Source organism: Canis lupus, chromosome 18 (genome assembly GCF_048164855.1).
Source record: "Canis lupus baileyi chromosome 18, mCanLup2.hap1, whole genome shotgun sequence".
Lineage (NCBI taxonomy): Eukaryota > Metazoa > Chordata > Mammalia > Carnivora > Canidae > Canis > Canis lupus.
Genome location: NC_132855.1, coordinates 54,154,805 through 54,287,634, shown reverse-complemented (window position 1 = coordinate 54,287,634; position 132,830 = coordinate 54,154,805). Strand labels below are relative to the sequence as shown.

The following is a 132,830-nucleotide window of genomic DNA, read 5'->3' as shown; positions in this document are numbered from 1 at the left end:
CTTCCTAATCGTTGCCGTGCTTCCAGACTTTCCCATTCATCCTGCACATTCTCTTCAAATTCATCTTCCTAAAACACCTGTTTGATCATTTCATTCCCCTGATCAATTCCTTAGCCTGACATTTAAAGCCCCCCACAATCTGGCCCCAGGCTAGCCTCATCCTCCCAGATCCTTGGCACCAGCCCAAGCAGGCTGCTTTTGCTGGCCTCTACATGCTTCCTCCTGCTTATCCTGAGCGCTCTCCGGGGAGCCCCCTCCCCCTCTACAGTCTGCCCCTGCCCTGAGACTTCACTCTGATTAAACCTGCTATTTTTTGGAGCCAGTCCTGACCACTCCAGCTGGCAGTCATTTCTCCCCCAGGGTGATTGGATCCGTGCCCCTTTTCTGGCACTCAGCAGCCATGGCAATAGACCCAGGAGTGACTTTTAGTCTAACAATGTGGCCTCCTATCTTTTCTCATTCTCCCAAAGAACTTACTTTTTTACTAGTCTGAGCTGTCCTGCTGATCAGGAGGACTTGACAGTGGCTAAAACTACCTTTGGGAAAGGAGGAGGAAGCCCCAGGACTAGATAGCAGCAGGGCAGTCTGAGCAGGGTGTCAGGAAAATGACAGCCGGTTCCCTGCCCTCTTGGGGTGGGGTGGTCTTCCTCAGTGAGCTCGGGCAAGGCTGCTGCGCTTAGTGGCACAGTGTCCCAAATGTCACAGGGTCCACTGCGAGGGGCTCCGGGTCCACCCATTCCCCAGGTGGCTTCAACCTCTGCTGCCCCTGACTCTGGGCAGCGACAAAAGGCTGGGCTCGAGGGACACCTGGGTGGCTCAGGGCGTGATTCGGGAGTCCCGGGATCCAGTCCCACATCAGGCTCCTAGCAGGGAGCCTGCTTCTCCCCCTACCTATGTCTCTGCATCTCTCTCCGTATCTCTCATGAATAAATAAATAAAATCTTAAAAAAAAAAAAAAAAAAAAAAGACTGGACTCAAGCAAGAAAGCTTTGGAGAAGGATCTGGGGGGTGGGGCTTCCCACTTAAAATGAGAGGAGTTTACACAGCCAGCACCGGTGCTTCTTGGGCCCTGATGACATTGCCACATCTCCCTGGGTATGCCAGTGGCTTTCTGCTGAGTCTAGAGGGTTGTTAGGTATTAGTTCCAAACCACATATCGATTAGGATCCCTAGAAGGTCATCAGGAATTCCATTTCCACACAGACTGAGCTTCATTGATCAGGGGAACAGGTTGTGGATTCTTAGGGTTAGGAAGAAGAATCTAGTACGGCAGAATATGTACAGAGAGCAGGCTGGCGTGTACACAGGAACCCGTCCGCCCAGGGACATTTCACCGTGGAGCCCCATGTGGACGATCCCAGGCACTGCTGTGGATGCTGTAATTTAAATTTAAAACTGTAGTTAAATCCTTTAATGCCCCCAGAGCAAAATGAATATTCCAAAGTCAGTCTGGCTGAAGGAGCCACTAGCCTGAATGGGCTGAGCTCTGTCAGCTGACTAGGGCAGGGCAATTACCTTTTCCACTGATTCTGATTCAGAGATCACTGAGAAGCTAAAAGGAAAAAAAAATGAGTGACAGTGGTTTTGGATAAAGGGAAAAATATGGCTTTAAAAGGCCTCCAGGGATCCCTGGGTGGCGCAGCGGTTTGGCGCCTGCCTTTGGCCCAGGGCGCGATTCTGGAGACCCAGGATCGAATCCCACATCAGGCTCCCGGTGCATGGAGCCTGCTTCTCCCTCTGCCTGTGTCTCTGCCTCTCTCTCTCTCTCTCTCTGTGACTATCATAAATAAATAAAAATTAAAAAAAAATTGTATAAAAGGCCTCCAAATAGGGGCACCTGGGTGGTGCAGTCAGGTGTCCCACTCTTGGTTTCAGCTTGAGTTGTGATCTCTGGGTGATGAGATTAAGCCCTGCGTGGGGCTCCTCACTCACTCTGTGGAGTCCACTTGAAATTCTCTCTGCCCCTCCCACTAGTACTCACTCGCACGCACTTGTGTGTACTCTCCTCTCTAAATCTTTTTTTTTTTTTTAAGTCTCACGATTGCACATTAGTATAAAAGTAGGAAATGGCCCTTCTGGCATTGTCAAGCAACTTTCTCATTCATGGAACACGAGATCCTCACAGCCTTGACCCGCCCCTCACCTACCTGGATCTGCTTCCTGCTCCTGCCCTCCTTCCCCCATCCCAGATTTGGCCATTCCCCAGCATAGACAGTGCTGCCCTTGTGCCCTTGAAGGCTGGGCTTTCTGGTCTACCAAGAAAACACTCTCCTTCCTTTCCCATTTCTAAACTAGAAGGAAAAAATAACAGCCCTGAATCAGACTCTGCTTTCATGACCTGCATCCCATAGGAGGAAAGTCAGAAGGTGGTGATCTGCTCTGTTGGGGGCAAAACTTGTTTTTTCAGGAGCAGCGGCCAGGCATGATTCTTCTTCAAACACATGGTGTGTAGACTGGAATCAGGCAGCTCTGTGATAGTTTTGGCCCAGACTACAGGCATTAGCTTACTGAGCTCCAGCTCCATAAAAAGGCCCCCTTGTGTTCCTAATGAGGAGGGGTATCATCCCCTGGACAGCCTGAGGGGCAGAGCAGCCGTCCACCTAACTCGGGAATGTGAGACTTGACAGAAGCAAGTCTGATTTTAGATCATCAGCCCCCAAACCTGGGAACTGGAAAAGGTGTTACATGGCTTCCATCTCAAGTTAGTTAACTACTCTTAAAGGTAAATTCAGCACAATGCTTTGCTTCCAGTTAAATGTTCTGTATGAGTTCTTTTTTTTTTTTTTTTTTTTTTTTTTTAAATTTTATTTATTTATTTATGCTAGACAGAGAGAGAGAGAGAGAGAGAGAGAGACAAAGACACAGGAGGAGGGAGAAGCAGGCTCCACACCGGGAGCCCGACGTGGGATTCGATCCCAGGACTCCAGGATCGCGCCCTGGGCCAAAGGCAGGCGCTAAACCGCTGAGCCACCCAGGGATCCCTGTATGAGTTCTTTAAAGTCTTTTTTAAGCCATCTTGAAAATTCCTGGAGCTAACTACCTTAAAGTTGTGGTTAGACTGCACTTAGATCAAGTGCAAGTTCTTGGATAGAACTTGAGGCTAAAGTCCACATCCTAGAATTATGGATTCTCTTAAGTGAGACACTATATTCCTTCCAGAGAAGGTATCTTTCATTAAAACTACTGTATTTCTGAGTAAGTTGCTACTATTTCCTACCTCAGAACTTGGTTTCCCCACACATAGCTCCTCCCCACTCACTTGCCCCCAATAGTCTCTGTTGGTGAGAGATCTGCAGCTCTCGCTAGCTCGCCCTCCTGACCCTGCCCTGGTAGGTATGACAGTGGGGCAGTGCCAAGGACACAAGGAACTCTTCTAAATGATGGAGCTTCTCTTAGACTGAGGCTTCCTTCAGGTCCTGGAGGGCAGGTGCATGTGGGATGCTCAGGAAATATTTGCTAGATCAACAATTAGATTAAGTAGACAGAATCTACTTGAAAAGCAGTCCTTTTCTTGTTTAGGACTGGGATTTTCAAAGTGTTTTCCATGCTGGAGACCATAGAGAGCTTTCTGGCCAGTAAGTGTAGCCAAAAAGAAAAGAAGCAAGGACCTAACTTGTAGAAAGGAAGGCTAGAGGGCCTGTTGTACATTTCCATGCATTCCTCTTTGTTGGGCTCTATGGAAATGGATTCAACAGTAAAGAGTATGTATACGGCCAGGAGGTGGGCTGGGGAGGGGGCCATCTAGATGCACACCTGCCAGTAGTTTCTTAGTTGGGTGCAAAATTGGTGGCATTTAACAAGCTGACATGGCTGGAGCTGTATTGGGGTAGATGCGAGGTGTGAGGACTGGGAACGCTGTGATTGGTTTAAGTATGTGTCTAATTGGACACATGATGTGTTTTCTGAGCTGCTGCTTTGAAATGTGCTTTCTCTGATGAGGAAACCAAGCTCTACCCTCAGTCTGTCTCGCAGTGGGATCCTGTGCCCCCTGGCCACACTCCTCCACTGCCAAACTCCTCCACTGCGGGTGGCACTACAAATTGGTACAACCCTTTCAGAACACAACATGGGGCTGTGCTCAGTCACTCCTGCTGTGTAACAAAGCATCCCCAAACAAAAATAATCACTTAGTATCTCTCTCCTGGGGGGCCTGGAAGACTGAATCATCTCAAGGCTTGTTCATTCACTTGGCTAGTGGTTGATGCTGACTGTTGCCTGGGAGCCGAATGGAATATGAACAGAAGGCCCACATGGGGCTTCCACATGTGGCCTGGGCCACATCATAACATGGTAGCTGAATTCCAAGAGCAACTATCATGAGAAAGAGTGGGGGAGATAGGGACAGAAGCCTACTTTTATAACCTAGGCTGGAAAGTTCCACATTTCTTCCACTGCATCGTATTGATCAAGGCAGCTACAAAGACTGACTATTTTTGAAGGAAGGGAACCTAAACCCCCACGCCACCCCTGTCAATGGAGAGAGGTCCTACATTGTATCACGTAGGATGGTTCATATATTGATGTGGCCATTCTTGAAAAATATAATCTGCCACAATGTGCAATGCCCACCCACCATGATATTAATCCTCTTTGGCTCACTGATCCCAGGAAAATATGTCCTAGGAAAACATTCAACAGGAAAAAATAAGTTATGCCTAAAGATGTTCATTGTGTGCATTTGTTTATTGATTTATCCATCCACCCAGTAAATATTGTTTGAGGTAATTTGCGAGGTGCTAGGAATACAGAGAAGACTTAACACACCCTTTCCCCCCTCACATAGTTTGTAGTCCATAACAGCTTAAAAACAGAACCCATCCAAATGTTTAGTGCCAGGACGGTTTAATAAGTTGTAGTACCTCAACTCTGTGAGATGTGTCCTTAAATGAGATACCTGTTGATTTATTGTGAACCTACAACTTTAAAAAAAGACCATGTATATGGGGGGGGGGCAATGTTGGGTAGAAGCAAAAAAAAGTTACATGTCTACTGTGATTACAATTATGTAAAAATATGCCTGCAGATTGCCAACTAGAACAGAATATCCAAATGTGAACTCACTTGTTGAAATGGGAATGTGGATGACTGTTTTTCCATTTTCAATTCCCTCTCAATGTTACGGTGCTCGTATGATTGAAAAAGTCAGTGGGGGTGGGGAGTGGTGCAAATAGAACTTTACAGGTCAGAGGAAGAGAAGGCTCTGCTGAGTGAGAAGCTGCAGTGGGAGAGGTGGCAATTGAATTTCAGTAGGAGGAGGAAAATAGCAGGAATCTAGGCATGAAGACGGGAGAGGAAGGGCTGTCTCTGGGAAGGTGCCAAGAATCCAACCAAGATGTGTTTGGAGGAGCGTGGGAAGAGGAGGCTGGAAGGGAGGCAGCTCCTGAGGTGAGGTATGGGGCCAAGGGCTGCAGACTTTATAGGAGAGGCTCAAACTTTGAGCAGAGAATGGAGTCACAGGAAATTTGCCTAAGGAAAATCCCCCGCCGTCCGGAGATGTGTCCCGGAGATGAGGAAGCGGGAGCCGCGGCAGGCAGGGAAGCCTGTGGGGAGGCTGCTGCCGGAATCCAGGGCCTGGACTCCAGACATGGTGGAGAAGAGTGGGGAGCATTTGTGGAAGAAAAGTGATCACAACTAGTTAGCTAGGTACACACAACCCCAGGATTTCAATCTAGGTGATTATGAAGAGTGGGGCACGAATAACAGAAATAAGAAGGAAACGAACAGGCTTGCAACAGAAGAGAAATTGAAACAAGTTGACTTTGGGCCACTATGGGGACATCCAGATGGAGAGGACACAGGTAGCTGGAAACAGAAGTCTCAGCCTTAAGGAAGAGATCCCCATTTTTGGCAAAACAGTTTGAACCCACCCCTCTTCCTAGAATGCTCTTCCCCCAGCTACCTGTAACAGCTGCTTCCTGTCCCCCATAAGATCTCTGCTCAGATCCCCCCTCCTCCCGGGGCCCTTGCCTGCCGCCCTAGAGCGGCACTGCTGTCGCTCACCATCTCCCTTACCCTGCTCGGCTCTTCTTCATTGCGCATACATGAGATTTTATGTACCCCCACCAACATCCCCTTCAAGATGGGACATGAATGTCCTCTTCCTATCTGGATAACTGAACTTTATGGGCAACTACGTGCCAACTCACCTATGTAAATGTCTATTATGAAATGATAACAAATAGCATATATTTTTCTGACTCCAGATCTTAGTCTAAAGATTTATAACTTCTCTGCCATGTTATAGATCAAAAATACAACTTAGAAGAAAGGACACACTCCAACTATTAAGAAAGGCTCTCAGAGGGTGGCGGACACCTCCAGGTACACCGTCCCACTGGCCAGCACTTAATCACATGGATACATGAGGCTGCAGAGGGGGAAGGTAGTTCGCAGGGAGCAGGGCCAGCTAGTAATCTCAGCACTAACAGAAGAGGGAGGGGTTAGATGGTGGACGACAAGAGCTGTCTGTCACTGCAGGAGACATCTGCACAAACCCACAGAGTTTGTGCAGTAACTGGATATAGGATACCTAGTCCCCTTGAACAATTTAACTCTCACCAAATGCTTCTTAAACTGGCTTACCCTATCCCTGGTCCCCAGGCACTGAAGTAAGGAAATGTGCAACATCTCTGTATTCCAGGTGCCAAGATCTGTAGAGCCAGACATGGCAGGGACATCCACAAATGCTTCTCCGCGACCAATGTTCTAAGTATTTTTAGCGAGCACCAGCTACATAATTTGTGGGACCCAGTGCAAAAACGAAAATGTGGGGGCCCCTTGTTAAAATTGCCAAGAATTTCAAGAGCGCCAGGACAGCACTGACCCTATCTTGAGGCCCTTGTCAGCGTAGGGTCTGGCCGTGCGGGTGGTAGGCCTGTGAGGCCAGCTCTGTGTTTAGCCTTCGTTGGGAGCTCTCTCTATAGTGTGAAATCCCGCATGCAAGCAATGCTGGCTTGGGGGGCTGCTGCAGTTTTTAGGTAAGATTTTGTTTTTCCTTGTCATGGCTTGGGGAACTTGGAAGCAGTGGTCTTGGGGATCCAGCAGCTCGGCTGTCTCATTTTACAGAAGCGGGGGAAGCCCAGAGAGGGCCTGCCACTCACTGCGCAGGGTCCCGCTTGTGCTGGTGTCCCAGCCCACCCTAGAGGACCGGCCTCCACACTGCTGGTGGAGCAGGTGGTCGTTTGTGCTATGAGGCGGGCTCTGCGGGGCCGGGCCCTCCCACTGCCACGAGGGCCACCTTCCTCTGCCGGCCTGTATGGTCAAGGCAGAGACAAAACCCGGAGCCGCTCTGTCTCGGCTCCTTTTACGGATGTGCCACAGGTCATAGCTGAACGGGGGCTTGAAAAGCTTGGCGGGCGCTCGGATACTCCCTCCCCGGACGCCTGCAGGCTGGGGGACTGCGGCCTTCCGTGCGGAGATGGGCAGGGAGGTTCCGGCCGGACAGACGGCCGGACAGCCCCCCGCGGGCCGACGCGGGCACGGACGGGGCGGGGCCGGGCTTGCAGGACCGCGAGCGGGCGGAAGCGGGAGCCGGAGGCGGCGGGTGGGCGCGCTCCCCGGGGCTCCCCGGGGCTCCTCGGGGCGGGGGGACGGAGGGATTAGCGGGCCGCCGGCAGCCACGCATCCAGCCCCCGGAGCGGCGCGCGCCGCGGGCTCCCCTGGGTGCCGGCCCGGAGCCGGGCGGCGCAGTGGCCCGGGAGCGGTGCCAGGCCTCCTGCTAACCCGGCCTCTCGCGGCCACCTGCTCCGGCCGGGGTCCGCCGCCTGGGGGCGCCGCTGGCCACCCGCCCCCCACCCCTCCCCCTCGCCGCCCCCCGCAGCGGGAGCGCAGAGCCGGGCGGCGGCCCCCGGCGGGGAGGGGAGGGAAGGGGAGGGCGCCCTGGGGAGTCGTGGGCGCAGGAAACCGCGGGGTTCGCCCCGCCGCCGGCCCCGCGTCCCGCAGGCGCCTGTAGCCCCCGTTTCCAGAAGACTCGGAACGGGAGTCGACGGCGTCCGCTCGGGCCGTGGTGAGGGGCGGGAGGAGACGCGGGGCGCGGCCGCCCTCCCGGGAGCTGCTGCGGCCCAGGCGTGGCCGGTGGCCCGCGGCCTCTGCTCCCCACGGCCGGCCCGTGGCTGCCCCGCCAGCTCCACCGGCGTTTCCAGCTTGTGTGCTCCGGGAGGTTCCCGGGGATGTCACACGCGGGGCCTTAGCCTTCCCGCGGCTGTGCCTGGCGCCCGGGCGGGGGGAGGTGCCCCCTGCCGTGGTCTCTGGCGCTTGCCCCTTCGAGAAGCTGCTCTGCCCCGGTCGGGGGGGGGGGGGCACGGGGCCCTGGCGTGTGCCCAGAAAGCCGACGGCCTCTCCGCTGCTTGGCCAGACCTCGGAGAGGGACCTCGGAGAGGGAAGGGCCTGCGGTGTCGTCCCCGCCTGCGCCACGGGCAGCACGTTATTGAACACTTCATAGCCCGCGGCCTGGTCGCTTCCCTTCCCCTGATCCATTTTCTCTGTCTGCAAAAATGAGATCAATAAATCCTCAGCTGAGAGGGAAGAGGTTCTTTCCCAGCAGAGCTGATAAAGGAGCAATAGCCAGAGGCCTTCACCCTTCCGCAGCCACGACCGGGTGAGGCGCTGCCGCAGTTGGTCTCCGCTGGCCAAAGGGCGCCGGTGAGCCCGCCTTCAGGCCCGCCTGCTTGCTGCCTCGCTTGTGTGGGTGGCCACCTTGCCCTCCCTGAGTCACACACGATCGGCCCCAGCCAGGGACTCTGGCTCAGGACGGGAGTGAATAGGCCCATATGCATTTGTTGGCGTGTAGCGTGTGTGGGTGTGTGGCTCGCGATGCGTGTGTGCGCGCACGTGTCTTATGTGTTGGGTATGTGGTATGTGTGTGGGGAGACTTTGGGAGTAAAGGGTGCAACGGTGCTTCCCATAGGAGTCCTAAAACAGTGAAAAATCTCTCCCTCTATGTTCCCTTCCTGAGCCTCTGACAGAGGTTTGAGGTCCTAAAGGACCGATTTCCAAAGTGTGATTCACAGATGCTCTCACAACAGAACCATCTGTGGACCTGTTTTAAAACACGAATTTGAGGTCACCTGGGTGGCTCAGTGGCTGAGGGTCTGCCTTTGGCTCAGGGCATGATCCCGGGGTCCTGGGATCAAGTTCAGCATGGGGGTCACCGCAGGGAGCCTGCTTCTCCCTCTGCCTGTGTCTCTGCCTCTCTCTCTGGGTCTTTCATGAATAAATAAAATATTTATAAACAGATTTGGTCCAGCCCCAGTTTACTGAAGCGGAACCTCTGGGGTTGGTGGGGTCTCATACTCTGCACTTTTTTTTTTTTTTTTTTTTTTTTTTTTTTATTTATGATAGGCACACAGTGAGAGAGAGAGAGGCAGAGACACAGGCAGAGGGAGAAGCAGGCTCCATGCACCGGGAGCCTGATGTGGGATTCGATCCCGGATCTCCGGGATCGCGCCCTGGGCCAAAGGCAGGCGCTAAACCGCTGCGCCACCCAGGGATCCCCATACTCTGCACTTTTAAACAAGGTCTTCAGAAAACTCTGCGCCCTCAGGTCTGGGAGCCACTGATGAGGCCGGGTGAGCGCCCAGGACCCACCCCCCACCCAGGGAGCACCGTTCACACTTGCTGAGGAGGAGAGTGTGTGAAGGGGGGACCCCTCTACGTGTGGCGAACATCTCCCTGGGGCACAGTCGCCCCCTGCATGCTAGTGGTTTTGAACTTTTAATGCTACCTCCGATTAGGCCCCTTGGCCCCAGGTTTTGAAACCTCGTGGTTTATGTCCTGTAAGTCTGCGCTGGTGGCTGGGATTTTGTCCTTGGGCCATTTTTGTGGGGAGATTTGTGTTTCCTGACCTTTTTCGAATATCCTTGAGAACAGGCACGTTTCCTATTCATTTTTGTGTCCTTTTTGCACCCCAGGGTGTAATGTGGGGCTGTGTACACAGCTGATGCTAACTGCTTGCTGAAGAACACAGCAAGAGCTTCGAGGGGGACCAGAGAGGCTCTAAGGGGCCCGTGGGGGTTACTGGTGCCCCGCTCCACAAGGCCCTGCCTCCTCGGCACCCACACCTGGCTGGCCCTTAGGGCGGCTCCTGGCCCGAGGCCATCTTGCCCCTCCCGCCCCCTCCCACCCTCTCCCGCAGGTGGAGAGCCCGGTGAGACTGACTCAGGCCCTTCCGTCCCAGAACGGGGAGTGCCCTGCTCTTCTGAGGGGGGCAGGACCTGAGGCTGCCCCTCGTTACCGCCAGGCAGTAGGGTCTAGGGGAGGGCCCCCTCCACACTTCTGTGTCAAGCAGCCTCCAGGTGGAGCAGGAGCATTGGGGGGGTGGGCTTCAAGGGTCAAATGTCTTGGCAGGCTTCTTGGTCTCCCCAACCTAACCCCCCTCAAGCTGAGTCAAATTTTAATTGAAGACTGTGAAGCACAAAGTCCTACAGAAACCATTACAAGAGTCTTCTGGAAAATAGGGGCTGACAACAGGGAAGAGGATGAAAGAAATCACAGCTCAGCAAGCCCTCTGGGCAACCGGTCCCAGGGCCCCCAGCAGACGGCTTCTCCATCTCCGTCCTATCCGAGTCCTCGCCCAACCCTGATCTCATTAAAAGGAAACCAAAAGAGCTATATTATTTGGCTTCCATCTGGCCTCTTGAGATTTAAGGACTTTAATCAGTAAAATGTTAAAGAATAAAATAACTCTACAATAACAAGAAAGCCGCCAGCTGGCCCTTCCAGTGACCTTGCCAGAGTGCCTGGGAAACGGATCACACCATCTGGGCTTGACTTCCCTCCTGGGGAAGAGTGAGCATATTACGCCATTTTAGGATCCAAGTTCACAAAAAATTTACTTCCCCAAATAAGAAAATTTGTGCCCCCAAACAGCTTGTATCTAATATATCATCTGCTTCCTGCATCCCACTGCCCCCACACCAAACCAGCCCTTCTCTCTTCCCTATTTCAGACCCAGAATTCCAACATGGCATCTTTGGGAAACGCTGACAGTTCAAGGCACCACAGAAGGGTCCCAGTGAAGAAACGTGGAAAAGTCTAAAAGCCTGAAATAAATTATACTGGTTGAAAAAAAAAAAAAAAAAAGATTGAATGCCTCCTCCAGTCCAAGTCTAGGACTTCTCAGGAGTCCTCTTCTCGGGGGTACCTTGCCCTCATGGGGAGAACCTAAACCTAACTCTGCGAAGGAAAGAAGGAGCAGGCAAGGTGCCCAGCAGGTGATGGGTCAGGAGAGAGAAGAGAAGAGTGCTGGTGCTGCCGGCTGGGCTTCCTTCCTTCAAGGAGCCACTGACAGGGAGCTTAAGTGTGTAGATCTGGGGGGCAGTGCCTGCATTCCCACACAGCCTCCTCTGGCGATGGCCAACTGGCCTTGCCCCACCTACTGTGTCCTTGGAAAACAGGTCAAGGGGAGCAGGAGAGACGCCAGGGTGGGCAGAACTGAACCTGGGCCTGGGGCCCAGGCTCTGCACTCTGAAGTGCTGTGAGGAAGGGCTCAGGCTCTGCCTCCCCAAGAGGGACATGGAGGAAGAGGCCATCTGAGGTAAATCTCCACATTGAAGGATACGTTTGCTGCCTCGAGCCTCTTGGCAGGCTCCCCTTCTCACCTCCCTCTCCTCCTCCTCAGACTCCTTTGCACAGCCTGTGGAAGCCTGTAGAAGCTTCTTGCATAGCCATGGAAGCTTTGTGCCCTTCTAACGGCTGGGCCCCTCAAGCAGACCCCGGGAGTCATTGGCATCTTGGCCATTAGTGTCCTTTTTGAAAGACCTGGCCATACAGAAGTGACGTGGCCGGACTGTGGAGGGGAGAGGCAGTGGGAAGGAAGAGCATCCTTTCTGAAGTGTTTCTCAATGGACCCCAGACAGACACCCTCTCGGGGTGAACAGAGCGAGAGGCACCTGAGTGGGTGGTGCAGCTCCCGAGGCTGCCACCAAAACTTCTTCCAGGCTGTGAAAAGTGGTATCAGTTGCCCAGGAAGTTTCTAACCGTACAGCTATCAATGTTCTGGCACTTTCCAGGTCATCCCAAGTTTCTTCTTATGTCTCATTTTCACTTTTGGTGGATTTTTCTCATTTTAATTAATTAGGATTTTTCTCATTCCTTTTTAAATTTTATTTATTTATTCATGAGGGACACGCGCAGAGACACAGGCAGAGGGAGAAGCAGGCTCCATGCAGGACTGACGTGGGACTCGATCCCAGGTGCCCAGGATCAGGCCCTGGGCTGAAGGTGGGGCTAAACCGCTGAGCCATCCGGGCTGCCCGAATTTTCTCATTTCAGAGAGGACGGAGGCAAGGCCCGAAAGATTACATTCTGCGTAGATTCACTGAGAGCCAAAGCCATGTGCTTTGAAAGCTCGTGTGACTCAGGTGCCCTGGCCGGCTGGGTCCAGGCACGCACACGGCATCAGAGACCCCCCCAAGGCGGCCTGCTTGTTCTCTTCGGGGCAGGCTGTCTCAAGCAGAGGCCACTGGCCCACACAGCCCCAGGCTCGGAGCCTATCTGGTCAGCAAGCCCAGGAGAAAAGACCCGAGTCTTTTTAATTCTTTAAAAGAAAGTATTGAGAATATTCTTGTCCATACTACCCAGATTTGTCACATCTTCATATTCTGTCCTGAGTTGGTGTCTAAAAAAAATGTGTCTGTGTGTGTGTGTGTGTGTTTTTTTTTTAAAGAAGAAGTAGAGGAAATGGATAAATGGTGGTACATCCAGACAATGCACTAAAAAGAAATGAGCTGTCAAACCATGAAAAGACATGGGACAAAAAAAAAAAAAAAGACATGGGACAAGAAGCCCGAACACAGATTATGTGAGTGAAAGAAGCCAGTCTGAAAAGGCTGCCTGGTGTAATAATTCCAACTATATGGCATTCTGGAGAAAAGCAAAACTATGGACACAGTAAAAAGATCTGTGGTTGGAAGGAGGGGAGGAGGACTATGTGGAGCACAGCATTTTGAGGGCAGTGAAAAGACTATGTATGAGATCAGGCCACCCTGGTGGATATGGGTCTTTGTACGTCGTCCAAACCTATAGAATATACACTACCGCGACTGCACCCCAAGGTAAGCATGGGCTCCAGGCGGTAACCACGAGGCCATGTAGGTTCATCGAGCCTAACAAAGGTTCAAGTCTGGGATGCTTTGGTGGCTCAGTGGTTGAACGTCTGCCTTCGGCTCAGGGTGTGATCCCAGGGTCCCGGAATCCAGTCCCACGTCGGGCTCCCTGCATGGAGCCTGCTTCTCCCTCTGCCTGTGTCTCTGCCTCTCTCAGTGTGTCTCTCATGAATAAATAAATAAAATCTTTAAAAAAAAAACAAAAACAAAAACAAAGGTTCAAGTCTGATGCTGGATGTTGATAACAGAAAAGACAGGGGACATATGGGAAATCTCTGCACCTGCTTAATCTTGCTGTGAACCTAAAACTGCTCTAAAAAAGTAAAGTCTTGGGGCATCTGGGTGGCTCAGTTGGTTAAATGTCTGGTCATGATCCCAGGCCCTGGGATCGAGTCCCACATCAGGCTCGCCTGCTTCTCATTCTCTCTCTCTGCCCTTCCCCCTTGCTGGTGCGTTCTCTCTCTCTCTCTCTCTCTCAAATAAATAAAAAATCATTAAAAATAAATAAAATTTAAAATAAAAAAGCCGTTAAAACACACAAAAATACAGGAACATTATTAAGAACAATGACACCCAAGTCTCTGTGATGCCCGGCTGAATTATTGCCTAATTCATCCATAACAAAGTGCCACAGACTAAGTGGCTTAAACAACAGAAATTTATTATCACAAAGTTCTGGAGGCCAGAAGTATGAGATCAAGGTGTCAGCAGGATTGGTTCCTTCTGCAGCTATGAGGGGGAGGCTCTTTCCTGCTTCTCCCTCAGCTCTGGTGGTTGGCTGGCAACCTGGTGTTCTAGATGCATCCTCCTATTCTCTGCCTTCGTGTTCACCTGCCATTCTCTCTGCGTGTGTGTGTGTGTTTTCAGATGTGCTTTTTTTTTTTTTTAAGATTTTATTATTTATTCATGAGAGACACAGAGGCAGAGACATAGGCAGAGGGAGAAGCAGGCTCCATGCAAGGAGCCCGATGTGGGACTCGATCCCAGGACTCCGGGATCACGCCCTGAGCCGAAGGCAGACGCTCAACCACTGAGCCACCCAGGTGTCCCAGACACGCTCTTTTTATAAGGTCACCAGTCATACTGGATTGGGACCATCCTAATGGGCTCACTTTAACTTACCTCTGTAAAGACCTTGCCTCTGAATAAGATCACATTCTGGAAGGTATGAGGAGTTAGGACCACAAAGTATTTTTGGCGGGAGTGGGGGCACATAATGCAACCTGTAACACCCATAGAAGATGCGTGGCAGCTGAGTGCCGCGTCCCTGCGGAACTGTCCAGACTGCATTTCCAAGCAGCCTGGCCGAGCTGACCGGCTTCCAACTCCGTTCTCACAGGTAATTTCACAGGCAGCCTGCAACTCACACCTGGCTCTCCCATCCGAGCAGCCTGTTACCGCACGGTGTGGTGAGACACATTTTCCAGGTGTCACAGGACAATCCAACATGTGGCGGGGCAGCTTCAGCCAGCGGGTGTAGACAAGCCTCCCCCTATCACATCCACACGGTCTTGGGGAGACTTGGGCGCTCCCTGGGCTTTTTTCCTCTTCTTCTTTTTTTTTTTTTCTCCTTTTCTTATGTCTCTGAGCCACACAACCCACGCCAGACACTCCACGGGGGTAGTTCCAAGGAGAATTCTCTCAAGATCTATTGCCCAAAACCCACTTACTGTCTGACACAGCCATTTTTATTCCTCTTAGAGTCCGTTTTTGCATTGCTGACTCCAAGAATGCTCATTAATTATTTGAGACACCACTATTAAGTCGACACAGTGATTAATCTGATAATCCTCTTTATGAAATTACCTCTGAAATGCTAACTTTTCATCTTTTGAAACTCACTGTGTAAATTACTCTGAAGATTACATTGTCCCAGCTTTTGCCTCTGTAAATCTTAATGGCAGTTTTTTGCCAAAAGCAATAAAAGCTGTCCTGAATTGATCAGGTCCATCAGGAAAGAGGCAGGCAGGCAGGAAATTGAGGGTGACAGGCTGCAAGTGGGGGTTTGTCTGACGGATTGGTAGAGCCTGCTGTTGCTGGTTGGCCACCAGAGGCTCTGCGTCAATCAGGGGACCCGTGGTAGTCTCAGGGGGCACGAGGACAGGGGCCCCTGGTGGCAGGTGTCAAGGCTCCTTGACAGAAGAGTCAGTGTGGTTCTAAGAGATGGGTCCCTTCCCACTTGTCCCCACCACCCTCCCTGCGTCTCCTCCCAGGGCACCTCCCCAGTATCTCAGCACAGGATAGAGACAATGCCTGCCCTCCTGGCACTTCCATTCTGACAGAAGAAGTGGACAATAAACAAGATAAATGACAAATGAGAGGGTGTTGCATTCGGAGGGGAGAGGATAAGGGAGAACTAGTCGTGGTGGCAATAATGCAATTTTAAACCAAGGAATCAGGGAAGGCCATGTTGCCTCCCTCACCTCACCCCAGCCCTGGCTCTGCTTTGTTGAGAAGATGACATTTGAGTAAAGAACTGCAGGAGGGATCCCTGGGTGGCGCAGTGGTTTGGCGCCTGCCTTTGGCCCAGGGCGCGATCCTGGAGACCCGGGATCGAATCCCACATCAGGCTCCTGGTGCATGGAGCCTGCTTCTCCCTCTGCCTGTGTCTCTGCCTCTCTCTCTCTCTCTGTGACTATCATAAATAAATAAATAAAAAAGGAGAATTATTTAAAAAAAAAAAAAAGAACTGCAGGGGACAGACTGGCCATGTGGCTACTGGAGAAAGAGCCTTCCAGGGCACAGCCAGTGCCATGGACCTGACATGGGAGCCTGACTGATGAAGGAACGGTGAAGGGGAGCTGGAATAGGAGGAGCAAAGGGGCAGCAGCAGGATGAAGGTCACAGAAGTTTGGAATCTGTGGGCCATGGAAAGAACTCAGTAAACCTGGCACTTTGGGGTGTTTCATCGATCCTGTCTTCTGCTGGCGTCCCCTCCCACCCCTGGGTCCTGTCCTGAAGGCGTCTCCAGGCCCACCACAGCATCTGAGGGCTCACGCTATGAGAACGGTGTGGGCCGCACAACGTGTGGGTGAGCACTCACTGGTCCTATACCCCATTGCCAGGATTCTCTATATGACTGTTGGGAAACTGAGGCAGCTCCCTCCAACCTCCCACAAAGCATTGCTGCTGCTGCTTTTGCTGCTGCTTCTCTGGGCTGAAGCCATCCAGGTTCTTTCTGCTTGGCAGGAGCAGGAAGCTGACCACCTCCCGCCTCCCTTTGTCCTGGGTTTTCTCCCATCCCTGCCTAGACAGGTGAGAGGCCCCCCACCCCAAGCCTCTAGGGCAGATTCCTGAGATGGAGCAGGCCTCTGATGAATCTTAATATGATGCCTGGAAACCAGAAGAGGTTTCTGATGGCCACAGGTTGCTGCTGAGAGAAGTCCTCAGTGCGTAGGAGAGTTGTGGTCAGCAGCGGGACAGTGACATGGCGAAGATGACAGCCCCTGTCCTCTGGGTGAGGGGCGGCCCCTGGGACCCCCGGCCCAGCAACCCGTGCAGAAACTGTCCTGTTATTCTATCACACTCACTGCTTCACCAAAAGGATGGCTTTCGCACAGTCACGGTGCCATACTGATGTGCCCGCCTTCCAGGAGCAGGAAGGAGGTTCAGGAGAGGCCCGGAGGTGTCTGCAAGGAGCACGGAAGGGCAGCCGGCGGCTCCCTGAGCGGCTGGAGAACAGTGGGCTTCTCTGTGCAGACAAAACCTGTTTTTGGCCTGGAGGCTCTGGATCCAACATCTGTGGCTGCCCTTTGGCTGAGCGGCCCCACGGAAGGCTCCTCTGGAAAGGGACAGACAGGTGCGCACTTGGGGAGGTTCTGCGATCTCTGTTTTCTGCTCCCCGGCGGTGAGGACTGAGCTGCCCATCGACAGCTGTCGCGGCAGCCAGCGCGGTGGCTTTTTGGTGTGTCCCTGGCCCTCCCGCCCCACTGCGGCTGCACCGATGGCGCCGGACTCCTCGCCTCCCCTCCTCTCCATCCCAGGCCCTCACCATGTTCCAGAACAATCCCCCATCGTGTGCACGCTGAAGGGGCCCGTCTCTCAGTTGCTTTGCTAGCGAGCCTTTTCTTCCCCTGAAGCACATCCAAGAGAGCTCGGCTGCCCTCTGGGTTGCCATGGAAACAGAGCATTCTTCCTCTCTCCTCTCCTGTTTACCTTGGTCAGGGACTGCGGCAGAAAGCAGCCAGTCGCTGAAGGAGAGGGAGGGCGGGCCTGGGGGGGGGGGGCAGCCGCTCTAAACCAGATCATTCCGGCTCGGTGCGGTCCCCCGCTCCGCTCCCGAGAGGCTCTCAACTAGGCGTGGGCTGTGGATGGAGGCCCTGGGCCCTGGATGAGTGCGGGGGTGCCGCTGCCCCCCCAGGGTCCACCCCGCCTCGGCCTCGGTGCAGGGCTGGCCAGCTGCTCCCTACACGGGGGCGCCCGCCAGGCGCGGGGGGCGGCAGCGCACGTGCAGGCCCGTTCGTGCCCTGGCCCAGGGCACCCTCGCTCTGCCGCACCCCAGCCCGGGCCTCCTATCAGAGGGCCCCCGGCCTCTTGCACCCTCCCCGCGCAGCCCGAGGGGTCGCTTCGTCCTCTCCGGCTTCCGGCTTCCAACTTGCAGTTGTTCTTAGAATGAAAACCGAACGGTGTGCCCGGCCTGCTTCTCCTCCCCTGCCCACCCGCCTCTCCCCGCGGGGTCCTTCCTTCTCCTTCCAGAAGACACCAGGAGCGGGGGGTGGGCTTCGTCTGCAGCGCCCCGGCCCCTGCGGTAGGGACATTCCCCGCATGCGCCTGCTGGCTCCTGCTGCGTGTTCACGGAGGCCTCGGAGAGGCTCCCCCGCTTCTCGGCGTCCGGCAGCTCGTGGTCATTCCCAGCAGCCTCCTCAGCGGCCTTCCCGGGCTGTCTCCCCGCTCCCGCCTCCCTCGGAAGCTCCCTGAAGGCAGGGATGCTCGGGCCGCCGGGGGGCCGCGGCGCCTACTAGGGGCTCAGGCAGTTCCGGGCCGCCGGGGGGCCGCGGCGCCTACTAGGTGCTCAGTTCCGGGCCGCCGGGGGGCCGCGGCGCCTACTAGGTGCTCAGTTAGTTCCGGGCCGCCGGGGGGCCGTGGCGCCTACTAGGTGCTCAGTTCCGGGGCCGCCGGGGGGCCGCGGCGCCTACTAGGGGCTCAGGCAGTTCCGGGGCCGCCGGGGGGCCGCGGCGCCTACTAGGTGCTCAGGTAGTTCCGGGGCCGCCGGGGAGCCGTGGCGCCTACTAGGTGCTCAGTTCCGGGGCCGCCGGGGGGCCGCGGCGCCTACTAGGTGCTCAGGTAGTTCCGGGGCCGCCGGGGGGCCGCGGCGCCTACTAGGTGCTCAGTTCCGGGGCCGCCGGGGGGCCGCGGCGCCTACTAGGTGCTCAGTTCCGGGGCCGCCGGGGGGCCGCGGCGCCTACTAGGTGCTCAGTTCCGGGGCCGCCGGGGGGCCGCGGCGCCTGCCAGGGGCTCGCGTAGTTCGGGGCGGAGCGGGCGCGCGCCGACCGCGACCCCCGCCTCCCCGCCGCGCGCTCCTGCCCTGGGGCCAGGGCCCGGGCGCCCCCTCCCGGCCGAGCTCCGCCGACTCCGCTGCCCGCCAGGGGGAGGCCGAGAGGCCACCGAGGCGCGGTCGGGCGGTCGGGCGGTCGGGCGGTCGCGCGGTCGCGGCCGCGGGGTCGCAGGCACGAGGCCGTCTGACGCCCCACCCCCCGGGCCCGTCGTGACCCGCCCGCCTGTGGAACGGGCCCCGGCCCCCCAGGCTTCCGCTCCGGTGCTGGCGGCGCGGGGACCCTGCGGGAGGCCGACGCCGGACTCGGAGGTCGCGGCGGGGGGAAGCGGTGCGCCCATCAGGCGCGCCCCCGCCCCAGCACCCTCCGGGTCAGCGTCCTCCGTGGGCGGGAGGTCAGCCTCCTAGTTTCCGGGGCGTCTGCGACGCAGGGGGAGCCAGGGGCGGAGGCCGGCATCAACTGTGGGGGATCCTGGCTGTTCAGCGCACACCCTACCCTGCCTTTCCCTCCAGGGTGAGCTTAGGTGGGGAATAAGCCCCCGGTGCCTGCACCTGTTACTGTGCGGCTGCCGGAGCAAGTAAGCTTGCTCACTTGGAGTGGGGGCGGTGTCGTCATCCCTGGCGGTCACAAGGAGAGCCACCTGAGCGCCGATAGCCAGACAGCTTCAGGTGGAAGGTTCAAGAGGGATGACCTGACCAGTCTGTCCTCTCTAAGGTGACACAGACTTGAGTATCAGCTGCTTTCTCCTCCTTTCACAGTTGCCATTTGCACTCCTGCTCTGCAGCTCCAGCCTGGTGTGGGCTCCTGAAATGGTTAAGCAACCAGAGCCGGCACCTGTCTCTGTCCTTCTCTCCTCCATAGCCCTGGTTACTGCCCTGCCTGCTTTGCCCTGCTTGGCATCTTCCTCCCTGCCAGGAGCTCAGACACACTTATGTGTTTGGAATCTGAGAAAAGTGTCTCACCATTGCATTTGAGATTTTGGGGCCAGAGCCCAAGGCCTTACAGGATGGGTGGATTTGCCAGGTCTGCTTTGTAGATCTCTCAGAAGCCCTCCATCTCCTCTCACCTCGCTGTGGAATATAGGAAAGAAAAAGCCTCTAAAGTAATATTCTTGATTTTATGAATGGACAGGATGGTGAGGAATGGGCTTTGGGCAACAGGATAAAACCACATCTAAACCTTGAGAGGCTGTGTTTTGGTTTGTTTTTTACTCTGCATTTTTTCCTCCTACTAGCTCCAAGATGGTTTTTTTTTTTTTTAAATATTTTATTTATTTACTTGACACAGAGCACAAGCAGGGGAAGCGGCAGGGGGAGAAGCAGAGGGAGAAGCAGCCTCTCCACTAAGCAGGGAGCCTGATGCAGGGCTCGATCCCAGGACTCTGGGATCATGACCTGAGCCGGAGGCAGGTGCTTAACTGCCTGAGCCACCCAGGCACCCCTAAGATTAGCTTTTTTTTTTTTTTTTAAGATTTTTATTTATCTATGAGAGACACACACACACACACAGAGGCAGAGACACAGGCAGAGGGAGAAGCAGGCCCCATGCAGGGAACCCAGCGTGGGACTCAATCCCTTGGTCTCCAGGATCACACCCTGGGTGAAGGCAGCGCTAAACCACTGAGCCACCCGGGCTGCCCAAGATTGGCTTTTAAATCAAAGATTTCCAAATACCAGTCAAGCTACATCTCAATGAAGAACTTAAAAATACTAATACTCCTGGGGTGCCTAGGTGGCTCAGTCTGTTAAGCATCTGACTCTTGATTTTGGCTCAGGCCATGATCTCAAGATTGTGAGACTGAGCCCATGGAATCTGCTTGAGATTCTCTCTCTCACTCTGCCCCTCTTCCTTACCCCACCCTCACACTCCCCTTGTGCACAGGTTCACTCTTCTCTAAAAATAAAAAATAGGGCAGCCCGGGTAGCTCAGCGGTTTAGTGCCGCCTTCAGCCCAGGGCCTGATCCTGGAGACCCAGGATTGAGTCCCACATCCGGCTCCCTGTGTGGAGCCTGCTTCTCCCTCTGCCTGTGTCTCTACCTCTCTCTCTCTCTGTGTCTCTCATGAATGAAGTCTTAAAAAAAAAAAAAAATCCTAATACTCCAGCCATACCCTTTGAATAACCCAATTTTTTACAGCCTGATTTGGTCAGAAGGGACCCAGAATCACAGTACCTTGAAGAAGGGCTCAGTTGAAAGACCTGTGAAGGGTTGGAGTTTATAAAGGAGAAAATAGGGGGGAAAATGAACAAAAAACCATAAACATACTTTAAAAATCCAACAGCCCCTACTGTGGCCCTTTGCACCTCCCAGTCCATCTTGCTACTATTAGCTTTTGGGGCTGTTTTTTGTTTAGTTTTGGATACCTTCCTTTATGCCTCTAATTAAAATGCTTTTCTGGTTATTGCTTAATTTTGATACATTCTATATTTTACCTTCCTGCTATGGAAGATGAGATAAGATGCTCACTTATATCACCACCCAACTTCCTCGGTCTCATCCTCTTAGTTTCCTTATCGGTTAACTTTGTAACTTTTAGTAAATACTTCACCTTCACATTTTTTTTTCTTTTTTATTTATGATAGGCACACAGAGAGAGAGAGAGGCAGAGACATAGGCAGAGGGAGAAGCAGGCTCCATGCACCGGGAGCCCGACGTGGGATTCGATCCCGGGTTTCCAGGATCGCGCCCTGGGCCAAAGGCAGGCGCCAAACCGCTGCACCACCCAGGGATCCCAACCTTCATTTCTTATAACAGCAACTAGAGAGAGGGGTAGCAGTAAATATCTAATCATGTTTACTATGTGCCTGACATCCTGCAAAGCGCTTTATATATTATTTAAGCCACACAATAAAACTGACTGAGCCAAGAGCTAAACCTCTCCAGATCATCTCTTTCTAGAACTGCAACTGTGGTAGCCACTAGCCGTGTGTGACTGTTTACATTTAAATAAGTTAAAATTAAATAGAATTAAAAATGTAATTCTTCGGTCACACTAACCACATTTGAAGCGCCGAATAGCCAGTGGCTATCACATACTGGACAGTGCAAATAGAGAACATTCCCACCATCGCAGAAATCTCCTGGTTTTGTGCTGCTCGGGAAGCTAGGGCTTTTGTTTGAAGGTACTATGGAAACTGGATGGTTTAATCAACATCTTTTTCCCTTAAGCAATTATTGAAGAAGATTAACTGCAAGAGAACTGTTCCGTTATAATAGCTTAGTAATGGCATTTTGACAAACTCGAATTTTATACAGGGAACTGGAAGAACAAAACCACCCAAACCAACTAAGCCACAGACACCTCTTCCCACCCAAGATAAGCTGCGGCGTAACTAAGAACCAAATCAGATACAAACAGGAGTTCTTTTCAAAGCTCTGGCTGTCTAAAATCTAAAAGGTGGAGGGTCCACTTCTCATTCCTAGTAGGTGTCAGGGGACTCTACCTTGGAGGAGGTAGGAGAAAGAAAGCAAAGGAAACAAGACTGCTCTGTATAATAAGTGTATTAACTGTAAGGTGGGGCGCCTGGATGGCTCAGTGGGTTAAGTATCTGCATTCAGCTCAGGTCATGACCTCGGGGTCCTGGGATCAAGCCCCACATCGGGCTCCCTGCTTAATGGGGAGCATAGCCTGCTTCTGTCCACTGCTCATGCTCTCTTGCTCTCTTTCTCTCTCAAAGAAAATCTTTAAAAAACAAAACCAAACCTGTAAAGTGGGCTGGGGAGATACACACACACACATATTAAGGGGTAGAAACCAAATCCTGTTGGTTTATGATATCTAAGATTATTAGTCCCAGGAGGGTATATCTGATCCAATGGTTGGTTGATGGGAACACTGAAGACTAAGAGGTGCGTAGGCAATTCTGGATGGGAGACCTTAAAAGTGACCAGACTTGGAGTGTCCACACTGATGGCAGACTTCAGAGCTCGCATAAAAGTACTGCTTAACCTAATAGATGGTGAAGTGACAAAAGCAGAGGTCTTGGAGAAAGGAGCAGCTGGAAGACCAAGGCCAGAGCTAGGAACTGTGGTTTCATCCCCAAAGGACCCCAGAGAAGGGCTCAGCTCCTCTTGAGTCTTTTCTCTGGAATCGGAAACACAGTCGTGACTCCCAATGCTAAAGACTCACATTTTCCCTGTGAATTCCCTTGTAGCCCCCCAGCTCTGCAGAGAAGTCTTGATGTGTCCATACAGACTTGGCTAGGGGTAGCTTGGGGAATATACGGGATGGGACAGGCAAAGGGAATGTGACCTGCCCCCATGGTCATTCACTCCCTTGCTGATGTCCTGAGGGGAACCACGTTCTGCTGAGAGGATTGCGGTGTGTTCCAGAGTTCCAGGGGGTGAGCAGAGGGAAGGAGCCACAGCAGGCAGTGGTGAAGGCAGATGACTCACTGATATTACAGAGTAAAGTGGATGCTCGTGGGTTGGGAAAGGCGCAATGGAGGTGGGTGGCTTCTTCCATCATGGAGGTGAGCTCACAGACACATAAATTACCACCAGATAGTCAAGGCAGCCTTCAACCAAATAGATTTGGATAAGATTTATTGATCAGATTGTTTTTAGAAAACCAACAGCAAAACACTGACAAGGTACATAAATACAGATTGGACATTTTAGGGTAAATTCACTATTTCTCCTACTTGTCTGTAGGAAACCAGGTAAGGTGGAAAAGCTGTCCTGATCATATGGCATGCACACCAGACTGCAAAAGGACTTCCACACTACTTAACAGGACTGTGGCAAATAGCTTTAAAGTAAGGCAAGCATCGTGTGTGGCCTAAGCATACCCTGGACGAAGAGCCAAGCCCAGGCCCGCTCTCAGAGACTGCATGAGAGGTTTCCCTTTCTTGCCTACGTTCTTCTAGTCAAATCCTCATCGGCAGGTGCCTTTACAGGGAGATGCCTGGCGCTGTCCCTGCTCAGACTCTGTGTACAAGGAAGTGGCTTTGGAAAAGTCAGTGTGTTTCTGATGCCTCCTTTGTATTCTAAATGTGCAACTAGTAAAACAGCAATTACTACACCTTGGTGAAACTGCTTCTGACTCACCCTGTACACTGACTAAGCAGGGCCTTTTAAAAACTTCTGTAAAGTGAAAATAAAATAAAATGATGAAAATTATACTAAAAAGATGGTATCACTTTTGAAGCACAACTCAGAACTTCTTGTTGTAACACCAGGTAGGAGAAGAGGTCCCTTTCCGGCAAATCCAGTGACCTCAGAAGGGAAACGCCATCACCGGCACAATTTGTGCAACACACACAGAGAGTCCAGAGCCCTGCAAAGCCTGCCTTGGGCCCTGCCAACGCTCCGAGGGTCCCAAGGAATTTGGGGAACCAAAGCACTTGGAGCTAACAGTGAGTGACCAGTTTGGGGAGCTCACGATCACAGGACCATAAGCCCCCACCTGTCCTGGAGTGCAATGCCAGGACAATGTAGAAGAAGGAAATGGCTTTTGGTGCTACATCAGAGTGCTGGCAGCTGGACAACTTAGTGACGGTGCCACTTCCTAAACATCTGTAAGACCACATAAAAACAAACTGCTTTTACAGAATTAAGACCACACAGACATAGAAGATAATTTGACCTTTCCTATGTGCCAAGCGATATGGCTGGAAAAGGTATTTCCAAAGGAAGAAATAAGGCTCCTGCAAGAACAGAGGAAAAGCAAGTATTTGTCAAGAGCCGAAGAAATGTGTTCAAATGATGGGATTTCCTCTGCATCACACACAGTAGCTGCTTCTTCCCACAGGCGCTGAGAGCTCTTTGGTGGTTAGAGGAGAGACAGCCTAGAACTCAGGGCAGGAACACTACGCGGAAGCAGAGGGGTGAAGAGTTAACATCTCAACTCAGGATTACCACCCGTGGGTCCTAATTTCAATATTCAACAGCTGTCATCAAATTGACAATTACAGCTAATAGGGCTGCTTATATGCTTGCTGGTTTCTAGCCCTCTGTGATTCTTCTTTTTCATTTCTAACTACTTATTAGCCCCATTCCACTGAAAAGGAGGTGCTTTGGGAGAGGGCTAGGGAGGAAGAATATAAATGAATCAATTATTTGATAGAAAAGTTGAAACACTGATTATCTATGAATTTCAATTATATGTGCTTTACCCTTGCTACTATGGGTAACCAAAGGTCACTGTTAAAAACCTTTTGCTTAGAAATGTTAATGTTTATTATTATATGTTTAAATCTATGTAATGGACATGAATAATTTAGAGCAAATTTTTACACCATGTCACTAGGGCCCTGAAAAAAATTCTGCCAGTGGAAAGGATTTTAGTTTGGCCCCTGAAGAACAGTTAAAATTTCCATCTATTCTATACTGGTTTATAAATTTTTCCAGAATGTGGAAAATATTTTATTAAATGAAGAAAGCATCGTCTTCATTTAATAAAGCATTATGTTCACAGATAAATTAGTATGTACATGGGAAAACTGATAGTATTAAATATTAGGTTTTAATTCTCCATTTAGGAAATTCCTTACAGGTAGACTTTTTTGTGGGCAAAGAAATGTAGGGAGTTATGAACACATGAGATAGTACAAAGATGACTGGGGAAAAGTCTCAACTCTAACAAACCCTAGGAATATAAAGTCTCTAGGAATCGAAGTAAGAAAACAGACTTGAAAACCCAGACTGACCCAAGAGTTGGCTTACGCTAGCTGATCACACCTCAAATCCTTGACTCTAAAGGAATGAGCTGGCTTCCCCAAAGCAGATTAAAAAAAAAAAAAAAAAAAGTAGTCTACCTGCTTTATAGTTACACCCTATATAAATATCTGTATATATTCATATGTGTTTCTATATATTGCACTTCAATTTACAGGACTGCAGTAAGATGGCAGGGAGTGCCTCAAAGAGGCAGAGAAGCAGCAGGCATAAACTTTCCTAAACCAAGTAACTGTCAGGAATTCAGGGTGCTGGTTATAGGTATACTAAATGGCTGGGGACCCCCTATATAAAATTCTAGTCATCTACATCTAAGTCATCATACACACAGACTCATTTGGCATCCAGAACATGTGCATATGTGTGGTTCTATAGCACTCAGAGATGGTCACACTACATCCTTTTCACTAGTGTTATATTAAAAGAAGACACTTCAGACCAAGGATATGTACTTTTATAAAATATAAAAATGTCACACACAAGGTCTTGGATGTCAGGCCTCCAAAGTCTACCTCAGAGAAGACTGCCCTCAGAAGGCTTAAATCCCTTTTTGCTAGCAAGTGTGGATTGAACTAGACCCTCTTTCTAGCTCTCCAGTGTAGCAAAGCTATAGAGACCTGCTTATTTTCCAAGGAGCATGGAAGGATAAGCACAGAGGCTTAGCAGTCAGGCTTTGGTCCCTATATAAATCCATGAAAAAAATCCTTTCACCACCCTAGACAGCACAGCTTATTTAACTGGATATATTCCACCAAATATCCAGAGTGGGCTGGAGTCATGCAGCAAAGCTTTGTTTTGAACTCATGGAGCTGCTCAACCTGACTTGCTCTGGAGAGAGCTCCTCACTGGAGTAAGCTTAGCAGCGGGTGGTAACAGGTTAAATGTCAAACAGACTTGGTCATGGCAAGATGGGGGTGGGACCTCTAGAGGAGTTGCTCCTTTTCCTGCCTCTGCCCCATACCCCTCACTTCCCCAAAAGGATCCAAACTCAGAGAGTAGTGATATTCTAAGACTCTTGCAGACTATTGGCTCCTTGAACTCAACCCAACATGGATGGGACGTCCTAATAAGGCATGAAAGTTAGGAGTCCAAGTCTAGAGACCATAGTTTTCTCTTCCCTAGAACTCCACACTGGATGGTAACTTTTTAGCCGTAACTCAAAGGTGATTTTAAATCCACACATGAGCTAAAGAGATCCCTTCTGGGATGAAGGAAAAAAGAAGACTAACTTTAAAAACTAAGTGGAAAAGAGGCACTTAAAGGAAAAATGTGTCCCAAATCTCCCACTGGAGTCTCCTGTTGTGAGGTGACCAACGGGATGATCAGCACTGTGCCTTCTTGTATGCCTGCAGCACCTTGTGTACACCTGAGGACTTCCAAATGCTCACATCTCAGTGACTTGTTCAATTATCTAGCAGCCTGATGGCAAAGAAGTGAAAATTCAGGTCACTCCTTTTTTAGAGTTAAAATACAAAACAAAACAAACCAGAACTAAAACTTCACACCAAAAAACTAATGATCCTCAGTTTCATTCCTTCCTCATGCTAGTTTTTAAAATGATACTTAGTTCTTTGGGAAGGATGACCTGTGGCTTCCCCTCCCCCCCAAGACCTTTTATCCAATAACTAGACAATTACTCACAGCACCATGCACATTAAAAGCAGACAAAAAAGGAGACAATAAGCTAAGGGGAAAAAAATCAAAGGCCAGTTGGCTTTCTAGAGATAAAATCTGTTGCCTGAGAGAATGGCAGGTGCATGGCTCGGTGTCAGAAAAGAAACAAGTTGTGAAAAGGAAGCGGGCAAAATGACCAGTGGGGCTCATAGCCTGGCACCCAAGCCCACTCTGCCCTGCTCTTCTCTGGCCTCTTACAAGCTTACTTTATGTCCCATGGCATTTCTGCCACATATTTAGGTCTACAAGCCCCCCCACGAAGAAGTCAAAAGAGATACTTGAAACCAATGAGCACAGGAGAATTTTGAAATTGCCCAGAACGAAGAACTTTGACCACCATAAATTCCTTGATTTGAAACGTTCGTGGTGCCATAATTTCTAAGAGCAACAATAAACAGCACGACTACAACACACAGAAGCCTCATGACGAGCCAAATCTAACCATTGCTGGCACCATAAAAATGAGAAAAGAAATCACTGATCAAGAGTTGCTGAGTCGCTTGACTTTCCTCCAAAATCAAAGGATGGGTTTGGGTATCTATGCTGCAAGATGTCGACCAGTGCCACCATCAGATCCAGCTACTCAATTAGAAGCATCTTGAAAAACAGTAAGTTAAACATCTAGGTTTGCACATAACCTGCACAATTCTCAAGGTTAGCCTTTATCTATCCTGAAACTTCCTATTCTTGTTGCTGGATTTAAATTTTTCTAAATTTTGTTTGTTTTTGTCAGTGATGCTGCTTTAACTTGCAGAACACTGGCTGACATGGTCATAGTTTCAGAGTTCCTTTAAAAAATTCTTTATCTTATCTTGATTCACAACATTATTAAGGTACCTTCAAGACTTTCCCTCAAATCCATCAAGGAGGAGGGAGTATGTGAGTATGTGTGTGTGTGTGTGTGTGTGTGTGTGTGTGTTGGGGCAGGGGGGGAGAGAAGCAAAGAAAGAAGCACAAGGGAAAGTGAGATTTCCATAAACTTAAAACCAATTTACAGAAAGGCATCTGATGTATTTTCTGAATAAGGCCTTGATCAGGGTAACCAATCCTCTTTGTAGCACATTCTACACTGCCCATAAATAAAGGAGTCTCTTTAAATTAACATTTCCAGTATCAATGAACAGTCCAGAAATCCTCATTTCAAGCGCTCGATGAGTCCCTGTGTGAGTCCAAGGTGCAGAAGCTGTGTTCGGGAGAGGTTTGCTAGGTTAGGGAAGGCCGCAAGCAGCTTCTCCCATGCCAGTTCCAGCAGGCTAGGTACCACCAGCCAGATCTTAAACAATGACCCAGTCCGTTTGTTTTCATGGATGTTCACCACTCCTCCATGAATGTACATGCAACCAGCCTACGAACAAATGGCAGTCAAAAGAGGATAAATTCAAATGGGAGTGAAATCAATACCTAGGCTGAAGATTCAGCAAAAAAATATACAGTAGGCCAAACTGAGATGAGGTGAAGCAAAAAAGAATTTCTCACTGATCCCAACACAGTGCAGAGATCAAGAAGGGTTTAAATAATTTATGAGTTACTAGGGGAAAACTAGCTTCTTTTCCTTCCTTCCTACCTTCCTTTCTTCCTTCCTTCCTTCCTTCCTTCCTCCCTCCCTCCCTCCCTCCCTCCTTCCCTCCTTCCTTCCCTCCTTCCTTCCTTCCTTCCTTCCTTCCTTCCTTCCTTCCTTCCTTCCTTCCTTCCTTTCCTTTCCTTTCCTTTCCTTTCTTTCTTTTTCTCTCTCTCTCTCTTTCTTTCTTCTTCTCCTTCCTTCCTTCCTTCCTTCCTTCCCTCCCTCCCTCCCTCCCTCCCTTCCTTCCTTCTTTAACTTCAACAAACATTAAACTAACATTAAATTAAGTATTCACTGTGCCAAATACTGGGACTACAAAGATGAAAATAAAGGCCTTTGCTTTTGAGACACTAATGGGATCTTTGACAACAAGGCATCGTGGGGATAGAGCTATTCTGCCCTCCCAGAAAACACATTTTATGTAACGGCCAGGGACTGAACGCCACATGCAGCCTCTCTTTGACATTTATGCTGCTCTTTTAAACCGTGTATGATGGCTTCTCTCCCCTTTTCTCAGAGGAAGGGCCAGCTTTGTCTTGAAGAAAGTTTTAGAAACATATTCTTAATCCAAGGCTGGTAATTTCAAAATCTTTTTTTCTTGCTAGTATCACTAAAAAAATTTCCTTATCACCTGCAACTATGTAAGGAAGATAAGAAAATAAAAACTTACTGGTGTAACAGCTGCACAGTGAAAATAAACTGGCTCTGGCATGGTAGCTGGGAGCTTTACCCATTGGAAAGTCTGCAGATTCAACTTCCAGATATCTCCCAGGATCACTTCTCCATTATAGCCCCCACAAATAAACACATCTATTGAGAAAAGAGAGACCCAGATCACACAAAAGAAGAGAGTCACAGCTACAGCATGTTTTGAGGTACATCACCTGGCTAGCTGCCATGGGACCAGTTCAGTAGATGTGCCCCTACCACACAGGACTTTAGCTGGGTGGTCCCCTCTTGCTGCTGTCTTGTCCCTCAGTAAACTGTAGATATTATGTTGGGATATTTACTAGGCCTAGGGATGCAAGCCTCTAAGTAGGCTTCCTGTCTGGATCCTCAACTTCAAATACCTACAGGTACCAGACACAGGAAGTGAATGAACAAGGTCCAGGGAAAATAAGCAAACAGGAGTGCACATACTCTAAAGGAGGAGATGGTGATGCAGCACCAGCTGCACATGTAGAACTTAAGGTCGGCAACTGCCAGATCTTCCAATTTTTCCAGAGAAGCTGGAAATCTGGATATTTTTTTTTTTAAGTGAAACATTTTGATTTTTTCTTTAACATTTTGATTTTTTGGGCAGCCCAGGTGGCTCAGCGGTTTAGCGCCTGCCTTCAGTCCAGGGCCTGATCCTGGAGACCTGGGATCGAGCCCCACATTGGGCTCCCTGCATGAAGCCTGCTTCTCCCTCTGCCTGTGTCTCTGCCTCTTTTTCTCTCTGTGTGTCTCTCATGAATAAATAAATAAAATCTTTTTTTTTAAATTTTTAAGTGTTATCTGCTAATCCAAACAATTTTAATACATATATGAGCCAGACAAAACATAACTGCAGGCCACCAGTTTGCAAATTCTTCTTTCAAATAATGTCCTAGGAAGGATGGATATTTGTCTGCCCGTACAAACATCCTCTTATGTAGACATTTAACCTGCTGAGAAATATTCACTGCAATGTTCAGTTTGGGGGCATAAGTGGTTCTTCCAAGCTTTCCTTAGCCAAAGGGGACAGTGTGAAGTCCTATTTATCTATACAGTTCCTTACGTTCTTTCAACCTTCCCAAAAAATCAAGGGTTTTTAATTGTTGTTGTTGTTGTTGTTTTGTCAAATTAGATAGCTATAACTGGTCAACTTGTAACAAAGTCTATGTGAACATTCAAACTAAATGCCCCAAACTAAGGCTGAATTCTATTGGTGTGGTGCCTGGCCTCAGTGAATCACATGAATACAAGTCTTAATTCAGGTCTAGATCAAGTTTAAATCAATACTTAATTACACTATAAAATATACTGGAAACTTTTTTGGCTAAGATACAAGAAAATTTCAGTTCCAAAGCAAAGCTGAACAATCCCACTATCTACACATCTTATCCAGAAAGCAGCAACAAAATAAAAAGCGTCTGTACTGGAGATGGCAGCATAATCCTAGTTAAATCCTAACTCAACTGCTGAAAGGATATGGGCTATCAAACTCATTTAGACACACCTTCCTCCCAGGAAAAATGGAAGGTGATTTACCAAATTATAAAATAAGCTGTGAATTAAAAGACAGGAGGGTTGTCCAAAGAGGAGTCATTTATCACACTTGGATGAAGTAGCTGCAGCTGCTTTCTGAAGCCATACAATGCCTCTGTTGTAATAAGGCCAAAGAATGAGCCAAGAGTCCTATTTGGCATCAGATAGAGCACAGAATAAACTTTATGAAACACCACTCTGAAGGAGTTATTGTAATTTTAATACTATGTCCACCGAGGTCACTATTATATGTCAAGATTATCAGTATTACTCACTTACAGCCACAGATTATCTGTTGGGGGTGGGGTGTTAAAAGGTCAGGCAGTATAATAAAAGCTTATTTATCACTGATCTTTGAGATCTCTGGTAACTGAAGGAACCCAAATACCCTACTCATGTACTTAATGAAAACCACTGAGAAAATCATAACTTAACGGATTTCCCTTCAAGTTTAAACTACAAGAAATAGACAATTCTCAAAATTATGCCATATATATACATATATATGTGTGTGTGTGTGTGTGTGTGTATATATATATATATATATATATGATATTTTCAGCATATACAATTACAAAGTGAACTAGAAGCCTTACCATTTTTTATTTGAACACAACTGTGACATCTTCGGGCTGCAGGAAAACCTGCCAAACACATAAACACAGATATTCAATTATTCACAGAAAGACGAAGACTAACGTTGATGTGCCACGGTGAAAGACATACTATGAGTAGCTCACTTAAAACAACCCCACTGTTGCCTTAAGCAAACTGACTAGTCCTTCCAATCATTCCTTATTTCAACTAAACTAAGGCCATCTGAGTCTTACCATAACTGGTGAGTCTCACATAACTCACCAACTGTACAATGGCTCTGGTGCCAGGGGAACAAAATGGGATGGTAGGTGCAGGGGTGTAGTGGCTTTCCCAAGCCTTTTAATCCGCAAAAAGACAGGCAGATCTTGATTCAAGTGTCTGCTTCCTAACCCACCCACATTTCCCTGTTTCCATAAAACTCAACAATCCCCATTAAAACTCTCTGCACAATTACAGAGGAAGAATAATAATTGGACTAAGGAATAAAAATAATTTATAATACTAGCATAACAGATATTTTACTTGTCATATAACTCAATAAAAATATTTTTCTCCTCTAAAACAAGTAAATTAAAATATATTTATTAAAGATACATGAATCAATATTTTAAATTTACCTATTTTTTCATGGGGTTTTGTGGCAATTTCCTCCCATGCGTTTGTTTCAAGATTGTATGCATGGATCTTGGGGGGGAAAAAAAACAAAAGAAGATACACACACATAAATAATTTTAGCTAGCCTGAAAATTGGATTTTTTAAACATGTATTCTTGGTTGAAAAGTCTTCGTTTCTTTTGCTTTTCTCCATTCTTCCCTAATTTTAATGGAAAGCAAAACATTAAATGAAGCAGTTGAAAATTAAGCAGATATAGGATTCCAATTTTTTTAAATCACAGAAAAAAAAGTTGGAATTCTGCAACTGCCACATTTTTTACAATGAACATTTATCATTTTTATATGAGAAAAAAGTAAGTGTTGATAAGAAAATAGGAGAACACAGTTTTGACAAAACTTGAAAAAGACTAATAACGTTCCAAAGCAGCCCAGGAGCTCTGTAGCCTCATCAAGATTTCTCCTGGGAGATGAGGATTTAGCAATGGATGAATAAAAACTTTTCAGAGCTTCCTAAAGATGCATAGCCCTAGATGTGACCGTTCTTTTTATATACATAGCACTGATGATGATAGAGAGGTCACATTCTGAGCATCATGGCTCCAGTCCTTATTAGTTTCTTCATTCAAGCTACTGTATCTTCCTCTCAGTCACTTTCCTCATCCAGCTTATGCCAGGGATGATTTTCATATATTTTCGTGTGTGATCAATACAATGGTCAGCTGGAATGCATATCAGGGGCACAGAGTGTGGCCATATGTTATAAAGAACATGGAACACAAAATAGGTGTTAACAAAGAAACTGTTCAAAAATTCAACTATCTACAGTAACAGAATTATCTTGCATGTATGAAACATGCCTCTCTCTATCCTTTTCTTTATTATTATTATTATTATTATTATTTTCAAATATACCTTGTTTAAGGAATAAGCTGTCCAGGAAGTACCACCTCCCAAGATGTAAATCCTCTGCCCATCGTGTGCAATTTCATGTCTGTATCTGAAAACATACATAAAATCCATTTATAACTAAGTGAAAAGTGATTTACCTAAGATTTAGCCACAGGCTTTTTATTGGATAATTATTCATAGTAATAAATTATTAGGAATAACCTAAGTATTTAACAATAGTGAATTGGTTAAATGAATTATAGAACATATGTAAAATGGATTAGTGTGCAACCCATAAGAATGTAGGCAGAGAGGACAGTTAATACACTGAGAACTTCTTTTCATGTCATTAACTGAAGAAGAAGTTATGTGGGAGCAGATAGGCTATAATCCATTAAAAACATACAGATACACAAATATCCATAGAAAATGACTACAGAGATACATCCCAAATATTAACCCTGTTTATCTCTAGATTTAGGTTTTGTTTTTTATTTTATTTATTTTGCTTATTTGTATTTTCCAGATTTTCTATCATCTTTTTGTGGTAACTTTGTATAAGGGAGGAAATTACAACAGAATTTTTAAAAAGTGATCTGTCTTACATTTCATTAGAAACCCTAGACTATGGGCTTTCAAATTAAGTTACTTATTTAACAGATACAAAGATATCAGAAAGATTATGTTACATAGAACTGTGAATATAATGTGAAACACCTACCAGAACTTTTATCCAAGCAGTCTAGCTAGAAGCTGAAACAATTTATAATATGTCCATAAAATGATTCAAGAAGGCAACCATGTGAAAATGCTTTGAAAACTTAATCTATTTCCTCCTTCCCCTGAAGGCCCTGGTGCTGATAAAATAAATTACATCAAAATTATTCCAGTAGCAGCCCACCTCCCAAGTCTTCACACGGAAGCTCTGCAATCATCAGCCCACTGACATACTACAATAAAGTTTTCCTTAGCACCTACATGTCCTTTTGTTTAAAGGAAACAAAGAGGGAACTGGATTCATCTAAACCAAGTAAATAAAAAATGTTTACTATCTTTGCTTTTAAACCGGAGGGGAAAAATTTAAGTATTTCACAGAGTTAAATTCTAAGAGGTAATTCCTCTATTAGGAAAGAAAAGTGGAAGGCCTAGGACTGCTCCCAGAAGGCAGCTAGGAGCACCAAGAGATGTTTGCGTGCCTAACAGGGCACTTAAAATGAATGTCCTTCCTCCCATCCACCCACCCATCCATCCATCCATCTGATCAATATTCATTGAGTACCACTATGGTAATTGAGTGCCACAGGCACTCTGGGTGTACAGCTGAGAGCAAATGAGCCAAAGAATCCCAATATGCAAGTTAAGAAGGAAAATCAAAAAGTAACTAGAAAGTAATTGTTTTGTCTGCAATATGATACTTAATTACATTTGCTACCCTTGGTTTATTTTTCAGTGTTACTATCTTCCCAAGGCAGAAAAATTAAAAAGAAATAGTATGAGAAAAAAATCTATAGTTAAGGGGGAAGAATCTTCTGTAACTAGAAGACCTTTCTTGAATGCTGAACTGGGATCTACCAGCTAGTTGGCTATTTTAACCAGACTATAAGAGTTTTCTTTAAATTGTATTACCAATATTCTGAAAAAAGTCAAATCTTAGCAAGAAAGAATAAATATGCTTTGATCCTAGAACCTCACCTCTCTTCTGGCAGATCACAGGATAGGTTGTTTGGTTTCAGTTGTGTCCACTCTCTGGTATTGAGATCTAATTTATGCAGATCTGTGCTGTAAATATAGCCAGTTGTCCCTCCAAAAACATAAAGGGAGCCATTGATGATCGCCATGGCCTGGATATCAAGGAAAAGTGAAAACCACTGACTCATTAACACTTGATTAAAGAATATAAACTTATTAAATACCCCAAAATCAGACTTCATGAAATTCTCTTGTACTTTTTAGCCTTCTAAAAGATCAGATTTTTAAAAGATTAAAGATTTTAGGGCACTTAGGTGGCTCAGTTGGTTGAACATCCAACTTTTGATTTTGGCTCAGATTTTGTCACAGTAGTGGGATCAAGCCCTGCACTGTACTCTCTGCTCAGAGGGGAGTCTGCTTGTCCCTCTCCCTCTGCTCTTCCCCCGACTCACACTCTTTCTCAAATAAATGAATAAAAAACAAAACCTTTAAAAAATATATTTTAAAATAAATAAATAAATGATTAAAGATTTTAGAAAACCCAGAAATCATTTTTAGAAAGGTAAAGCTTTGGGATGCCTGGGTGGTACAGTCAGTTGAGTGTCCAACTCTTGCCTTTGGCTGAGGTCATAGTCTCAGGGACGTGAGATCGAGCCCCGCATCGGGCTACTCAGCGTGGAGTCTACTTCAGACTCTCTCCCTGGGTGCCTGAGTAGCTCAGCTGGCTAAGTGTCTGTCTTTGGCTCAGGGCATGATCTCAGGATCCTGGGACTGAGTCCCACACTGGACTCCCTGCTCAGTGGGAAAGCCTGTTTCTCCCTCTCCCTCTGCCCCTTCCCCTCACATGCATGCACTCTCTCTCTTTCAATCTAAAAACCAAAAAAAAGGTAAATAAACCTTAAAAAAAAAAAAAAAGAAAAAAGGAAAGTAAAGCTTTGCTCAACTGGAAAGCAGTTCTACCTAAATAGGCAAGAGGGCTGGATATTCCTTATGGGTCCAAGCAAACCAAAGAATGTATACATCATGGACATGAGCATTTCCATGCAAAGCTGCTTCTCTTTCTCAGCAGTGTGAAAAAGAAGAGGCTCTCAGGAAGAAGAAGCAGATAAGAAAATAAGCCACCAGAAGCCCTTAAGTAAAATAAACTGTCTAGAGTTGGCAGTCCTAAAGACTTCACATTTCCCACCAGACTCCCTTCAGCATAAATTCAGCTTTTGTTATGGTCATTTTTCCAGAGTTTTAATGTCTTCTTGGGTGGAATACTGAGTTATCCACTATGTACCTCTACACATAGCTCAGAAGGTATTTATCAGTACTAATGTTGGCCAGTTGAAAAAGAAGCTAAAGTTGTTTTAAGCTTAGCCCATTACTCTCAAAGGGTCTCTGATGTTAGTGGGTTGTTCTCTAGCTTTTTGGATATAACTTTTCAAACCTAAGGTTTGAACCACTTGAACCTAACTAGAAACTAATCTCCACATAATCTGCATTTTAGCTCAGATTAGTCTATTAGTCTCTTTCCAAGTGCAGAGATCATCTACTGTATTACTTAGGTTAGAAAGCTCTCCAAAAAAATCATATAGTTCTAGAAATGATAGCACCCAGATCGTATGTAGAGCCCAATCTCTACTGGGGGTGAGAGTGGAGGTGAAATGGGTCCTGACATTTAAAAATACTTCTGTATAGATTTATTTTTATTTTTTTAAGATTTTATATATTTATTCATGAGAGACACAGAGAGAGGCAGAGACATAGGCAGAGGGAAAAGCAGGCTCCCTATGGTGAGCCCAATGCAGGACTCGATCCCAGGACCCTGGGATCACAATCTGAGCCAAAGGCATCTAGACACTCAACCACTAAGCCACCCAGGTACTCCTTCTGTATAGATTTAGATCATGATCCCAAATTGGATTAGAAATACAGAGTAAGGAAAAAAAAGGAAAGGAGGTGAGCAACCAGATTTGCAAATTACAACTTCACATTAGAACTGAAAAATCAGGGGGCGCCTTGGCAGCTTAGTCAGTTGAGTGCCTGACTCTTGGTTTGGGCTCAGATAATGATCTCAGGGTCATGACATCAAGCCCTGTATGGGGCTCCGTGTTCAGTGGGGAGTCCTGGAGGATTCTCTCTCCCGCTACCCTCCCCCCTACTCACGTGCATATACTCTTTCTCTAATAAATAAAACTTAAAAAAAAAAAAAAGAACTAGGGTGGGGGCACCTGGGTGGCTCAGTTGGTTAAGCATCTGCCTTCAGCTCAGGTTGTGATCCCAGGATCCTGGGATTGAGCCCCTTGTCGGGCTTCCTACTCAGTGGGGAGTCTGCTTCTCCCTCTCCCTTTGCCCTTCGACTTATGCTTTCTCTCTTGTCTCAAATAAATATTTTTTTTTAATGAACTGAAAAATCAAATATTAAACTGTGAATTCATACTCTTAAAAAAAAAAAGTGGTAACAAATATTCTAACATTGTCCCCAGAACTAGAAAAATGTGCACAAATACAACCACCATGATTGGCCATGGATTAGTACCTGTCCATATATACGACTGGGTTTCTTCCCCCGACAGCTGAGTAAAGCCCATCTCTTATACTTCACGTTACACACGTGGACGTCATTGCCATTGCTCTCACCAAACGGGATGCCTGTACCTCCAAATACCAACAGGTTGTTTCCATGCAGCACAACTGGGGAAGGAGACACACAGATTCCATTTATATACTGGCTACCTGCAGTATGTTTCCACAGGGACCCAGAATTACTGAGACACTACAAAAATGTTCTTAGAAGATAGCTCAAACCACTGACATCTAACTACTATAAAGTTCTGCAGAAAAAGGATTCATTCACATTCTATGTGAACTATATAATACAGCTGGCTCATTGTTAGTATGGGACATGTATCCAGCACATATTTTTGGAGCTCATGAGACACTGTGCCTAACAATGCTGAATGATATGAACTGCGGTACACCAGTGCCACCAAAGACAGTTCAAGTACGTGGCAAAGTAGAGGAGAATAAAGTATCATCTTTGCCTCAGCAAAGACCCTGCAGGACTCTGGATGAAGGGATAAGGGGATCACTCTGTTTTTTGTCAGGGGAATGAATGATCTCTACATTTTAAATTATGTTTCTATCATCTTAATCTTCCACCAGATAAAAAGAAACACCAATATCCTGCTGGTAACTTTGGTGTTCTTGCCAACACACACACACACACACACACACACACACACACACACATTCTTTCTCTAATGACAAATACTCCCCAAATCGTACTACTGTATTATTTCAATGGCATTTTTAAGATTCAGCTCTTCAGTTGATAGAGTGTAAGAGTCAGCATGGGCTCTGGAGCCAGCAAGAGCTAGGTTTTAATTCTCAGGTGACCTCAGTAAAGTTATTCAATCTTTCCAAATTAATCTTCGCAACAACCCTAGGAAGTAAGAACTAATACTATCTTCTCCGCGTTTACAGAAGATGAGATGAAGTGGAGAGTGGTTTAAATACTTGTTGAAGGTTTCCCAAAAAGAACCTTGCCAAGATAGGATTCAAGCAGGCATTCTGGCTCCAGAGCCTGCACTTTTAGCCACTGCTGCAGGGCCTCTCTGTAGCCTTAGTTTCTCATTTGTACAATGGCAATAATTCTAATGTGTGCATCATAGAGATGTTGTGGGGTAAACAGATACTACACGTGCAGTACTTTGTTCAAATGCTATTATTGTCATAATAAGCCCCCTCAGTTGATCCTTGACTACATTTTACCTACATATATGTGATACTTTATATACTGAACCCTATGAGATATTATTAATTCCATTTTACAGGTAAGGAGCTTGAACCTAAAAGTCATCAAGCAAGTAAATGGCACACAGCTAGATTCCAATTCAGGACTAGCCAACTCCCAAGTGATTCTGAATCACCATACTATATTATTACCATAGTAAAAAGTCCATCCCTTAAAAGAGTTTAATCATATTATAGTTGTATTACAAGTTATTGACAACTCTTGCACTCACGTGACATAGATGCCAGTTCCCGGGGCATGTAGCCATCTGTGCCCATCTGGTGCCATACTCCTGTAGCAAAATGATACCTCCAAAGCTCCCTGAAGAGAGGATAGTCTTCATTATCTGGCCCTCCAGATTCATCATAATCTGGGTTATAACCTCCAAACACATAGAGGTTGGTATTATCTGCCACACAACGATGTCCACTTCGTGCTGGTGGAGGTCTGTGGCCTACGAGAGAAGAAGACAGTTTTCCACAGATGGCCAAGCAGATTAAAAGCACAAACAAAATTTGGTCACAATCATTTTAGCTTTAAAAGGGAATCAGGGAAGATTTATAACATGGATTTACTTTTTATTTGCTTAGGTTATTTTTTACATTCACACACACTACTTAAGATTTTAAGGAGCTAGCCTCCATTTCTATTTCATATGACTATTTTCAGATTTTGGTAACTGTAAAAAATTTTTTTCCAAGGGAGGTAAAATAGCATTATAAACTCAAGAGAATGGCGGACAACTTGAAATTTTCAAGAAAAGAAGGAGGGGTTTAATAAGCCAAAAGCTAACAGGGCAAATTTTCTAATTTCCTTAGAGGAGAACAAAAACACAGGCCAACTAAATTAAACTGAAAATATTAGAGTACTACATAAATATAATCACAAATGTGAATGAGTCATGTATAAATAAAAATACACACACATAAAACCTATGATTTGTCCACAATATATAATTAAACACTTAAAAAAAGAAAACTAGCTTTCAAAATTATAGCAAAATTTAGAATTTAAATACCACTCCAGACATTATGGCAGTTAACAAAAAATATCCTTATAGTTATCTCAAAGAGCATCTTTCATTCTATTAAGAGCTTTACTAAGAAAAGCTATAATTTATATTTAAAAGCTTTCTGAAGTTTAAATTACATCAACTAATTCACCAAAAATTACTTCAAGGTTATTTTAGAGTAAAAAGTCCTAAAATGTTATGTTATTTCTATTATCCTTACAATTTTTTATACCAGCCTACACAAACTCTTACGTAGCTATAGAACCAAGGATGCTTAAGTCCATACTGGATGGAATAAGAAGCTACTATTGTTGTCTCTTGTTGTCTGTTACCCTAGACTCAGCTACTTTCTTATATTAGGAATAGATACTAGTATAACATTAATTAATATTTAGGACAATGCTGGACACCTAACAAACATCTGTTATATAAATAAATACTTATTACCAACCTAACATAGGCTTTATAAATTCTCTTAATCAAAATCCCACATCCTAGGGTATAATTTCCAATAAGAACTAAAAAGAAGTCACACAGACTTAGAGAAACTAAAAAACAAATGAAACATGATCACTGAATCCCTCAACTCCTGTCAGTCCTGCCTGAGAATTTCTGCTGGCTCCTTCCTGCTCAAGTACAGAGTCCTCAGTCTGTTATTTTGAGCCTCTCATGACCTAAGTTTGTCTTGATCTCTCACACTCCTGCTTTAGTTTGTTTCTCTGCTTGGAAAGCCACGTTCTTCCCTTAGCCCTTGGCCTGGTCCCCTACCCTTCAATGCCTACTTGTGGAAATGCCTCTGAGTCCAGCCCTTACAGCTTTCTTGTCAATAAAACCCTAGGGCGGGGGATCCCTGGGTGGCTCAGCGGTTTGGCGCCTGCCTTTGGCCCAGGGCGCGATACTGGAGTCCCGGGATCGAGTCCCACATCGGGTTCCCTGCATGGAGCCTGCTTCTCCCTCTACTTGTGTCTCTGCGCCCCCCCCATGAATAAATAAATAAATAAATCTTTAAAAAAATAAAAAATAAAAAAAAATAAAACCCTAGGGCGGTCAGCCCCAGTGGCTCAGCGGTTTGGCTTAGGCCCAGGGTGTGATCCTGGAGTCCCGGGATTGAGTCCCGTGTCGGGCTCCCTGCATGGGGCCTGGTTCTCCCTCTGCCTGTGTCTCTGCCTCTCTCTGTGTGTCTCTCATGAATAAATAAATAAATTTTTTTTTTAAATAAATAAAATCTTAAAAAAAAAAAACCTAGGGCCTTTATGGTTCAGTACCCTGCAATTCAAATACACACAACAGGATTATTACACCATAACTATGTAAATACATGAATATAGTATTAGGCAAACTACAGTTAGAAAATTTACTCATGAGCTGTGATTTACCTCAACTAAAAAACTCAATTTCTCTTTCTAGGAATCTTGAAACACAGAAAGTGTGGTGTGGAAGAAAAAGCAAAGGCTCCTACAAATATCTAGATTTGAATCCAGGTTTTTTCTAACTGCTACCTTGAGCAAGTCACTGACCCTCACTGCATCTCAGCTTCCTCATCTGTATAAGGGGATATTATTCTTGTAACTCACAGATTTTTCATATTTCTATTTAAATGTTTATTGGTTTATTTGGAATCTTTCCAAGTATCTGTGAGCTATTTGAAGAAAGAGGAATGTAGTTGCATTCATTCACCTTCCTAGCAGCAAGCCTAAGGCACACACAAAAAAACTAAACAAAAATTTACAAATCTAGTTTTTCTCTACTCATTTTGTTAACATTTGTTTTCTTCTCCAAATAGGTTATAAGCTCCTCAAGGGCAAAGAGCATATATAACAATTATCCTTGTATTACCCACAACACCTGAAACAGTTGGAGTTATAAAAAAGACACTAAGAGCCTCACTGATTTAGTGAAATCAGTTTTCAGGTCAAAGTACACAGTGACAGGGATGATCAAAACAGTGTATAGCTCTCAATGGACTTAAGAGATATAGGATTTCCAGGGCAGGGGATGGAATTGTGCAATAGTCTTCTCAAAGCAGAAATGCTTCTAAAAATCAGGGAGGCAAATTTAAAGAAAAAAACATAACAGAGTTGCTGTGGTCAACAGATGGGAACTCTAAGAATCTCTAAAATGTCATTTGCTTTACCACCTGGAATAAACAGATAATTTTTTAAAATTGCTTTTCAACAAATATGAAAAGACATACAATATATTCTAGGATTTTCTCTCAGTGGCTGGTATATAGCAGATATTCCATTATAAGTTGACAACTATTTTTGTGACAAATGTTAACTTAAAGGTTGAGGAGTTAAAAAAAAAAAAAAAGGTTGAGGAGTTAGTGAAAAGATGGTTTTATATTTATCTACTCACTGATTCATTAATTAAGCCAAAAATATTAGTGGATACTTGCTATGTACCAGGTACTGTGTAAGGTGCTGGGGATACCGTGGACCACTACCATTTTTGTCCTCTAGAGCTTATTATACTCTAGTTCTGAGTATGTTAATGTTGAGCATTTGAAATGAGGATGGTCCAAACGGAGATATGCTTTCAATGTAAATACCCACTGGATTTCAATAACTTAGTATCCAAAAATGAATATAAAATTACTAATTTTCATATAAAATATGTTGAAATGATATTTTTGATGTCCTGAGTTAAATAAAAAGTATTAAAATTAATGCCACCTGTCTTTTACTCTTTTAATGTGACTACTAGAAATTTTTAAAACATTTCTATTGAACAGAGCTGGTCTAACTCAATTGTTGGCTTTTGTAAGTAATTTCATTATCTATGCAAATTAAATTGCTGGGTAAAGAGCATCTGATCAATGTTTGATAAATATTAAACATGCTGTCAAGAAGTCTGATAGCTGGGAGTAAAGAGGTAACTCTTTTTTCTCTTTAGTAAGTAACTAGAGATTTCTTTGTACATATTTATAGCCCAAGAGTGACTAACGTATCAGAAAGTCAAATTTTATTTTAAATAAATCATGGGAATTGTCAGGGCTAATGCCATGGAGACTAAGCATTGATTTTCATTATGTGGGATATAGCACAGGCTCATCAGCCTTGACCAAAATAAAATTGGGTTTTAGATTGTTAGATAGTTATCTGAATCCTCCCCCAAATTCTCCATGTGCAAATCCTACTTTCCTAAAAATGACTCGCCACTAATAAAATCACCCAGAGAATTAGATTACCTGACTCAGGAACTTCCACTAGAAAATATAAAAAAGTAAAATGTTAAAAAGTCAAAAATTAAAACTGAACTTGTATGCAGAGGTGGACTTCCAGTATCCAGAAGGTAACATCCAGCTAAGGGAGCATGTACCTACGATGTTTGAGCCATTTTCTCTTACATGTGCTCACCTTGTCACAAACACTTACTCTTTACCCCAGGGCAAAAGCAGAAGGTATGGTAACCAGGAAAATGGGCTTTAGTTTCTAGACCAAATAAAGAAGCTAGCTGTCCAACGTAAGGTGACAGATGATTAGGTTGCTACCAATGTTTTCACCATCACAACATTACAACAAAGCTTCCATTACATACGTTCATATACCAATGTGTAAGTTCTTTGGGTTAAAGGAAAATACGCTTTAAATTGTTATAAATACAATGTGATAGAGCCATATTGCTTTCCAAAAAGACTGCAACAATTTATATTCCCAGCAATGCTTTCTGGAAGTGCCTATTTCTTCACCCCTCTTCAACCTTTTTCATTTGTGTCCATCGGTAAGGGTGCAAAGTGGTCTCAGATAATTGATACTTCCCTGATTTTTACTAGTTCACATGTTTATCAGCCCATTTATATTTCTTCTTTGGGGAACTGCACGATCATATCCCTTTCCTACTTTTCCATCTACTGGGTTATCTCACAGGTTTGTGGAAATTATTTATTTATTGTATTTCTTTCGTCCAGCTTGCAGCTTGTCTTTTGTTTATGGCATCTTTTAATGTATGGAAGTTTCCATATAACTGAATCTCTCAATCTTTTTTTTTAAGATTTTTATTTTTATTTATTCATAGAGATGCAGAGAGAGAGAGAGAGAGGCAGAGACACAGGCAGAGGGAGAAGCAGGCTCCATGCAGAGAGCCTGATGTGGGACTCGATCCAGGGTCTCCAGGATCACGCCCTGGGCTGCAGGCGGCGCTAAACCACTGCACCACGGGGGCTGCCCCAATCTCTCAATCTTTTAATAAAAGTTCCTTTGGAAAAAAACAAAAAACAAAAAAACGAAAGAAAGAAAAGAAAAGGACTGCTTTCTATCTCATTTATCTCTGAATCATAGAATTATAAAAATATTTTCATTTACTTCTAGCAATTTTATAGTTTTGATTTTTATACTCGGAACCCAGAACTTATTTTGTGTATTACAGGAGGTAGGGCTCGAATTTTCCCCCCAAAATGGATTGGCAGGCAAACACTATACTGAGTTGAAATGTCACTGTTATCACATACTAAATTGATATTTGGGGAAATCCCAATATCCAGGTCTAATCACAAAATTGGACACAAAATCCATTACTCTTTAAGAAAACACACAATCAGAGTGCCTGGGTAGTGCAGTTGGGTAGTGCAGTCCAACTCTTGGTTTCAGCTCAGGTCCTGATCTTAGGGTTTGTGAGCTCAAGCCCTGTGACCAGCTCCGTGCTCAGCACAGAGTCTGCTTGGGAATCTCTCTCTCTCTTTCATAAATAAATAAATAAGTGAAAGAAAGAAAGGAAGGAAGGAAGGAAGGAAGGAAGGAAGGAAGGAAGGAAGGAAGGAAGGAAGGAAGGAAGGAAGAAAGAAAGAAAGAGAAAGAAGAAAAGAAAGAAAAGAAGTCAGTATAAAGCAATACCACAGAATTTTAAATACAAAAGCTTACAAATAAAATAGCATAACATTTATTGCTTAATAAGTCTACTAACAGGATGTATTCATCTCTAAATGTTCTATTAAAAATTTGTGGGGAGGCCATTTTAAAAATGTAAAAACCTTTATTGCTAAAAGTATTAGCTAGTTATAAATATCAAATAGCCTAAAGGATACACTCAGTTTCATTTAACTGGCCACTTTTATTTTTTTTTTTCCCAAATATAAAGCTTTCCATTACCTCTACTGGAGAAGACAGGTCTTCTGTTGTACACCTGGAAGCCTGGACAGGAAAGCCAAGGAAGACTGAGCCAGCTGGCTCCTGCTCCTGGCCAGCAAGCAGACCTTTTTACTACTCCCAGAGTCCAAGCTGCTCAGGCAAAAGCAATCCATTCATATCAGTATGCACTATTACAGTTATGTAAGCATTTCCTACCAAAGGAACTCCTCACCCTGTATGAGATGCATATGTAAGATTTGGCTTCTCAGGGCAGAGTAATCTTAGTGTCTAAGATAGCAGCAATAAAATAAATTTGCTTTGACAGGCTCTGGTGTTGTCCTAAGTTAATCTTAAACGCTGAGCACAGCATACTTGAGATAGCTGTTACACTGTACCTAGTTACATATCATCAATGGCTTCTGGGCTCTATTCAGTTCTGTCAGTTGTGCTGTATATTTATCAACTCCTATACCATTATTACACTGTTTCAATTATGATAGCTTTGAGGTATCTGTCAACATCTAGTAGAACAAATTCCCCTTTGTGTTATTTTTTCAAAAACTTCTTGGCCGTTTTTCTCCATTTACTCTTGCGATGAATTTTGGAATCAGTCTGGTTTAAAAAATAAAAAAAGGCCCTATAAAAAGTCCCTTGGTATAAGACACCATTTTATCCAGGCAATCAAAGTTAACATCATCATAATGGGACAAATCACCACCACTGCAATGGAAATAAACACAATATTACTTCCAGGTGGGGACACCTGGGTGGCTCAGTCAGTTAAGCGTCTGACTCTGATTTTGGCTCAGGTCATGCTCTCAGGGTCATGAGATTGAGCCTCACATGGGGTTCCACACTGGGCACAGAGCCTACTTAAGATTCTCACTCTCCTTCTCCCTTGGCCCCTCCTGGCTCACTCTTTCGTGCTCTAAAAGAAAAAAAAATGACTTCAGGGTATTCCTACCAAAAAGCATAAGATGAATGTAATCATGAAAAAACTTGAGACAAATCCAAACTTCATAAGAGGTATTCCACAATATAACTGGTCTATAATGTTAAAAAAAAATATAAATGTCAAAGCTAAAGAAATGAGAACTGGATACAACACATAATTTGGGATTTTCTTTCACTACAAAGGATGTTGGACCAATTGGCAAAATCTGAAAGGAAAGTCTGTAAGTTAGATACTAGTGGTAATTTTATCCATACCCCTAATGGTAATTTATAGTGTTAATACCCTATTTTGTGTACTAGCTTTGCAGCCAAAGAGAGTATTTGTTTCCCAGGAAGAGACACTAAAGTATTTAGGGGTAACAGGGCATCATGTCTGTAGCTTACCCTCAAATGGTTCAAACAAAACCAATGTGCATGCACATATATATGTATACATGTGCTATATATATATATATATATATATATATATATATATATATATATATAGTGAACAGGGAGAGGAAAAGAGAGGGACCGGGATCAAGCAAATGTGATCACATGTTAACATTTGGGGAAGGGTATAGAATTTTTTTTTTGCCATGCTTATAGCTTCTCTGTTGAGTTTGAAATTATGTCATGAAGGAACATAATCTCTAGTCACTTAACCTCATCTTTTTTGATAACCATCAGTATAGTTTTATTGTTTTCTTCTTGTTTTTTATTTCTAAGTACTTTATAATTTTCCACACAATGGTGAATGGATTATTTCTTTTATTTTCTACTTGAGTTGTTAATATATAGGAAGTAATTTATCTTTGCAAGTTCAAATTTTATCCAGCCAACTGTCTGAACTCTGGTATTAGTTATCATTAAGTATCTTGAATTTTATAGTAGACAATAATGTACATGTTATTAATGACAACATTCAGCTCTTTCTTTCCAATATATGTATGTATCTTTTATTTTTTCCCTTGTCTTCTATGGTATTGGCTGAAACCTCCAGAACAAGGTTGAAGAGTGGAGATGATAGCATTTTTGTCTAATTTTTACTTTAATGAGGATATTGATAATGTTTCACCATTTTATATCCAATATTTGCAGTTGGTTTCTTATAGATAGCCTTTCAATAAAATAAATTTTCCTTTATTCTTGGATGTTTGCATATTTGTTCCTTACTGGAATGGGTATGGTTTTTAATAAAATTTTTATTGAAATGTAATATACAGAAAATTGCAAATAAGAGCTTGATGCAAAAAAAAAGAGAGCTTGATGCATTTTAACAAAATGAACACACTGAGTATCAAATTTTATTAAATGCTTTTTTTTAAATGCTTTTTTTGATATCAAGAAAATCTTACTGGTTTCTCCACTTTTCTGATTTTATTGAAATGATTAAGCTTTCTTATTTTTCCTTCCTTTTCTCCTAAAGATCTACATCCTATTACCTCAAAATATATATTTTTTAAATCCATAAACTTGGGGCACCTGGGTGGCTGGCTCAGTTAAGCAGCCTACTCTTGATTCCAGCTCAGGTCATGATTTCAGGGTCCTTCTGAGCTCCTCACTCAGCAGGGAGTCCACCTGAGGATTTTCTCTCCCTCTCCCTCTGGCCCTCCACTGCTCGCACACACAAGCACCTTCTCTTTCTCTCTCTCAAATAAATAAATCTTTAAACTTTTGTTTTCCTAACAATATTAAGAATAAACCACATACAGGGGCACCTGGGTGGCTTAGTTGGTTAAGCAACCGACTGGTAATTTTGGCTCAGGTCATGATCTCAGAGTCGTGAAATCAGCCAGGCTCACTGTAGAGCCTGGTTAAGATGTTTTCTCTTCTACTCCTCCACATTTTCCCCACCAAGCTCAAGCACATATTCTCTCTTTCTCAAAAAAAAAAAAAAAAAGAAGAAGAAGAAGAAACCACATATGGAAAGAAACTTGGCTATTAACAGTGATTACTTCTGAAGAAGGGAATAAGGTGAAGAGTAAAGATGTGAAGCAGGACCTTTGCTTTTTTAAATTTAACCTCTTTTATTGTGAAATATAACACATGTACAGGAACACATGTAACTATAAATGCATAGCTTAATAAATTATCAAAGGTAGTCATCACTCAGGTTAAAATACTGAACACTACCAGCACTAAGATGCCCCCAAAAGGTCACAACTCTCTCCATCCCACCTCCTTCACTTCTAGAGGAAATTTATTTCCTATTTTTATGGTAACCATAAAATTTACTTTCTTTTAATAGCTCTATTATACCTAAGTATGCATCCCTAAACAGTATTTTGGCCTAGTTTTGAAGTATATTTTAGTAGAATGATAAAGTATGTATTCTTTCTGGGCTCTTTCATTCATAGTTATGTTTCTGAGATTCAATCTTGTTGTTCAAGGTGAAGGAGTCTGTTTATTTCCGTTGTCAAATAGTATTTCTTTGTATGAATATATACCACGATTTATCCACTCTATGTCGCATGAATGGACATTTGGGTTGTTTCAAATTAGTGACGCTTAATGCTGCTATAAACATTTTTATACATGTCTTCAGGTGCACAGGGACCCACATTTGTTGGCTGTAAACCTAGAAATGTTTCTGAGTCACAATATATGGAAATCTTTACATTTTTTTTTAATTAATTAATTAATTTATTTATTATTTATGATAGTCACAAAGAGAGAGAGAGAGAGGCAGAGACACAGGCAGAGGGAGAAGCAGGCTCCATGCACCGGGAGCCTGACGTGGGATTCGATCCCGGGTCTCCAGGATCGTGCCCTGGGCCAAAGGCAGGCGCTAAACCGCTGCGCCACCCAGGGATCCCGGAAATCTTTACCTTTGCTAGATAAAGCCAAACTGTTTACAAAATACTTATTATTGGTATTGTCAGTCTTTTTAATTTACCAATTCCTATCAGTTTGTAGACCTATTCCATTGTGGTTTTAATAGGCATTTGTCTCATTACTAATGAGACTGAGCACCTTTTCCTGTTTATTGGCTAACTGGATTTTTTTTCTTTTGAGAAATGCCTGCTCAAGCCTTCAATACATTCTTCTACTGAGATGTCTGTCTTTTTCTTACTAATCTGTTCAAATTTGTTATAAATGCTTGAGATAAGGACCTTCATTTTTATGTATTTCCAAGTTATTTGAATTTTAATAAGCCAATATTACACCCATAAATTCTAAAACAAAGTCAGATGATCTTGAGCAATTTTACTGTCTCCCTACCCCCAATTTGTTTAAATCATCTGAGATGTTATAGAATGTTACTTACATCTATTTATACAAACATATAAATATACACACACACATACATACATTTGTATTTATATTATTCTGTATTTTTAGTTATAGAATGTTATGTATATATAAAACATATACACACACATACATACACACATTAATATTATTCTTCTGTATTTTCATACATCTTTTCTTAAATAATTAAACTCAGCTTCAAGTTTAATTGTTTGGATGCAACTCTACGTTTTACTGGTTTCTTTGCACACTGTTGCTTCCTATATCCCAACCTTCTTCTTTCTTGGATTTTTCATTTTACTGAGAGTATCTCTTCAAAGTAATTTTATCAAAAAGAATATGTAAACTTCCAGAGTTCTCATTTATTTTTACCCCACTTAAACATTAGTGAGGCTGGGTACAAAGTTCTGTTCAAAATAATTTTCTCTCAGAACACTGAAGGTATTATCATCTAGCAAATCATGTTGCCGGTGAGAAATTCAAAACCAGTCTGATTCTTAGTCTTGGTCTAAGATTAAGAAAATGTAAACTACGTTCTTTCTCTGGAATCATAAGGAAGTCAGCAATATATAGGTAGATGTTTTTGTTTTTGTGTTCTTCCTGCCCTTTATACTTGAAAAGTCAGCCTTTCTTCAGTATAGGGAAACATTCTGTATTTCTTTATTTTCTGCCTTCCACTGTCTGATCTTTCCTTCTGTAACTCTATGAAATGGATACTGGATCACTTAGATTTATCCTCAAAGTATTAATTTCTCTCATGTATTTTCTCCTTTGGTCTTCATGATGGTCTCTATATTTCTTCTTTTTAATTTTCATAAAAATTGGTCTTAAACTTATCTTTTAACACTCCAACTGCATTTTTATGTCAGCAATCAAGACTTCAACACAGAAGTAATTCTTTAATCATTCATTTTTCTCCACAGTAGCTGTTTTTTTATTTATGGACCCTATTCACTCTTGACTCTGAGGAAACCTCTTATGATCAGAACTTCCTAAAGTTCCATTCTGCCTCCTCATTATCTCTGTTTCCACCAAGTCAGCTATTTCATTTGTTCATCTTAGTTATACTCTTTCAAGTTTAATCTCCCTCCAATGTCTGATGGGTCTGGATCACCCACTTATATTAATAAATGAAGGACTACTTGGTTAGTAATTGCAAGAGACATGGTTTCCTCAACTATTGAATTACTCTGTCTACAAACCTCCAAATGGGAGGTCTCTCTCACTGTGGGCCTCTGCAGGTAAATGGTACACTGACAGACGAGTTGCCCTTTAGAAGTAAAGAAGAGGTAAGTAGCTTTGCCTTAGTACTGCCAGATGAGAAAGGTCGTATTTTTGTGGTACAGTCCTGTAATGCACGTCACACCTTGATGGAGCTCCCTTTCTTTTCCTGCCCCTATTCCACCTTCCTCATCCCAAACTCTGCTTTGTATCTCCACTCTCTCTCTCTAATCCCAGTCCATAGCATAGGAACATTGCCTGCTCAACCTCCCCCAAAGTAAATCCTCTAACTCTGCCTGAGGAGCTGTCCTCATAGCTTTCTTTATCCTAGGAATGAACGCTGTTGCCAGAGCTATTTATATGAAAAGAGAGAGGGGAACTGTTTTGGCAAAAGTCCCCTAATTATTTGCCTTGATGTTCCATTTTTCCTATACTTGCTCCCTACTCCCACACTTGCTGATGCTGGGCTTGGAGTTTCAGGAAAGAGGCCCTACTAAGAATTCTCTGACTTCCAGCATGCAGCAGGAGCACCTATTTTGGGTTGCATTTTATTCTGTTCTGATTTCTCAATCAATATAATTCCAACTGCTTTCTATTACCCTAAAATTCCTTAGACTTTCTGGTATTATAAAATAATAAATGAAAGCAGCTAAGATTAACTCAACACTGGGTAAACGTAAAAACTCAAGTGCTTTGTACATAATATCTCTTGATCTTCACAATAACCCTATGAGGTAGGTACTACTATCATCATCCTTATTTTACAGATGAGGAAATTGAAGACAAAAATTAAAAAAAAAAAAAAGAGTAAGAAACTTGCCCAAAGTCACATAGTTGGTAAATGTTAGAGCCTGGATTCAGACATAGATAATCTGGGTTCAAAGCCTTCCTATTGTACAATTATGATTTGTTCTTTTTCTTATGTCTGCCTTTTCTTTTGCAATGGTATTAAGAAACATAGAAAGGTAAATGGGTATGTTTAGGCCATCATTTTGTAATGAAAACCCATTGTTTTTATTACACCAGTACTGTTTTCACACCACACTTTTAATTGATAGAGAGATCTTTCAGAGAAAATGCAGCATCTAGTGAAGGAATCCAGTGACAGAAAACAAGCCCTTTGAAACTGTTAAATCAGAATAAACAGAGGTAATATATAGGATTCCCAAAATGAGAGACTTGAAAGTAGCAATTTCAAAAGTATAGGTTTTTTTTTTTTATCTAAGAAAACAATAAACAAAAGTATTTTTGTATTCTCAACAACCCATTAGTTACTGTCACACCACCAGAGAGAAGTTGAGGATGTACAAAAATTTTAGTGCCATCCTATTCCCTGACAGTGGCCTTCTTAATAATTCAATTGGACTATAATACAAATGATATACCTACCACATGCACTGTACTATGACTGGAAATGAAATGAAAGGCACTGTCCCACTATCCCTGCCCTTACAGAGCTTACAGTCTAATGGCAGGCATGGACAAGGAAACAAATGACTATAATTCTATGTGATAAGTGATATAATACAGGGAGGTACCCTGAGGGTGTCATCAGAACAGAGATAGGCCTTCCAAGGAGCTTTCCCTGGAAATAACTCTTAAACTAAGGGGTCAAGAATGCATTATTATTGGTTTGGGGAGATCATAAACTGAATTTATCATCTTTTCTCTCAAATCTACCCCACTACCCACCTATATAACACATACAAAGAGCACAAAGGTCCACACAAAGAGCTCCTCTTCAATGTTAGTTAAACCAATCAAGTCTCATCAGATTCTTCTTCCTTATATATCAAATTAATTCCCTACTCTCTGCTTCTAATACAGCTATCTTCGCTGCAGCCTCCATCATTTCTCACCTTGATAACTGTAATAACCTCATAATTGGTCTTTCAGTAAAATCAATTGTTAAAAAAACAAAAGGATTCTGAAAACTCCTGTTGGGTGGCATCCCACTTAATCTGGCTTTCTCCAGCTTCTTTTCTCCATACTCTTTCCCACTATGCTGAACTCCCTATAGTTCTCTGAGAGACTAGGCTCTGTTTTGCCTAACTCCCTATATTTAAGCTATGTGATCCCCATGATTAGAGATGTTCTAACCCTCTTTTGCTCATTAACACCTACTCAGCCTTTAAGTACATCTCTTCTGAAGTCATCCTGATGGCCACTCTTCTCTATGCTCCCCACAAGTGGAGTCAGGTACCTCTTCTGTGTAATTTCATACCATACTACCTCATAGGACACTTATCACAAAGAATTACACTCAGGTTAATTTCTGTAATTGTTTCTTTATCTGATCCTCTATTATCTAGATACTGAGCTAGTACACTGCCTGTTACACAGGAGGCAATCAAGAAATATTAAAAGAATGAAAGAATGAACGAACGAACGAAGAGAATTAAGTCTGTGAAGGCTGATGAGAGAACCAAAGGAGAGAGATAATGGAGAGGAGGACAGAACGCTGGAGCGGTACCCACCTCTAGTGGGGAGGAAGAAAGAAGCTAGTGAAGGAAACAGAATGAACAATCAAAGAGAAGAAGAAAACATCTAAGATTGTACAGTGAAGTAACCTAAAAGAAGAGGGAAATTTAAGAAGGTGCAGGTGGTCAACAGCATCAAACACTACAAACAGGTCAAAGAAGGCGAGAACTAAGACAAGACCACTGACGGAGAGGCAGTCACTGGTGGCTGATGATGGTGATGCTGGGTTTACTCCCGCCTCCCTCAGCACTGGCAGAAGCCACCTTCCTCAGCCATTGTTGGAGGCAGGTTAGGGCTTACAACAAAATAATCCATGGTGTCCGACTTACCTGCGCTAAGCTTTTTTCCATAATTAAAAAATTGAAAAAAAGAATACTCCAAAGAAAATAAAATCTCACCAGATATATGGTTATTTCACTACTTTGGGTGTTTTTTTTTTAAATATTTATAGTTGTACAAAACTGGTATTAAGTTCTATACCCTAATTTATAAATGTCTTAATTGTAATTAAATTTAGTTAGCCCAAGTTAGCTTTCTCATTGTAAATTAATAAATTAGCATCTTAGTTTATTTATTTATTTTTTTTTTTTTTAGCATCTTAGTTTATAAGTAGAAAAAAAATATTATAGATGTGCCTGCATGGCCACATATGCACAGTGGTCCTTGTCATATAATGCTAAAACTAGATCTTAATTTGTATCAAGAAAATTATTATTTATTAAGGATAACATATCACCCTAAGTATCTTATCTTGACCCATTTAGTCTAGATTTTATTCTTTCTACGCTGTGGAACATGGCTGTCAAAAATAGATTCGGTACTAGATATAGAAACATCTATAGCAGCTGCAAGACTTTTTTTTAAATAATCTTCAGTCAAAATTAGATATAGCGGGTTAAAAATAATTTAATAAAGTCTAAATCACCACATTAAGCATGCTTGTCTGACAATTTGTTATATCTAGAAAAATATATTTTTTTTTTTGGTATGGAGTATGTTTTGGTGGAAAAAAATAAGAAATAGAAGGAATGCAACATTTCTAAGAGTAAGAATTACTAGGCCAAAGGATGTCAACATTTTTAAGGCTTTCTACATCATATTGCCAAATTAAATCCAGATACGCTGTGTTAAATTTACACTTCCCTCAGTGTATGAGCTTCATATCACCATATTCTTGTCCACACTTGGTATTCTTATTTTTAGTCTTTAGCCAACCTCACAGATGAAAATGATATCTTATTTTAGTTGTCATGTTTATATAACTGTGAAAAGAAATATTTGTTCATGTTTATTGACTTTTCCTTTTTATGAATTGATTATTCATGTCTTTTTACCTATTTCTCTAGTGGGCATTTGCTTTTAAACTATTGATTTATAAGAGCTCTTTATATATTCATGATAGTAACCATTTGTTACAAATATTTCCCTTTTTAAAATTTATCTTGTTTTTTATGTTTTGTTTTTTTTTTTTTTTTTTTAAGTTTATTGAATACACTGCAAGGGAACGGCAGGCCAGACAACAAAGGAGAGATTGCTGTTATTTATGGTTTTTGACATAAGGGTGTTTTTTGTTTTGTTTTGTTTTGTTGACATAAGGGGTTTTATACAGTCAAATAAACTAATCTTTATTTCTTCCTCAGAATGGTATTTAGAAAAATTCTTTCCCACACCCATGTTTTATAGATTACCCACTCAAAGTTCTTTTTCATATATTTATAGTAGAATAATACTGATTTCAGTTAGATGATTTATTTCTACCACCTAATACACATTAAGTGATTCTAACTCCCTAAAACTTGTAATTACAATTCCAACAGTGGTCAATATGAAACACAGATTTAAAATTAAGTTCTAGACTTTTCTTACTCCAATTTTAGCTGTTTAGACAATTTTTAAAAACCAGAGATTTGAGTTTAGAAAATTCAAAGTTCCCTTTAACCCATATGAAGCACAGATCTCTTGCTAGTTATCACCCACCTCTCAAAAACCTGTTAGGGATCCTTATGATGGGACAGGACTGAATGAAGCGCCTCCTAACTGGGTCCCATCGTATTTTCTTCTTACCTGTTACCACAATTATCAGCAATAAGTCAGACACATACAACACATGGCAAATAATACAGTTACTGTAGTTATAAAGACAGAAAAACAGGAAACAAAACAATACTTGAATACAGAAAGAAATGATGTAAAGTAGCATTTAACCCTGTTTTGGAAGTCAAAACAAAATTAAATTAATATATAAGCAGTGATGAAGGTATTCAACTCATCCTCAAAGAATATGAACAACATGTGCACCATTTTTCAGAATTCTGATTCAACAGAACATGCATTCAATAATCACCAATGCCATCTTGTGGCAAAAATTCACCAGTAGCTTTACAAACAGATTAGAAATTATGACATTTTAAAAAAATCAGTGAATGTCAAAAAAGGAGCTCTGGCTAAAATTAATTTGGCACAATATGGGCTCCTGTTTTCTTCCAGGTTTGGTATTCTCTTATTAGTTATATGGTTAAGAGGATAAAGCAATGGGCACCATTCTTTGAATATGAAATAAGCCGATTAAAATGCTATAATTAAAATGTTATGATGACAACCAAATAAAGCAAACATTTAGTATCTTGGCGCTTCCACTGGGGGAGAGAGAGAAAAAAAGGAAATTCAGCTCCATATTAATCCCAATTAAAACTTATTTTGTTATAGTAGAAAAATACAAGACATTATCGAACTGTTAAATGGGATAATTCTATCTCTTCCCAAAATTTTGATAGCTCCCAAAGACAGCTTTTACTGGCAATACAAATAACATTTGTATAGAGCTTAAAGTTTACAAAGAGCTTCCACACATATTACCTCAGTTGATCCTCACAACAATCCTGTATGGATTCAACAGTCATTTCATTAAGCATCTGCTATGCCATGAGCCCTAGGCTAGGCCCTAGGGTAGTACAAGAAGGACTCCTACCCTCAACAGCTTTTGGTCTTATGAGGAAGGCAGGTGTCTAAACAAATAACTATATTACAGTGAAGTAATTGCTGTAACAGTGGCCATAAAAACACTTTGAGGAAGATATTATCATCTTAATTTTACAAGTCAGGAAGCCAAAGGACAATTAAGTGACTTAATGCCTGACCCAGCATCCAAGCTGAGTCTGTCTGACTTTAAAACCTGCCTTCTTTCCACTATACTACACCACACTTACCCTGTCTTAAGTTCCTTAGAAAGTGGGTTTGGCAATTGAAAATATATTTAGATGTTCATCAGCAAGGTCTGGTTTGTTTACTGTAGTACTTTTATATAGAGATACACAAATTGTGTGTAATGAAATGGCATTACTGCTGCATATGTATTTATTATTGTAGAGAAAACAGACTCTTTGGCATATGTATTTATTATTGTAGAGAAAACAGACTCTTTGGCAAGGGGAAGAATTATTTGTTTTTGCAAAAGGGTTATTTTTTAATTGTCTAAGTCTTTTAAATCAGCAATGCCCAAATGTTGGTCCGCAGACCACTGCTAGCCCTAAGGTGAAGACTGACCAGTCCCAAACAAAAAATAAAAAATGGAAAAGGCAGTGATTTTTTTTTTTTAAGGTAAAATGTTCCATGTAAAGGCCTGTCCTTTGTTCAGAGATTAGGAATTTTTTGTTATTAAATATGCTTTATTTTATGAGATGAAGGTGCTAGGAAATAGGTAGTTGGTTTTGGTTTTATTATTCTTTCTTGGAAAAACAAAACTTACAAGCCTATGTGTAGCCCCAAAATACATTTATTTTTTAAATTACAAGTTAATGACATCCAAAAGTCTGGAGAACCACAGCTTTAAATCAATACAATTTGTGTTGATGACTCCTAAGTCCAACATTGTAAACCATACTGTCAAAGGATACATAAGATGTATAAGAAACTTCCCTTGCCCTCAAGAAGCTTATAGTCTAATTAGGGAGACAAGACAGACACATAAAACAATTAGATAGCAATACAAGACAGAATATAACAAGTGATTAGCTTAAAATTTGACATTTTTATGCATCAAAAGTGTTAAAATGTACATACCCTTTGACCCAGCTATTCCACTTCTAGGAATTTATTCCTAAAGAAACAATCACAGATGCATGGAAAGATGTATGGACAAAAATATTCACTATGATATTATTTATAATGGTAAAAAATTAGAAACACTTTTAATGTCCAATGATAGGGAGATGGTTAAGTATGCCGAGTAAACATACTTAAATATGGTCATATTCCACACACCACTAAAAAGTATATACAATAATATTTATTAACATGAGAAAACATTCACAATATATTACAAACAAAAAATCCAAGTACAAAATTGTACCAGAGTATGACACCATATTAATAAAGAAAAAAGTGCTTGAAAAATTCATGAAAAATACAGGAAGGATATATACATCAATTTTTAATTGTGGTTATCTTTGGTTGGTTATTATGAGTGATTTTTGGATTTTTTCTCCTTAATGCTGGTCTTTATTTTCCAAGCTTTCCCATTGAGTAGCATTACTTTTGGACTGGAAGAAAAATAATACCATATTATTTTATTTTTTTAAACTATGCTTAAAAAAATACTGTAAAGAAATATACCAAAGTGTTAGCAGTGGTTATGATTAGGGTTGAGGGTTATCGTCTCCTTCATATTATCCAAAAATTCCATGACATATTTTATAATGGAAAAATATAAACAAATTTAGAAGAATACTAAGGGAATAACATTGAAAATTACTGAACCAAAATTATAATTTTAAAAAATCCCTTTGATGTTTTCTCAGAGCTCTGTCAAACATCTTTGGCCTGTTTCTCTGTCAACCACCAACATAAGTCTGTCATAGGTGCAGGTTAATGTTGACTCTACAGAGGTTATTAACGAAAAGTAGGCACTGACTTCAGAACCCATGTTTTCTTCCTTCACCCAAAGATCAGAAACAGACAGAAACCAGCAACATAGCAAATATATGTGTTTCCAATTGCATATAGATATATTCCTGTTCTGCAGTTTTGTTTATTGAAGCTTTTTTATATATTCAAACTGCCAACCTTCATTTGATTGCTTCTACTCTTCAAAACAAAAACAAAAAACATGTCTTCAATGATATTAATATTTAATTTTTTGCTAATGTTGATAATTTTTTAAAAAGAAATCTCTATGCCCGACACAGAGCTCAAACTCATGAACCCAAGATCAAGAGTCATGGCTCTACTGACTGAGCCAGGCTAGCACCCCTATTTTTTGCTAATTTAAAATTTTTTCTACTTCCTACTAAATTTATTTCATTAATAATATGACATAAGCATTGACTGAAATATAATAGAGTGGTAGGCTGAGCACACTCCCCTTTCCCCAAAGCCTAGCAAATAACACAGAAGCCATTAAAAAAAAAAATCTATAATCAAAAGAAAGCAAGAAATGTCTTTAGTGGACTAATGCTATGAGGAATCACTGAAACACAAAAAACACGGTCCTATACACCCAGAGTAGAGGGCTACTGCAAATGGTCAGAGCAGCCCTTACAGTAAAATAAGCCCAAAGGCAAAAAATAGCAAGAAGAACTAAAACTTAGAGAGTTTACAGATTGGGGGGTGGCACAGAAGTTACAAAGCAAATCAGCCTGTCTCCCATTAACCTCTTTGGGTCAAGCATTATGGAATAGGGGTATTTGCTTCCAGATGGGAATAGCGGCATCAAAAAAGACAGGTAGGAACAATGAGTATAAACATTGGATCAGAGATAAGACAGAACCCTGGATGGATATTAATCCCCAGGTAGAAGAGGGGACAGATATACTAAAGAAGACTTGTAATGGGGCAGCCCCGGTGGCTTAGGAGTTTAGCGCCGCTTTCAGCCCAGGGCATGATCCTGGAGACCTGGGATTGAGTCCCACGTCGGGCTCCCTTCATGGAGACTGCTTCTCCCTCTGCTTGTGTCTCTGTTTCTCTCTCTCTCTCTAATGAATAAATAAATAAAATCTTAAAAAAAAAAAGACTTGTAATGGTACACTCTATCTCACTGCACATTTCATCTCTACCCACGATCAGTGGAGACCTACTGCAATAATAGACATAACATTCACAGGAAGGCTAACAAAGACTCTCAAATAAAGATGAATGAGCACAAAACCAAGACCCAAACATGAAAAAGAGGCATGAGTGTGACAAACAGAACAACTCACACCCAAAGAGAGTTGATAGGTTAAATGGGGTAAGACCTTAGATCAATATAACTAATATCCTCAGAGATATGCAAGATAATAATACATTTATTTTAAAAAGAAATCAACTGGAACTCTTAGAAAATAAATTTTGACCACTGAACTAAAAAACCTAACAACTGAAAAGATATAGTTAATGAGCAAACTAAATTAGTACAATGAAAGATGGAGCCAAGAAACTCAGCAGAACACAGTACAGAAGAAAAGTAGAAAGTATTTCACAAAGTTAAGATTAAAAGAATTAAGCAATCTCTAACAAAACTCCAGCTGCCTTTTTTTCCAGAAATAGACAAGCTAATTGTAAACTTCATATGGAAATTCAAGGAACCCAGAAAACCAAAGCAATCTTGAACTAAATTGGAAGATTCGCAGTTCCTGACTTCAAAACTTACTATAAAGATACAGTACTCAAAACAGTTTAGTACTGGCATACGATGGACATATACATCAATGGAACAGAATTTAGAGTCCACAGGTAAACCCAAAAATCTATGGTCAATTGACTTTTGACAAAGGTGACAAGACTACTCAATGGGGAAGAACAGTCTTTTCAACAGATGGTCCACATTCTATATCTACTAAAACTTTTAATTGTGAGTGTGAAATTAAGACATTTTTTAATGTACAAGGACACAAAAATTTTGTTTCCCTCAGACTTCTGGTGAAAGAATTACTCAACGATATATACCTGGAGTTTAAAAAATTAATCCAAAAACAATAACAAGGTATAAGAAAGGAGTAAGGAGAGAAACCAGTAAGGCCTTGAAGTTAAGTGCTAATTGGGAAAAGAACAAAATACAAAAGTTTACTAATATTTATTTTTTTAAGATTTATTTATTTATTAATGAGAGAGAGAGAGAGGCAGAGACACAGGCAGAGAGTGAAGCAGGCTACCCTCAGGGAGCCTGATGCGGGACTCTATCCCAGACACGGGATCACGCCCTGAGCCAAAGGCAGATGCCCAACCGCTGAGCCACTCAGGTGTCCCAGTTTACTAATATTTAAAACTACAATGTCAGATGGTATTGAAGGAATGATTGTGAGGGCAATAAGGTTGAGAGAAGGAAAAGCAGAATGATAAAGTCTTTGCCTTGTTCAGAAGAAAGATATAGAAAGTGATTAACTCAGATATTGATAGGAAAATACAAATTCGGTATTGTGTAAAAAGTTTAAGAGAACTAGATGGCTTCATTCCAAACGTTTAAGGAAGATATAATACTTATCTTACACAATGTTTTCAGAGAACAGAGAAACTTTTTAATGAGACTAATAGAACCTTGATATCAAAATCTGATAATGATATTAAGAATAACTACAGGTCAACATCTCTTATAAACAGGCACAAAAATTCCAAATAAAATATTACCAAGTAAAATCAAATTATATAAAAGGATAATACATCATGATCAAGTGAAATTTATTCCAAGAATTCTTTTTATTTAAATTCAGTTTGCCAACACATAGTATAACACCCAGTGCTCATCACATCATGTTATTCCAAGAATTTAAGGCTGATTTAAAACCAGTACAACTCATCACATTAGCAGAATAAAGAGAAAAACCATATGATCATCTCAATCAATGAAGAAAAGGCACTTGGTAAAATTCAATACCCAGCAAACTGGGAAAAAAAGAAACGTATGCTCACACAAAAACCCATACATAAATGTTCACTGTAGCTTCTTCAATAATAGCCAAAATCTGGAAAACACCTTCCAATGAATGAGTGGTTTAATTGTGGTATATCCATACCATGGCATAATGTTCAATATTAATGAACTACTGATCTATGTTAACAACTTGGATGGCTCCCAAGGGAATTGTGCTGAATGAAAAAAGTCAATGTCAAAAAGGTTACATATTGTAGGATTCCATTTATATAACATTCTTGAAATGACAAAATTGTAAGGATGGAAAACAGATTAGTGGTTGCCAGGGGCTTACCGGGGAGGTGGCTGTGGCTATAAAAGGATAACATGAGGAGTCACTGCAATTGATCTGTTCTGTATCTTAATTAGGTGGTCACACAAATCTACACATGTGATAGATGTACCCAGATCTCAATACAAACGTACACACAAATGAATGCGCGTAAAACTAATGAAATCAGTAAGGTCAGTGGGTGGTATCAATGTCACTTCTCGGCTGTGTTATCATACATTAGAAACAAGATGTTATCATTTGGGGAAACTAGATGAAGGGTATGTGGAGCATTCTGTATTATTTCTTACAACTGCATGTGAATCTACAGTATCTTGAAGTATAAAAACTTTTTAATGAAAAAACTTGACATGGGACAGATTACCCTCAAAATGATATATCTGAAAGAATTATATTTTTAAAGATAGAACTATTTAACATGATCTGAAAATTCTTTTTTTTTTTTTTAAAGATTTATTTATTTATTCATGAGAGACACAAGACTGAGAGGCAGAGACAGGCAGAGGGAGAAGCAGGCTCCTTGCAGGGAGCCTGATGCAGGACTCAATCCCGAATCCTGGGATTATGACCTGAGCCGAAGGCAGGCGCCCAACTGCTGAGCCACCCAGGCATCCCAACATGATCTAAAAATTCTGATTTAGGTGGCTATGCCACATGGTATGGTCCTATTGCTTTATAGAATTCAGTGCTGTTTCAAAAGAGAAGCAAATTAATACTGTATTCAGAATCGATGCACAGTTGTGTAGATTGCTCACTTTCCAAGCACTCCATGCCAAAGGGCTAAGTGGGGCTAAAATCCAGTCTGCACTCTACTCCCCAGTGCACCCACAGGGCTATGTTTACCCAGAAGAGACATTTTTATTTATTTATTCATTTATTTAAAGTTTTTTTTTTAATATTTAAGTAATCTCTATGCCCAATGCGGGGCTTGAACTCACAACTCCAAGATTAAGAGTCACATGCTCCACCAACCAAGCCAGCCAAGTATGCCTAGAAGAGGTGTTTTTAAATAATGTGCACAATGGCACACTTTGGGCTAGTGGTGACCCACTTATTAAGTAAATCACTTTCTTTTACACTTATGAGAATTATTGAGTATCTATTCCCAGCACTTAAACACACTCATCTTTAAGTTTCTGCCTTTTGCTATTCAAAGCAAGAAGATCTGAACCCTACCTTAATTCGGTTGTGTTGGTTGAATATATAGTATTCTTTAGGAGGCTTTAGTTCTGTCTCAAATCCTTTTTGAAACAAAGTGGTATATAAATCAATACAAACTAAAATATAGAGTGCTACATTGTACTGTTATGGCTTTATATATACATACATATATATAAAGAAGTGCATTCCCTTAATAACAATACCGTTCTAAGAACTCATTTAATCAGGGTGCCTGGGTGGCTCAGTTTGTTAAGCATCTGCCTTTGGGTCAGGTCATGATCCCAGGGTCCTGGAATTGAGCCTCACATCAGGCTCTCTTCTCAGCAGGGAATCTGATTCTCTCTCTCCCTTGCTCCTCCCCCTGCTTGTGCCCTCTCATGCTCTATTTCTCAAATAAATAAATAAAATCTTTAAAAAAAAAGAACTCACTTAATCTTCACCACAACTCTTTGAGGTAGGTAATACTATGATTCCCAATTACAGATAAGGAAACAAAGACAGATTAAGTAATTTTCCCAAGGTCACTTAGCTAAGCAAATGAAAAATCTGGGATTCAAATCCATACAGTTTAGATCCAAATCACTCTTTAAACATTTTTAAAAAGATTTTATTTATTTATTCATGAGAGACACAGAGAGAGGGAGGCAGAGACATAGGCAGAGGGAGAAGCTGGTTCCATGCAGGGGGCCCAATGTGGGACTCCATCCTGGGTCTCTGGGATCACGACCTAAGCCGAAGGCAGATGCTTAACCGCTGAGCCACCCAGGCGTCCTTAAACTTTTTTTTTTAATTTTTTTTTTAAGTTTTATTTATTTAAGTAATCCCTACATTCAAAGTGGGGCCCAAACTCATGACCCTGAGATCAAGAGTCAAATGTTCTACAGACTGTGCCACCCAGGTATTCCAGGGAGTCACAGTATTGAGGCAAAAGCACCTATATGTCCCTCAGCTATCAGATATGTTATATTGCCTGTTTTAACTATACCATTTACTTATTTATTTTTTAAAACATTATTTTTCTTCTAAGGTTTTTGTTTTTTAAGATTTATTTATTCATTTTAGAGAAAGAGAAAGAGAGCGCGTGCCTGAGCTGGAGGGGAAGCAGGAGAGGAAGCAGACTCCCCACTGAGCAGGGAGACCAACATAGGGCTCAATCCCAGGACCCTGGGCTCATTAACCCACTCAGCCACCCAGGTACCCCTAAGATATTTTAAGTTTTATTTATTTAAGTAATCTCTACACTCCACGTGGGGCTTGAATTCTGGACCCCAAGATCGAAGAGTCATACATTTTATCAACTAAGGCAGCTGGGTGCCCCTATTTATTTAAAACATTCTGTTTTCATCTATATTTCTGTTTATAAACCAACTCAGTTATTTTTGACACTAAGAGAGGAATAAATGGTAAGTGAATGAAAATGCTGGTTCTTGCTATCTCTGTTGCTCGACATTTCTGTTGTTCATTAAAACATGTTCATCTCCCCGGCCGCACTTCATTTTTCTTTTTTTTTTTTCCTCACATTAGTCTCTTGTTTCTTCTGACTTTACTCTTTGCTGACATTTGCAGCAAAAAGTAGGCCTATCATGCATAGGCTTCTATAAAAGTGGAGTAATCACAGGACATTGAAAGATCTTTTCAAACCTCTTTGTCATTTGGTTTATGCTATTAGTTATTCAAGCATGGGAGCCCGGGTGGCTCAGTGGTTTAGCGCTGCCTTTAGCCCAGGATGTGGTCCTGGAGACCCGGGATCAAGTCCCACATCGGGCTCCCTGCATGGAGCCTGCTGCTCCCTCTGCCTGTGTCTCTGCCTCTCTCACTGTCTCTCATGAATAAATAAATAAAATTAAAAAAAATAGTTATTCAAGCATTACTGAAGAAAAGAAAAAAGCCTTTGGTTAAGGAGTTTTGTCTTTGGGGAAGGCAGGCAGGCACAGGAGGAGTTGTACAAGGCTCAAACTGTTCCAAAAGCTAGATGGGATATTAAAACCAGTATTCATTAAAGACTGAATGCTAAGCCATACTGTCCTTCCTTAGAAATAGTAAAAATGGGGCACCTGGATGGCTAGTCAGTTGAGTGTCTGCCTTTGGCTCAGGTCATGATCCCGGGGTCCTGGGATGGAGCCCCATTTCGGGCTCTCTGCTCAGCGGGAAACCTGCTTCTCCCTCTTCCTTTGCCCCTCTCCCTGTTCATGCTTGTGTTCTCTTTCTTTCTCTCAAATAAATAAATAAATAAAATCTTTAAAAGAAAAAAAAAGGGGAATGCCTGGGTAGCTCAGTGGTTGAGCATCTGCCTTTGGCTCAGGGAGTGACCCAGTCTGGGGATCAAGTCCCACATCGAGCTTCCTGTGAGGAGACTGCTTCTCCCTCTGCCTGAGTCTCTGCCTCTCTGTGTCTCTCATGGATAAATAAATAAAAACTTAAAAAAAAAAAAAAAAAAGGGAAGGAAGGAAGGAAGGAAGGAAGGAAGGAAGGAAGGAAGGAAGGAAGTTAAAACAAGATAGGGCTAAAAACTTTACAGATTAAAAATTAATAAAAAAGCCTAATTCAGGGCAGCCCTGGTGGTTCAGAGGTTTAGCGCCACCTTCAGCCAGGGCATGATCCTGGAGACCTGGGATCCAGTCCCACGTTGGGTTCCTGGCAGGGAGCCTGCTTCTCCCTCTGCCTGTCTCTCTCTGTCTCTCTCTTTCTCTCTGTCATGAATAAATAAATAAAATCTTAAGAAAAAAGAAAAAGCCTAATTCATAAACCTAGATTTGTGCTAGATTAAAATATTAAATTTACCAAAAAAATCTTCGGAACACTTCTGATTTAAAATAGCACCACATTCTTAATGTTTATGAATGGCTGCCAAGACTTTGAAATAAATTTTAAAATAAAAACCTCACCCTTTTGGATCAGCTTAATCTTTTGATAGAAAGAATTAACTATAAATATACCATAAACTATATGCATACTAGATGGTCTCTAAAGCTCTAAAAATTCTACAACTCTCAATGGAATCAGAAATGCTCCAAGAGTCTTGGAAATTAACTAGAGCAATAGTTCCTGAAATGTTGGACTAGCTGGCTCATTGCAAACTTATTAAAAACAATAAAAATAAAAACAAAACCAAAAGTCAAATTACCAGGTCCATCTAGGTAGGTCTGGCACATTAATTTTGGTGGGGAATCAGGTTCTATTGAGGCTAATAAAATTATTGGCTCTCTTCCCGTTTTTCCCAGAAAAATGCCTATATACTCAAAATTTTATATAAGATAGAATTCCCTAAAGACTAGCCACATATTCATGAATTGATGAACCTCAGGTTATGAAGTAAAAAAGAATTCCGACCCAGAATGTTATAAATATTTTCCAAAGGCTGGTTAAATGGAAGAAGGAATAGATTTATTCCATATTCTACAAGAAGACACAACTGGCAGAAAGTCATAAAATCTGCTGAATTTAAGGCAAGTCTTTGTAATAATTACTCAACAAACAATCTGACAGCCTTCTGCACAATATAATGGGCAGCCCATCAATCTAAAGGTCAAAATAAGTAGGCCTCTTTATTTATTTTTTTATTTTTGTTTTTGTTTTTTTTTTAGTAGGCCTCTTTAAAATAGAGATTTAGGGGATCCCTGGGTGGCGCAGCGGTTTAGCGCCTGCCTTTGGCCCAGGGCGCGATCCTGGAGACCCGGGATCGAATCCCACATCAGACTCCCGGTGCATGGAGCCTGCCTCTGCCTGTGTCTCTGCCTCTCTCTCTCTGTGACTATCATGAATAAATAAAAATAAAAAAAAATAAATAAATAAAATAAAATAGAGATTTAGGAGCACCTGGCTGGCTCAGTCAGTAAAGCATGTGACTTCTGATCTTGGAGTCATGAGTTCAAGTCCCTAACTTATGCATAGATACTTTTTAAACAAAATTAAAATAGAGATTAAAAAAAAAAAAGATTAAAGCTATTGTGGGAAGGATTCCCATACTAGATAGAAGATAAGGTAAAATAATTTTTAAGGTCTTTTTCAATTTTAATATTTTATGGTTCTAAAGAGTTTTAGAAGAGGGGGAAAAGTAAAAAGTTAATTTTAAAACTTTTTTGGGGGATCCCTGGGTGGCGCAGCGGTTTGGCGCTTGCCTTTGGCCCAGGGCGCGATCCTGGAGACCTGGGATCAAATCCCACGTCGGGCTCCCAGTGCATGGAGCCTGCTTCTCTCTCTGCCTGTGTCTCTGCTTCTCCCTCTCTCTCTGTGTGACTATCATAAATAAATAAAAATTAAAAAATAAATAAATAAAATAAAATAAAACTTTTTTGGGGGGTGACCCCTGGGTAGCTCAGTGGTTGAGCATCTGCCTTTAGCTCAGGGCGTGATCCTGGAGTTCTGGGATTGAGTCCCACATTGGGCTCCCTGCATGGAGCCTGCTTCCACCTCTCTCTGTGTATGGCTCATGAATAAATAAAATAAAATAAAATAATATAAAATAAAATATTTTTTTAAAATTTAAATTTAAATTTAAAAAATGAGCTGAAACCAATACTGAACTGTCAACTAACTAACATGTCAACTAACTGGAATTTAAATTAAATAAATAATTAATTAAAAAATAAAAATGAATATGGCATACATCATACAACCCTAGAAATAACTTTATCATGGAATGCCTGGGTAGCTCAGCGGTTGAGCATCTGCCTTCAGCTCAGGTGGTGATCCCTCAGTCCCAGGATCAAGTTTCATACTGGGCTCCTTGCAAGGAGCCTGGTGTCCCTCTGCCTATGTCTCTGCCTGTGTCTCTCACGAATAAATAAATAAAATCTTAAAAAAAAAAAAAAATCAGCTTACTTTCTAACTAAATATTCGAATCCTAATATACTAAAATAAAGATGTACAGTAATAATCCAGAGTCAGAGTACATGACTTGGTGTTTTCTGGGTTTCCTACACTCTAACAGAGTATGATCTCTCTTCCTAAAAACATCCTTGAGGGAGAGAGAGAAAGACTATGTATTGGGTGAGTGTAGATACAAGAGACTAAATATAAAAAACAGATTTTTTAAATCAATACACTCTGATAATGCCTGATGAACTAAAATTTTGCAACCTCCCTCCTTTAAGGAGCACCAAAGATAGGCAGCTCTTTAGAGACACAAAACCCTCCCTATTTCTGCAAGTGAAACTAAGGAACCAAGCAGAAGGAAATTTGCATATTCTAATCGTTAAATGACCATATCTAGAAATATCACTTATTACTTGATTCTGTTTCCTGATTACAATTAGAAAAGTAATCAATTTTAAAGTGAAGACACAACTGTTCTTCATGAACTCACTTTCCCTTCTCTCAGGTCATCATTTTCTGTTGGCAAGTGCAATGTATTCAAAGAAAATACCTAGACATGACCAAGGGCAATAAAAGCTTGTGTTGGATCAAATCTGGCAAAAAAGCAACAAAATATTCATGAAATAGCAAATTTCTAATGTCTGCTACCTAATCTAAAACTGTTTTTAGGGGAACCTGGGAGGCTCAGCCAGTTGGGTGACCGACTCTTGATTTCAGCTCGTCATGATCTCAGGGTCATGAGATGAAGCCCCATGTCAGGCTCCATGCTGAGCATGGAGTCTGCCTGGGATTCTCCTTCTGTTCCTCCCTGCTCAAACATACGTGCACTCTCTCTCTCTCTCTAAAATAAATTATTTTAAAACCTGTTTTTAAGGGGATCCCTGGGTGGCGCAGCGGTTTGGCGCTTGCCTTTGGCCCAGGGCGCAATCCTGGAGACCCGGGATCGAGTCCCACATCGGGCTCCCGGTGCATGGAGCCTGCTTCTCCCTCTGCCTGTGTCTCTGCCTCTCTCTCTCTTTCTCTCTGTGACTATCATAAATAAATAAAAATTAAAAAAAAAAAAAAACCTGTTTTTAAAAGCTTAATAGTTAAAATCAAGTTATTTTGAAACATTGGTAACAATCCTGTTATGTAGCAAGTAGACAAGCAATAAGAAAAACTTAAATGCAAAAGTAAAAAATATCAGATATGAATACAGCCAAAGTAGACATGACTGCTAGTAAGATACCTGCATGAAGCATTATATTAAAAAATAACAGCTATTCTAAAAAAACTCAGCTATTCTTTACTCAGAAATAAAAATTTCAAAAGATACCATTTCACAAGAACATTTCCATTGTAGCATTTTTTCCATAAATGCAGTTTAAGTTTCATATTTAAAATCAAAATTGAACATAAAAAATTTTATGTAGCTTTAAAAAGTTATTTTTCTTCCCAAATGGTTTTCTCAATGTTTAGTTTTATATATGTATGTGTATTTAAAACTAAATATGTTACTTCTTTCTAAAGTACTCAGTCTGGAGTGCACTTGAAAAATTCCATATTCCTGGAATGTTTGGGTAGCTTTGTCAGTTAAGTGGCCAACTCTTGGTTTTGGTCCAGATCGTGATCTCAGGGTCCTTGGATGGAGCCCCACATTCAGCTCCATGCTCAGTGGGGAGTCTGCTTGAGATTCTCTCTCCCTCTCCCTCTCCCCCTCCCCCTGTTCTCTATTTCTCTTGAAAATAATTTTTAAAATAAAAATAAATAAGATTGTATGAATTTATTCATGAGAGACACAGAGAGGCAGAGACATAGGCAGAGGGAGAAGCAGGCTCCCTGAGTCAGGAGCCTGATGTGGGACTCAATCCCTGGACCCCAGGATCATGCCCTGAGCCGAAGGCAGGCTCTCAACCACTGAGCCACCCAGGCATCCTGAAAATAAATAAACAAACAAATAAATAAATAAGAAAGAACGAAAAGAAAGAAAGAAATTCCATATTCCTGCATGAGGTTTGTGTGTTTGTGTGTTTTAAGGAATTTGTCTTATGTGACACCACGATGCTTGTGGTTGGCATTTTCTGATCAATTACACAACTGATTCAAATTCATTGAGTTGACAGTTTGTTGATGAAACCATATGGCAGGAGCTACTGTGGGTAAAAAGGGAAATAACTCAAAGAAAAGCACCATTCAACTCCAAAGACTATTTATCTCATTTTTTTGCGAGTCATCACACTTCTAATTTCATTACCTAGTCTTATAAACAACTCAATGCTCGGTAGTATCTTAGATAAACCTTGGAGTAAATTCACTGACAGTATAGTGAATATGAAAAGGAAGAACATAGGTTGAATTCTAAATGCAGCAAGAAGCCACTGAAAGATTCTGATCTGAGAAACACACCCCAAATAACCATAGTTGTGCTTTAGGAAGATTAATATTGTTTCAGTATATAGAGTAGAATAGGAGAGGAGACTAGAAAGGACAAAAACATTATTAGTATAGTACAGTTTAAGCAGTGAAGGCTATAACTGAGGAGAATAGGCAGCAAGGAACACAGCACAGGGTTACAAGCATGGACTTTAGAACCACACTGCCTGTTCCAAATCTAAGCTCTGTCCCTTGCTACTAATGGCCTTAGACAAGATTTTCACTCTGGGCCTTAGCTTCCTTCTCTGTAAAAAGGGAACATCAATAGTACTTATTCTTCACTGGGTTAGGTTTATAAAAGTTCCTGGCTAATAGTATTATTATGGGGATAAAACATAAAGACTCACAAACAAGGTGGATGGGAAACTGAGTAAAAATACAGGGATAAATACAAGTGCGAGTTTTTAATGGGGTAATTTGAAGAAAGTTTTTAAAAAGACACTAAATGGGCAAGTTGGCAATATTTATCACTAGGCAATGCAGCAATGTTTTCAAATAGTGGAAGACCAGGAGCAATCTAGGTATCTATTCAATGGATGGTATATTATTGTTCATCCATATAACACAATACTTTCAGCCGTGAAGAAGAATCAGATCAATCTAAATATGGTAACACAGAACTATTCCCAAAATACATTTTTAGTTTAAAAAAAAAAAAGGATAGGTGCAGAAAGAATACTTTATGTTGTACTCTAATTGCTTAAAAATAAAGATAACATGCATCTGTATGCATATATATGCAAACTCTATTTCTGGAAAGATACACCAGAAATACTAACAGATGATACTTCTGGGGAGAGTCTAGGGAAATAGGGATCTAGGGCAGAAGGGACACTTTGTCCCCTTTGTATACTATTTGATTTTACCATATTTATGTAGAGTTCTTCAGTTAAAAAATTCATGAAAAATATGAGGGGATAGGATGGGATGAGTTCAATAACAGGAAATCATCTTTACATATTTAGCTGAACATAAATTTTATGTGTTCTACAAGCTTGCCCTGTATAGATAACTAGTAACAGTCTAATGATCTGAGGGTTCAAAACCACTAAAGACTTCTTTTAAAAAGGCCTTAAAAATAGTTTAGGGAGAAAAAAACAAAGTGCTTCTTAAAAAGTATAGAGGCTATTAAAAGTTAGGCTGCATTTCAACATTCTAAATTTATATGCCAGTTTGTGGTATGAAACTGAGCATTTTTTTTCCATGTTCTAGTTAATAGGTCCCTAGGCCAGCCCACAAAAGCCTACTCTACCAACAATAAAAACTATAGTACTGTAGTAATAGTATTACAGAGTCAACCATTTTAGAGTCTTGGACAAGGTGACCTCTGCCTCCTTCTGGAAACACTCTCTTCTCTTGTCTTCTGTGAAATCAAGTAGTCCTGGTTTTCCTCTTAATTTATTGACCTCCTTTGCTTGCTTCTCCTTTCCCTCTCACCTTCAAGTCACAGTCTTCTGCCCTTATTTTTCTTTAATCCTCCTTGGTGATCTCATCCAGCCCAGAGGCTTTTAAATACCATCTGTATGCTAATAATTCCAAAACTTGCATTTTGAGCCACTACCTTTCCTTGAGTTTAATTTATATATGAAGATTGTCACCCTATATCCTCACTTGGAGGTCAAGTAGGCGTCTTATGCTTAACATAATCAAAACAGAACTCTAGATTTACCTCCACAATCCTTCTCCTTCCAGTGTGTCCCATCTCATTTCATGACACCATTATCCATCCAATTACTTAAGACAAAAGCATATGAGTCATCTTGATTCCTCTCTTTCCTTCATACCTCACAATAAACTCTGTTAATGCTACTTTCAAAATACGTCTCATATTAAATCACTTCTCACCACCTATACCACTGTACTCTAGTCCAGACTGCCATCATCCTTTGAGAAGACTACAGCAAGTCTTCCAAATGGCTTTTATGCTTCACTTCTACCGATTCTCATACTCCATTCTCCATCCAGTAGGTAAAAAAAGAGCTTTAAAAAAATGTAAATCACTGGGCTGGCTCAGTTGGTTTAGCATCTGGTTCTTGATTTCAGCTCAGGTTGTGATCTCAAATTCGTGAGATGAGCCCCTTGTTGGGCTCCATGCTTAGTGGGGAGTCTACCGGAGATTCTTTCCCTCTGTCCCTCCCCTCACTTGTGCACATCCATGTGCAGTCTCTCTCAAATCAATAAACAAATCTTTAAAAGAATGTCTGTCATTGACTTAAGTTTTGCTTAGCCTAATACTGTCTAGCTCCATCCATGTTGCTGCAAATGCCAAGGTTTCATTCTTTTTGTTATGGCTGAGTAATATCCCAGTGTCGTGTGTGTGTATGTGTGTGTGTGTGTGTATGCACGTGCACACACACACGCAGGGCACACTGGGCTATTAAGTAACTCAGGGATACACAAATACCATATGATTTCACTCATATGTGGAATTTAAGAAACAAACAAGCAAAGGGGAAAAAAGAAAGAGAGAGGGGCAAACCAAGAACACTCTTAACTATAGAGAACAAACTGATGGTAGAGGGAGGTAGGTGGAGGGATTGGGGAGGTAAGGGTTGGAGATTAAAGAAGGCACTTGTGACCAGCACCGGGTGAGGTACAAAAGTGTTGAATCACCTGAAACTAATATTACACTGTATTTTAACTAACTAGAATTTAAATAAAAACATCTTAAAAATATAAATTACATCATATCGCTCCCCTGCTTAAAACTGTCCAATAGGGCAGCCTGGGTGGCTAGGCAGTTTAGCACCACCTTTGGCCCCGGGGTGTGATCCTGGAGTCCCGGGATCGAGTCCCACTTCAGGCTCCTTGCATGGAGCCTGCTTCTCCCTCTGCCTTTGTCTCTGCCCCCCTCTCTCTCTGTCTCTGTCTCTGTCTCTGTCTCTCTCTGTCTCTCATGAATGAATAAATAAAATCTTAAAAAAAAAAAACTGTCCAATAGCTCCCTTCACCATTAGAATAAAGAAAGGTCACAAATTCAGTTTCAGACATGCTGAACTTGAGGGGGTATAAGGATGTAAGTTGAGACATCAAGAGACCAAGTATATGGCCCTCAAGAAAGATTTGGGCAGGGGAAGTTACAAAGTGGCCTTATTTATTGGCATATGGATAGAAATTGAAAACCAAAGATTTGGAAGAGAATACTTAAAATTTAAATTGAAATAAAGAAGGGTGGCGGCATAGACTTGAGAACTCACGTTAAGGCCCGGGAGAAAAGGAAGAGTTGACAAAGAAGACTGAGTGTGAGAGACTAGACTCACAAAAAAGAAAACTAGACCCAATATTTCGGAAGCTGAGGAAAAAGGAGGTTTTAAAATGAAGAGAAGGGCACCTGGGTGGCTCAGACGGTTAAGCAGCCAACTCTTGATTTTGGCTCAGGCCATAATCTCAGGGTCGTGGGATAGAGCCCCGTGAGCCCCACTCAGCAGGGAACCTGCTTCTCTCCCTCTCTCTCCTTCTCCCTCTACCCCACCTCCCCTTGCCTGCATGCTTGCTCTCTCTAAAATAAACAAACAAAACTTTAATAAAATAAAACGAAGAGAGATCAAGTAAGATGGTGATTGAAAAACATCATTTAGTTTGACAACAGATGTCATTTGTGAAATTAGCAAAACCAACTTCAAAGAGGTGATGAGGAGGTATGGCGATGAGACAGCAACTCTAGCCAATGTCTTCACAAAGCTAGCTATAAAAGGAAAAGGAGAGATTAGAAGAGATAAAACCTAAAGCTCAAAGACTATAGGAATGACTTGATGGAGAGAAAAAGGGTGAAGACACAGGACAGAGAAATTATAATAATGTAAATTTTCTGAATAGGCAGGAAGGCATAGAACCAAGGCACAGACAGAAGAATGCTACAACTATTTCTGATAATATTCAACATAAAATATACTTGGGATAAAAAAAAATATTTAGAAAAGCCATACAAAAATTATATGTGCTAAGGGCACCTGGGTGGCTCAGTTGGTTAAGTGTCTGCCTTCAGCTCAGTTCCTGATGGTCCTGGGATCGAGCCCCACATCAGGCTCCCTCCTCAGTGGGGAATCTGCCCTCCCCTCCCAACTCATGCATACTCTCTCCCTCTAATAAATAAATAAAATCTTTTAAAGAAATTGTATGTGCTAAATTCCTTAGTTAAAAAAAAAAGGATTTTAGACTATGTAATGTAAAATAAGTCTCTTGCATGAATAACTGCAGATGTTGATAATTACTCAGTCAATAAACATTTACTAAAAGCCTACTAAAAGTTGGACAGCATTCTAGTCTCTGTAGAATATGGTAAAGAAAAAACTTATTTTTGTCTTTAAGAAACCCACACTTTTTTTTTTAATGACTTTATTTATTTATTCATGAGAGACACACACAGAGAGGCAGAGACACAGACAGAGGGAGAAGCAGGCTCCATGCGGGGAGCCCAATGTGGGACTTGATCCCAGGACCCTGGGATCACGCCCTGAGCCAAAAGCAGACGCTCGACCACGAGCCACCCAGGTACCCCAAAGAACACACACTTAGTAAGTAGATAAGTTGAGAAGCAAACAATTGCAATTCAGTATATCTAAGTACTATGACCATTTGTGTATATGTACACAAAGGACCGTGGTGGCACATAGAAGAAGTAGATGAGCATAGGCTTTGAAGTCCAACAGACTGGTCTGAATCTGAACTCTGACATTAATTAGCTATAGAACTTTAGGCAAGTAATGTAGTTTCTCATTAAGCCTCAGTTCCTCATCAGAGAAGAGGATGCAAAAGTTACTTACCTCACAAGGTTATGAGGAGAAAGAAGTTAATGGTTGTAAAACACCTTGAACAGGGCCAGATACATTGTAACTAATCTGTACAAGTAACCATTAAAAGAGAGAATTTTATTTTTTTTGAAGATTTTTATTTCTTTATTCATGAGAGACACAGAGACATAGGCAGAGGGAGAAGCAGACTCCCCATGGGAAGCCTGATGCAGCACTCGATCCCAGGACCCCGGGATCACGACCTGAGCCAAAGGCAGATGCTCAACTACTGAGCCACTCAGGTAGGTGCCCCTAAAAGAGAGAATTTTAAAAAGCCGTGTAAAGTATACTTGAGTCTTAGAAGACAATTAGAATAATGGAACTCTAGAGGGAAGAAAATAAGATGTATGGAATCAGGACATGATGTGGGACTGCAGTACATTACAAGTTTGATTTTTTTTTAAGATTTCATTCATTTATTCATGAGAGACACAGAGAGAGTGGTAGAGACACAGGCAGAAGGAGAAGCAGGCTCCATGCAGGGAGCCCGATGCGGGACTCGATCCCTGGACTCTGGGATCACAACTTGAGCCAAAGGCAGACACTAAACTGCTGAGCCACCCAGGCATCCCCAGTTTGATGGTTCTTCAAAGAGTTAAGCATAATATTACCATAAGACCCCACAATTCCCCTCTGAGGTATATACCCTAAAGCAGTAAAAACAGATGCTCAAACAAGTGCATGTCTGTGTGCTTGTTTAATCTCTCTCCTTGTTCTAAGAATTTAAGTTACTAGCTACAAATACTTCTATATAGTTGAAATATAAAATGAAAACATCAAAGGTGAGCATGGAGAAGTAAAAAGGACAAAGAGAAGAACTAGGGTAAAGAGGAGAAATATGTAATCGACTAGATAAGGAATGAGCAAAAGGAAGGAATCTACTGTGATTCTCAGGTTTCTAGCTTGAGTTACTAAATTGATGAGTTAGCCATGAAGCTCAGTTGGGATAAGGAGCAAAGAAGGAAGCACAGGTTTGACAGGAAAGATGATGAAATTATTTTTGGACATGTTGAATTTAGTGTACTCTTCAGTAATTTAGGTAATACTGTCTAATAGCTATTGGCAAACAAACTATGAAAATAGGTCTGGGCTCGAGACAGATTTAGGCACTGTTGGGAGATTAATAATATCACCCAGGGAAAATCTAAGAGTAGGAAGGGAAAACAAATAAACAAGTATTTATTCTCAGATACTAAGACTAAGGGGCAGATAAAGGAAAACTAACGAGAAGTTCAAGATCTAAAAGGATAACTAAGAGCTCTCCAGGAATAGAGACTTTGTCTAATTATGATGTATTCCTAGGCTCTAGTCCAGGAGGTAGTCAAAATAAAAATCTAGAGAAGTTGGGTAGGATGATATCTAATGGATTTAGCAATTAGGAAGTTATCAGCTTAACAAGAGCACTTGAGTGGAATGAAGAAGGCAGAAGTAAGACTGCAATAGATTGAAGAGAAAAAAAAAAGAAATTAAAATAAATAAGTCTATTTTTTCTGCAAGCTTGGCTGTGAATGAAAGAAATAAAATAAGACATCAGCTAGAAGAAAATCGAAAAGGTAATTCATATAATAAATTGAGGAGAAACAGATTCTTCCTGGTGAAATAAGAGAAAATAAAAATGAGTGTTTATGAGTAAAACATTTAAATATAGAACAGTTTTAATAGAATCTCAAGTTGCTGCCAGTAATACGTAATTACTTACATAGTATTAAATAAAACATAATTTGGGGATCCCTGGGTGGCTCAGCGGCTTAGCGCCTGCCTTTGGCCCAGGGCGCGATCCTGGAGTCCCAGGATTGAGTCCTGCGTTGGGCTCCCGGCATGGAGCCTGCTTCTCCCTCTGCCTGTGTTTCTGCCTCTCTCTCTCTCTCTGTCTATCATGAATAAATAAAATCTTTAAAAATAAAATATAAATAAATAAATAAATAAATAAATAAATAAATAAAACATAATTCACTGATAAAGAACTAAGAGGGAAGCAAAATATCAAAATGTTGATAAAGGGCAGCCCTGGTGGCCCAGCAGTTTAGCGCCACCTTCAGCCAGGGGTGTGATCCTGGAGACCGGGGATAGAGTCCCATGTCAGGAGCCTGCTTCTCCCTCTCTGCCTCTCAATCTCTCAATCAATCTCTCTCATGAATAAATAAATAAAATCTTTTTTAAAAATGTTGATACAGTAGTCTTTATGGGGAATTAGTATGGATGACTTTCAAGTTCTCACTCAATGTTTTTCAAATTTTAATAATGAATTTGTATTTCTTTTGTGGTGGTGGTAGAAAGTGGAAGACAATAAACTGTATGAAAATTAATGATTATTTCAAAAGCAGAAAAGATTTAACAGATTCTAACTCAAAGAAGATAGACCACAGAAGGGAGGAAATATAAGCAGGCTGAAAGCAGGAAAGAAACAGAAGGAAAAGGGGCACCTGAGTGGCTTAGTCAGTTAAGTGTCTGCCTTCGGCTCAGGTCATGATCCCAAGGTCCTGGAATCAAGCCCTGCATCGGGTTCCTTGCTCCGTGGGGCGCCTGCTTCTCCCTCTGCCTCCCTGCTGCTCCCCCTGCTTATGTGCTCGTTCTCTCTCTCTGTCAAATAAATAAATAAAATCTATTTATTTTAGAAAAAATAAAACAAACACAGATATAACATCTTCATTGCACACAGCATAAAGGAGTACAAACACTGTTGAAAACATAGTAAAAGACAAGGACATCAGGACTGAGAAAGGCAAGTAAGATATAAATGACTTCTGAAAACCATAGAACACTGTTGAAAGAATTAAAGATCTAGATAAATGAAAAACATCCCATGTTCAGGGATTAGAAGACAACATTACTAAGATGGTAATATCCCCCAAACTGATGTACAGATTCAATGTAAATCCCTATAAGAAGCTCTGAGTTCATACAAATTGACAGACCGGTCCTCGAATTTATATGGAATTGCTAGGGACCTAGAATAGCCAAAACAATCCTGGAAAAGAATAAAATAGTAAGAAAAACACTTTCTGATTTCAAAACTTGCTACAAAGCAACAGTATGGGAGACAGTGTGGTACTGGCACATGGACAGACATACAGATCAATAGAATAGAATCAAGAGTCCTGAAGTAAACCTGAATGCTTATGGTCAACTAAGTTTTGACAAGAATGTGAAGGCTATTCCATGGAGAATTTCTAACAAATGGTGCTGGGACAATAGGGCAGACAGTTGAGATAACCCTTACCCACACCAAACATAAAAACTAATTCAAAAAGAATCGAAGACATAAATGTAAAAGTAAAACAATAAAACTCTTAGAAAAGAAACACAGGGACAAGTTTTCATGACCTTAGATTTGGCAATAGTTTTAGATATGATAAATTGGACTTCACCAAAATTTAAAATTTTTGTGCTTCAAACAACACAATTAAGGAAGTGAAAAGGCAACACAGAACATGAAGAACACTTGCAAATCATGTATCTTATAAAGAACTTGTATTTAGAATATGTAAAGAGTTCTTAAATTCAATAGTAAAAAGACAACTCAAAAAAAGAGCAGGGCAAACAATTTGACTAGCTCAATTGGTAGAGCATTTGATTCTTGATCAGGGTCATGAGTTCGAGCCCCACACTGGGTGGAGAGTTTACTTTTAAAAATATAGATAAATTGGGGCAGCCTGGGTGGCTCAACAGTTTAGCACTGCCTTCAGCCCAGGGTGTGATCCTGGAGACCGGGATCAAGTACCATGTCGGGCTCCCTGCATGGAGCCTTGCTTCTCCCTCTGCCTGTGTCTCTGCCTCTGTCTCTGTGTCTCTCATGAATAAATAAATAAAATATTTTAAAAATATATATAAATTAAATGGGGCAAAGTAGCTAAAAGACATTTCTCCAAAGAAGACATATAATTAGTTAACAGGCACGTGAAAAGATGCTCTATGTCAATTACACCTCAAAAAAGTTGGAAGAGAAAGAAAACAAATGCTTGACATCATGAGTCATCAGAGAAATGCAAATCAAAAACCACAATGAGATGCCACTTTACACACACTAGGATGGTTAGAATTAAAAAGTCAGATGGATAATAACAAATGTTAAAGAGAGTATATATATGAAATTGGAACCCCATTCACTGCTGGTAGGAATGTAAAATTCCAGCCACTTTGGAAAAGTTTGACAGTTCCTCAAATGAATAAACCTAGAGCACAGAGTTACCATATGACCTAACAATTTCATTCCTAGGTATATACCTAAGAGAAATGAAAACACATGTTCACATAGAAACCTCTATGCAAATTATGGCCGCATTATTCATAATAGCCAAAAAGTAGAAACAGTCTAAATGTTCATCAATGGACAAATTAATACACAAAATGTAGTTTATCTATACAATGGAACATTATTTAGCCATAAAAAAGGAATGAAGTATTGATATCTGCCACTTTAACATGGATGAACTTTGAAACCATGCAAAGTAAAAAAAAAAAAAAAAAGGGCAGTCACAAAAGATTCCGTTCATATGAGAAAGTCCATAATAGGGAAATCTATAGAGACAAAAGATAGATTAGTGGTTCCTTAGGGGTGGAATGGGGATGAGGTAGGTAATGGAAGCAGGAGGATAAGAGAGTAAAGCTAAAAGACATGGGGTTTCTTCTTGAGGTGATAAAAATGCTCTAAAATTGACTGTGATAATAACTGCATATATCTGACTATACTATAAACCACTGGTTTTTAAATGGTGAATGGTGAATTTATATGGTGAATTGTATGGCATGTGAATTCTATCTCAAGCAATTAAAAACATAAATGGAAATGTTAAGAAAAAGTTTAAAAGGATTAACTACTCATACTAAGAAAATAAATCAAAAATGGAATTGCAAGATATTAAGGAAATAACTACAACAGGAAGCCCATAACTTACAGAACATAACTAAAGCAGAATTCAAAGAAATCTTATAATTTAATTACTTAGAAAGAATGAAAAGAACAATAAACATCCAGAATGAGAAGATAGAAAAGTAAAAGGATTTCTTTATTTGAGAGAGAGGGTGAGTAGGAGGGAGAGAAGGAGAGAATCTCAGGCAGACTCCTGCTGAGACTGGAACCAGATGCAGGGCTCGATCTCACTACCCTGAGATTTCAACCTCACCTAAAACCAAGAGTCAGATGCTCAACCCACTGCACCACCCAGGCGTCCCAAAATTTACTAAAAAATCTTAATAAAATGGCAATAGTGGACTACTTTAACATGATAAAGTATGTACACTTCATTTTTTAAAATAAATTTATTTTTTATTGGTGTTCAATTTACCAACATACAGAATAACACCCAGTGCTCATCCCGTCAAGTGTCCCCCTAAGTGCCCGTCACCCACTCACCCCCACCCCCCGCCCTCCTCCCCTTCCGCCACCCCTAGTTCGTTTCCCAGAGTTAGGAGTCTTCATGTTCTGTCTCCCTTTCTGATATTTTCCACACATTTCTTCTCCCTTCCCTTATATTCCCTTTCACTATTATTTATATTCCCCAAATGAATGAGAACATATAATGTTTGTCCTTCTCCGATTGACTTACTTCACTCAGCAGTATGTACACTTCAATTTAAAGCTCAGGTCTAGGGGGATCTCTGGGTGGCTCAGCGGTTTGGCGCGTGCCTTTGGCCCAGGGCGTGATCCTGGAGTCCTGGGATTGAGCCCATGTCAGGCTCCCTACATGGAGCCTGATTCTCCCTCTGTCTGTGTCTGTGTCTCTGCCTCTCTCTGTGTGTCTCTCATGAATAAATAAATAAAATTTAAAAAAATCAGGTCTAATCTTAACAGGAAAGCACAAAAAACATACCATTAAAGTCAGGAATAAGACAAAGATCCACTACTGTCTTACTCTTTAATATTTTTGGAAAGTACTAGCAAAATTAATTGACAAAAGAAAGAAGTAAGTATAAAAATTGGAAAGGAGGAGATAAAATTATCTTTATTTGGTAATAATGTGACCATTTAACTGCAAAGCCCTAGAAAAACAACTGGCAAACTATTATAGATAGTATTAGAATTCTAAAGTGGCTAGTTACACAAGAGAAAAGACATAATAAAAGTAGGAACTCCATTTACAATAGCAACAAAAAAAGATAAAATACCAGGGGCTAAACATAACAAGAAATGTGAAAGGTCTTTATGAAAAAACTTTAAAATGTTATTGAGAGATGCGAAAGAAGACTTGAACAAGAAATGAATATATTCCCTGCTCTTTTTTTTTTTTTTTTAATTTATGATAGTCACAGAGAGAGAGAGAGAGAGAGAGAGAGGCAGAGACATAGGCAGAGGGAGAAGCATGCTCCATGCACCGGGAGCCTGATGTGGGATTCGATCCCGGGTCTCCAGGATCGCGCCCTGGGCCAAAGGCAGGCGCCAAACCGCTGCGCCACCCAGGGATCCTTATTCCCTGCTCTTAAACAAGAGTTTGAACCTCAAAAAGACATCAAATAGCACTAAATCAATCTATAATGTTCTACCAATAAGACTATCAATAGGATGGAGAAGAGGAGAAAAAGCAAGAATATCCAGGAAAACTCTGGAAAGTAGAAGAGAGGATTATAAACAAAGAATGTGGTCATTAAGGTATAAATAGGTGAACTGATCCATGGAACAGAATAAAAGTCCCAGTAAGAACCCCACATTATATGTAGGAACTAAGTACATTTATAGACAATATTTCAATGCTGTGGTAACTCAGTAGCCATTTGGAAAAAAGCTGCATTCCTACCTTAATACTTTACATAATTTATATTTTGAATAGATAAGTACATTTAATTTAAAATTATAAAAGTACCAGGAAAAAAATAAGAATTTTCATTTCATTCAGAAGTAACAGTTAAATAGGGGAAGACTTTCTTAGGATGCAAAAAAGCTAAAATCCACAAAAAGATTGATAATTACAACTACCAAAAATTTTTAAAATTTCTGCTGAAAAAATACAACATAAAGTCAAAAGCGAACTGACAAACTGAAAAGTATCTGTAACATATCAAAGACAACTAATTTCCTTAAAACACAGAGTTCCTATAGAAAATATTAAACATCCTAATAGAATAATGAACAAAAAAATATAACCAGAGGAATAAAAAATATAAGCAAATGTTATAAATAAATTGAAAATACAAAGGAAAATATTCCTATTAAATTGGCAATTTAAAAAAGTTTGATAACCCACTCTATTACCAAGGGTATGGGAGGCCAGCACTCCAACACCAACAGTGAAACATAAACTGGTACAACCTCTATGGAAGGCAATTTGACAATATCTGTCAAAACTTAAATAGTACGTAGTCTTTGACCCAGCAATCGCATTTCCAGGAATTTATTCTAAAGACAGACTAACTCATATGCAAAAACATACAGAGGGATACTCATTGAATCATCATTTATATTAGCAAGTCTGTAAACATTTTAAATGCCCATCCAAACAAAGAAATGCTACCATTTTTCTCTACACACACACACACACACACACACACACACACACAATTGATCACTGGTTGCTTCTAGGGAAGGAAGCCAATTAGCTGAAGTCAAAGGTAGAAGGAAAAGTTACCTTTTATCATATGCTCTTCTGTACTATTTGGATTTCATATCATGAACATATATCACAATTCATATTTTTAAATTAAGATTTCAATGCTATTTTTGCCCGGCTTTACCAGTTGTTACATTTTTCCTTCTGTCAGTTTTTCAGTTTTCATTAGCAGCAATGTTTAACTGTTATCTCAAGTAATACATGGTATTTAATCAAACTCACACAGTGAAATTACAATAGTAACCTGGATTCTATTATCCCCATGATCTCCTTGTCCCTGAGTTCTACCTCTGCATACTTATTCTACAAAAATGTTCCCTGTTCTTTACTGGGTGTATACAGAGATTATGAGTTAGACATTCAGGACCAACAAGCTATAAATTTCTTGGCCTATGGGACAAACACATAATCACTATTGCATTCAGGAGACAGCAAAAAGATAAGAAGCTGCTCAAAGTTTCATAAAATATCATTTGTGTTCTCACCATGAATGCAGAGTCTAATCTACCTTTATGTGTAAGAATTTTATTTTATCCATTTGTCCAGAGTCAATGGGGCTATAGCAGATTGAACCACACTAATCAACCAAATTCACAAGGAATAATTGCTTACATATTAATGGCAACATACTCATTTAGAATTTAGAATATATATGCATATGTACACATGTACATACACATATATACTTTGTGTGTGTGTATCAAGAATAGCAAATCCTTCATTTGAAGGAATCACATATAAACGATAAGTATGCCCAAGAAGAACTTCATGGCACTATGAGTGTGTATAGGGAGAAGAGATAAATCAGAGAAGGTCAAAGGAGGCTTCCCTGAAAACACAGCGTGATTGAGCTAAGTCCCAATGGAAGAGAAACTACAAAAAAAAAAAAAAAAAAAGGAAAAGAATGAGGAGTAAGAGAGTTCTTGTATGATGGGATAGTATGTGCAACGACCCTGTGGCAGAAGAGAACATGTTATGTCTAAGGAAGCAGAAAACGATCAAAGAGGAAGACCACGTGATGTAGAATTAACTTGAGAATTAGACAGACAATGCAATACTTTTTAGGCTGTGTTTAAGATTTTTTGCCTTACCCTAAAAGCAATGAAGAGCTAGTAAAGGGTTGTAAGCAGAGACCAGAATAGATTTGTGCTTACAAAAGAGGAGTGTGCTGTATGCCCTGAAGGGCAAAAGTAGAAACAGGAAGACTGCTTAGAAAGCTACTGCAGGGAAAAAAAAGAAAGCAAGCTACTGCAGAAAACCTAACTGAGGGATGATGACAGCATGAACTGGAGTTATAGTAGAAATAAAATAAACAGAACTAGGTGATTAACTACACTTGAAATGCAAGGGAAAAGAAAATTTAAGGAAGTTGGCCAAGTTTCAGGTTTGCATAACTGTACAGATAAAGATGCTATTACTAAAGGATATAGAGAACACTCCAGGAAGACCAGGTTGTTTTGTTTCACCAGGGACTAGATGGAGGGTGCACAAAAAAGTAAGAAAGTGTTCTGGATGCTAAGTATCTGAAGTGTTGGTAGAGAAGGATGAAAAAGGAAAATGGAATTAGAGTTCAATGGAAAAAGTTAGCTACAAAAACTTAAAAAAAAAAAAAAAAGTTTCTTTAACCTCCAGGGTCAGCCATAAAATGGGCCTAGACCTTTCTCTATCTCTCACCATAACCTAAAATCTTTTTAAACACTTCAATACACAACCTTTCAATGGATGGGGAGGGGGACTTAAAATGCAATGCTGGAGAAAATAATGAATTGCCGTAAAAGAATTTCAAACACATTGAGATAGCATATGTTCCCGATTCTAATAGTGAAGTAATGACAGAGGCCACCTACTTGGAAAGGAAGAATGAAGTGCCAATCAAGGGCGAAAGAAAGTGGAAAGAAGAGGCTGATCACTCCGTTGCATGAATTTTCACAGCTCAAACAGATTTATCTTTACCTCTGGACAAATGGCTGTTCTTGGCCTTGTGTGCTAAGGAAATGCAGAAATAGCTCCACACCTAAGCCCCACATCAGAAATCATGGCTTCCACTGCCATCAGGTGGTGGCAGTGAGGAAGTGCACCAACCAGGTTCTTGGAGCCTGGGAATGGCTATTATCCAGCCCATGGTATAATTAATTTGAGATCAAAGACCTAAAAATTAGTAATAGTAGAGGGCAAACTGGTAATAGTCTTTGGTAAGAGATTTATCTTAAAATCTGTCAATACACCAGAATATAAGTTTTCGCTATTAATTTGGGGTTAAGAAAAAGGATTTCTCCTTTTTTTTTTTTCTTTTTTTAAAGATCACATATTTAGAATACCCAGTCTAATACTATTACCTCAAATCCAACTCCTGGTATATTATATATTTGCCTCATTAAAACTGCTTCAATGTCCATTTTAATGTCACGTATAAATGCTTAATGTGCATTTCTAACACACATCAATAACCTCATCGCAAAACAAGTGACTGTCTCATTCAATGTGCAAAATTCCCTTTGTTATCTTCAAATTAATCAAATAAATTTTGATTACTTAGAAGTACAGGCATGGCAGTAAAAGGAATTCAAAAACCATCATGTTCTCAAAACTCATTGGTTAAACAAATACATCACCGATAAAATCAACATTATTCACAAACAATATGGTGAATGATTAACACATCATTCCTGATTGTTCTCTTTAAGGTAAAAATAAGCTTGCCCAATATATTATTTGACATTCTGTGCAATATTTACTTCTCTACCTTCCCCTACTATACTTCACTTACAAATGTATCTTTTAAAAATTGTCTGCACACACACACATCGATTTGTCTTTGTTTTTTTAAGGCATCTGAACTCAAGGACAGGAAACTGTAGGCCAAAACGTAAAATAATCACATTGGGTGCTTTTTTCCAATCTTCAGTTGTTTTTACATAGTGGAGACAGCATAATTTTGTCACTAAGTATATTCTTGATCTTCATTTTCTTCCCTTAAAATCCAGATCACGCTATCCATTCTGTCTTTGGACATTCCAAAATATTAGTAATTTAACTAGTTTTCCCTAATTCTCTTGGTTCTGTTTCCCACCCACATCCCAACGCCCCCCTCCCGTCCCCCACCCCCCACCCCGCGCCTTTCCTCCTCCTTTCTTGTCTCAGAATGCCTAACTCTTACACACTCGGGGTGGTTTTTACAAAATCACTCTTTGGAATGCTTTTCCCTCTTGTCTCCCCGATCTAGCACCCCTTTAAAAAGAATTTCCCACAGCTAGGAGTCAATGTCTTTCTTTTAAAAGATCAAACTGCGGAAGAGGACGAGACTGGGAACAGAATAGGCGAAACATTTGGGAATGTCAATGAAACAGCGGCCTCTCCTTTGAAAAAAAAAACAAACAAACACAACTCTCAGCCCAGAGCTTCCAACAAAGCAAAAAATACTTCTTTTCTCTGTGTTTCTGCTCCCTCCCTGGCCTCAAAGACACCCTTCCTCTCCGGGAAGCCCCAGTCCCTCTGCTACGCGTGGAGCCTGCCTTTCCTCCTCCCAGGGGGGAAAAAAAAAAAAAAAAAGGCTAGGGAGAAAAGGAAAGGTGGCAGCCGCCCTCCCATCGCGCCCGCAACCTGTCAGGACCCGGCCCCACGACTCACCTGGCAGGTGCGGCCGCCCGGAGAGCTGCACGAAGCGGTTGAGCTGGCCAGTCCCCCGACCCCCGCTGCCCCCGCTGCCCCCGCCCGCCCCGCTACCTCCGCCGCCGCCGCCACTGCCCGCGGCGCCTCCTCCCCGCCGCCGGTTCCTGTCCCAGCCCTGGGCGGCCGACATGACCCGTAACGATTGCCGCAGCCGGGTCCCGGCAGCCCCTGGCCCGGCGGCACTAGCGGAGCCTCCTTCCTGGGCTCCTCGAGAGACCCGGGAGACAGGGGCCGGGGGAGCGCCCTGTCCTCACCAGTGACCAATGACTGGCTTACTTGGTGACAGGCAGCCAATGGCCAGTCGCCTTGTTGGTAGGTGGGGGGAGGCGGGGAGAGACGTGGTAACCATAGCTATGGCTAAAAAAAAGTGGGGGGAGAGACAGACAGAAGCAGCCACTCGACACACGCATCGACCGCGCTGAACCAGCCCGTGTCGCGGCGACGCCTGCGGGATCAGGCGGGCCAATCGAAGGCCGAGCGAGGGAGGCCCCTCCTGCAGAGCGAGTCCGCGTGATCGCCGGTCCTGCGGGCGCGGGTCGGGTTCGGGAGCCCTTTCCAGAAACACCGGAATCCGAACGAGGATAAGCACATGCTACACGTATTTGGGGCAAATACAGTGTTTCGCCGGCTTGGCCGACTGAGAGCCCTTTCCCTGACAGTTGACACACACAAAGGGCTCGGATGGAGGAGGAAAAAAACCCAAAGACGGGGGGTGGTCAAAGCTTAAATGTAAGAGGTATTCCTGGGTTTCGTTTATCTTGTCTTCGAAATGGCTGGCTGAGCTCCTCCCTAATGAAATACAAGCCACTTCCTAAGCAAACAATTTTCGGCTTGGTTAATAAACATGGAAAAAAAAAAAAAAGTTCAAGCTCATCAGTGATCACAGAAATACAAGTGGAGACCCCAGTGAGAAACCATTTCTGGCTTATTACGTTGGTAAAGATTTTTAAAATAACACATAGCAGTGAGAAGAGTGCCAAGAAAAAGGTACTTTCATAGATGACCGAGGGCTATGAAAATGTTTTTGTTCAATAAACTTTTTTTTTCCTCACAGAAAATTTGACTCACCTTAAAGACAAACAGGTACGGAAGATCAAAATCGAGGAAAAATGCAGATGTATAGATCAGAAATTCCTGTTGTTCCAAAATTAAACCGAAAACTTGGCTTCGAACATACTGGGCGCTGTGCTAAGCACAAAAATAAATCTAGTTCACTGACGTTTATGAATGATAAGGGAGAAGCGTATATATTCTTCAAGGAAAACAAAACTTTACAAGGTTCTTGGGTATTGTGGCTTATTTTTTTTTTAATGTAAACCTTTTTAGAAGAGAATCTTGGGCAGCCCGGGTGGCGCAGCGGTTTAGCGCCGCCTGCAGCCAGGGCATGATCCTGGAGTCCCGGGATTGAGTCCCACATCCGGCTCCCTGCATGGAGCCTGCTTCTCCCTCTGCCTGTGTCTCTGCCTCTCTCTTCACTCTCTCTGAATGAATAAATAAGTAAATCTTAAAAAAAAAAAAAAAAAAAACAAACAAACCTTACGTGGTACAAGAAAAAGAAAAAAAAAGGAGAGAAAATCTGCTATAGCTGAGGATACACATGCTTTTGGTCAAATTTCATGTCACCACTGGGCCAGCCTCCTTATTTTCCTTTCAGTCCCTCCCAGCAGGTGTTTTACCCAGTAAGCGCTTTATAGTACACTACTTAAGAAAATGTTTGAGGCCTGAAAAAAAAAAGTTGATGGCTCTAAAATACGAAAGTCAAAATCAGTAAGTGTTAATTTTTCTAAAGAAATTGTACCATTGAGTAAACCAAACAGAAGAAGGAAATTTTCTTTTTATAGTATTCCAAGTGTAAATAATGATACAATATTACCATTTTGCAACCCTTAGTAAATTTAGCAGTGAACCCATTGAACATCACCCACTGCTAGCATCACAAAATGAAAGATAACATATCAAGGTGCTTGGGTGGCTTGGTCAGTGCCTTTGGCTTGGGTTGTGATCCTCTGGTTCTGGGATCAGCTCTGCCTGGGGCTCACTTCTCAGCAGGGAGTCTGCTTCTCCTGCTCCCTCTCTCAAATGAATAAATAAAAAATATTTTTTAGGGATCCCTGGGTGGCGCAGCGGTTTGGCGCCTGCCTTTGGCCCAGGGCGCGATCCTGGAGGAGACCCGGGATCGAATCCCACGTCGGGCTCCCAGTGCATGGAGCCTGCTTCTCCCTCTGCCTGTGTCTCTCTCTCTCTCTCTCTCTCTCTCTCTCTCTCTCTGTGTGTGACTATCATAAAGAAATCAAAATTAAAAAAATATATATTTTTTAAAAAAGATGACATACATGTGCTTCTAGAACACATACTAACAATGAAGTAGTCTTGTTGAAGAAAAAAAAATGAACCTGGGATGCCTGGGTGGCTCAGTGGTTGAGTGTCTGCCTTCAGCTTAGGGCATGATCCCAGAGTCCTGAGATCGAGTCCCGCTTCCGGCTCCCTGCTTCTCTTCCCTCTGCCTATGTCTCTGCCTCTATGTCTCTTATGAATAAACAAATGAAATCTAAAAAAAAAAGAAAAAAGAAAAAAAAGAAAGAAAAAGAAAAAATTGAACCCGAATCTCATCAGATATCTATATCTAACTACCAATTTATAGGAAATACAGAGGAGAGGAATATAAAAAATATTATGAGAGATGCAAACAGCAAAATCCAGAGAAGTTGCAGCCCAAACTTTTTACTGTGGAATATAAGTATACTTTGATGGATATTTACATGATTTGCAGAGGAGTCTTCAAAATAAGTATGGAGGCACCTGGGTGGCTCAGTCAGTTGGGCATCTGCCTTCAGCTCAGGTCATAATCCCAGGATCCTGGGATCGAGCTCCATGTCAGTCTCCCTGCTTAGCGGGAAACTTGCTTCTCCCTCTTCCTTTGCCTGTGCTCTGCCTGCTTGTGTTCTCTTTCTCTCACTCTCTCTGTTAAATAACGGAATCTTTAAAAAAAAAAAAAAATGTGTGCAGGAGTACCTAAGTGATTCAGTTGGTTGAGCCTCCGGCTCTTGATTTCAGCTCAGGTCATGATCTCAGGGTCATGAGATCCAGCCCTGAATTTGGCTCCATGCTCAGTGGGGAGTCTGCTTGAGATTCTATCTCTCCATGTCCTTCTGCTCCTCCCACCCCCCCACTCCCACTCTCTCTTAAATACATAAACAAATCTTTAAAAATAAGTAAATAAGTGTGTGCAGGCACATCTGACTGGCTTAGTTGTAGAGCATGCAACTCTTGACCTTGGGGCTGTGAGTTGGGAGCCCCATATTAGATGTAGAGATCACTTAAAAAAAAAAAATGTTAACAGGGCAGCCTGGGTGGCTCAGTGGTCTAATGCCGCCTTCCGCCCAGGATGTGATCCTGGAGACCCAGGATTGGGTCCCACATCAGGCTCCCTGCCTGGAGCCTGCTTCTCCCTCTGCCTGTGTCTCTGCCTCTCTCTCTCTCTCTCTCTCTCTCTCTCTCTGTCTTCTATGAATAAATAAATAAAATCTTAAAAAAATTTTTTTAAAAGTTAACAAAAATAAGTGCAAGCAGACAATATGTACCTGCTAACGTAACATAATATGAAGTACATGATAACACCTATGAAGTCATCATATCAAAAACATGCACTAGAATCTTATCAAGATTTAAACTCTAACATTCAGTTTACAGGAATTTTCAGGGCACAAAGGAAGATTTAAATGACACATGAAACAATCAAACAAATCCAAGGGGGACAATCTTCGCCATATCTAGTCTGGTTTCGTCAATAAGTCAATGTTATGAAAAACAAAATAAAATAACACAAAACAATGGGCAGGTTGTGACCCCTAAGTAAATAATAGTGGTAGGCAATAATAATCAATGGCTGCTAGCATAACAAAAAAGAAACAAGTGGGCAGTATGTGTGTGCTGACAAGTACAACTATTGGTGAAGTATTCTTGCCAAAAAATGAATCCAAATAAAGTCAAACCTTAGCTCAATCAGTTTATAGGAAATAAAGGGGACAGAGACTATGTTAAATTATATCTTGGAGATGTAATCTGCAAAATATAGAATGTGGATAATTCTATAGAACAAATAGCCTGTTTTCTTCAACTTGATATTTCAAGAAGAAGGAAAAGGAACCCACAGATTAATAGAGTTTATCAACGAAACTCTACATTTATCAACCAAATGCAGTGTGTGGGCCTTGTTTGCATTTTGGTTAGAATAAGCCAGCTATTTTTTTAATGGGAAAATTTAATTGGATATTGGATTATATTTGGGAACCATTATTAAAATTTTAAGGTATTATGGATATATACATGTCTTTTTAAAAAGCTATCTTTTAGAGAAAAGACAATGAAATATTTATAGGTAAAATGCTATGATGTCTAGAGTTTGCTTCAAAATAATCCAGGAAGTGGGGCATGGGAGACAGAATGAGAATACAGATGGAACAAAGATGGCCTGGAGTTAATGTTTCATGTAGCTGGGTGATGGGTAGTTGGAGTTCACAGCACTATTCTCTCTCCTTTTCTTAATTTTTCCCTCATACCAAGGTTTTTCAAAATAGTCCTCAAAAGAACAGTGCTAAATTAAATGCAATTTATAGCCAAATGTATGGGATCCTCCTGAACAAATCAACATTAAAAGATAATTTGCGGAAAAAAAAAAAAAAAAAAAAGATAATTTGCGGACAATTGGGAAATTTCCCCAATTGGAATTTGGAAAGGTTATAGGGGATATTGGGAAATAACATTATAGTTGTTAGATATGATAATGATATCAAGGTTACAGTTTCTTAATCTCTTTTTTAAATTATTCATAATTAAATATTTAAGGGCGGATTATCATAACACCTCGAGATGGCAGGACAATCTCTACTCTCTTTGAAGCTTACTGATAAAAATAGCCTGACAAGCAGTTAGAGCCTGCAGTTCACACTAACTTAGAAAACCAGTCAGTTAGAATTAGCAAGAAGTCTGCATTGACAGTATTTTCCAGGAAATTGTTTTATAAATGTTGAACACAAACAATGATTCAAACATATTTCCAGGATTTTCCATCAGAGCTTCTATAATTACAACATTTGATAGTTAGAGAGCAGAGGATTGGAGAGGGTTAAAAAGTACACGTCACAGTAGGAAATCTAGTTGTATTTATCATATTGACATCTTACGCTCAGCACTGTGTAACCCAGTGCCTCTGACCCCTGACTGCACACTGGACTTACATGAGGCTGTTTTGGAAAAACAGTGATGTTCAATTTCCATACAGACCATTTGGATCAGAATCTCTAGAGCATAGGCACTGGCTATATTTTTTTTTTAAGATTTATTTATTCATGAGAGACACAGAGAGGCAGAGATGTAGGCAAAAGGAGAACTAGGATCCCTACAGGAAGCCTGATGCAGGCAGGATTCAATGCCAGGACCCCAGGATCACAACCTGAGCCAAAGGCAGACACTCCAACTACGGAGCCACCCAGGTGCCCCACTGGCCATAATTTTAAAGTTCCCTGAGTTATTCTAATTTATAGCCATGGTTGAGAACACAGGTGTAGTCCTCTGTACTACATGCAAAAAAACTGTACCCCAGTTTTACTACATGCAAATGATAGTAATATCTTCCTTTTTAACACCATGTGAGTTAGTATGAGAGACCAATAAAATAGTATTAGTGGAAGTACATAGAAGGGCCCCTGGCTGGCTCAATCGGAGCATGTGACTCTTGACCTTGGTTGGGGTGGTGAGTTCGAGCCCTATGTTGGGTGTGGAGCCTACTTAAAGAGAAAAAGAAAGTACATGGAAAAGTATAATGTTTTATGTAAATATAAAGTCATATTCTCACATTAGCAATCAATAGATGTATCAATGTATGGCAATCCTTTAAAAAATGTTTACTTCTTGGACTGTTCGTTAGTTTGTTGCAGATTAAATATCACCCAGAATCATATAAATTCCTTGGTTGATAGTCAAAGGTGACTAATTGCTTGTCGTTAGCCCAGATCAAATCAGCATTCATATTGGGAAGCCCAAACTAATGAGTCTTTGGTGTACTTGATTATAAAAATTACAAGCATCTATATACATAAAAGCATTATACACACAAGCTTTATATGTATAGATGTCATAGAAACATAAAGTATAAATTGTACTTAAGGTTAAGTTTGGCTGCTCCAAGAAAAGAAGGAAGAAGGCTCACATTTACTGATCACCTTTTGTGAACTAGGCACTTTTATGCATATCATCTTTTTTAATAGGCAGATTAACCTATATAGTATTTTTGAAACATTAAGTCTTGAAATCAGTCCAATGGGACCTGACCAGTATTTCCTGAAAGAAGAATAAAAATATAAGAGTGCAAGAGAAAAAGGAGTAGGGGGACAAAGGGATCCAGGAAGGTCTTGAAACACTTTGTCTCCAGATATTTAAATTGAAAGCGCCTGAAGCCTTATACAAACCTTAAGCTCCCCTCTCACAATGTTTAGGCAGCCATTTGATCAACATAAGGGTAGATGACCAATGTGTTTACCAGCATTTTAGGTTCTCAGAGGCCCAGTAACTTCAGTCCTAAGAAATTGATATGGAAATTCTGAAGGCAACTCTTGCCCCTATCCCACCCCCATTTAAACACAGACACACACACAGACACACACACACACACACACACATACACACACAGACCACTAATTTCAAAGCTTCCATGTTTCTTTGTGTAGCTCTAAATATAAGAGCCTAAATTTGCCTCTGATATTTGAAAAAAAAGACCTTGGGCTTTATAAAGGTAAAACCAAGATTTCATTCTGGAATAGAAAAGTAGTTAAACAATTCTGCTTGGGACAAACACGGGGAAGGCAAACCTCATTAAGGAGTTTAGACTGAAGCCATTGAAGTCCTTAAGAAAAGAGATGACATGATCAGATAAATGTTTTCAAAGACCACTACAGTGAATTGAGTTGAGGACTTCTTTTTTTTTTTTTTTTTTCTTTCTAAGATTTAATTTATTTGAGAGAGAATGAGAGTTGGGGAGAGGCAGAGGGAGAAGCAGACTCCCCGTAGGACTCCAGGATCAGCCACTTAACCGGTTGAGCCATCCAGACACCCTGGATTGAGGATTTTTTTTTTAATTTAAGATTTTATTTATTTATTAATGAGAGACACACAGAGAGAGAAGCAGAGACACAGGCAGAGGGGGAAGCAGGCTCCATGCAGGGAGCCTGATGTGGGATTCAATCCCAGATCCTGGGATCAGCCCTGAGCCAAAGGCAGTCGCCCAACCACTGAACCACGCCCAATCCCAGGCATCCCAGGATTGAGGATTTCAATGGGAGCCTCCTCATTGCCATGAGTGAACCTGCCCTATAGGCAGCAGCCTCAGGGAAAAGACTTCTGCTCCCAGGGATCTTCTACCTGTTACACTGAAGATCTATCATGTCACATCATGCATGTTTGAGAGCAGTATCACAAAAGATTGGAATTCTTGTTTAGGCCATGGTTTAAATGCAATATTGTTCTAGTGCTAAGCCATGTAGTCTTAGAATCATCAATTATAAAAACAGGGTGGGGGCACCTGGGTGGCTCAGTGGTTGAGTGTCTGCCTTTGGCTCAGGGCGTGATCCCAGGGTCCTGGGATCGAGTCCTGCATTGGGCTCCCCACAGGGAGCCTGCTTCTCTCTCTGCCTATGTCTCTCATGAATAAATAAATAAAATCTTAAAAAAAAAAAAAAAAAAGAAACAAAAAATGCTCTTGGGGTACCTGGCTAGCTCAGTCAACTCTTGATCTTAGGGCCATGAGTTCAAGCCCCATGTTGGGCATAGCACTTACATTAAAAAGTACAGATAAACAAACAAACAAATAAACCTTTAAAAAAAGAAGGTAATACTCATGTAGTGGTGTTTTATAACTGAAAGGCTGAAACAGAATTGAACTCTATTGTTATTGAGTAAGTTTAGTTTTACACTTGACATCTGGAAAATGACTTGATGAGATGCAGTAATATATTATATTAGTTGTTGAAGGTTCATGAGAAGAGGACAGGGCTGCCACGGCACATGAACATGCACCTCTGTCAAATGACAGCTGCATGACGTTACAGCAGGCAATGCAAAAGCAAGTTTCACAGTGGTCCTAATGTTCCAAGTCCAATAAAAAATGGAAGTTTCTAAAAAAAAAAAAAAAATGGAAGTTTCTAAAGAAAACTGAATAATGGTCAATCATTCTTATTTTGATTTATATTTTGGGGGGAGGGACAAAAGAGGAGGGAGAGAGAGACTCTTGAGCGGGTTCCACATGGGCTGAGATCATGACCTGAGCTGAAAACAAGAGCTGGACGCTTAACCAACTGAGCCACCCAGGTGCTACCACCTCTTTTTTTTTATGGTCATTCATTTTTCAAGTTTTGTGAATGAGTCATTTGAGTGTTTACTTATTAACTTCAACAATCTAATAGAAAGCTCTGGGCTAAATCTAGACATTTTTTTCCAAAATCTGCGATATTGAACTTGAAGTCCAGATATTATTTCCTGTTACCAATTGCAGCAATAATTGTCATATATTCATTTGATTCAGATTAAAGTGACTCTAACTTGCAGTTGCAAGGGAACAAGACAGTTTTATGAAGATATTAAATGACAGCTCAGGGATCCCTGGGTGGCGCAGCGGTTTGGCGCCTGCCTTTGGCCCGGGGCACGATCCTGGAGACCCGGGATCGAATCCCACGTCGGGCTCCCGGTGCATGGAGCCTGCTTCTCCCTCTGCCTGTGTCTCTGCCTCTCTCTCTCTCTCTGTGACTATCATAAATAAATAAAAATTAAAAAAAAAAAATTAAAAAAAAAAAAAACAAATAAATGACAGCTCAGTAAATTGACTTTAGGAGAACACTCTCTGGCAAAGATTTATAAAATATTAAGTCTGATTATCCCAAACAAGTAAACAAACCTTAAAACTATTAATATCATTTTGTATTTTCGATATGGTAAGCTTATATGAACAGGCACTCTCTGCATGTGTTAATACTATTGAAAGTAAATTACACGAGATTAAAGAACCAAAACTGGGCCCTATTTTTCTACTTTTCTCCAACATCGGTGATTGTAACTCAGCAAATATCATTTATTCATGAGAACTGTTTCGAATTTATGGTTATTTAATTTATAAGTTTATTCTGATTTGTCTTCTAAGCACTACAAGGTTATAAATAATTTATGCATTGAAGTAACTTGATAAAAATAACATGCCAACATTGAGGAGGAGGCTTTTTTCTGTGTAAAACAAGACGAATAAAATCAAAAGGTGGAATGAACATTAATCATTTTAAGCAACATTGTTCTACCAAACGCTCCTTCTTAAAATAGATTAAATTGGGTTTGTCACCCAAGGCCAATGAAATCCTAATCGATATACTACCTCTAGAGTTGTAGGAAACAGATGCAAACCATATAGTTATGGTCTCAATGCAAATATGAGCTATTGCCTACACAAAGTATATTCTTTTTTTTTTTTTTTTTTTTTTTTTTTTTTACAAAGTATATTCTTAAGAAGTGCTTTCTAATTAGCTGGGAGACGTGAAATAAGATAATAATACATAAGATTGTAATAGTCCCAAGATTGGCCCAATAGCCATATGAGTAATGATTTTGAGTCTTTAAATCAAACTCTAATTTTAAAGTAATGAATACATCTTTATTGTGTAATCTTCTGTAAGTAGAACATAGAAAAAGCAAAACTCTCTCCCTCACTTGCTACCCCATCCTACTTCCGAAAAGACTGTTAACGATTTGATGTCTATTTTTCTAGATCTTTTTCTATGTATTTACAGAAATATTTACAGAAAATGTATTCTATTTTAGCTTGTTACATAGATGAGATTATACAGAGTGTAGTCTACAGGTGGCTTTTATTCTCCTATACAATATGTCTTAGACACATTGTTACTAATTTTTTTCATTGTTATTATTTTTTTTAAGATTTTATTTATGTACTCATGAGAGACACAGAGAGAAGCAGAGACACAGGCAGAGGGAAAAGCAGGTTCCATGCAGGGAGCCCGATGTGGGACTCGATCCCAGGACTCCATGATCACACCCTGGGCCAAAGGCAGGCACTAAACCACTGAGCCACCCAGGGATCCCCATTGTTATTATTTTTTAACAGGATTTTGTTATTCTTTTTTTTTTTTTTTAAACCTCCGGCCATTCTTCTGTCCTTTGGTAGCAACAGTAAGAGTGAAGATCTCTTAGTTCCAAAGCAGTACATTGTCTTCTAGGATGTAAGTTTACAAAGGCAGCAATAAACAAATAAAAATATTGATGGAAATGCTAAATTTGGGATGCCTGGGTGGCTCAGCAGTTGGGCGTCTGCCTTCGGTTCAGGGCGTGATCCTGGAGTCCCGGAATCAGGTCCTATATCAGGCTCCCTGTGTGGAGCCTGCTTCTTCTCCCTCTGCCTGTGTCTCTCTGCCTCTTGTGAATAAATGAATAAAATCTTAAAAAAGAAGGAAAGGAAGGAAGGAAGGAAGGAAGGAAGGAAGGAAGGAAGGAAGGAAGGAAGGAAGGAAGGAAGGGAGGAAGAAAGAGAGGAAGAAAGAAAAAGAAAGAAAGAAATGCTAAATGCTAAATTTTAATTAGGGGATTGTGAAAATAATGGTACTTGTTTTCCCTAACTATATCAGTTTCCTTGGTGTATTAGTTTGCTAGAGCTGCCAAAATACTGGTGGTTGCAATCCTTGACATTCCATAGTTTCCAGCTGCATCACCCCAGTCTTATCACTTGATGCTTTCCCTGTGTATCTCTGTGTCCAAATTTTCCTCTTTCTATAAGGACACCAGTCATATTGGTGTATTAGTTTGCTAGGGCTGCCAAAATACTGGTGGTTGCAATCCTTGACATTCCATAGTTTCCAGCTGCATCACCCCAGTCTTATCACTTGATGCTTTCCCTGTGTATCTCTGTGTCCAAATTTTCCTCTTTCTATAAGGACACCAGTCATATTGGATTTAGTCATACTCAAATCCAGTATGACCTCAACTTAATTACATCTGCAAAGACTCATTTCCAAATAAGGTCATCTTCATAGGTTCTAGGTAGACATAAATTCTGGAGAGGGACACTATTCAACCCAGTATACTGTCTAAGTTTACAGACTTCTTGGTTTAAGTGGAATCTGTACCAAATCTGAAAGACAGAAATGATGAACAATGCTAATGGTGTGAAATTATGGATTTTTTCTTCTTATCTCTCTTTTCAGAATGTTGTAGAACATGATTTTTATTACTTTTAGAATTAAAAAATGAAGATATAATATGTTATTGATTTTAAGCATTGGCAACTTTTTAGGTAACAAAATTGCCTTTGAATTTGGCCTTGGATAATTTTATCAGCATAAAGGCAAAGGGACCTGGGCAGGTAAAAGGGGTCAGGCTCCTGGTTTATATATCTGTGAAGTTACAAATTATCTGAAAAATCTCTCTCAAGAAAAAACATAGAGTCATGTTTAATTCTTTTAGTATAAAAAGAATACGGCTGAGTGAAGTAAGTCAGTCGGAGAAGGACAAACATTATATGATCTCATTCATGTGGGGAATATAAATAATAGTGAAAGGGAATATAAGGGAAGGGAGAAAAAATGTGTGGGAAATATCAGAAAGGGAGACAGAACGTAAAGACTGCTAACTCTGGGAAACGAAGTAGGGGTGGTAGAAGGGGAGGAGGGCCGGGGGTGGGAGTGATTGGGTGACGGGCACTGGGGGTTATTCTGTATGTTGGTAAATTGAACACCAATAAAAAATAAATTAAAAAAAAAAAGAATACGTACAAAATCTCATAGACTTAAGGGATTCTTGGATAAATACAAACTATGAAAGCCATAAAACAATGACATTTAAAAACACTAGTAAACATCCTCATTAAAAAGAGATAGAGACCTCCATATTTGTGGCCATTGTATTTTTGACAAGGATGTCACTACATTCTGTGCAGAAATAACAGTCTTAATAAAAGGTGCTGGAAGAACTGGATTTCCACATGCTAAAGAATTAAGTTGAACTTCTACCTTAGACCATAGATAAAAATAAACCCAAAATGGATCACTGACCTAAATATAAGTTCTAAAACCATAAAGAACTTATTACAAGAAAACATAGAGGTGAATCTTCATGATCTTGGCTTGGCAAGAAATTTTTTTTTAATTTTTTATTTATTTATGATAGTCACACAGAGAGAGAGAGAGGCAGAGACATAGGCAGAGGGAGAAGCAGGCTCCATGCACCGGGAGCCCGACGTGGGATTCGATCCCGGGTCTCCAGGATCGCGCCCTGGGCCAAAGGCAGGTACTAAACTGCTGCGCCACCCAGGGATCCCTGGCAAGAAATTCTTAGATATGACACCAAAGGAGTCAATGAGTAACAAAAGATAAAATAGATAAATTAGATCTCATCAAAATGTAAAGTTAAAATGTATCCACCCAGGAACATTATCAGGAAAGTAAAGACAGCCTACAAGATAGGAGAATATATTTGCAATATATCTGAGGTTTTAATATCATAAATGTATTAAGAACTCCTAAAATTCAACAAAAAGACAAATGGGCAAAGGATCTGAATAGACACCTCTCCAAAGAAGAATGGCCAATAAGCACATGAAAAGATGCTTGACAACCCTATGATTAGGGAAATGCAAATCAAAACCACATAGGATACCACTTCACATTCCCTAGGATAGTTAAAATAAAAGACAATAGGGGCACCTGGGTGGCTCAGTCAGTTAAACATCTGGCTCTTAATTTCAGCTCAGATCTTGATCTCAGGGTCATGAGATTGAGTCCTGCATAGAGCCCCATGTCATGCTCCATCCATGCTCAGTGGGGAGTCTGCTTGAGATTCTCTCCCTCCTCCTCTCCCTCTGACCCTCCACCCTTCGCTGAACAGTCTCCCTCTTTCTTTCAAATAAATAAATAAATAAAATTTTTTAAAGGTAGATAATAATAAGTGTTGACAAGAAGTAAAGAGATTAGAACCCTCATACACTGCTAGTGGGATTGTAAAATGGTACAGCTACCTTAGAAAAGTTTGAGAGTTTCTCAAAGGGTTAAACATAGAGTTACCAGATGACTCCAATTTTATTCCTTGATATACATCCATGAGAACTGAAAACATATGTCCACACAAAAAGACTGACACACAAATATCGATAACAGTATTATTCATAATAGCCAAAAAAATGTAAACAACACAAATGTCTATCAATTGATGAATGGAAAACCAAAATAAGGTATATCCATCAGTACAATAGAATATTACTCAGCCATAAAAAATGACGTACTAATACATGCTACATCATGAATGAACCTTGAAAGCATTATGTGAGATGAAAGAAGCTAAACATAAAAGCACTTGGAGGCACCTGGCTGGTTCAGTTGGTGAAGCATGTGACTCTTGAACTCATGGTTGTAGTTCAAGCCCCATGTTGGGGGTAGAGATTACTTAAAAATAAAATCTTTTTTTAAAAAGCCACATATTGTATGATTCCATTCATATGAAATGTCTAGAATAAACAAATCAATAGTGACCAATAGATTAGTGGTTAATTATAATTAGTGGTTAATTATATTAGTGGACTGGCGGAAGTAATGGGGAATAACTGCTGACAAGTATGGGGTTTCTCTAGGAAGAGATGGAATGTTTAAGAATTAGATAGTGGTGATGGTTGCACAACTCTGTGAGTATAGTAAAAACCACTTTATTAAAGGGTGATTTTTATGTTATATAAGTTATAGATCAACAAAAAATAGCCCATAAGAAATCAAAATGTTTGATAAATGTGTCCCCACTTAAAAACTTATCAAATGTCACATTTTACAGAAATTAAATTTTTACTAAAAATGTCAATTTAGCTGTCTGACACATTTTTGTGGTTCATTAAAGAATTATACTAGCAAACATAGTATGTTTGACTCATTCTTTTTTTTTTAAGATTTTATTTATTTATTCATGAGACACACAGAGAGAGAAGCAGAGACATAGGCAGAGGGAGAAGCAGGCTCCCTTCCAGAGCCTGATGCAGGAGGGACTCAATCCCAGGACCCCAGGATCACACCCTGAGTCAAAGGCTCAAATGCTAAGCCACCCAGGCATCCCTGTTTGACTCATTCTTAAGAGGTCCTACATTGCATAAAATGCTTAGCTACATAAATTTTTGTATATTCTCACATTAAAAAACCACACATACAAGGGCACCTGGCTGGCTCAGTCAGAAGAGCATGCAGCTCTTGCTCTCAGGGGTCATGAGTTCGAGTTCCACATTGAGTGTAGAGGTTACTAGAAAAAAACAAATTAAAAAAAAAACTCACAGGCAATAAAGACAGTCTGACAGCCAGAGCTATCAGAGGAGCTGTCTGCTTCCATGGGATAAACAAAATGGATAAACTGACCCTGAGAGTGAGATTAGCAGTCCAGAGGAATTAAGAGAAGGGCACACCATGGAAAGGAGGAGGCTGCAGGATAGGACAGGGGGAGAAGGTGGAATGCGATGAAGTCTCAAAGTTGGCCCCAGAGGATCCTATGGGAAATTCTAAGGCTGGTTGGCCCTTCAGCCATTTTCTCAACATCTATTATGTACCAGGCATTGTGAAATTATAGAAAAAAAGACAAAATGTCTGCACAGAATTAACAGCCCCCATGACGTCAAGAATATAGAGACAAATAAGCATGTCCTGCATTTTTCTTTAACCATTTTCAGTTGATTGAGTGCAGGAGCAGAGAGGTAGGTGGAGAGTTGAACTCAACTGGGAGTGAAGTTTTGCCAAATGAGTACTATAAGGCAAGAGACGTTCAAGGAAATTGAGAGGATATTCATGAAAATGTGTTATTTTTAGCTTATTTACTTTGCTTTTTATTATGATGTTGTCAATGATAGAATGATACTCCCATGAGTCCATCACCCAAATCCAACAATTAAAAACATTTTGCAATCTTCTTTCATCTATTCCTCCATACATTTTTCTCTTCAAGAATTTTTTTTTAAAGATTTTATTTTTGGGCACCTGGGTGGCTCAGTGGTTGAGCATCAGCCTTCAGCTCAGGTTGTGATCCTGGGGTCCTGGGATCAAGCAGGGAGCCTCCTTCTCCCTCTGCCTATGTCTCTGCCTCTCTCTGTGGCTCTCATGAATAAATAAAATCTAAAAAAAAAAAAAAAAAAAAAGATTTTCTTTTTAAGTAATCTCTGCACCCAACATGGGGCTCAAACTCACAACCTCTAGATCAAGAGTCCAAAGCTCCACCAACTGAGCCAGCCAGGTGTCCTTCTGTTCAATAATTTTAGGGATCCGGGGTGGCTCAGTGGTTAAACGTTGGCCTTTGGCTCAGGTCGTGATCCTGGGGTCCTGGGATTGAGTCCTACATTGGGCTGCCTGCAGGGAGCCTGCTTCTCCCTCTGCTTATGTTTCTCTCTGTGTGTGTCTCTCATGAGTAAATAAATAAATAAAATTTTTTTAAAAAATTAAAAAAAAAAGAATTTTAAAGCAAATCCCAGACATCATACCATAATACCATAAATACTTTGGGATGTATCTCTTTTAAGTCCTTATTCTTTTTTTTTATTTTTGTTTTTGTTTTTAAGGCCTTGTTTTTAAAGTAAGTAATTTTTTTAAAAAACCATCATAACAGGGGATCCCTGGGTGGCGCAGCGGTTTGGCGCCTGCCTTTGGCCCAGGGCGCGATCCTGGAGACCCGGGATCGAATCCCACGTCGGGCTCCCGGTGCATGGAGCCTGCTTCTCCCTCTGCCTATGTCTCTGCCTGCCTCTCTCTCTCTTTCTCTCTCTCTCTCTCTCTCTCTGTGACTATCATAAATAAATAAATTAAAAAAAAATCATAACAGGGATGCCCAGGCTCAGCGGTTAAGTGAGTCTGCCTTCCGCGCAGGGCCTGATCCTGGAGATCGAGTTCCGCATCGGGCTCCCTGAATAGAGCCTGCTTCTCCCTCTGCCTACGTCTCTGCGTCTCTTTTTCTGTGTGCCTCATGAACAAATAAATAAAATCTAAAAAAAAAAAAAAATCATTAACAATGCCATTTATCAAATATGACACACTAACAATAATGCTTCAATCTGGGATCCCTGGGTGGCGCAGCGGTTTGGCACCTGCCTTTGGCCCAGGGCGTGATCCTGGAGACCCGGGATCAAATCCCACGTCAGGCTCCCGGTGCATGGAGCCTGCTTCTCCCTCTGCCTGTGTCTCTGCCTCTCTCTCTCTCTGTGACTATCATAAATAAATAAATAAATAAATAAATAAATAAATAAATAAAGCTTCAATCTTAACTAATTCTGAGCAGATATTAAAAATTTGCAAAGACATGATGATGATGATGATGATGATGATGATGATGATGAGTGGCAATGAACTTAGCTGGCTAGGGAGGGAAGGGAGGCTCCGGACCATGGAAAGGAGGCTGGATCAATAGACTGAAGGTCCTGGCTGGCGGGGACATTACTGGAGTCAGAAGCCCACAGAAGTGAGCTGGAGGGGTGGGGGTGGTCCCACTTTCATCTCTGTCTATGCCTCAGTCACAAGTCTTCTTTTCCAATTGATCAGAGACAAACTCCTTCCAACTGGATCTCTTTCCCATAATCTCATCCATTCTAGCTCCAGCACCTGGAAGTCTGGCAAAACTTGCAGACTAAATTAGGCCCTCCTTGTGTACACTCAGTACCTCTTTGGGGCACTTTTTTTCTTTTTTTAAGATTTTATGTATTTATTCGTGAGAGACACACAGGGAGAGGCAGAGGGAGAAGCAGGCTACCTGCTTGATCCCAGGGCCCCGGGATCACAACCTGAGCCAAAGGCAGACGCTCAACCACCGAGCCACCCCGGCGTCCCTTCCAGGGCACTCCTGATCCTAAGCTCAAAACTACAGGAACATGTATTTGTCTGCGGTCCTGTTCACTAACATTGGTCTCCGTTCACTGCTGTCACTGCGAGCGCCCAGCGCAGCGCAGCCCAGCCCAGCGCAGCCCAGCGTGGGCAGGGGGCGCTCCACACACCGGACAAAGGAGGGAGGCTGTGCGGTGAGGCCAAGTGCCACGGACTTCTAACCCCACCGGTAACGCGGTTTCTAAGAAAGCTTCTAGATCATGTACGCTCAGGGGACGGTCGCCATCCCTTCACTTGTAAAAAAGATGTGACTTAGGAGGGCCATTTCAGTTAATTACTGTAAGACTAAACGTGGCCCCTGGACCCTATCGAATTCGGAGAAACGGCGCTCTAAAAACCCCTTATCGGCCCAAACGTGCTCGTGCATAAAGGAAACAGGGAGTCTAGGTTTAAATACCGGGGCCTCCCGTGGTAGTTTAACTCGTTCTAAAATGAGGGTTTACCTCGTTCTAAGATGGCCACGACCGGGTGGGCCCCGCGGCCGGATTCTGCGAGTCGCGTGGGCAAACGCGCGGGACCGCGCCTCCAGAGGAGGACCTTCACCCCGCAGAACGGAAGTTCCTGAGCCTTCAGACCCGCGGGGAAGCAACTCGGCAGCGGACCAAGATGGCGGCGCCCAGTGAGGGGCAAGCGTTTGCCTCGGGGGTTGAAAAGACTTGGGGTGCGGTTGTTCGCTCCCCAGAAGGGACCCCTCAAAAGGTCCGGCAGCTGATAGATGAGGGGATTGCCCCGGAAGAGGGAGGCGCCGAAGCGTGAGTTCGGGAGTCCACCCTGGGTCCCGCACCGGCGGATCGGAGGGGGTTTGGGGAGCGCGGGCCTGGGCGGGGAGTGGGGGGATCCCCTGGGTCGGCACCTCGGTTGGTGGCATTGGCTACCTCCTGGGTTTTGAAGGAGAATGGGTTTACTGCGTTTACTTGGCTTTAATATTATGGGGATATACTGGATTCCACACCACCCGTGGAATTTTGCCACAAGACAGGTTTTGGGGGGGAAGAGGGAAAAAAAAGAGGACCGCTAACAATATGCACCTGACATCTCTTAGTTGGGTTTCTTAACCTTTTTTTTTTGAGCCTTAGACACCTTTGGCAGCCTCGTAAAGCCTATGAACCCTTCTCAGAATATTTTTTTCTCAGAGTATTTTTAAGCGCATAAATTACATAGGATTATAAAAAACCAATTATATTGGAATGCAGCTATCAAGATAGTAAAAGAAAAAAGGGAGGCAGTAACATGCTTCATTTTATTAAAGAGTTAAGTAACATCTAGTAATTCTATTATCTACCACACTTCTGAACATAAATGGTATTTCAAAACATGTGCAACAACCATAATGTTGGTGACAAAATCTGATTTCCATTGGTGACAAATTCACAGGTACCGCTGATGCTATATTTTGTGGGGTTTTTAATACCTTCATTCATAATTGAAGGAAATGCTAAATTTCAATTAAAGGTTAGTAAGTTAAAAAAAAAAAAAAGTCACCTTTAACTCATTCAGGTTTATGGATCCTCTCAATTTCTTTCAAGAAGCACACCTCCCTGAGGCTCTCTGACTCTCAGAAAGATTCTTAGAATGAGTTTATTTCTTTTGAGTTATAATAGCTGGTGTCACCCTATTTTTATTAAGATGACTTTTGTCCTCAGCAGTTCCTCTCTCTACTCCTCTCAGGCACTGTTGAAATGCCTTTCACCGAAAATAAGATAATTGTTTTGTTGGTTTTTTTTCCTCCCTGAATTTTTTTCATGAAATTGCCTAAAGATTTCTACTTTGATTTGAAATTTTTAATTAGTTTTTTTCTGGGAGAGTGGGTATCAAGAGTCAGACCCAGGTAGAAATATCAAAATTATCTCTGTGTTAAAAGAGTTAAATTTCTAAGGTGTTTCGAATTGTATAGTGCATAGAAGCCTTGAGTCCAGTGTTGTGTCTACTAAAGTTGCATAAAATACTGTTGGAGAACAGTAAGCTACAACAGTTTGCTGGTATATAGAATTAGTGGAGCACTCTGGAGGTAGAAATTATTTGAAATTTAAGTATAGCCAAACTGTAAAGAGATTTGAATGCCAGACTGAAGAATTTGGATTCTATTTAGTAAGTATTATGAAACCATTGACAATTTTAAGCAAAGGAATGACATAACTGAAATGATTTTTAGAAAGGTTAAAATCCAGCATTGCATGATTGGTGCTATGATGTGCCAAGAGGTGAGATAAAGATGTTTGGGCAAAGTGATGCTGTGAAAGGATTACCAAGAGTTCTGCCACTTTATTTTAGGAAGGACACATCTGCCACATTCCAGTCAGTTAATGGGTCACCCCAAGCAGAACAGCCGCCATTGGAATCTACAAGTAAAGAAGCCTTCTTTAGCAGAGTGGAAACATTTTCTATATCCTTTTTTGTTAGGTCATGTGAACTGCACTTTCTGCCTGCTCTTGGAACTGTTATTCCTCCACTTACTCTGATGCTTTATTTTTTTTTCTATTCTATTTTATTTTTTTTAATTTATTTTTTATTGGTGTTCAATTTACCAACATACAGAATAACCCCCAGTGCCCGTCACCCATTCACTCCCACCCCCCGCCCTCCTCCCCTTCTACCACCCCTAGTTCGTTTCCCAGAGTTAGCAGTCTTTACGTTCTGTCTCCCTTTCTGATATTTCCCACACATTTCTTCTCCCTTCCCTTATATTCCCTTTCACTATTATTTATATTCCCCAAATGAATGAGAACATATAATGTTTGTCCTTCTCCGATTGACTTACTTCACTCAGCTACTCTGATGCTTTAATTTAAGAATTAAACTTGGTAAGAGGGGGGGATCCCTGGGTGGCTCAGCAGTTTAGTGCCTGCCTTTGGCCCAGGGCGCGATCCTGGAGTCCCGGGATTGAGTCCTGCGTCGGGCTCCCGGCGTGGAGCCTGCTTCTCCCTCCTCCTGTGTCTCTGCCTCTCTCTCTCTCTCTCTCTATCATAAATAAATAAATAAATCTTTAAAAAAAAAAAAAAAAAACTTGGTAAGAGGTGCCTGGCTGGCTCAGTTGGTAGAGCATGTGATTCATAATCTCAGGGTCATGAGTTCAAGTCCCATTTCGGGCATGGAGCCTAGTTAAGATTGAAAAAGAAGAATTGGTAAGAAATTTTATAGGAAAATTAGCATCATAAAATGTTATTCCTCAGGATGCCTGGGTAGCTCAGCAGTTGAGCATCTTCCTTTGGCTCAGGGCGTGATCCCAGATTCCAGAGATGGAGTCCTGCGTCAGGCTCCCTGCATGGAGCCTACTTCTCCCTCTGCCTGTGTCTCTGCCTCTCTTTCTGTGTCTCTCATGAATAAATAAATAAAATCTTTTTTTAAAAAAATGTTATTCCTCAAAGGGATATTTGAGATGACCTGACGTTTTCTTTTCACAGAAGAAAACACCAAGAGCTTGAGAGGAGAAGAAATAATAACTAATGCTTATATGTAGTGTGCTTTCACATATATTATTACATTTGATCTTCACTTTAAACCTATGAAAATAGGTATTATTATTATTATTATTATTATACTCATTTACAGAAGAGGAAGCAGTTTCAGGTAGGTTATCTGACTTGCCTCTGATCAACCTGCTAGCAAATGGCAGAGCCAGGATTACAGTGTAAGGCTGTTGGTACCCAAACCTAATGTTTTTTGAGACTGTGCATAATACACTTCCTGTCTTTAGATTTCCCTGTGTATATTAATTATCTATTATTGCATAATAAATTACACTACAATTTAGTGGCTTACAAACAACAACATTTATGTCACAGTTTGTATGGGTCAGGAATGTAGGTGTGGCTTAGTTGGGTCCTCTGGCTTAGGGTCTCTTACAGACTGCAATCGAGGTGGCAGCTGACCTGCAACCATCTCCAGGCTGCACTAGGAAAAGATGCACTTCCAAGCTCACTCACATGACTGTTGGATTGAGGGCTTCAGGTCTCTAGTGGCTCTTGGCTGGAGACCTCCCTACATTCCTTACAACATGGGCCTCTCCACACAGACAACTGGTTTCCATCAGAGTGAGTGAATAAAAGGGAACAAGATAAAAGCTAGACTGTTTGTGACCTAATCTCAGAGGTGATGTTCCATCACTTTTGCCCTTTTCTATTCAGTAGAGTGATTTTTTAAAAAATATAAAACAATTATAGACCTAGAGAAAGGTTGCACAGGTTACAAAGAACTTCCTCTTTGAGCCACTTATAAATAAGTTGTCAAAGTGATACCTCATTACCCCCAAATATTTCCTACAAACAAGGACTTTTTCCTACATAACTGCAATGCAACAATCAAAATCAGGAAATTTCGCCTAATAAATTATTACTGTCTAACCCTCAGAGTCTAATCATTTCATCAGTTTTCCTAATACTATTCTTTATAGCAAAAGGATCCAGTTGAGATTCCTGTTTTTCTTTGAATTTCATGATTGTGATACTTTTGGAGATCATAGGCAAGTTGTTTTGTACAGTGTATGTCAATTCACATCTGTATGATATTTCCTTAGGGTTGGATTCAGGTAGTGTAGGAGCATCACAGAATGGTGCTGTATTCTCACTGCAGCTTTTCAGGTGGCATAATAATTTTGATTTATTCCTTTCCTGGCAAGGTTCCTTTGATCACTTGATTAAAGGAATGTCTCCCCATCTTTTCTCCATTGTAAAGTAACTCTCTTCTTCCTTTGTAAATTAAAAAGTGTTTTGTGCAGAAGTGCTTTGAAACTATGCAAATATCCCATTCCTCATCAAATTTTAGTAACTAAGTAGTAATTTATTGATAGCAAGGGCTGCTTATTTAATTCATTGATTATATAATCCATTACTATCATGATATATTTTGGTACTCCAGTTATCCCTGATTTGTGACTGGGGCTCCATGGTGATGTTCTTTATATCCTACTTGGCTTCAGCACTTCAAGGTGATCAGCCCCTTTTTCCCCAACTTGGGTACTGACACCTGGCACTGAGCTGCTTCCCCTCACCCTCCTGGCTGTCCTCCTCCTTGCTTACCACCTGGTAGCTTTAGGAATAAATTGCTCAGGAAGAGGAATTTTATTTTATTTTATTTTATTTTTTTTTTTTAAAGATTTTATTTATTTATTTGAGAGAGAGAGAGAGCATGAGTAGGGGGAGGGGGAAGCAGACTCCCTGCTGAGCAAGGAGCCTGATGTGGGGCTTGATCCCAGGACCTGAGATCATGACCTGAACGAAGGCAGATGCTTAACCAACTGAGCCACCCAGGAGCCCCGAGGAATTTTATTTTAACTGTCCTTCTACTGCTACTCCTTAGACTAATTCCTGATTATGCTGCAGTATTTAGAACTGTTTTCTTTGATTCTTTTTTGTTTTCATTGGATATAAATTGATCACTGCTTTGGATATGACATTTATTTAACTTAGCTACTAAATGATTCTATTACTTTTATTTATTTTTATTTTATTTACTTTTTTTTAGGTAGACTCCACACCCAATATGGAGCTCAGTACAGGGCTTGAACTTACAACCCTGAGATCCAGATGCAAGCTGAGAGATCAAGAGTTAGACCTTCAACCGACTGAGCCACTCAGGCGCCCCCCCCCCATTCCTATAATTTAGATAATGCCAGCTCCTTTAATGTTTATAACTAAATTCCATTTTCTAGCCATTAGGCCCTCTTTTGCTGATATTGGAATGTTTTCAAATTACCATATCCCTTATAAAAATATAGAACTTTCCAGCATCTTCTTTCATATTTAATGTGTGTGTGTATTCTGTGAAAAAGAGCTCTTTAGGTAAAATATAAAAAACTAAGTGTTGGGATCCCTGGGTGGCGCAGCGGTTTGGCGCCTGCCTTTGGCCCAGGGCGCGATCCTGGCGACCCGGGATCGAATCCCACGTCGGGCTTCCGGTGCATGGAGCCTGCTTCTCCCTCTGCCTATGTCTCTGCCTCTCTCTTTCTCTCTCTGTGACTATCATAAATAAATAAAAATTTAAAAAAAAACAAACAAACAAACAAAAAAAAAACTAAGTGTTGAATATTAAAGATTAGTAAATGTTTTAGGACATTTTTCCAAGCACATATTTAGAGATTCCTGTGTGCTGTTAGCCTATTTAAGACACAAAGTCTAGATACACACATTAGTACAAATCAAATTTTAGGGGAATAATGAAGAATACTATTAATTTTACTGACTATTCTTTAAAATGTAAAAGTAGATATGGTACAATAGGAGAGCACAGATGAGTGGCAGGAAAAATTTCTGCTTGTTATTGCTTAGGCATATCTCTGTGCTTTTACTAGTGCTCTTAATCTTTAGTATTTCACAATAAGTGAAAGTGAATGGCTTCTATATTCGCCCCCACAGCCAATAATAACTTAAGTATTTATTTATTTATTTTTTAAGATTTTATTTATCCATTCATGAGAAACATAGAGAGAGAGGCAGAGACATAGACAGAGGGAGAAGCAGGCTCCCCACAGGGTGGAACTCCAGGATCATGCCCTGAGCCGAAGACAGAAGCTCAACCACTGAGCCACCCAGGCATACTCACTTACACATTTTAAACATAAAATACACAGGGCTTTGTAGAGGAGAAGTTCATAATTTTTTCCCCTTTGGTTATTACTCAGATGACTTTTCATTATTCTGTAAAGTATGTGTGCTTTAAAAATAGCTTTTCAAGGGCACCTGGGCAGCTCAGTCTGTTAAGTGCCTGCCTTTGGCTCGGGTCATAATCCCAGTGTCTTGAGATCAAGCCCCACATTAGGCTCCCTGCTCAGCAGAGAGCCTGCTTCTCTCTCCCTCTGCTTGTGCTCTCTCTCTACCAAATAAATAAAATATTTAAAAAGAAAAGAAGAGTTTTCCAAATTTTTCTTACTGCTTTTCTTCTTAATGTAACTGTAAAAGAATAAGTTAAAAGTTTTAATTTCTGACTTACTCATTTTTTTTTTTACTTACTCATTTTAATATACTTGCAGCCTTGTTTTCCTTAACATGAATACTCTCTGAAATGGGCAGGTAAGCCCGCCGAGCTGTCTCCACTTGTCTGTGCAAAATATGGCTGGGTCACAGTTGAATGTGATATGCTCAAGTGCTCCAGTTGTCAGGCTTTTCTCTGTGCCAGTTTGCAACCAGCTTTTGATTTTGACCGATGTAAGTATAAAGTACAAATTATATTTTCCTCCATATTCAAAGATGTATTAGACTAGTTTTTCTAAAAAGACAAGTCATGTGTTTGATCAAAGAATGCATACTATTATATATAGCAAAGTGAATTTGTGATCATTTTCATCTATAATTATTAGCTTCAGTTAATATTTAAAAAAAAAACTAAACTACTTTAGACTGAACCTGACTTAATGCATTCTGGGAATCTAACAACAGGGTATGTTTACACTATGGTTCTAAAAATGTATACTTAGATAAAGAGACAGCTCTTTGATGAAGCCTTGTGTTTTGGAATGCTCTGCCTTATAAAATACATACTGTCTCCTTTGTTATTGATCCTAGAATCATGATTTAGAACTTGTTTTGTGAAAAATATTAAGATGTAGTTACTAATATTTTTATATCTTTTTAAATTATCTTGGTTGTTTTTATTTTTAATTCTGTGCATACTCCTAAAGGTTCTTGGCCATTCGATTTTGAATCTACATAATGTTTTCTAAGGCATTGCTCCCTGTGTGGGTTTCAGATAAGGACCGATGTGCCGAGCTGAAGAAGGCCTTGTGCACTGCCCATGAAAAGTTCTGTTTCTGGCCAGACAGCCCCTCCCCAGGTACTTATTTCCAAGATTTCCCATTTACCATCTCTCCTTGGTTATTGCATTTCTAGTATTGTCTATTTCTTTGTGAAAATCTAGTCTTTGAAGTTTCTTTCCTTCTTTCTCTTTGTGCTTTTCAAGGAGAATTTACACTCATCTACCTATTAGGTTATTACTTAACTTTATTAAGGGTATTTGACATGCCAACAGCTTAGCCATGCATACGTTATCCCGTTTAATCCTCACAGGGACCCTGGGAAGTAGATTATCAACCCAGTTTTGGGGGTGAGGAAACAGAATCAGAGATCTTAAAACCAACTGGTAAGGAGGCAAAACTGGTTTTATCAGATTTCCTTTTTTTTTTTTTTTTTTATGATAGTCACAGAGAGAGAGAGAGAGAGAGGCAGAGACACAGGCAGAGGGAGAAGCAGGCTCCATGCACCACCAGGAGCCCGATGTGGGATTCGATCCCGGGTCTCCAGGATCGCGCCCTGGGCCAAAGGCGGGCGCCAAACCGCTGCGCCACCCAGGGATCCCCCTTATCAGATTTCTAATTGCTTTTCCCACCGTAACAAGCAGTCCCATGTTCTCCCCAGGCTTCCTTTGGTACACTAATGGTGGCAGTTAAATGGGGTTCTATTGCTCAAGCCAACTCACAGGAAGCCAGATGAGAGTGATTACAAATGTATAGTTTATCACAGTGAAATGACACATTGTAACAGCATTGAAGCCAAAGACTGCTTGTATAAAGGCCTTGACAGGGCGCACTCTCTTGAATCAGGTGCATTTTGATTATCTTCATTCTAGTTATTAACTTCAGTCATTACTATTTTATTTTATTATATTTTATTTTATTTTATTTTTTTATTTTTTTTTTTTTTTAGAACTAAGCTACTTTAGAGTGAACCTGACTATGTATTCTGTGAAACTAACAGCAGGGTATGTTTTCTCTGTGGTTCCAAAATTTATACTTAGGCTAAGAGACACAAGAGTTTTATGAAGCCTCACACTCTAGAATGCCCTGCCTTATAAGATACATGATGATACCTCCTTTGTTACTGATCTTAGGATCTTGATTTAGAACTTGTTTTGTGAAAAATATTAAGATGCGTTGCTAATATTTTTGTATCTTTTATTTTTAGTTGTATCTGTACTCATAAAGGCTCTTTGCCTTTAAATGTTTGTCTACACAAAAAGCCCAGAATGTAGTAACAAGTGGGATTTTTTTTTAATTTATTTACCCATTTTATTTTATTTTTTTTATATTTTATTTATTTATTTGAGAGAGAGCACAAGACAAAGGAGGGTCAGAGGGAGAAGCAGACTCCCTGCTGTGCGGGAAGCCTGATGTAGGGCTTGATCTTGGGACTCCATGATCATGGCCTGAACTGAAGGCAGACGCTTAACTGACTTAGCCACTCAGGCACCCTTATTTACCCATTTCAGAGAGAGAGAAATTGTCCAAAAGTGGGGAGAGGGGCAGAGGGAGAAAATCTTCAAGCAGACTCTCCACTGAGTACCGATCCTGATGTGGAGCTCAATCCCATGACCCAGAGATCATGACCTCAGCTGAATCAAAAGTTAGACACTTAACTGACTGAGCCACCCAGGCGCCCCAGAAGTGCCATTTTTTAAGTATTTTATTTACTGGCTGGGCACTTGGATGATGCAGTTGGTTAAGCATTGGACTTTTGGTTTCAGCTCAGGTTGTGATCTCAGGGTGGTGATATCAAGCCCCAGGTCAGGCTCAGCACTCAGTGCAGAATCTGCTTAAGATTCTCGGATCTCTGGTAGCCCTGGTGGAGCAGTGGTTTAGTGCCGCCTGCAGCCCAGGGCGTGATCCTGGAGACCCTGGATCAAGTCCCACGTCAGGCTCTCTGCATGGACCCTGCTTCTCCCTCTGCCTGTGTCTCTGCCTCTCTCTCTGTCTCTATGAATAAATAAATAAAATCTTAAAAAAAAAAAAAAAAGATTCTCGGATCTCCCTCTGCCCCTCCTCACTATGCTGTCTCTGTCTCTCTCTCTCTCAAATAAATAAACCCTTTTTAAAATAAATAAATATTTTGGGGTACCTGGGTGGCTTAGTTGGTTAAGCATCTGCCTTCGGCTCAAATCATGATCCCAGGGTCCTGGGATTGGGCCCTACATCGGGCTCCCTGCTGAGTGGGGAGCTTGCTTCTCCCTCTGCCTCTGCCTCTCTCCACCTCTCACATGCTCTCTCTCAAATAAATAAATAAAATCTTTAGAAAATAAATAAATAAAATAAATATATATATTTTACTGATCACATAGGCGTACTCTGCTAACTAGGCTCCAAAGCAGAACTCTCTGGAGGGCTTACCAAGACTAGGTACAGAACTTCGTGCCTGACCAGATTAGTGCCATGTGGGTGTAGTTTTTATTTCAATAGGACAGTTCAGGCCAATTCCAGGGTCACTGATGACTGGGGATATTCCACGAACCACTGAGAGGAAAAAAGAGATTGAAAGTGTCCATAGAGTACCATTTACTGATAATGATGGGGTGACAGAAAGGGACTGTTAAGGAAAAACATTTTTAAGTGAAGATGATATGTAACAAGGAGTTTTTGCTATTGGTCTAGTTATTTCACTGTGTAGTACAACTGAACTCCGGCCCAAGAGGATGTGAATGTTTCTCTCAGTGTACCTGGTCCAGGTTTTTAGGATCTGCCCAGGACTCTGCTGGGGTCCTGACTCTTATGACTAGACTCTGGTTTCTTAGTCCATCTACTTACAGACTTCTAACTCCTATCCAGACTTTTCTTTTGAGCTTGACTCATTTTCAACTACCTTCTAAACGTTTTCGTGTTGTATCTTGCTGTAGATACCTGGAATTCAATATATACAAAACTGAAGTCTTTGTTTTATACTAAAACTTACTTCTCTTCTTATATTTTCTCCGTCTTAAATGGTACTGACCTCCCCTCTAGTTCTCCTAGCAAGAAACCTGGAAGTCACTTTAGCTTCCTTTCCATATCCTCACCACCCAGTCCTATCCATTCTGCCTCCTAAATAGATCTCAAATGTGACCTTTCAATTATACCATTCCTTGGTTTGGTTCTTTCACATTCCGGAGACTTTAGTGTGAAGAGAGGAACACCTGCAACTATTTTTTTTTTCTTTTTTTTTCCCCCACAACTATTTCTATTTCAATGCTTACATTTATTAAGCGTATCTGATAACAATTTTGAAAGTAATTTTTTCTAACATTTACCAACTAAATTAAATCTCTTTAAACATTTTAATTTATAATTATTAATTTGCTAGACTGATTATTTTGAACATATCAAACACTGAAATAGACAAAATCCATGTATTAATTATAAAACATATATTTTAACTTATGTTAAAACATTTTCATGGTGGGTTTAATTTCTTCTGTTTGCTCTTTTGCCTTTATCAATATTTACTAGTATTTTCTTCAGACTGTAGGAATCAGACCAAACGTTATTGTTAAACCTCACTTTATTGATTGATTGATGGATTGATTGGAGGGTGTGGGGGGAGAAGAAGCAGAAAAGACTCAAGCAGGTTCCACGCTGAGCAGGGAGCACAGTGTGAGGCTGGATCTCACAACCCTGAGATCATGACCTGAGCTGAAACCAAGAGTTGGGACACTCAACCAACTGAGCCACCTTGGCACCCCTTTACTTGATTTTTAAAAATCCATACCTTTTTTTGTTCATTTTGGTTTTTTTATATTGGACTTTTCTAGTAAAATGATGCATCTTTTTAAATTGTTGGCATGTGTTTTGGCATATATGATTACTTGCAACAACTTTTCATAGTTTGATAATATTTACTAAATTAGAGACCAAAATGTGGTTGCTAATGATACAATAAATGGTGAACAAAGTGCTATTTTTACTGCTTTTGTACCTCGTAATAACAAAACTGGAAAAGAGATTTTTTTTTTTAATTTTTTTTAAGCAGCCTTATGATTGAGTAATAACTGGCATAAAATAAACTGCACATATTAAGTGTACTGTTAGGTAAGTTTTGACGTATTTGTGTGCTCGTGAAACTGTCACGGCTAGATTTCTATTTAACATCATTGGTTTAGGGCAGCCCGGGTGTCTCAGCAGTTTAGTGCCACCTTTGGCCCAGGGGGCGTGATCCTGGAGACCTGGGATCGAGTCCTGCGTCGGGCTCCCTGCATGGAGCCTGCTTCTCCCTCTGCCTGTGTCTCTGCCTCTCTGTGTCTCTCATGAATAAATAAATAAAATCTTAAGAAAAAATCATAGGTTTATTTTCATTTTCCTAATTTAGCACTGTATATTACTTTGCCCTATATTTCTTACAATAGGAGATTTTATTGATCATTAAGAGTTTTATAACATTGATGATCTTTCTCTCCATCCCTCTGCCACTAGTACCTAACAGGGATTATTACCTTAAATCACTGTTATTTATTTTTAAAGATTTTATTTATTTATTCATGAGAGACACAGAGGGAGAGGCAGAGACATAGACAGAGGGAGAAGCAGGCTCCTCGCAGGGAGCTCGATTTGGGACTTGAGATCCCAGGATCACGCCTGAGCCAAAGGCAGATGCTTAACCACTGAGCCACCCAGGCATCCCTACCTCAAATCATTTTAATGGGGGCACCTGGTTGACTCATTTGGTTAAGCATTTGCCTTCAGCTCAGGTCATGATCCCAGGGTCCCAGGATCGAGCCCCACGTCGGGTTCCCTGCTTCTCCCTCTCCTGCTGCTGCTCCCCCTTCTTGTGCTTGCACGCGCATGCTCTCTGTAAAATACATAAATAAAATCTTAAAAAAAAAAAAAAAAACATCCTTCAAGGGTGCCTGGGTGGCCCAGTTAGTTAGGCATCTGCCTTCAGCTGAGGGCGTGGTCATGATACCAGGAGGATTGGCCAGCATCAGGAAGCCTGCTTTTCCTTCTGCCTGCCCTTGCCTCTGCTTGTGCATGTATGTGTGCTGTGCACTCACTCGCTCTCAAATAAGTAAATGAAATCCTTTTTTTAATCCTTTAAAAAAATAATTTAATATCTGTTAAGCTTATTTTTTTACATCCCAACTGACCCCTTACAATCTCTATTCTAATGCATATTTTCGTAATATCACTCCCTTAAAAAAAATCTTTCAGTAATTTCTCATCACATACATTAGTAAAGTCATGGCTAGTTACTCTTTACACTTTAGCCCATCTCCTACTCCCTTTCCCTATAGGCACACTGTGTTCCAATCCTGTGAACCTATTTAGAGTTCCCCACCTGTGCCATCCTTAGGGCCTTTGCTTTTACACACTGTCGTTGGTCTTTAAATTCAGCTGACTACTCCTGAGAAACCCTTCTTAAGAATCTTCTTTTTTGAATACTATCAGAAAAATATCATCATAGCCCCATCAAAAAAAGTCAGTAATTCTTAATACCTTCAAATATTTTATCAGTACCTATCCCACGTTGTTTTATACACATTTTGTATTTTTTACAATTTGCATCAATATGACCTTCCAGTGTACTTTGTCCACAGATCGATTTGGGATGTTGCCATTGGATGAGCCTGCTGTTCTTGTTAGCGAATTCCTAGATCGTTTTCAAAGCCTTTGTCACTTGGACCTCCAGCTTCCTTCCCTGAGGCCAGAGGACTTGAAAACTATGGTGAGTTCTTCTTGGCTAGCCTACAGTGGCCTTCAGTTGTCACTACCATTTGTACATAAAGTATTTCTTTACATGACAGAGGATTAAGATTGCTATGGAGAGAACTAGTGGTCCCTCAACTGACCTCTTCCAGTCTCCATCAAAAGGGCATCAGAGTTTAAATAATGGGTTCCATTGAAACTTCTAGATATGATTCTTTAAATGGCATACATCCAATTTTATCTTGATTTAGTACTTATTTAACAGAAGAAATGAAATTTGAGGGGATCCCTGGGTGGCTCAGTGGTTTAGTGCCTGCCTTCCGCCCAGGGCGTGATCCTGGAGACCCAAGATCGAGTCCCACATCGGGCTTCCTGCATGGAGCCTGCTTCTCACTCTGCCTAGGTCTCTGCCTCTCTCTCTCTCTCTCTCTCTCTCTCTCTGTCTCTCATGAATAAATAAGTAAATAAATCTTTAAAAAAAGAAAAAAAGAAACAAATTTGACTTCATATGGTCAAATATCATTTCCCAAAGAAAATACTACAGGAGAAATTATAAACTCCTTTCTCCCCTGTGAATAGAAATTAGAAATGCACTGGGGCATATGTACTTCGAAACTGAATATCTGATGTCCCATTTCATCACCCTGTAGAGACTCCAAAGACAAACTTTATTATAGGAAAATAGAAGCTATTATTTTGCTTCTTCTAGTTGAGAGGCTGTTTAGATTTTAACCAAAGTTTGACCTCTGTGCCTATTTTACTTTATTTATTTAAGATGTATTTATTTATTTTAGAAAGAAAACATGGGGGGAGGGGCAAAGGGAGAGGGAGAGAAAGTCTTTTTTTTTTTTTTTTCTTCCAGTTTTCATTTATTTTTGGCTCTTGGGGCAATGGTATATTTTCAATATGAAAAAAAAGCAAGTTCAACACAAAGTAGAAATTTGAAATGTAGGACAGGACAAAAAAAATCAAGGGTGTGTGGGGAAAGGGAATAGCAGAAGGAAGAGCTGGGGTGTTGCCAAAAGGTGGAGGGTCTCCTTGTCCCCTCTGGAAGAATGACTCAAATGATTTAGGTGGCAATATACACTTTTCCATATGTACACAGCAGAGCTGGAGTTTTGTTAAGAAAAAGTGGGGGGGAAAAAAAGTGGGGAGTGGGAGGGAGCCTTTCCAGAGACTTTAGGGATCAAGGCTAGTCCCTCTTTCCCCAGGGGAAAAGGAAGAAATCCAACATGTGAAGCAGTTTATGTAGGAGGGAAGGATCCCACTCAACAAAGTGGCGCAGACCCCTACAAAAGAAACAGCTCAGGACAGAGCTTGAGAAGACTAAAAATAGATATAATACTGTCAACATCTCCCCTGAAGCTGAGAGGAGCAGGAAGATTCCTGGATTTGGACTTCAAGAGCCTGGATATCCCTTTCTAAAACTGCTCTAGAATAGAAAACCCTACCTTCTTGATATGTACCTCTACTGCTATGAGGTAGCTTGGTTTCCTTTCCCCTGGGCTACCACATGGGCTTAGGATGGTGGCCATGTTTTCAGCACATGTTCTAAATGGGATCTAACGAGACCAGCTTCTCAGAGAATAACCTTAAAAAACAAAGGGAAATATCAACTGCACAAATGGGAAAAGTGGACACCTAAAGAAAATACAGAGTCACCCAGAACAGAAGAAATCTAGGTTTCCCAGAGTGGAAGAAAGGAGACATTCAACAAACGACAAGTATTTATTGAGCAGCTGTTATGTGCCAGGCACTGTTCTAGGAACCCCCCCTCCAAAGAAGGGGGGAAAAAAGAGGCAGAGAATGCAAATTCTGAGGGAGAGGACAGGGGCAGCTGAGGAAGACGGAATGGAGAAGCCTGAGGTGATGGTACTCTGCCTTAAGCCTCCGAGGGAGAGAAAGTCTTAAGCAGACTCCCAAGCTGAGCACAGAACCCAATACCAGGGGACGCCTGGGTGGCTCAGTGGTTGAGCATCTGCCTTTGGCTCAGGGTGTGATCCTGGAGTTGGGGAATCAAGTCCCACATCAGGCTCCCTGTGAGAAACCTGCTTCTCCCTCTGCATGTGTCTCTACTTCTCTTTCTGTGTCTCTCATGGATAAATACATAAAAATCTTTTAAAAAAGAAAGAGAAAGAGAGAGAGAGAGAAAAAGAAAGAAAGAAAGAAAGAAAGAAAGAAAGAAAGAAAGAAAGAAAGAAAGAAAGAAAGAAGAAAAGAAAAAGAAAGAAAGAAAGAAAGAAAGAAAGAAAGAAAGAAGAAAAGAAAAAGAAAGAAAGAAGAAAGAAAGAAAGAAAGAAAGAAAGAAAGAAAGAAAGAAAGAAAGAAAGAAAGAAAGAAAGAAAGAAAGAAAGAAAAAGAAAGAAAAGGGAGGGAGGGAGGAAGGTAGGTTCAGTATCATTAAAAAACAACAACAACAACAAAACAATACCAGGGTCGATCTCATGTCCCCAGGATCATTCCCCAGGCTGAAATCAAGAGTTGGACATTCAGCCAGTTGAGCCACCCAGGTGCCCCAGCTCTGTGCCTATTTTAAATGTCCCTCGTCCCTAGCCAAGGCAGCTTTTTTGTTCACTTTATCACTACCTTATTATTCTTAGAATAAAAATAAAGACTGTGACAAGTTCTCTTGTTCTCATAAGAAATAAATTCACTGTCAGGCTAAGATATGAATAGTAATCTGTTTTCATTATTTGGGTTTTGAAGTTTGCAAGTTTCAGAGAAAATCTGTAATTGGTAAGTTGAAAACAAATTAAGGGGATCCCTGGGTGGCTCAGTGGTTGAGTGCCTTCGGCCCAGGGCGTGATCCTGGAGACCCGGGATCGAGTCCCATGTCGGGCTCCCTGCATGGAGCCTGCTTCTCCCTCTGCCTCTCTCTATCTCTCTCTCATGAATAAATAAATAAAATCTTTATAAAAAAAGAAAAAAGAAAACAAATTAAAACTAAGAAAAGATTTGGTAGCTCTAGGAAAATTGCCACTTTCCTCAATCAGCAGATCCAGGGCAATTCAGAAAGCTTCTATGTAAAACCTTATTGCAGTCTTAGAACTAAGCCTTCCATAATGAAGAGAATTGTCTTCATGTTTGGCAATTCTTTCATGACTTTTGCCTTGTACCCTCTAGGTACATCCTCGTATGTGATTTTTGTGGTTGGAAATTTCAGTTTGTTACCTTGATTCTTTTGTAGTGTTTGACAGAAGACAAGATCAGTCTTCTTCTGCACTTGCTTGAAGATGAACTTGATTGCCGAACTGAAGAGAGAAAAACTACAAGCAAATTAGGCTCAGACATCCAAGTCCATGTCACTGCATGTGTTCTCTCTGTATGTGGCTGGGCCTGTAGGTTAGTCACTGAATTTGCAAGAAAATGAGAACTCTGACACGATCATACACTGGTCCACATCAGTCACTAATAGCATTTGGAGATCTCATGGTATTTCCTGTCAGAAAAACAGACAAGGAAAACTCGAGGGAGGGGTGCCTGGGTGGCTCAGTTGATTAAGCAAGCAGATGCTTTTGGCTCAGGTCATGATCCCAGGGTCCTAGGATCAAGCCCTGCATCAGGTTCCCTGCTCAGTGGGAAGCCTGCTTCTCCCTCTCCTCTGCCTCTCCCTGCTTGTGCATGTGTGCTTGTTCGTGCTCTCTCTCTCCCTCTCTCTCTCAAATCAATCAATCAATCTCTAAAAAAAAGAAAGAAAACCTGAGAGAATGGTGAGGGGATGGTAAGAATCTAACAAAACCAGAATTAGAACTCAGGAATTGCTGGAAACACCTGAATTTTAGTTTTGGTTTTGGTTTTGTTTAATTTATTTTTAAGATATTATTCATTTATTTGACAGCACAAGCAGGGGCAGCAGCAGACAGAGGGAGAGAAAGAAGCAGGCTTCTTGCTGAGCAAGGATCCAGACGTGGGACTTGATCCCAGGACTCCAGGATCATGACCTGAGCCAAAGGCAGATGCCCAGCGGACTAAGCAACCCAGGCGCCCGAGTTTTTTTTGTTTTGTTTTGTTTTTACTATCACTTCCCAGCTGAGAGTTCATGTTCCTGTAAACAGTGCAACTCCTTTCTGTTTATAGAAAGTAAAAAAAATGGGGATCCCTGGGTGGTCTCAGCGGTTTAGCACCTCCCTTTGGCCCAGGGCGCAATCCTGGAGTCTTGGGATTGAGTCCTGCGTGGGGCTCCTGGAATGGAGCCTGCTTCTCCCTCCTCCTGTGTCTCTGCCTCTCTCTCTCTGTGTATCATAAATAAATAAATCTGAAAGAAAGAAAAAGAAAGAAAGAAAGAAAGAAAGAAAGAAAGAAAGAAAGAAAGAAAGAAAGAAAGAAAGAAAGAAAAGAAAAGAAAAGAAAAGAAAGAAAAAGAGAGAGAAGGAGGGAGGGAGGGAGGAAGAAAGAAAAGAAAAAAGAAAAGAAAAGAAAGAAAAATCAGTTGAATTCATAAAACCTACCAAAGGAAATACCAGCTGGAGTCAAGTCCCCATATTGGTATTTCCATTCTAGCTTCTCAATTTGGCATAAACTCCCTCTGAGATAGAAAACTATTGGAACTGGGGCACCTGGCTGGCTCAGTCCGGGGAGCATTGACTCTTAGTGTTGTGAGTTCAAGCTCCACATTAGGTGTAGAGATTACAAAAAATAAAACCTGGAAAGGAAGGAAAAGAAAAGAAAACTGTTGGAACCAATCTAGATTTACTTTTTTTTTTTTAAGATTTTATTTATTTATTTGACAGAGAACACAAGCAGGAGGCAGCAGCAGACAAAGGGAGAGGGGGAATGAGGCTCCCTGCCAAGCAGAGAGCCCAATGTGGGGCTCGATCCTAGGACTCTGGGATCATGACCTGAGCCGAAGGCAGACATCCAACCAACTGAGCCACCCAGGCATCCAACCCTTTAATCTTTCTACAGGAACTTTATGAGAGAGAATGGAGTTGGGGTCCTGAGATCACAGGACAGGGCCCTGAGATGACATGATTCCCAGTCCACTGGACTGTTCCAGAGATTTGTTTGATAAGATAAAACTGTCTCACAAATAATTTCACTTAATCCCTTGGAAAGGTTACTCTTTGAGAAAACTCTTTTCTGTTCCTGCCTAGTTCTTCTTTGGAACCCATGCAGCTCTCCCTAATAACGTGTTCACAGTGTATGAGGAAGGTGGGGCTCTGGGGCTTCCAGCAGATTGAGTCATCCATGACCGACCTGGATGCATCCTTTGGCCTGACCAGCTCCCCCATCCCAGGCCCTGAGGGACGGCCAGAGCGCTTCCCTCTTGTGCCTGAGTCTCCTCGGAGGATGATGACTCGGAGCCAGGATGCCACATGTTCTCCTGGCTCAGAGCAGGTATAAACTTAATCAACTTGCTTGGGATGACCTTTTCAAAAGCAGCATTTTTGCCAAAAGTGTGGTGGAAAAGTTGAAAATTACTTTAGGCAAGTAAGCTTCTCTTCTGACTACATTGATCAGAATACTGTGTTTTTATTTGCCAGTTGCATTACAGAAGCTAAATTCATGATTTTGTATAAAAATCTATCATTTTTTGAAGAGTTTAGTTATGTCAATAGTTCAGAAAGTAAATTCTTAGACTTAATTGTAAAGAATTAGCTTTTACTTGCTTCTAGAAATATTTCTTCTGACCATTGTCATTTATATTGTTGTTGTACTTCTGTTACCTCTTCTTCCCTTCAGGCTGAAAGGAGCCCAGGTCCCATTGTCTCCCGAACTCGGAGCTGGGACTCTTCCAGTCCTGTTGACCGTCCTGAGCCAGAGGCCGCTAGCCCCACCACCAGAACCCGTCCTGTGACCCGAAGTATGGGAACAGGAGACAGTAGTGGCCTGGAAGTGCCGTCTAGTCCTCTCCGGAGAGCCAAACGAGCTCGCCTCTGCTCTTCTAGCAGCTCAGTGAGTCCATCTGTGTGTAGAAGTTACTGAGCACAGGCAGCACACCAGGCCCTCACTGGGTCAAACAGAGAAGCAGGCCTGACCCCTTCCCGGGTCCTGTGGCTAAAGTAGACAGTGTGAATAAGTTTGAAGATGGAACAGCTGGGTATCCAAAGGGAAAAAAATTTAAGAGGTTTGTCCTTTATTTCTTTGGAATGGATTCTGGAGAGGTAGTATTTCAGGCATGTGGGGATGGCATGAGGTAAGGGGGACAGACCTGATCAGGCGCTATTGGTTTAACATGAAGGGAATGAAAGTATTCATAAAGAGAGCAGCCACAACATAGACAGTGTTTAAAGGAGAATATCCAACTGGAGACCTGGGCAGTTGAGAGATTCTGGACTGGACAACTCATAGCAGTGCCTTCCTGAATTGACATGGCATCTGCCCTTCATCAACACTGTTTCTCTTCTTCCTCTCAGGACACATCTTCCCGAAGCTGCTTTGACCCCACCTCTCAGCATAGAGACTGGTGCCCTTGGGTAAATGTGACACTTGGCAAGGAAACCAGGGAGCATGGTGGAACGGAGACAGATGCCAGTATCTCTACAGAGCCAGGCTGGAAGGCTGTGCTGAACATCCTCTTGGCCCACAAGCAGTCCAACCAGCCAGCTGAAACAGACTCCATGGTGAGATAAGCCACTGCCTGTGTGTGTGCAGCACTTGCTGTTTATGGGATAAGGAACAGAGCCTGGTACTATAATTAGCACCCTGCCTGCCCTCAGCTTTCGGAAGTCAAGTTAGACAGAATCAGGTTTCGTCCTAGAGAATCGACATGGAACTGATTCAGTCTTCCTGTAGCTTAGCATTTGGCCTTCCCTAAAATTATGGTAAATTCTTTGTCTTCTCAACTAAAATGACTCCAAGCAGAGAAGTACAAAAACAGAAATAGATGGAGAGGCAGCTGCTCCGGCCTCTTGTTGCAGAACAGCTGCTTTTTCTATCAGTTGCTGTCACTTGCATTTGGAGCCTGGCCAGTTAGCTGTCTGGAGCACTGTACTCTGACCCCAGAATTAGTTTCGTTCCTCACAGTGGCACATTACTTTGCCTCAGCTAGCCATTGCAGTCATGCTTGCTGCTATTTACAAAATGTGGGCAGATGCAAATCCATCATGACAGCTGAGAAAACAAGTCAATTGTTTACTCTGTGTAAAGGGTGGAAGTGATAGGAGTGTGGACTTGAAGGAATCATGGCAACTGGGTTCTCTTTCTTTTGTTGGTTTATTCCCAAATTTGCCTTATAGTGTGGTATGAATAGAATAATTTCTGAGCCCTGTGTCCTCCAAGGGCAAAGTAAAATAATACATGCCAATAGCTGTTTATAAGAAGCACTCCCAGGTTTGTGGGATTCTACTGGAGAAGAATATAACTGTGCTAAAAGCCTAAGACTGTACATTTGTACCCTCGGTAAATAACATAAATGAAGGCTTCCCAAAGTTTTTCCACAGGAAAAAAAAAAGCTGTATCTTTCCAATTTAAAAAACTTTTAAAAATATGTAAAGCTATCTAAAGACAAATGTCTGCATGTATCTTCTCTGCCTAGATCTTTATGAAACAGAGTCTTATTGACTGACCTCTGTCACTGTCTTACGAACAAGAAATCCTACAGGGTTTTTGTGGGGGTTTTTGTTTGGTGGTTTTTTTGTTTTGTTTTGTATTTGTAGTGGGAGAAGTTGGCCTCATAATTGACCCTGGGTTCCAGGACTTGAGATGCTTTTTGGTTTTATGTTTAACCTTTCCATAGCTGCAATGACGGGGAAATTCAGAGTTTAATAAGACTGGACCAAAGATATTGATGTTAGAAGAAAGTTATTTTTCTCAACTTAAGTTTCTTTTAACTTTGTCAGTATGTTCAGTAAATTCCCCTCCATCATTAAGAAGAGCTCACATTCTTCCCAACCCCCTACCCCGGGACTTTTATTTTTTTGAAACATTCATCCAGCAAAGAGGATAAGAAGACATATCTTCTGATGTCAGAAGCTGGAGGCAACTTTATCGATTATCTTGCTAGATTATTATTTATATTCTCACTGAGACCCTGTGCTCTTCACTGTGACTCTCAAAGTCAGAGAGAACCAAGTGTTCTGATTCACTGAGAACTTTTATCTTTCAGTAAATAGCTTTGTCTCCCTGTAACACCATTTCTCAGAATCTCAGATCACTTCATAGGCACGATCAAGTGGCAATGAGAGTCTTCCTATTATTAGCTCTGCTGGCTAAAAATGAAGCTGAGAAGGCCAGGGTCATAGTTTAAAGAGTCATTAAATCTGTTTTACCCTTTGGTCTTGGTTTATACTATTAACCCCAGTGAGGCATCATGTAAATGTGAATCCTTGTTCACAAGAAATAATGAACTAGGGCCCATTCAGCATCACTAATGGAAACCAGTGCAACCTGTGTGCCCCACTAATGGTGGGTCAGTAGTGTCAGCCTCACACAACAAGGTTAGGACAGATGCAGCTACGTGGAGGGAGGACGTGAGCTGCGTTTGAGAGGGTCAGAGTGTGTTAGCAGTAGTCTAACTGTAGAACGCAGGCTATCTTGATTTTTAGTCTGGTGTTAGGTGTATATTACATATATATGATATAAAGTAGTAATAGAAAATTAACTAGTTTCTCTCAATCCTAGACCTATTTAGATCACCATGGGAGAAATTTTCAGACCAACCCTTAAAGCTGTTATTACCCCATCATTCATCTCTATAAAAGAATTTAATCTCTAATAATGAGCTTTTTTACCTATAGAGTCTCTCTGAGAAATCCAGGAAAGTATTCCGAATATTCCGGCAGTGGGAATCTTTATGCTCATCCTGAAGACATTCTAGCCCTTCCCAGAGAGAAGCAGAATGAATGACTTTGGGAAATGAAGTCTGAATTTCTTTGTGGTCAGCTGATGCCAAGTTTTTTCCATTCTGGTATAACCATCAGAAGCCATCATCCTTGCAAAAGGCAGTGAGTGTCACTCTCTGCATCTGACTGAAGGGAAGCCTGTTTCCATGCGGGGGTGTGGACAGGTGAGGTACAACACATGTGGTCCTATTAAAAGAGTGTGGGGTCACTTCAACCAGACAGAAGACCAAGGCCCTGAGCACGTTTAGTGTCTTTCCGTACTGGGCAGTGTCTCAAGGGCTCTTGTATACTGGGAATATGACAATATGTATTAATAAAATATTTGTGAATATTCTTACTGCTGGAGAGCTGTGTTCCTTCTTGCCTCCTGGGCTGATGTTTATAAATAAGGCAGACCTTCAGAAAACTTCAGTGGAGCACTAAGCAAAATCAAAATTTTATTTTATTTTTGTTTTATTTTTAAAAAGATTTATTTGAGAGAGAGAAAGCATGAACAATAGGGAGGAGCAGAGGGAGAGGCAGACTCCCCACTGAGCTTGATCCCAGGACCTTGAGATCAGGACCTGAGCCAAAGGCAGACACTTAACCAACTGAGCTACCCAGGCGCCCCAACAAAATCAAAATTTGAGTTTGCAGATTGGCTGCAAAGCCTGACATGTGTTAATTTACTTGAGATTCTAGTCAAAGAGGTATTTCTTTTTTTTTTTCTCATCTTTTTTTATAGGTGGGGGAGGGATAAAGGAAAGAGGGAGAGAGAGAATCCCAAGCAGACCCTGCTCTGAACACAGAGTCCTACGTGGGGCTCAATCTCATCACCCTGAGATCATGACCTGAGCTAAAATCACAAGTTGGACACTGAGCCACCCAGGTGCCCCCAAAGAGGTATTTCTGAACCAGAGAGTGTTTGTTATGTCCCCAGGAGATTTCCTGATGTGTTATAGTGAATGATAGGCTGACAATGTTCTCTCTTCATTTTGACAATAACTGAATGAGAGGCAGAAGGACCTGCCTCTCCATGTGCCTTCTGTATATGGCTCCCTTGAGTGGGGCTCCCCAAGGCTCTTTCACTGCTGGTGGGAAGCATCAGTGTCTGTGGTGAAGAAGATTGACCCTGACCTGCCCCATCTAAATAAGACTACCCACTGATAAAGGGGCCGGGAAAGCTAGAAAGTAGTTATTGTCTGAAATGTCCTATTTTCTTTTAGTAACTTTGGTTGGATTTCTGATTCACTTTTATACTGAAATATTTTAAAGAAAATACTAGACATCATTATATTCTACCCATGCTGAACTTCAATTTCCATCTTTCAACAGTACATTGTTTCTGTATTCTTCACCCAAAAAAATTAATGACCCCTTAACATCATCTAGTACCCACCTGGTCCATATGTAAAATTCCTAAGTATTCCAAGATGTTCTTCACATTTGATTTGCCCAAACCAGGTCCAATTCAGGATCATAGGTTGCATAAATCTCTAGTCTGAAGGACAGTCCCTTTTTTTTCATGCATGCCAGATTTTTAAATTTGTCATCTTTCAATCCTAATTTTTAAGAGAGTAAATAGTGTTGATAGCTCTCCTAAATCAAACTTCTATCAGTGGATGAGACCCAGAGGCTGCTTCTAGGTTATTTTTGTAAGGGTACTCTTTTGCCTTTGGCATGAGTGTTCATTGTCAGTTTCCGTGGTCCCCCTTAGATATTGATTGGCAGACAGCTCTCAAACATTCACAGAGATGAGACTTAGAGCCCCAGAGTGGAAACCTTTCACTAACTGGTGACTAAATGAGTTTGAAGTCTGCCCTCTAGAAGCTCACATCTTCTAGGTCACTGCTTTAGGAGTAGTGTAGAATCATTAACGTTGACAAGATGTAGTTCAAAAGGACTACAACCCTAATTCCAGGTTCTAATAGTGTGGATGAATTTTTTAAAGTCTCTCCACTGCAATTTTTATTTATTTTTTATTTTTTTAAGATTTTATTTATTTATTCATGAGAGACACAGAGACACAGGCAGAGGGAGCAGCAGGTTCCATGCAGGGAGCCCGACGTGGGACTCAATCCCAGGAGTCCGGGATCATGCCCTGGGCCGAAGGCAGGTGCTAAACTGCTGAGCTACCCAGGCGTCCTGAGCTTTGCTTATTTTAAAGAAATTTGAGTACTTTCCTCGGAGGGAAATAGAGATTAAAAATTGCAGTGGAGAGGGCTCAACAGGAGTTCGTCAAGGAGTTCGTCATCCAGGCTGGAAGACACGTTTCTACACAAATGTTGCACAAGAATGCTCAGTACAGGGCAGCCCAGGTGGCTCAGTGATTTAGCGCCGCCTTCAGTCCAGGGTGTGATTCTGGGATCCTGGGATCGAGTCCCACATCAGGCTCCCTGCATGGATCCTGCTTCTCCCTCTACCTCTGTCTCTGCCATTCTCTCTCCTGTGTCTCTCATGAATAAATAAATAAAATCTTTTTTTTTTTTTTTTTTTAGTGCTCAATACACCAGGAGAAGTATAAAAAGAAGTGAGGGGCACCAGCTGGCTCAGTTGGCAGAGGGCGCGACTTTTTTTTTCTTTAAGATGTGAGAGACAGCATGAGTGGGAGGGGTAGAGGGAGAGAGCAGTCTCAAGCAGACTTCCCACTGAGCGCAGAGCCTGATGTGGAGCTGGATCTCACAACCCTGAGATTATGACCTTAGCCAAAACAGAGTCAGACATTCTACCAACTGAGCCACCTAGGTGCCCTGAACGTGTGACCCTTGATCTCAGCATTGTGAGTTCAAGACCCACTTAGGGTGTAGAGCCTCTTTAAAAAGTCTTTTCTCATGAATGGAATTGGAGAGAGTTTCCAGGAAGTGGGTAGATTTGATCTGGACTTGGAGATGAGTAGGAGATGTAGGTTCTGGGAGAACTGGGACCTTGTCCATCTTTTTTTTTTTTTTTAATAAAGTCTATCTCTAACATGGGTCTCGAACTCATGACCCCAAGATCAAGTGTCAATATGCTCTGCCAACTGAGCCAGCCAGGCTCCCCACTGTCTGTCTTGTCATCTCAGCACTTGAAACTGCCTGGCATACAGTAGACAATGAAATGATGTCATTTGAGGCTGAAGGAATGTTGTGAGCAAATGGACAGAATTTCCTATGTTCCTGAAAGAGCAAGTATTCTGCTGTGGCTAGATCTGTACATTGAGGAGTTGAAGAGAGAGGTGAGAGAATAGAAGTTGGGCCAGATTGGAGTCTTTTGTGTTCTCCAGAGGACTGTGGTCTTGATTCTGTGAGAAAAGGAAACCTTGGTGAATTTTTTAGTAGGGAAATGACATTTGTACTGAGGAAGATAATTGTGGTGTGTGTGGATAGCACCTTAGGGGAGACAGAAAAAAGCTCTAAGGGAGGTGTGATGGCAGAGACAATGGATGACTTGACAGCAACGTCAGTGACAACTTTAACATGAACAATGTGGGCATGAGGAAGAGGGAGGAATCAAGGGTGACCTCATGGTCTGTGGCCAACCGTTTCAGATCGAGAACCCAAGTGGAGAGGGAACACAACAGTTGTATTTTTAACATTTTGAGTTCAGTGTCTACAAACAATGTCCCAGGGCGCAGAAGAGGAGGACCCAGTGTGCTGCAGTCGAGGGTCATTGTTTCAAATGCTCACAATCTAGAGAGCTGAGTAGAAGTAAAGCCATCCACCTTACATCAGCCTGTGTTACCATGTACCAAAGCTCGAGACTACCTGTCCGAGTTTCTGGTGACTACACTACTAGACTGGACTTTCAAACAGTAGTGGGTGTTCTCAGATAGAGTGATGGTTAATTTTCTGTGTCAGCTTAACTCGTCTGAGGGATGACCAGATAGCTGAGAAAATATTATTTCTGGACATATAAGTGAGGGTGTTTCAGGAAGAGATGAGCTTTTGAATTGGCGAAGAAGTAAAGTGGATCACCCTCACCAATGCAAGTGGGGATGGTCCAATCATTGAGGGCCTGAATGGAACAAAAGACAGGGGAAGGGTGAATGTGTTTTTTTGCTCAAGCTGTGACATCTGTCTTCTGTTCTTGGACCTCGGAGCTCCTGGGTCTCGGGCCTTCGGGCTTGGATTGGAGCTGCACCACCGGCTTTCCTTCACCTCCAACTATCATGAGACAGATTGGGGGCTCCTCAGCCTCTGAAATCGTGTGGGCCAATTCCCCTAGTAAATCTTTGTATCTATACATATCATACCACTTCTCTTTCCCTGGAAAACGCTGATACAAATGGAATTGAGCTCATGAACCTCTTCCCAAAGCTGCTGTTCTCTCTTCCACACACCAGGACATCACTTCAAACCCAGGCTGAAGTGTTCTTCTTGTTCCCATAAAAGTTTGGTGTGGCCTTTCTAGGAACCCACTTTTCCTGATTTGATTCTTTATTTGAAAATACATTTTTTTTTCTTCTTTTGGCAGATTCTTTTAAAGAAGATAATTGCCTAAAATGTCATTTTTGCTACTTTACCATCCCCAGAGTTGGCACTATAAATCATCACTGTAAGGAATTTTCTTGCTTTCATTAACCACGGTAGGTAGCTCATGAGGATGCTGTGTAATCTCTGTGTTAGTCATCTGCTGGCAAACAGAACTTCCATGGCCTTCCTCTCTACTTCACAGCTGAGAACCTTCTTTTGCAGTCTTGGTGCCAGCAACAGGGTGGAGACCCCCTGGTATTTTAGGCTGTTTAGACTCCCTGGTTCGGCCAATCCTTCCTGCTTTCAGACTATTCCCCTTACTGTTTTTCTCCACTGGGGTCTCTAAGATTCTATGTTTTGTTTTAACAAAAATTACACTTCCCATCCAAGGAGACTTTGTTTCTACAAAGGGAAAGACTGAGTTCCATGGCCTTTACAACAAGCTCCATCATAATGGCTAGAATGTGGCAGAGCTGCATTTGACCCATTCTTCCCAGCCTTCTGAACTTTCCATTATGATACAGCTGGGAATATCTTTCAGTGCCATGGCTCTGTGATCTTCCTTCCCTGGGCACAAAGTTGAGATCTGTGTCTCACAGCTGACAGGAATATCTTGTAACTGCTCATGGGATACTGGTATCCAGACGTGAGTCTCTCACCTGGCTCTTTTTAAAGTTTAGCCAAGTTTAAGAGACTAAGTTAGCAGGTGCAACATGCTCTTTGGGGGCTTTCCTCTTTTACTCGTCACACCCTTAGACCAGTTGTGGCTGCTTCAGAGCCAGCTTTTAAATCCCTTCCACCCTGTTCCATCTTAGTAACAAAAACAGCTTGACCAACAGCAAAAGTACAAACACTGCCTCCTCAGTTTTCCTTGCTATTTATAGTTTTATCCCTACCCTGGTCTTCTTTGGCTTTAGGTAGCTGGTATCTGGGTCAATTGACCCATGCCCTCCGAAGTGAATGCTGCAGCTTTAATCAGAGGCCACTCATTCCATCTTTGTCTCATTCTCTCTTTTCTCTTGTTGCTTATTGGCTAAAGTGTTCCTAGTGGCTACTGGTTTTCTTTACACTGTGCCAATCTGCATCAGTTGGCTGTTGTGTAGCAGATGCCAATGAGGAAGAGAAAGAAGGCAGGGGAACCAAGTTTGTATGGTCTCTGGGGAGGAGTGGTAGGCCATGGAGACATGGTAGTTTAGTCAGACCATCCAAAGATTCAGGCCATTTTAATAATACACTTTTCAGCTCTGTGTCCTCATTTCTGTCAGCTGCCTGTTCCTATTGCAGTAGGTAGATATGGGGGGTGGGGGTAGGGTTGTTTCCCACAGTAGGTCAGTAACAACCTTCAAGAGGATGCAAGTCGAAACATAAATGTCTGACCAGGAAATAATTCCAGGTTCACCTCCGGGACTCTCAGAGTTCTCGTGAGGAAAACCAAGATCCCAGAGACAAGAAAATCATCTTTAGATTCCATGTCCGTTTCCTAGTGAGTCTTGTCCAGCCAAGACCAGAACCAAAGGAGAAGAAGGAAATACACACACGGATGGCTTGGTGGTGGGTGGGTTTCGAGCCATTTTGAAGCGATAGTGAAGCAAAGCCTGCAGCTAGAGCCTGCCGTTTTAGTGTGACCTGAACCGGGGACAGGAACAATCTTGAATAGAAGCCCTAAAAATTGAATTTGCTACCACTACAAATAGCTCTCAATCCAAGGAAGCACTGTGGGCATGTACTATTCTAAACACTACATTTTTTACCTCACTGAATCCTCATAGCAAGTGAGAAAGAGACACTATCTCCATGTTACAAACAAGCAAATTAAAGTGTAATTTAATGACTCTGCTAACACTCTCTCTGCCTCCTAACCAAGAATATAGTTCAAAAGAAGAAAAGGGATTTATAGGAAAATGTTCACTCGATGGTAACTTCTAAGAAGAAACTGAACATAACCTAAACATCTAACAGCTTCACAGAGTACAAATCAGTGTAATATGATTCAAAAAGTTATAATAATTTATAATAATTGTAATAAACCTGTTGCAGGGAGGAAAGTCATTCGTGACATACGTGGGCAATGGTGCAGGGGCATGTACCTCTCTCTGGTGGGGTTTATATAGCCATGACTAGAAGAGAACTTGAGAGAATGAAAAGATAATGTATTCAAATGGGACATGTGATGTCCTTTGGATTTTGTTTTAATCTTCATCCTACTGCTTATACAATAAATTAAAACTTGTGTCTCCTTCATCTTTATAATTCTATAACCAGTATTCAGTGGCCTAGCAAACATTTCTGGTAACTTTATGTTCTCTCCACCACCACCCCCAGGTATCTAAGTTTTCACACTTTATTGTTTCTGCTGTTCCCTTTTGTCTGCCTTTGACATAAGGTAGGTGAGAAACAATAAAAGTAGCAATAAATCACCATGTTCAGATAGAATAACAATAAAGCTTTATCTTGAAAGTTTCCAAGTAAGTTATTACCTAGTTCTGCTACATATTTGATACGTGAACAAATATACAAAAAACAGGGGATCCCTGGGTGGCTCAGCAGTTTGGTGCCTGCATTCAGCCTGGGGTGCGATCCTGGAGACTCGGTATTGAGTCCCACATCGGGCTCCCTGCATGGGGCCTGCTTCTCTCTCTCTGCCTGTGTCTCTGCCCCTCTCTCTCTCTCAGTCTCTCATTAATAAATAAATAAAATCTTTTTAAAAAATATACAAAAAACATTCTTTGTAGCTTCCTAGCTCATACCATGTATTCTTTTTCACAGTTTATAGACTGGATAGGAAGGTGACCTGTTCTAAATAATATGGGAATGGATATAGAGAGTGCTCTGTCCCCCTTCCCTCCCTTTCTTCCATTCATCTTCAATTCACCTTCACTCCACTGTGGAATCTAATTCATCCTTTTCTGAGCTGAGTCTCTTCATGGAGAGAGACTGTTAATAAAGGAATGGCTACACACCCATGTTCACTGCAGCGTTGTTCAATAGCCAAGAGGTGGAAGCAAACTAAGTGTCCATGGACAGATAAACGAATAAAGAAAACTGTGGTATCTGCATACTATGGAACATTATTTAGCCATTAAAAAAAAAAAAAAAAAAAGGAAGTCCTGTCAGGCACTAGAACATGGATGACCCTTGAGGACATTATGCTGAGTGAAATAAGCCAGTCACAAAAAGACAAAATCTGTATGATTCTGCTTCTATCTGAAGGAGTCAGATTCATAGAAACAGAAAGGAGAATGTGGTTTCCAGGTACTAGGAGGAGGGGGAAATGGGGACTTCAGTGTGTATAGAGTTTCAGTTGTGTAAGACAAAAAAGTTCTAGAGATCTATGCACAACAATATGCATGTAGTTACCACTACTTACTGTACTCTCAAAAATGGTTAAGATGGTATATTTTTTAAAGATTTCATTTATTTATTCATGAGAGAGGCAGAGACATAGGCCGAGAGAGAAGCAGGCTCCCTGCGAGAAGTCTGCTGTGGACTTGATCCCAGGATCCCAGGATCATGATCTGAGGCAAAGGTAGATGCTCAACCACTGAGCCACCCAGGCACCCCCAAGATGGTATGTTTTATATGTGTTTTACCACATTAAAAAGAAAACAAATGGCTACTTTTGTAGAACCTTTTAATCCTTCCCATCTAGATTTGGGCAGTATCGTCCATCATCCCTTTTCCTTTCATCGACATGTCTGGGTACATCTTTGCTCTGAAACCCTCGAGCTGTGCCATGGTCTTCGTCTTCGTCTTCTATGAAGACTCCTCCTTCTCTATTAGGGGAAGAAAACGGATGTGAAACCTTTCTTCTGTAGATCTAAGGAAGTTATCTGTCAAGTGAAAGGTGATGTATCAGATATTAAGTGACTGGAAAAGCTCACCTCCTTAACCATCATGTGACGTTGGGCGGGAAGTCCCCAAGTCACTGTAACAGACTTTGAGGGTCAAGATCAGGTGTGTGGCCTTAGTGCTGAGCAGAAATGCAGCAGTACCTTCTGGAGCCACCAGATGGCCCCCATGCTCCACATCTGACTTCCTCAGGGGCCTGAATTGAACACGAATTGCAGAGACCAGACAAGCCTTGCCTCTCCACTTCATATTAATCACTAACAGATCGACCGTGGCAGATATTACAGCTCTTTCTTTCTCACTCGGCTTATTCTCATTTTCAGCATCATTCTTACATTTGTCCTCACTTTGCTACGGTCTTTTCTCCCAACCAAACTGATATTCCTTAAAGGCTGCAGCTGCCTTGCTTCCTCCATAGGCTTATACAGGGATTGGGAAAAGAGATGGTCAGAAAACACAAGACAGTCGGTGGGGAGAGAGAAAAATGGAGAGAATGGATGTTTACTGAGAAGCCAGAGAAGAAAGAAAAACACCTTAAGGTAGGTGTAGGACACTGTGTCCAGGGTTAGAGGCAAGAGTAGCATGGCCAAGAAGCCAGTTTGAATAGGAATTCAGCTGCGAGAGGAATC

The 132,830-nt window shown here is 41.5% G+C and overlaps 2 protein-coding genes, 3 long non-coding RNA genes and 1 other non-coding gene across 8 annotated transcripts; 3 read left to right on the top strand and 3 right to left on the bottom strand.

Annotated features, from left to right (window-relative positions):
* Window positions 1-14,769: 14,769 nt before the first annotated feature.
* Window positions 14,770-17,385, bottom strand: LOC140609260 (uncharacterized). The gene is made up of 2 exons (XR_012011169.1): window positions 17,095-17,385; window positions 14,770-16,884 (listed from the first exon to the last, which is right to left on the bottom strand). It is a non-coding gene; the product is annotated as an uncharacterized lncRNA (long non-coding RNA).
* Window positions 17,386-23,122: 5,737 nt separating this feature from the next.
* Window positions 23,123-85,081, bottom strand: KLHDC10 (kelch domain containing 10). 2 transcript variants are annotated; one of them, XM_072784559.1, is made up of 10 exons: window positions 84,795-85,081; window positions 54,252-54,338; window positions 38,539-38,760; window positions 37,050-37,204; window positions 34,529-34,677; window positions 32,861-32,945; window positions 31,951-32,017; window positions 31,333-31,380; window positions 29,178-29,317; window positions 23,123-28,291 (listed from the first exon to the last, which is right to left on the bottom strand). In XM_072784559.1, exons 1-10 carry the CDS (start codon window positions 84,964-84,966, stop codon window positions 28,082-28,084), a joined length of 1,335 nt encoding a protein of 444 aa, XP_072640660.1. In that variant the 5' UTR covers window positions 84,967-85,081; the 3' UTR covers window positions 23,123-28,081. The 2 variants fall into 2 exon arrangements, with proteins under 2 accessions (XP_072640660.1, XP_072640661.1); XM_072784560.1 differs by lacking the exon at window positions 54,252-54,338 and having other exon boundaries at window positions 84,795-85,080.
* A 14,632-nt stretch (window positions 85,082-99,713) lies between these two features.
* Window positions 99,714-102,331, bottom strand: LOC140609258 (uncharacterized). Its single transcript, XR_012011168.1, has 2 exons — window positions 102,211-102,331; window positions 99,714-100,015 (listed from the first exon to the last, which is right to left on the bottom strand). It is a non-coding gene; the product is annotated as an uncharacterized lncRNA (long non-coding RNA).
* ZC3HC1 (zinc finger C3HC-type containing 1) lies at window positions 101,855-124,256 on the top strand. 2 transcript variants are annotated; one of them, XM_072784557.1, is made up of 12 exons: window positions 101,855-101,936; window positions 102,222-102,519; window positions 102,961-103,017; window positions 104,039-104,150; window positions 108,756-108,906; window positions 109,448-109,531; window positions 115,031-115,158; window positions 118,327-118,481; window positions 120,233-120,476; window positions 120,822-121,034; window positions 121,496-121,702; window positions 123,818-124,256. In XM_072784557.1, exons 2-12 carry the CDS (start codon window positions 102,374-102,376, stop codon window positions 123,884-123,886), a joined length of 1,566 nt encoding a protein of 521 aa, XP_072640658.1. In that variant the 5' UTR covers window positions 101,855-101,936; window positions 102,222-102,373; the 3' UTR covers window positions 123,887-124,256. The 2 variants fall into 2 exon arrangements, with proteins under 2 accessions (XP_072640658.1, XP_072640659.1); XM_072784558.1 differs by lacking the exon at window positions 102,961-103,017 and having other exon boundaries at window positions 101,862-102,519.
* Window positions 104,784-104,856, top strand: TRNAM-CAU (transfer RNA methionine (anticodon CAU)). Its single transcript has one exon. It is a non-coding gene; the product is annotated as a tRNA-Met (tRNA).
* Window positions 124,257-124,650: 394 nt separating the features above from the next.
* Window positions 124,651-132,487, top strand: LOC140609256 (uncharacterized). The gene is made up of 2 exons (XR_012011167.1): window positions 124,651-127,115; window positions 132,002-132,487. It is a non-coding gene; the product is annotated as an uncharacterized lncRNA (long non-coding RNA).
* The last annotated feature ends 343 nt before the right edge of the window (window positions 132,488-132,830 follow it).

Bases quoted from the DNA above. Each gene is read 5' to 3' on its own strand.
- ZC3HC1 (XM_072784557.1), top strand. From the start codon at position 102,374: ATGGCGGCGCCCAGTGAGGGGCAAGCGTTTGCCTCGGGGGTTGAAAAG. The intron at 120,477-120,821 runs GTATAAACTTAA...TCTTCCCTTCAG, and splicing joins GTTCTCCTGGCTCAGAGCAG to GCTGAAAGGAGCCCAGGTCC. The intron at 121,703-123,817 runs GTGAGATAAGCC...TTTTACCTATAG, and splicing joins CAGCTGAAACAGACTCCATG to AGTCTCTCTGAGAAATCCAG.
- KLHDC10 (XM_072784559.1), bottom strand. From the start codon at position 84,966: ATGTCGGCCGCCCAGGGCTGGGACAGGAACCGGCGGCGGGGAGGAGGC. The intron at 38,761-54,251 runs GTGGGTGATAAC...CTTCTCTCGTAG, and splicing joins CCCTAACAGGTTTTTGAGAG to GCCACAGACCTCCACCAGCA. The intron at 34,678-37,049 runs GTACTAATCCAT...CTTGATATCCAG, and splicing joins CCAGTCGTATATATGGACAG to GCCATGGCGATCATCAATGG.